At 40.4% G+C, this 111,519-nt stretch overlaps 4 protein-coding genes across 12 annotated transcripts in view; 2 read left to right on the top strand and 2 right to left on the bottom strand.

Moving 5' to 3' along the window:
* The first annotated feature begins 7,404 nt into the window (after positions 1–7,404).
* Positions 7,405–55,044, top strand: CPT1A (carnitine palmitoyltransferase 1A). Of its 4 annotated transcripts, none has more exons than XM_083756730.1 (19): positions 7,405–7,737; positions 21,170–21,323; positions 22,350–22,489; positions 23,893–24,064; positions 26,606–26,707; positions 29,134–29,271; positions 30,645–30,722; positions 33,322–33,429; positions 35,195–35,279; positions 38,260–38,455; positions 39,353–39,541; positions 40,635–40,740; positions 41,700–41,816; positions 44,201–44,365; positions 46,266–46,400; positions 47,561–47,713; positions 48,581–48,685; positions 50,754–50,846; positions 52,767–55,044. In XM_083756730.1, exons 2-19 carry the CDS (start codon positions 21,183–21,185, stop codon positions 52,851–52,853), a joined length of 2,310 nt encoding a protein of 769 aa, XP_083612856.1. In that variant the 5' UTR covers positions 7,405–7,737; positions 21,170–21,182; the 3' UTR covers positions 52,854–55,044. The 4 variants fall into 4 exon arrangements, with proteins under 4 accessions (XP_083612856.1, XP_083612854.1, XP_083612857.1 ...); XM_083756728.1 differs by lacking the exon at positions 35,195–35,279 and adding an exon at positions 34,783–34,870 and having other exon boundaries at positions 7,431–7,737; XM_083756731.1 differs by lacking the exon at positions 7,405–7,737 and adding an exon at positions 10,870–11,033.
* Positions 55,045–56,150: 1,106 nt separating this feature from the next.
* On the top strand, positions 56,151–74,784 carry TESMIN (testis expressed metallothionein like protein). 3 transcript variants are annotated; one of them, XM_083756997.1, is made up of 13 exons: positions 56,151–56,779; positions 58,475–59,025; positions 59,549–59,663; positions 60,984–61,042; positions 61,695–61,856; positions 63,235–63,355; positions 65,586–65,662; positions 66,842–66,915; positions 67,816–67,887; positions 68,718–68,820; positions 69,652–69,789; positions 71,838–72,013; positions 73,732–74,784. In XM_083756997.1, exons 1-13 carry the CDS (start codon positions 56,740–56,742, stop codon positions 73,922–73,924), a joined length of 1,881 nt encoding a protein of 626 aa, XP_083613123.1. In that variant the 5' UTR covers positions 56,151–56,739; the 3' UTR covers positions 73,925–74,784. The 3 variants fall into 3 exon arrangements, with proteins under 3 accessions (XP_083613123.1, XP_083613124.1, XP_083613122.1); XM_083756996.1 differs by lacking the exon at positions 56,151–56,779 and adding an exon at positions 57,566–57,645; XM_083756998.1 differs by lacking the exons at positions 56,151–56,779; positions 71,838–72,013 and adding an exon at positions 57,551–57,645 and having other exon boundaries at positions 73,732–73,874.
* A 9,462-nt stretch (positions 74,785–84,246) lies between these two features.
* LOC310836859 (spexin-like) lies at positions 84,247–89,591 on the bottom strand. Of its 3 annotated transcripts, none has more exons than XM_083722667.1 (5): positions 89,400–89,589; positions 89,223–89,300; positions 89,079–89,136; positions 86,569–86,659; positions 84,247–85,067 (listed from the first exon to the last, which is right to left on the bottom strand). In XM_083722667.1, the coding sequence occupies exons 1-5, from the start codon at positions 89,463–89,465 to the stop codon at positions 84,995–84,997; spliced, it is 366 nt and encodes a 121-aa protein (XP_083578793.1). In that variant the 5' UTR covers positions 89,466–89,589; the 3' UTR covers positions 84,247–84,994. The 3 variants fall into 3 exon arrangements, with proteins under 3 accessions (XP_083578793.1, XP_083578794.1, XP_083578795.1); XM_083722668.1 differs by having other exon boundaries at positions 86,579–86,659; positions 89,400–89,580; XM_083722669.1 differs by lacking the exon at positions 89,223–89,300 and having other exon boundaries at positions 89,400–89,591.
* Positions 89,592–105,265: 15,674 nt separating this feature from the next.
* GAL (galanin and GMAP prepropeptide) overlaps positions 105,266–111,519 on the bottom strand; it is a 10,291-nt gene continuing 4,037 nt past the window's right edge. The window contains exons 4-7 of one of the 2 annotated variants that reach the window (XM_083727887.1): positions 110,106–110,171; positions 108,221–108,301; positions 107,654–107,731; positions 105,266–105,536 (exon numbers count right to left, since the gene is read on the bottom strand). In XM_083727887.1, the coding sequence (XP_083584013.1) occupies positions 105,475–105,536; positions 107,654–107,731; positions 108,221–108,301; positions 110,106–110,171 (287 nt within the window). In that variant the 3' untranslated portion in view covers positions 105,266–105,474. The remainder of the gene's footprint in view (positions 105,537–107,653; positions 107,732–108,220; positions 108,302–110,105; positions 110,172–111,519) is intronic. The other variant, XM_083727888.1, reaches the window with a different exon arrangement.

Genomic DNA, 111,519 nt, shown 5'->3' with positions numbered 1-111,519 from the left:
TATGACCACCCATTTGTGTGATAAAAAGCCTATAGCCCCTCTGAACGGTGATATTGTGATAGCATTGGGGAAGCATCACAAAACAACTAAGGCCACATATTCACCTTACATTGACAGCACAAAGAATCCTGGGAATCCTATGGTGTGTTAGGGATCCTGAAAGTTGTTAAGAGACCCCTATTCACTTCACAGAGAGAGTGGTTTAACCATCCATCTCTCTTCCCAGGGTACTTTGTGGATTGTACCTCTGTGAGGATGACTAACAACTAACCTATACAGATTTTCAAATGTCTATTTCAATATACGTACAGTGGTACCTCGGGTTACATACGCTTCAGGTTACATACGCTTCAGGTTACAGACTACGCTAACCCAGAAATAGTACCTTGGGTTAAGAACTTTGCTTCAGGATGAGAACAGGAATCATGCTCTGGTGGCGCGGCGGCAGCAGGAGGCCCCATTAGCTAAAGTGGTATCTCAGGTTAAGAACAGTTTCAGGTTAAGAATGGACCTCCGGAACGAATTAAGTACTTAACTCGAGGTACCACTGTATAAAGTATTCCTTCTCACTGTGAAGTATGGGTTACCATCAAACAATTTCATTATGATTCTGTCCACTAGATGGCACTAGGAACTACCTAACAACCTGGTCTTAAAGTAAAGGTAAAGGTACCCCTGCCCGTATGGGCCAGTCTTGACAGACTCTGGGGTTGTGCGCCCATCTCACTTAAGAGGCCAGGGGCCAGCGCTGTCCAGAGACACTTCCGGGTCACGTGGCCAGCGTGACAAAGCTGCATCTGGCGAGCCAGAGCCGCACACGGAAACGCCGTTTACCTTCCCGCTGGTAAGCGGTCCCTATTTATCTACTTGCACCCGGAGGTGCTTTCGAACTGCTAGGTTGGCAGGCGCTGGGACCGAGCAGCGGGAGCGCACCCCGCTGCAGGGATTCGAACCGCCGACCTTTCGAACGGCAAGTCCTAGGTGCTGAGGCTTTAACCCACAGCGCCACCTGCGTCCAACAACCTGGTCTTATTTTAGTCCAAAAACTGTTTCATGTAGGTAGTAGTAAGAAAAAGGTTTGGGTTGGGGAGGCAGGATTGGCATATTATGGACATACATACCAACTTTCAAGGAAGATACATGTTTCAGCAAATATGCACCTGTCATTGTATAAGTATTATTGTTACATTTTAAAGTCTCACCTTGATTAACTCCTGCCCGGAAACCTATGTCCCTACTATGGAAGGACATATGGATCCAGAATTGGCCTCCACAGTCACTTATGAACTCACTTTTGAAAACAGTGTTTATGGAAGACAATCTTACTCAGCTACGAGTGATCGCCAAAGAAGAAGATTGTTACATTTATATTCCACCTTTTCTCCAAGATGCTTAAGGCAGTGTACATAGTTCTCCTTTGTCTTGGGTTATCTTCACAACAACCCTGTGAGGTATGTGCTTTATGGCTGAGTGGAAATTTAACCCTGGATCTCCCCAGTCCTGAGCATTACACCAAAGGAGCACTAATTGCAACTCATTAGGCTTGTGTGGCAAAGAGCTCCCATGTCTCCATATACTCTCTGGTACAGAGTACTGTTACCTCTGTTTTCCTGCCTAGAGCAGCCATTTTGTGCTGGCATCCACCAGCCTTTTATCGAGAAGTGGGAACCAGCACCTCATTTACTTATTTTGCCAAAAAAGAAAGGCACTGCCTGGAAGTGACACCGGTCTTCTGATTTGGTCGTGTAGTTCAAAGTAATTCAGTGAGAATTTCACAGCAAATAAGAAGTTAGCATTAAACAGCTTTTGCCAGTGCACCAACAGAGCAACAAGGTTTGAAGATTCTGAAGTTCCACAGCACTCAGCAAGAGTTTCAGTGAGGGCTTTAGAGCAAAAAAATACATTACATTATCTCCCCACTTTCATGAAGGCAACCATGGATGTGGGAATTTTCAGAAGTGTTTCAAAGAATTTGTGTGAGGGTAGCATAACATTACTGATGAGGTGACAGATTTCTACTTCCTCACCCCAGCTCGACTTTGCTGCTGGAGAAGCCCGGCAGAATTTCTCTATAATTTTGATTAGAATTATCCACTTCAGAAGAGGAATATCCGCTTCAAAAGAGGAAATTTGCTAAGGAATGAAGATGGTGAGAAAAGGGTTAAGTTACTCCCACCCCCACTGGAGCAATCTGCATTTTTTAAAAAAGAAAAAGAAACTAAAAACCCACCTGCAGTTAGATGCAAAGATGTACTGTATTTCATAGTCACTTGTAGTTCAGCCCTTAGGCAACAACAACAAAAAGGATTTCCTTGGGCTATTTCACATATTTCATTCTGCAGACAGGGACATGCCATGTGAAACCAATTACTTGACAATCCAGAAGTGGAAGTACAATGGGTTGAAATGGAAAAGGATAGAAAGCAAATAAGATCTTTTGGGTAAAGGACTTATATGCCAGGAGCTCCTCGGTGCATATTGTGGCATCTGCTGGCACGCTTACAATTCACCCTGCCAAATGTCCTCCGCCCTATGAATGATTCCCTGAGTCACCACCAGCTCCCACCCTTCTGGCAATAGAGCTTCCAAGTGCTCTTCCAACTCCAGCTCCTCCTGTCTCATAATCTCCATAGATATGGCTGAATAAATGAAATAGCCATCCCATATATGTGGTTTTTTTTTTTAAAAAAACAACCCAAAACCCAACATAGGTAAGCATGAGGGCTTTCATCCACTTAAACAACCCTGTGAGTCCTGGTGGTGCTTTCCCATTGCTAGCTGCAAGAGGGGAAGCCATGAAGGCAGATAGGGATGAGAGCCCCACATATCTACACAGTAGAAATCAGGACACCTCTAGCTTTGCAACAGGGTGGGTGGGTGTGTCCTGATATTGCTAGTTCATGTATTGTGGGATGCACAGCTACTTGACAGTGAAGCCACGTAAAATTAAGTAGGACTTACTTCTAGCAAGCATGTGCACGTAAGGACCAGGGTGCAAGAAGACTCTTGAAAGGTTCCATTCTTTCACCCATGCTGCCTTATTTTTACCTCTTCCAAAGATATAATTGTTTAAAGGATTTGCTTCCTAAACTACATAAAAGGCTGGCAAGAATACAGTGGCTAATGGGATTTAGCTGCAACATCAGCTGCAGTTTTCATTATTAAGTTGGAGTGGCGTTTTATTTGTCATTACCTTGATCTAGGTTTTGGCTGCATTATAGTTCAGAAACAGCCCAGGCAGCTATTGCTTCCTGGCGAAACGGGTGGGGGATTCATTCTGGTTTCTTTGGAACTGTGATGACATTTGCCACAAGTACAGGTATTGATGGCAAACCAGCAGCTGTAGAAAGTAGTTTAAAGCAGTGTTACTGGCTGGCATTGTCCTTTTCTGTTTGCAAAGAAGAAGTCAAGAGTGACTTGCAGACATTAATTCCATCCCTATGACTTCGTCACTTTGTTAAATGGCTGAAGGTATTTTAATGCTCTTACTAACCCTTTGCATTCTGCTTATATGGGAGACTAGTAGAAGTGGAGCCCTGTGATAATTGACAATGGATAAAATGAATTGGGGGGGGGGAGCTCTCCGTACCTCACTCCCCCCCCCCCCGCATGTCTACAAGGGCTGAGTCCTACTCTTTAAAAGGCAACTTGTTCTGCAACCAACCATGCCTTGGGCTCTCCATCTCTCTCACCACCAACAAAAACTAATAAACAAATTGATGAGGAACCTATCCACATGACAATGGCACAAAACCCTGCCCATGAACTATGCAAAAGAAGGAAAAATAATTACCCCCCCCCCTTTCTCCCCCTGCCCAACTTCACACAGCCTATATGACAGCAATGCCTCACACCAAGTGTAACTGATCTGTAGGCAGGACTCTATGAACTGAAAACAGAGACGTTATATGTGCCTTTATTATTATCCATGAAAATCTTTCCATAAAAACATTTTTTTTAAGGCAGCTTGTTCTTTAATCTGCTTGAGTGAAAGCAGGCACTTTCCTTTGGGGATGGCAGTGAGGGCAAAGTCAGGAATCAGTTGTTTCTCTCTCTCCACGCCCCCTCAGTATTTTTGACAAGCATGCAGGCTAGGCTGCCTAAGACGGGCTCCCAAGTAGCATGCATGACTATGCAGTTGCTTTTTCGTGATGATGATGCAGATACTGCTGTGGTGTGTGCATTGGTGTGTAACTCTTCAAGTGCAACCAACTCATCACTTTGGCTGGGGTGCTGAAGCATGAAGAAAGCTCTCAAAAAGACACAGCACTTAGCAGTAATAGCAGATCAACAGCTGATTATATCTTCATGTGGTCTGCCTCAATCTTGTGCTTCCCAGGGGCTGTCTTCAGGTTGTGTGGGTACTCAGTTACCATGTTCCAGGTCGTAGGAGCAAATAATCACCATGTTTCCAAAGCTCAGCAAAGACCAGTAACAGAAGGGTAAATAGGCAGAGGAGCAATGAGACATGGTAACCCACAAGGCTCTGGTTCACAACCTGATTATCCTAGATAAGCATCAAACTTGGCAACAGATTAATAGGAAATATAGGGGGGGTGTAGTCACTGCACTGCAGGTTGATCAAAGAGCTCTGGCTCTCCCATGTACAGCCAGGAACACGCCTTGCCTGAAACCCTGAAGAGCAGCTGCCAATCAGTGTAGACAATAATACTGAGCTAGATAGATCAGCAGCCAGGCTCAGTAGGAGGCATGTTCCTGCGTTCCTATTTAAATCAGCTCTTTATTCAGAGCCTCGAGAACTAGAATATTTAGTGGAAGGGCTGTAGCTGAGCGATATAGCACATCTTTTGCATGCAGAAGGTCCCAGGCAGTGCTGCTGCCAGTCAGTATAGACCATACTGAGCTGGGTGGGCCAGTACTATATAAGGCATCATCCTTTGTTCCTGTATAATGGTGGGTTGACATTACAAGGCACGCATTTGTAGATTAAGACCTCAAACGTAACAGAGCATTGGGGATTAGGTTGTGTGTGTTTTATTTCTTTGTTTAGTTTGTAATTATTATTTTGGCATGCTTAGAACATAAATCATATTAACCTACTGACAGTGTACATATATAACACAAGAAAAGCTTCTAGCAGATGTCATCACACAATGTAGCTGGATTTTCCACGTGGCTTTTTTGTCCCAAAGTGTGCAGGGATGGGGAACCTATGCTACTCCAGATGTTGGTGGACTCCTTCTCCCATTAGCCCCAGCCAGCGTAGCCAATGCTTGTGGTCGGGAAAGAGTTATAGTCAACAAGCTCTGGAGAGTCATAGACTCCCCACATCTGCCATCCTGGGTGCATTGCCCCATTCTGCAGCAAAACCAAGAGCATCCCAAACATCAGCTAGGCCACATTCTACTAAGGCATAAAGAGGCATTGTCAAAATGTTATGGCCAGTGGCCTATACAAATACAAGACTTTCAGCCTCTCAGGCTCAGAGTATGGCCTAAGGACAATGTCAGACAAGGTTCAATGGCCTCTGAGTGGTATGCATTAGATATAAGTGTGATAAGTCACTCTTACTATATTTGCCAGTGGCCACATTTTGCTGTCCTGCAGGTAACTCACATTTTGCAATTCAAACTTTTAACTCTTTCGTCCATTGGAGAAGCTGTAATGTTGTTCTGCAGCAGTTTCCTGTAATTTCATGAAAGGGCGGCATGCAGTATTTGCATATTGACAGATTTATAGAAAAACCTATTAACCTAAGTAGCTGAGCAAGTACTAGAACAATTCCAGTACCTTTGACCTACATTCTTGAGCAAGCGCGACAGTTCAGTTAATGCCAATCTACTTTCCAAACAGGTCATTCATTACAAGGTACGTTGCTATGGCGACATCCTAATTCTGAACTGTAACTGCCTGTTGCAAATAGGAAAATGGGTTTAATATATAAGAAATTATTGTGATGTTTATAAGGTGAAATGCCTATCCATGGTACATTGAATTGATTCTTGTATTGTAGTCAATTAAACTAGTTCAAGGACAGAGAAGCCTACGAGTTGGCCCTCAGCCATGGTGTTAATATGGGGTCCATTTCAATCAGCTTTCTCACGCCATCCCCCCCCCCCCACCTGTGTGATTCTGGTTGTGGAATGTGGTGTTCTTCAGAAAACTAAAATTCCTCAAAATATTCTCAGCCACCTCAGAGCAAAAGACAGCTCTTAGGGCAGGACCAAAGAGCCCCAACCCCTCACATGGGAAGACATCCCAACTATCTCCTCCAAACCACCCCTACAATCTAGAGTGTTGGTCCAGAATCTGGGAGACGGTGGTTCAAATGCCCCAATGTTTTGGATTACAACTCCCATCCATCCTAGTCAAGCCAGTCCAATGCTGACTGGGGCTGATATGATAGGCACTCCCAAAGATCTAGAAGAGCATTGCAGATCTCTTATCACACAACACAGATCTACCTTTTGCAGGGGCTGTGAATGGGCCCATAGCTATGGTATTAATGTGGGGTTTGCTTCAGTCTGCTACCCCATTTCACTATTTTACTCAACCCACAAATGACAGGCAAACACTGTACTTTGAAGTTACAAACCCGCATTCCATGACAATAGTTTCTACTACACTTTTCAACAGAGGAATCAGAAGCATTTGTCTTCCTTCTGAGGACAATGGTTCACCCAACCTCTAATCTAGACTGTGTCATGCCCTCATTGTATTTGACGGTCACTGGCGATCCCTAAACGGAGGTCCCTAAATGTAATTTAAGGATCGCATTTCAGGGCTCTTATTATTTAAAGTACAAAGAACTTTTCATATACGGAGAGGATCCAGGTGGGTTCTCATTTCATCCATTCCATCCATCTGGCTATAAAGCTTTAATCACTGCTCTTCTGCTGCAAGCTACAAAAATCGCAATAGTACTTTCTACACTGGGGGGGTTAAGATTGCTTTGTGCATGTATGTTATCCTGCCTTACTAGCATGACACAATTAAGCGTGGCATGTCTGAGCAGCATTCGGGGAAAGCAGTTCTCCTCAGCACCGCGAAAGGCATCATTTTCTGGAGTGCCCAGCTTGGGCGGAGGCCCAGAGCCTTTCTCCCGTGTCAAGGCCGGCAGCTCGCTGCCTTTCTATACCGAAGCCTCCTCGCCTCCCGCCCCGCCAGGCCCAGGAGCGCCACGCTTCCATTCCCGGGGCTTTGAGTAGGGACTGCGGGACTGTGCCGCTTCCTCCCCGGGGAGAGAAAAGGGGCTTGGAAAGCCCGTCCTCTCTTCCCTCGGACTACCAGTACTGCAGGCGCGCTCCGGCATGAGAAAGAGGGAGCCCTCCTCTCTCCTTCCAAGCCCAGAAGAGCCCCGCTTGTTCTTTGGGAGGCGCGCGCGAGGGCAGAGGCCGCCTCGCTCCTCCCTCTCTCCACCTCAGCTCCTCCGAGCTCCGCCCCGCTGCTGCCTTCGCCCTGCCCGAACGCGCCCCTGCCGCGCCTCCTCCTCCGGCTTCGCACTTTGCGCCCGCTGCTGCTGCTGCTGCTGCTGCTGCTGCTGCCTCCTCCTTCCCCGCCCAGTCACCCCGGAGCGGCAATTCCCGTTTCTCGGCCCCGGCCCCGCCCTTCTCCTGGCAGCTCGGCCAATCCGGACCCAGCCGGTAGCAGCAGCGGCGGCGCTCCAGGGTGCTGCACTGCGCGCGTGCTTCCCTCGCGCACTCTTGCGCGCTCTCTCTCCGTCTCCTCACAGCCGCCTGCGAGGAGGCGCCCCTTTCCCTCCTCGCCGGATAGCCCGTAAGTTGTGTCTTTCTGCCCCCCCCGTCCCCCCACCCGCGTTTGGTGTCTTTCGGTTCTCGTTTAGGGAGGGTGGCCCCGCGCACATCTAGATGAGCACGCGAGGCTCGGAGGGGGCGACGATACTGGGGCGGGGAGTGCCCGGGGGTTCCCGTGCCCGGGGGGTGCTCCGCTCGCCGTCTGAGGGACTGTCTAGGAGAGAGACGGCGTGCGCGAGAGAGTCCCTTCCCACGTGAGCGCCTTCCTCTTCCGCGGCTCCCTGGCGCTTAGCGGGAGGAAGGACATCCCAGGGTGGGGAGCAACTTGGCTCCTGGGTGTTCAAGAGGGGCCATTGGAGAATCGCGGTTTATAATCTTCCCTCCGTTCATGCAGCAAGCTGGGACAGGAGGAGGGTCTTCTGCTGCCTAACGGAGCACAACTCTTTGCTCCCCTTGAGCTCATCGAGTCCTGTCAAAGATTAGGAAACGGAAATTTAGACTGAAGTTTTGCATGGTGTCTCCTTAACTTGGATGCAAGCCCAGCTGAACACAGCAGGACTTCTGCTTGTGCTATTAAAATACTATTTTTCCTTCCAGCTTTTACTTGAACTTAGCTGGTATTTTGCATTGGAGTGAAACCTTTTGCCACTAAGTAAGAACTACTGAGCAAACAGTGCTCCGTTGTAATCTCTTAAAGTCCAGGTTGCTCACGATATGGTCTTCTCTGAGGAGTGGCTGACAACATATAATAAACAAATGCTGTCTCACCTTGACAGGAAATTATACCCTTTGATATTATCAATGGCATACAGTGATGTACAAACATTGGGTTTTTTTTGGGGGGGGGGACTTCATTAGAAGTCAGGCAATCAAATTGTTTCTTTTTTTAAAAACACACACACCTTAAAATCACTGGATAGTTTACAGTTCAGTCTCAAAAGTAAGCCCATAGGGTTCAAGAGCCTTACTCCCAGATAAGTAAGTGTAGAATTGCAGCTGTAGTTTTCATAATAAAGAATGTTTCCCTAGTACAGTTAAACCCTCTGTTTCCCTAGTGTGCATTTTGCAGAGGAAGGGCAGCTCTATACAATACAAATAGTGGAAAAAATGAACTGGTTGCACCTCTTGAGAACATTGCTTTCAGCGATGAGTTGACAGCAGTGGGGGTGTATTTTGGAATTGGGTAAATAATACATAATCTTTGGACATTGTGTACAGGTAAACCTATCCCTATAAACCACTAATGCTGTAATTCTGGAGCCTGCAGCTGTGCATATTGCCAAGAATCTGAGCCTTGCAGGAACTTGTAGACCTTCATTTAATACTGAGGAAACACAGGGCATTATGCAAACTTTGGTTTTAAGGAAGCTTTTGTTTTAATATGAATTTCTCATAATAATGGCTGAGCTTATATCTTGGCTACTGCTTAGAGAAGATGATGATGGCTTCTTAGTGGGCTCTTGTGAGGAATTTCTAAACATTTTATTTTAAAATCATTTACTGCACCAACCCCCTGACCATGGCCCTATACATTTGGGATAAATTGCCGTGAGCAATGTGGTAGTTCTAGTATAACTGGAATAGCTGGGTGAGATAGTATAAGCAGGATCCTGTTTCTCACACCTTTAAATGGAAAGTGTCTTCAATATTAGCTGCAAGCATGTAATTGATTCCTCAAATAGCTGCAGATTAGGAATAGTCTTAGTATGGACAAAATAAAAAGTAGCTATTGTGGTGTTAACACATGTGCAGTGCCATCAAATGTGTATTAAGCCAAGTGCTCACTGCTTCCTAATGCTTGAGATTTCTGTGACCTAGCCACATCACCTCTGCAACAGAGGAGCCAATGACCATCTTAGCATGGGGTTTTGAAAGTCCTGAAACACTTCATTCTAATATAGGGCAGGTGGAAGCTTACACATTGGATCTTCCCATTCTGTGCAAAAACCAGACTTGAAAACTGTGGAATACCTTGAAATGTCAACAGTGCTGAATTCAAGGCAGGGGAGATTTGAAGGCGGCAGCAGCAGGAGGCGAAGTGAAACCATTTGCCTCAGGCGGCAGATCCAACCCCCTCCCTGCCCCCACGGATGTGCCACTGCCAGTCCCACTACAGCTTCCCACACCACTGGCACAGCACCATTGTCTGCTGTGCCCTTGCCACTGCATTGTGGAGGCAGTGTGGGCAAAGTCGCAGGTGAGAGTACAGTTGCAGTGGTGGGGATGGAGTGGGGATCCGGAGGTGGGGGTGCGGGCATTGGGGTGCTGTCAGGATGTTTGCCTACGGTAACAAAATATCTCAGGCTGGCACTGATCAGAGGTAGGTGGTTGGGGTTTTAGCCTTCCACGTATTCGGCTAGACATAAAGTATTTCACCAGACAATGCACACTTGGCATAGGGAGGCTGGGGGCCATAACAATGAAGCATTTGAAAAGTGGGGGCATCTTGTGAATGCATCGTGTTTTTAAGAATGGTAGGCAGCACTTTATGTTGTTCCCAAAGTTGAGTGGTGGACGCCCGAAGTGCATGATGCTGAGAGAGAAATAATAGTAAAAATAAGCCTAGATGTTACAAGAAACCTCACAGAAAAGGTTCTCATGCTTTTCTCTTCCATCCACAATGGGAGTCTCATTGAACTTCGTAGGTCTTTGAGTGAACATGCATAGGATTGTGCTATACGAATTTTTAATCCTATGCAAAGTTATGTGGATGTATGTCCTTTTGAAAGCCCTGGGACCTAGAATAGTATTTGGGTGCAGGACAGGGACATAATCAAGAAATGAGCAGCACAAGAGAGAGAAGTGTATCCTGTTCTCTCACTCCCTGCAGCCCATATTGTATATCCATGTTATACTTTTATAAATCTGAGGGTTGAATTTGTTGCCAGGTTAGCTTGTGTTTACGAAAGCACTGAATTTTAGTCGTACTGTGAATTTCCTTTTGTATGTGTGAATCATTCAAAGTGCTTTATCGTTTTCTTGGGACATTGATGGTGCTTCCCATTTCTAAGAATTGGGATGTTGAAACAGAATCAAGGCTAGAGCGTGAAAGGCAAGCGGAGCTTTTGTAGTTTGGTGGTGTGTTGTGTGCATCAGCGTAACCTTTTGCCTACTTTTCTGAGTCCGTCATGTGATCTTTCTTTGCTGTGGAGGAAGGGTGGGGTTTCAAGAAGTACGCTGCTTTGCAGAAGTGCCTTTCAGATGACATATTGCATGACTCCATAAAATTAAATCACCAGGGCCTAATAAAACGGGGGGTGGGGATGAGAGGCCGGACTAAAGAAAAGGCACAAGAAGGCACTATTTTGGGAACTCGTTGTAGGTCAAGTATGTTTTCTTGCGTTGTTAGAAACGGAAATACTGTAGTAGACGCTGTCTTCCTGCTTGCAGTATTGCTTCTGGAAAATACTCAGTTGTACAAAAGCAAAAGTAGCAGCGTGCCCTGTTGTTGGAGATAAGTTGTCTTCACTGCCAGCTCCAAGGATCTGGGGACATATTTCATGGAAAGCAGTTATTTTCCTTTTATATAACCTTTTTATAAAATTGGGTATTCTGATATTTGACAGTAAACTTTAGTTCTAGACGTATTTCTATCTCCTGTTAGACTTCCACATGGGTTGCCATATTCCTCTGTTGTAGCCAATACAAGCAAGAGTTTGTGCTCCCTTAGAGATTAACCAATTATGTCACAATACATTTGTTAGACTTGAATGTGTTTTGTGCTTGTTAGATTTGTTCGTCCAGTAAATTAATCTGTGTGCCTGCCGTCCTTGGCATGATACCCATGGTTTCTCGCCCTTTTTGCTCCTTTTGGTGTAACATAGTAATTATGTTGAGTACTTGGGAAACACAGTTCAATCTTTTACAAAATGAGGCTATTTAAATATAGAGAATAACTGTTGATTTTTTCTGTTTATTGGAGAATTCTGTAAACCAGTGAAAGGAACTTATAAAAAGTTAAATAATCAAAGTGGTTTGTTTTTAAAAAGACATTTATTAAGATTTTATAAACAGGAAAGAGTTACAGAAGAAAAAATAAAAAATAAAAATACAAAAATAGAAATGAAAGATACAAAATACATAAAAAATAAGTGATAAGTAAAAAAAGCACAAAAACAAACCAATCTTTTCATGTCTTAAGGTTCATTTACTTATTTTCCTGACCTACTCACGCCTCCCTTTTTTGTATTCCAGTTTAAATGGTAGTTCAGCAAATCCTTACCCTCTTTGTTTTTATCTTAATTTTATATCTTAACATGTTGAACTTCATATTTTCGTCTAATTATCAATCCATTTTTACATATTCTTTTAACTTTGTTGCTAAGGCCATCTCATTTCAATCCTACATCATTTTAACATTCATTAATTTTACAGTGTTTCTGCAAATAGTTTTTAAATTTCTTCCAGTCTTCTTCCACCAACTCTTCTCCCTGGTCTCGAATTCTGCCAGTCATTTCCGCCAATTCCATATAGTCTATCACTTTCATCTGCCATTCTTCCAAGGTAGGTAGATCTTGTGTCTTCCAATACTTTGCGATGAGTATTCTTGCTGCTGTTGTAGCATACATAAAGAAAGTTCTATCCTTCTTTGGCACCAATTGGCCGACCATGCCCAGGAGAAAGGCCTCTGGTTTCTTCAGAAAGGTATATTTAAATACTTTTTTCATTTCATTATAGATCATTTCCCAGAAAGCTTTAATCTTTGGGCACGTCCACCAAAGGTGAAAGAATGTACCTTCATTTTCTTTACACTTCCAACACTTATTATCGGGCAAATGGTATATTTTTGCAAGCTTGACTGGTGTCATGTACCACCTGTATATCATTTTCATAATATTCTCTCTTAAGGCATTACATGCCGTGAATTTCATACCTGTGGTCCACAACTGTTCCCAGTCAGCAAACATTATGTTATGTCCAACATCTTGTGCCCATTTTATCATAGCAGATTTAACCATTTCATCCTGAGTATTCCATTTCAACAGCAAGTTATACATTCTTGATAATATCTTAGTTTTGGGATCTAACAGTTCTGTTTCCAATTTTCATTTTTCCACCTGGAAACCAATTTTTTTTGTCCAAGTTATAAGCCTCCCTTATTTGATAATAATGAAGCCAATCTCGCACTTTATCTTTTAGTTTCTCGAAACTCTGCAGGTTCAGTTTGTCATCCTCCTGTTCCAGAATCTCCCAATATTTTGGCCATTTGGCCTCCATATTGAGCTTTTTCTGAGCCTTCGCTTCCATCGGTGTGGTTTGGTGCGTGTTTCTTCAAATCTGTCATTCTTTCTGCTATCTCTTTCTTTGCATATCTGAAACTTGAGAAATATTTGCAGTGGTCTCTTAAGAATTATGTGCATACACCCAAAGTTGTAAAGCCATAGTTCTCTTCCTTTATTCTCAAGTGGAATATTTATAAGTGAAGGAGAAATCTGAGGAAAACTGCTTTGAAATGCAATTGAAATTGCTACTGTCTATAGTGAAGTTAAAAACAAACACAACTTACCGGTACTTTTCAGCATGTCCTGCAGACGATAAGCCTTGTTTCTATTACAACAAGGAAGGGGTGGTCCCATTGTCTTATTCTGAAAATTATTAACCGCTTTTATGAGAAATCTAATGTGATAGCATTTTCATACTGGATCTTGTGTTTGCATTCTGACCTATAGCCAGTTCATACCTTAATGAAATGGGTGTTGCATTTACATGGCTGCTTCCCATGTTTTCGTGGTAATGTATGTAATGGGGAAACTGTACTCCAAGTGGTTCTGACATTGGAGGCAACAATAGACACCTTCCGTGTGGTCTCACTGTTAACATATGGGGCAGCAACCACACTGAAGCAGTAATTATTAACTAGTGTCTGTTCTTTCTAAGGAACACATAGATAATTCTTTATGACCACTACTCTTACAGTAATTTGACAATGCTCAGTTTCAGGAGTACACTTCTTATCTAGATTTTATGATTTGCCCCATGGACAAATACCAGTTCTAATCAAGGCAAGAAATTTGTAACCTCAAGGAGCATTAAGAACCTTGCTGTTACCAGCATGCCTGTGGTGGGAGAGGCCAGTTGACATAAAGTGGGGAGCCTCTCTGCTTTCTCTAGTTATGTCCTGAACTCCTTAGTCTTAGCCACCTTCTCTGGGATGGGTATTACTAATACCAGCATATCACTGGTGAGTTGCAGACAGCATTCTGTACCAGTTTGGTGCAAAGGATCTTGGGGCATGCCACATTGATTATGTTGCCCCCTAGAAGTGAATGAGAAGCTTGCAGATTTCGGAAAAGAGAACAGCATCTCTGCGTACCCATATGGCTTTGCATTAAAATATACCTGTTCTTTCATTAAAAGAAACAACCAGTTGTTCTAGGTTTGAGTAAAGCCTATTGATCTATTAACCTTTTAATGTTTATTGCAGCTTATGATAAAAACAGGGTGCCTTCAAAGAGTTGCTTACCTTTAGACTATTGATGGGAAAGCGCAAGTGAACTTGCACAGCTGTCAGTGACGTTGTCCTTGGCTGACCTGCTGTTTTGTACTACTTTGTTTTCCTTGCCACGTAGGGTTTCTGTTTGTCCGTTGGCTCATGATGTGACTTGCAGAGGCTGTGTAGCTACGTTGAGAATCTGAGTTTAGTTCTCTGACATTGGCATATAATGTGCTTCATTCCAGAAAAGCACACACAATATTTCTAGAGTTCCAAGCCATAGATTAGTTTCCAGTAACTCTCTACTCATTTTCCTTCTCTAGCTTGTGCAAGCCTTTTCAGGTTGGCATTCTTCTCTACTGTGTTTTCTTTGTAGTCATGGTAGTACCTCTTTTGGGGGAAGCGTTGTGCTTTTTCTTGGGTACTTTTTCTTTCGTCCCAACCCACTCAGCTCTCACCTGTGGCTTCTAGAGGCTGTTAGCATGTGACAGTGGCCACACACCAGAAATGGGTTCAACTAGCTGGCTAAGTCAGGTGAGGGTAGCTGATGGGTCTTAAACCCTTGATGAGTTAGAGCAGCGGTTCTCAACCTGTGGGTCCCCAGATGGGGCTTGTCTACCTGGGAAGATAGCCCATTTGGAGAAGAAAACACTAATTCAGAGTGGAGTCCCTAAGACAGTTGGATGGTACTGTGTACACCTTCTGGAAAATCCTGCAGCCAGGCTGGTGCCAAATGTGTTGCTCTTTGGACCACATCAACGAGGCTGAGGGCAGGGGGCTTGTCGTCTGGGCAGCTGAGAACCTCCATACACACTGGCCAGGCTTGTGCCCCAGAGAGGTCACTTGGGTGCTGCTAACACGGTGGTTTGACTTCATTCTCAGAGGCGCACTCCATTGTCTCTCGAGACAGGTGGATGCCAACAACCTTGCTCCTTCTCCCATTTTATTTCTTTCTAGTTGAAGGCTTCTAGTTCTTAGAATGTGCCTTAGTAAATGTGATCACCTTCTTCATACTTGTGATCAGGCTACATCCATCTTTGATCTTGTCCAATTATTTTTATTTTCCTTTTAGCTCGCTCACTTTATGCCACACTTGGTTGAGGACCACAGCCTTAACAAGTGACATGAAGGTGGGAAAACTTCTGGCAAAATTAACCAGAGCTTCCCACCCTAGGATATTAGGATTTTGATACTATGTTCAACTTATACGTTTAAACTATTTCTAGACTGGCAGTTATTTAACATTGTTTTAAAACAGTGTCAAAATATACAAAACCAATATAAACATAGCCATTACGTTGCCACTAACCCCACAAAAGCAAGTGGTTCAAAACTGTGCATCAAAAACTTCTTACATGCGGTCTGCATTCACAGTCCCTACTATCAATGGGCCTCATTAAAGCAAAGAGTCTAATAGGCCAGCGCCTGAAAGACATTGAACGGCAAAACAACCTGACTATCTTAAAGAAACTGTGCCCATGGTATACCTACTTTCCCCCTTCTCATTTTGACTCTCCAGCTTCATATTTGTTTAAATTAACCATCCCAAAATACAGACGTGCCTTTACATTGGCTAGATGGGATGTTCTCCCTTCTGCCGTACTCGAAGGTCGCTACCAAAAGACTCCATTTGAAAAACGACTCTGCCCATGTGGAGATGGTAACACGGAAACAGTGTCCCACGTCTTCCTATCCTGCCCCCTTTACAAAGACCTAAGGAATGAGATTATTACTCCACTCATTCTCTCCAACCCCGGCCGTTCACCAGACATCACACTGTATTTCCTCTTATCTGATACGGATAGTCAGATAACAGAGAAGGTCGCGAGGTACATCGAAAGAGCTATGAAATTGAGGGCCACCATCTGAGTGACAGACTTGTTCATCTGACGGACCTCCTTTTGCTTGTTCTTTTCTCCCTTTTATCCTTATTTCTATTTTTAATTTTTGTATAGCTGTGGCCTGTTGGCTTTGCTAATAAAGTTTTGATTGATTGATTGCGTTGCCACTAAACGAAACATGCTATTTCCCCATGAAAATACTAAAACATTTTCTACCATCTACTCTGCTTTTTTCTAAATGGTGCTTGTATTATTTTAGGGGTACTGAATGTCAGGCCTGGGGGTTAAATGCAGCCCTCCAGGCCTCTCTGTGCATCTCTTGGCAATCTCCCTAGACCATACTCCTCACTTGTCCTGCTCAGCAACCTCCTCAAGTGTTTTTGCCTGGTTTGATTGTGTCTTTGAACTGTGACAATGCCTCTTTTTTGTTTTGCTGAAGAGAGGTAGTGTATTTCTGCAGAAACACCCAACTTTCGTATGATTCAACTGTTGCTCTGAGCGCACCCACCACAGGTGTGCAACCCCTTGAAAGTTGCCCTTGAGCAGGCTTCCTCAAACTCTGCCCTCCAGATGTTTTTGGCCTACAACTCCCATGATCCCTAGCTAGCAGGACCAGTGGTCAGGGATGATGGGAATTGTAGTCTCAAAACTTCTGGAGGGCCAAGTTTGAGGAAGCCTGCCCTTGAGGAAATGTGGCTCTCCACTTCTGCATTATTTGAATGCATTATTAGTCTCTTCCTATTGTTTGAGTCCTTGTTGCCCTGGATTTTGCAAACACTGCAAGCACTTAGATCAGCAGAATGTAATAACGTATCCAAAACTGCAGGGAGTCTTCTGATTTTCCTAGCCCAAGGTCAGTGACTGGATACCTAAATCCACAGGGAGAAAGCAGTTCCTTGGCAGTGGAGTGAAATGGCACAGTAATGGACTTCACCCTGTTGTCTAATGGAATACAGTGGTACCTCTGTTTGCAAACGGGATCTCATTCCGGAGGCCCGTTCGCAACATGAAAAGAGCACAACCCGCAGTGGCGTGTCTGCGCATGCGCGGGTTGCGATTCACCGCTTATGCACCAGCGGCGAAACCCGGAAGTAATCCTTTCTGGTACTTCCGGGTCGCCATGGGACGTAATCTGAAAGAACGTAACATGAAGCGGACGTAACATGAGGTATGACTGTAGTTCTAGTTTTCTAGATCTGACGCTATATAAAAGCTTCATTAAGCACAAACTTTGACATCAGTTTGGAGGGAAACCAAAATTCTGGGGTTATAAGTTAATGAAGCTGCTATAAAATACATAGCTTTCTAATGTCTCATGTACTAAAGTCTTCAGAAGGGCTAGATGTTCAGTATGGATCAGGGGCATGTTGGGTTAAAAGATAACCATTGTTGGTAGCAGAATTGTAATCAATATACGTATTTACATATATTAACAGAGATTGGACATTTTGCTTCTTAAAGATATGAAATCTGTTCTGTTTCGTATTCCTGACTGTGTGCTTTTTTTTTTTGTATGTTGTGTTTTGTTGTAGGTCAGTAAAAAATAACTAATACTGCTATTAGCAGTAACTACTTCTCTTTAAATCATTTTTACTTGATACTGCAACACACATATTGAATTGCTCCTTTGATCAGTTGAGACAGTGGAATAGTTACATCCATTCCTTCTGAGAACACATTGTGCTATTTTCCCCTAAAGCATATTGGTATGACTACAGAGGAAATCATTCAGATGTAGCACAGATGCTGTTGGCATTGAGAACTTGGGAGAACTATGCTAAGTGGAGAGATTGTCTCAAGCCGTGTGTGTGTGTGTGTGTGTGTGTGTGTGTGTGTAAATCTTTACTCTTCCTTTAGCAAAGCCTGGCCAAGGGTACTTTGCCAAATGACACGCCGGCAACCCAAATAAAAGCTTCCTCATTTTTTCGTTTGCGTAATTTTGTATAGCTTTTGCTTTCCCTGCAGTAGTGATCTGCATTTCCCCCCCTGCATAAACGCACATGCTCTGTAGTGCTGTGGCCTTTCACCCACTTTTCTGAGCAAACATGTGACTGCTTTAGAAATGTGGAGGCGGGGAAAAGTGCTGTACAGCAGACTATTTAAAAAATCTCATTTAGAAAGCGGGAGAATAATCTTAAAAGAGAAATGATAGTTCAGGGTTTCTTTAATACTCAACTTTGTGCTTATAATACTAAATCATATTTTGTTATTTAAGGGAGGGAAACTACAAACTCATGTAAGTGAAGTGTTAGTGACACTGCTAGGGCTGAAGGCATATCCATACTTACCTTTGCCCTGTACAGTACTTTCCAGGCACAGGTCTGTGCTTTAAAGCTATGTGTCTGAGTGGGTTATTTTTTCTACCCCGGAGTTTCCCCTGCAAAAACCCACTCTTTAAAGCTGAAGCACAACAAACAACAATTTCGGTTTTGCACAGATTGCCATTTGCTCCAATTCAGCGCTAAAGGGTGGGTTTTCTCTAGGAAAGCTACAGAGCACAGTGCAGATAAGCCCACTGCCATATCCTTTAAGTTTCATATATTTTAGCCTTCATCAGAGTAGCATTTTGACCTCTCATATTTGTCCATGAGTGCAGAGCAGTGGTTCCCAATTTGCGAAATACTGCGGATGCCCTGTTTTCCAAAAGCCAAGCTATGGACACCCTACTTGTGAGAATTTTGATATCTCTGTAGTAGTTTTCGTTATGTGAATGGTGCAGTGGAACCTCTGGGTGGGTTACATAGACTCCCTGGGGGTCTGTGGACCCTAAGTTGATAATAACTGGTGCAGAGAAATAATACAGTGGTACCTCGGGTTACATACGCTTCAGGTTACATACGCTTCAGGTTACAGACTCCGCTAACCCAGAAATATTACCTCGGGTTAAGAACTTTGCTTCAGGATGAGAACAGAAATCGTGCAGTGGCGGCGCAGCAGCAGGAGGCCCCGTTAGCTAAAGTGGTGCTTCAGGTTAAGAACAGTTTCAGGTTAAGAACGGACCTCTGGAATGAATTAAGTTCTTAACCCGAGGAGCCACTGTATTGAGTGAGCATTTTCTTTGGGAATTCATGTGGTGGAAACGAAAAAGCATTCAGTTTTAAAATTTAGAGGGGTGGGGGTGGGGAGCTAGTTTTCAACATCAGTGTCTGAGACCCTAGTTTTCTCTTTACATGAAATACAATTAACTCTAATTTTCATGCAACTATTCATATATCTTGCCTAGAATTCATTGCTTAAGAAGTTAGAAATGAGAATCAAACCAGCCACTAAGAACACAGGAAGCTGCTTCATAGCAGATCAGAATATTTGCCCATCTAGAGCAATTTTGCCTACTCACGAAGCAGCTCTTGAAGATTTTGGACAGACGTTTTGCAATCAACTGCTACTGGATAATTTTAACTGGAGATCCTAGTTTTGCATGCAAAGCCACAAGCTCTGCTACAAAGCTCTGGGCCCTCCTCCACCGGGGAAGGAAGCAGCTCTCATTCTGCCAGTGAACAATAATGTTGTCACAGACCTTGTTAAGGGCCTGATGTAGAAATGGAAGCTTCCATTTAAACTTGTATCATGCTTGACTACTGCAAAGAATGTTGAAGTCCTGTATTCATTAGAAGAGGAAGTGTTTAGTCCCCAACTATTTTTCATTTGTTTCATTTGCCCAGTGGCATATACATGTGCTTCCAGAGTTAACACTGACAGCAAATATGATAAAGTTGTCTTCTGCACTGTCATTTCATTCTTGTGTCTTCCTTTTAAAGCCAATCTTCCCTTAATCCTCTGTCACTCTTTCCTGGCTATATACTAGTCCCATCCCCAACCTGTGACTTGGTCTGTGGCTAATGTTGTATTGCTACATGAAGATCAGCTTTATCTACGCACATTTGTTTTAAATAAAGCTGTAGGTCAGTTGTAGGAAGCCTTTAGCACATGTTGTTGGACTACAACTCCCAACGTGCCTCACCATTGGCCATACTGAGTGGGTTTGGAAGTCCAAAATCATCTAGAGGCCTACATGTTTCCTTACCCCTGCTTTAGGCCATAGTGTACCAAAGAAGAGAATGAGATATAAATCAGGTGGCACCTCCTCAGCCATGAATGTGCTTATGGATTTTGACAAGCAGCTATCTTTTCAGCAGCTTACAATATATCATCGAAATGTTTATGCTTTATTCTCCTATGTGAGGAACCCAGTTTCTTTCCACTATGCAAGATTTACCAGTACGTACATAGCAATTCCAATGCTGATTCAGCCATCAATCCTGCCCAAAGCGCTGTCGGCCTCATCAAAATATATTTAAAAGCATTGTATTCAATTAAATGTTCATTTATCTCTCTTTTTAAAAAGAGTATTCATTTTATTGTGGCAAAACTTAATCCAGTTATGGTTTGGATGGATTGGAAAATGGGGAGAGAGGAGCTGGGCTGTTGTTGGGCAGTGAACCAAATTGCCAGATTTGCTCTAAAAGAACTCTGCTTGTTAATGGAAGTGAATGTTCTAAGTATTTGTTACACTGGAGTAATAGGGTGTTAAATCTGTATATGAAAAACAGTTGCTTAAAAGCTTTACTTGAAATCTTTCCTGTGGGCTTATGACCATCAATAATATCTTGGTTCTGGCAAGCAGTGTCTGGCTTCACTATAGCACTTGTTCTTAATGAGAGAATGTGATTACTCCAGAGCACAGACTTCTTGTCAGTTGCCTTGTTGAAGTTATTGTGGGCACCCATGCATGATGAGGCATATCTAGGCTAAGATATGACTGAGCTTTTTGGCCACACACATAACCGAGCTGTAAAAGGTGGAAAACATAGCATTAACTATGGCTTACTATCTTGGTCTTCTCCAAATCTGTTAAATCAAAGTTTCCCAGTTCCAACAAAACTGGAAACTTTAGTTAATGGAAGACTAGCCAACATTTTTGCTTACATGTGCAAGGGCTGTGTGCATGACCAAAATTCTCACCCATAGTTTGGCTTACAGGTGAAGGTATAAATGACTGAATGCTGCCTAATGATGTGGACTGGAGTAGCACTCAAGCAGTATTTGATACCTTCAGTAAACAAAGATGATGATTACTCGCCTTTACAAATTTGCAGTAGATATCATATTCTTGGCTTCTAATTCTCTCATGCAAATTAAGTAGCTATGAATAAACATTTGTTTGTTTTTCTGTTTGCCAGGTAAATTCTAAAAATGGCGGAAGCCCACCAGGCAGTTGCCTTTCAGTTTACTGTAACCCCAGATGGAATTGATCTGCGTATGAGCCATGAAGCTCTCAGGCAGATCTATCTATCTGGTCTTTACTCATGGAAGAAGAAATTCATCAGATTCAAGGTAACTCATATTGCAGATCTGAAACTATACTTGGGACTGAGGCATATATTATGCAGCAAACAAGGGTTTTTCTGAATACCCAATTTTGCATTTTAGCACTAGTTTTGGTTGATGTGTGTATATACACCACCCCTGTCCATTTCCCCCCTCCTGGCTGTAATCCCTCCTGGCTATCACCAAAATGAAGTCTGGTCAGAGCAGAACCAGAGTAGAGGTGTGGTTAAGCAACACTCTGCTGCTTGCCAAGTCTTCCTCCTCCTGGGTTAACTAGCAACCACATGTTTCAGAAATGTGGGAACCAGATAGTGTGAATCTTACTCTGAAATGTTGAAATAGATTTAGTGAAAACCCATGAAATGTTCCCCTCACTTTCTTTACTTTCACTTCATCTGAACTGCCTACTGCCATTGAAAAGTAGACCCTTAAGAAAGTGATGCATTGTATTGGGTATTGATCTTGGACCAGGCAGACCTGGGTTCAAATCCCCGCTTAGATTTGACTCATCTGGTATTTCCCACTAGTGCTATATGAGCAAGAGAAGGAAATGAAAGGGCTTTCCTGTTGCCAGATAAAGTTATCTGGAAATCCAGGAGCTCTTCCCCTTTGTTAGGGCCTGCCTTTCTATGCTAGGAGATAGTCCAGGTGAGGAAAACATCCATCATAAGGGCCTATCATAGTTGTGGGCATGTATCACCCTACCCCTTCCCGGTTTGGTGGGTGCAGTTTGGAGGGTCCTGTGCTGATTTTTAGCTTCCCAGATATCGCCATATTTACACTATTGCCATATTTACCAGTCTCCAATACATTTTAAAAAGAAGTTCATCCACACGTCATTCTTGCTAATTATACATAACAGTGTTCCATAAAGAACACTGAGTTAGTCTGCCGTGAGTTAGTCTACATTCGCATGGATATGTTCACTAAATATGTTTGAGAAGTGTTAAATGGGTGCATCAGAATCCAGAAAATTAAAGTATAATATTATTGTGACTCAGCAGGGCTCTTTTTATGTTCTTGCCTTTCCAGAATGGCATCATCACAGGAGTCTATCCTGCTAGTCCATCCAGCTGGCTTATTGTAGTAGTAGGAGTTATGTCAACAATGTATGCCAAAATAGATCCTTCATTGGGACTAATAGCTAAAATCAACCAGACCCTTGATACAACGTAAGTAAACTCTCTCTTTGCATTGAATAGATTTTTCTGGTTAGTCTTAATGATGGGTGGTACATCATTTCTCAGTTTGGCTCAAGTGAGATAATAATGATAGAGTAGAATCCTATCTTGTCCCGTCCCCCCCCCCCTTCGTATGCTTACCTTGCAGTTGCTGCTCTATCAACAGTGTTGGGGAGTGAGAAGAGTTAAGTGTCTCTATATCTATATGCAGAGACAAGTACACGGTGCACCAAGCTATTCTGCGTCTATGGACCACAATATAGCTCTCTCTATGTGTGCGTGTGCAGCAAGAACTCACAAAGAGCTCTGAGAAATTTCATTTCTTGGCACTAGGAATGAGGAAGAAATTTGATCCAGTTCACATTTAATTTGCGCTTTCTTAGAAAAAAAACGCAAGAACTGAAACACAGCCATCCTTTAAAATTAACGCTTCTCGGAATTTTGCAGTGCAGCTCTCCAGCCATGAAACAGTGTACCTGCCCTGAAACAGTGTACCTGCCCTGAAATGTGTACCTCTTCTGAAAGAGTGGGTGCAGGTGGAAGGTGGGGTTGAAACATGGTAACAAGGCATTTACCATGTTAGTATTGGCAGCTTCCTCTTCCCCCACCTCTTATAATTTTTAAAAGGCTGCCACCAGCACTAGCCAAGGGTAATTGACTTCCATGTCCACCCTGCAAATACACTAGTGTCTCATTCTAAGAGAATGAGGGGGACCATGGTGGCTGGGGCTCTGTTACAGCCATCACTGCTATCAATGTTGTTTTTTAAACAGTAAAAGAAAAGGGGAGGCTGCCATAATAAGTATATTCCTCCTCCTAATCATTTGTGCCATTTTGGGGGCCTAGCCTGGAAATAATCAAACAAGCCACCTTGGTGAATTGGGGGGTCTATTTCAGCACAGTCCTAATGTTCAGAATGATCTCTTCTTATTAACAGTGGCTTACTTTGATATGGGACGCAGGTGGCGCTGTGGGTTAAAGCCTCAGCGCCTAGGACTTGCCGATCGAAAGGTCGGCGGTTCGAATCCCTGCGGCGGGGTGCGCTCCCGCTGCTCGGTCCCAGCGCCTGCCAACCTAGCAGTTCGAAAGCACCTCCGGGTGCAAGTAGATAAATAGGGACCGCTTACCAGCGGGAAGGTAAACGGCGTTTCCGTGTGCGGCTCTGGCTCGCCAGAGCAGCGATGTCACGCTGGCCACGTGACCCGGAAGTGTCTCCGGACAGCGCTGGCCCCTGGCCTCTTGAGTGAGATGGGCGCACAACCCCAGAGTCTGTCAAGACTGGCCTGTACGGGCAGGGGTACCTTTACCTTTACCTACTTTGATATGCTTCACTCTTTTACATTTGTCCAGAATTATTGGAGTAACAGATGCTCTCTCTTTTTATTTTTTAACAGAGGCTATATGTCCAACCAAACGCAAGGTATTGTCAGTGGGATTCTTTTTGGGACGGGGCTCTGGGTGGCCCTCATTTTCTCCATGCGCTACACGCTAAAGATGCTGCTTTCCTACCACGGGTGGATGTTTGCTGAACATGGCAAACTTTCCACAGGAACCAAGATATGGATGGTAAGAGATTTTTATTTCTCTATATTTTGGAATATGTAGTTGATGTGACACTTACTTGATTATATCTGCCATTAGTAACTTAGTTTTCAGGGGCGCAGCTTCAATACTTTTCTTCCCAGTTCCTTCTTGTTTCTGCCCCTTAATATTTAATGGAAACCAAGGAATGCCACTGAGGTGCTGCTACTTATTCTTCAAAAATTTCCCTTTGGTTACATTTTGTGAACTGGCAGAATAGCCCTCCACTTGGGTGAAGCTTGGCTACTCTTGACTGCAATATTTGAATAGCTAGATGTTCAACACAATTAGCCTTCCCAAAGGACCACAGTGTGACTAGTTTCTCTCAGTAGTGGAACACAAGCCTTGGTAAAAGGACCTCAAGCCAAATTCCACTTCTGTCAGGAACTTGCAGCTTCCTCAGTGTTACAGAGAGGCGGATGGTGGCTTACCATTCTTCCCTCATTTTGAAGAAAGCATGAGGAGAATGTGTTGGGTGGTGTTGGGGAAGTAGCTGGGAGGAAATACTTCTCCCCCACCCTTGTGTAGCCTTGCAGCATAAATAGTCTAATGTATCCTGTTGGTAAACAGGTCTTACCAAGAACGTGGTCTTGTGGTCATTACATCCTGTCCCTTTTATATGTTACTTGACTGTAAAAAGGAGTTCAGGGGAAATGATAGATTGTATGTTGAATGCTTCTGTGGGAAATAGAAACTGGTTGCAAATTAAATGTCTGATAGTTTTCTTCGGATAGGATCCCAAGAGCTTTCTCATTTGAATGCAGGTTCTATCTGAAGGGTAAGGCTTTAGAGTATTGTGTCAGCCTGGCTTGGTGTTTTCATTGGCTGGAATTTTTGGCATGCTCTACAAATCCAGTACTTAAAAGACCAGTTTTTCTTATAATGCTAAGCTTGAGCAGTGTGAATAGTTATGACTAATCTGTTTTGCTGTCTTGATTTTTACTCCTGGACAGTGGCAGGAAGCTGTTTATTATAACTAAAATGGCAAGTGTGTTAAGAAATATAACTAATATTGCTTCTCTTCTCCCAGGACTAAAATTCTCAGATATTTGAGATATTTTAAATTAACTGGCTTACTCACTAGGTTGCAGCATTCTATTTCACTACAACACGATTGACCAGTCTAGCTTTTCCCCCAAGTTTCTTTCCTTACTGTAACTTGTTTTCACATTTTTTCTTTATTTCCCTAATTAAAGAACTTTGGGAACAATGGTTGATTGTGTCATTATTAATCTGTGCTCATTGTATGAACTTCTGTGTTCTGCAAAAGTTTAGAAAATGAAAGTTTAATCCAGCTGTGGTTGGTGCCCACTGGGACTGCTAAGGTGGAAGGCAGGGAGACCAACAGTAGGCAGAGCCAACGCCAGGTGGGGCCAGCTAATAATAGTTTTGTCCCTGTCCTCCTCCCTGCTGAGCAGTACTAAGGCAACTGCTGAATCTAAGAAGCTGATAGCCTTTTACCCTCCCCCCCCCAATTAGTTGTAAGTAAGAATGCAGCTGGGTGGAGGCTAGCTGAGAGCAAAGAGAGATTGGTGGAGCAGTACCTCGTTTGTCCTAATGAACAGTGGAGGTGAAGCGAAGCAGCAGAGCAGATAATTGAAGCAGGCAACGTAGAATACCAAAATAAACAAAAAACAAAAACCCAGATGAACAAAATGGTCTAATAAAACACTGAAATAATCTAAAACGAACATAAATACTGCTCTTGAACGACAAATACCAAGCATTAAACACACACCAGCCTCAACTAGTTTCCAAATCCCCAAGCCATCCTCAAATGTGTCCTGAGTGCACACTTATAAACACACTTGGACACACACAAAGGCACAGCCTCAGGCTGCAGTTCCGGAAGATATAGGCAGTCCAGTGGAAAGGCCAACATGCTTCAGTGTTGTCTAGATGGTCTACATCTGGTGTACATGCCTCACCCCCCTTCAAAAGCTTTAGCTCCCAGGGATGTAGCTGTCCTGTCCTGCACCATGAAACACTTGAGTGTTCTGGCTGTTCATGTGGAATACCTATGCTCTTTCCTCCGTCCTTGACAGTTGCGCTACTGAAAATATTCCAGTAAAGCAGCCTTCCTCAATTTGGTGGCCTCCAGATGTCTTGGACTACAATTCCCATGAGGTTGGTGGGAGTTGAAGTCCAAAACATCTGGAGGCCACCAGGTGGGGAAGGAAGAGATGATTAATAGTTCAGTACTGTGCTGTCAACTTACACAAAACCTTACATGAGTTAGTCGGGTCCCTGACCGGAAGGAGATTACAAGGGTAAAGATGAGTTGGGAGGAAAGAATGCAGGGAAATGTTGCTAGGGTTAGCTTGGTACAGCTATCTGAATTAAGACGATAAACCAAAAGCCATGTGAAAAAGAACTTCTGCAAGCTTTGAAAGCAGTAGGCTAGCAAGAGATCATGTGTTTTATGGTTACCTTGTACAAAGGAAGTCCAAAGGTTTAGAGTGCACATTTAGGAAACAAAATATAAATACTTATTTCAACTGTTGCTTTTTTCTGTTTCATTTTCAGACACTAGTGAAGCTTTTCTCGGGTCGTAAACCAATGTTGTACAGTTTCCAGACATCTTTGCCACGTCTTCCTGTTCCTGCTATTAAAGATACCGTAAATAGGGTGCGTATTTTGAACCCACCCCCAAACTTTAATCCAGATGGAATGTTGCCCTTGTTTTCCTTGTCCAGAAACATGCATCAATAAAGATGTAGCATGATTTCTAATTAGTTCGGTTCTAGGTTAAGGTATGTCTGTATCCATTCACAACAAACTCAAGAATACTCAAGGGCACACCTTTACTTTATCTTCTATTTATACCCCTAAAGGCAAGATAGTCAGTCTTTACATTTCCATGTCTTTTATCTTCTGTCTGCATTGTGTAATCTTTAAATGGCTTGGAGTCTTGTGATTGTTTTCTTCAATGGACTTTGTCCTAAGAATTACATTATGAAAATCACCAGTACGTGATGATGAAAGGAAACAATTTTAAAAGTGCATTTTTTCCCCAAACGAAATACCCCCCCCCCAGCATATAGCATATTATATTATTTCAAAAGTCTATAACATTTTGCTACAATATGAGTGCAAATTTCAGCACACAAAATTTATTGCATGGTGAAATGGGCCCAGTTGGAGAAAACATACTGAAACATCTGTGATATTATCTCTGGAAATTTGATCACAAGTTATCTTTTATATATGGACAGTGTAAGGAATTACTATAAGATCTTGTTTAAATGTTGTCATTCTGAAAATGATAAGTAATACAAACATATTCAAATTTCTGGCAATATCATGAAGAGAGAGGTTTTTGTTTGTTTTAACCATTTGTGGGAATTGTTCAGAGGTATATTCATGGATTCCTAAACTGCAGTTTAGTAGATGGAGAAGGTGTATTGGGTCAAAACTCTTCCTCCTTGCCCTTCCTTTGTCTTCTTTCGTCAAGACACCATTCCAGGCTAGCTTAACTATAGTTCCCCTTTACAATAGAAATGAGAAACTGATTTAATGTTAGTTTACTACCCAAGATCTTAAACAATTGTTTTAACATGGCTGGAACAGTTTCAGATGTAACAACGAATGATAGTTTAAGCCCACCAGGATCAGCATGCTGATAGAGATGATGAGCTCAACACACACTCCAGACTTGCAAAAAAGAGTTTTGCAATGTAGGAATATACATTGAAACTGGGCCAGAGAACTGATCTCTTTCATTGCTGCTGGGAGAATGGTTCACGCTAAATTTTGGAGTTGTGGTGCTGTGCTTCTATAGTAAAATGAAATTTGTATGTGCGGAAGAACATAGCTAATAGCTAGAGACCTGGAAATTTGCCATAAGCTAGAGCTCAGTTAATGGGTTAGTTTCTCTCATTTCCTTTCCTTTCCCTTATCTGTAATTCCTCTTCCACTCTTCCAGCTTTTTCTCACTTCTCCTTTTTCCTCTCCTCTCCTCTGTCAGTTGTGCTGCTATTTCCTCCTCTCCAGCCTGTTCCTGCTCTGTCTTCACTTCATTCCTTCCCCTATTGTCTCATTTGTTTCTTTATCTCCCCACATACCCTGTTCTTTTTTCCTACTTTTTTCCCCCTTCCCCCACTAAGCTTTCTCTGCTCTAAACTCTTCCATCTTGTGTCCTTGGCCGTTCATTCACCTCCCCCACCCCCAGTTTTCCTTTTACCAGCACACACAGCCTCATGCCTGCACAATGGCTGTTGGGGCCCGCCACACGAACCTTGTTCCCACACTTCTTTGTATGATGAGTCAGGTGCAATTTATGACCCATGTGCAGTTGTGTTAACCTTCGTCGGAGGTGAAGGTTTTCCTCCTTTCACCATAGGTTTTTTTTTTTGTACTTTTGCAAGCTTCATGTCTCCACAGCGCCTGCTAACACTTTCCTCTTATGTACATTTGTGCGGTGCTGTTTTTGCTGCACAAACATTGGCACTCTCACCTGAACATCAGAATAGAGAGAATGACACCTTCCAATAAAGAGTCAGTTCTTCTAAACAACAACATGATCTGCTTCAGGGATGGCTTACCTGTGGCACTCCAAATGTTGTGGGACTCAAACTCCCATCATCCTTTATCACCTGCCACACTTTCTGGGGCTGATGTGAGCTGGAGTTCCAAACAATGCATGCAAACAATGTCCTGGTTAGCAACTCCATTTGGAAGATCTTCTAGTCAAAACAAAACAACCTACAAAATATTTCCAGGTATTTTCTACAAGGTGACGGTAGATGCAAACCCTTTTTAATCGTAGTTTGAATGGAAATATAAGCAACAGATAGTTTGACATTCTTCGAGTCTCTCTTGCTCGCTTATTTTCTTATAGAGACTTGTTTCCATCTTCTTGCTGTTGCTCTTGTTAGCTTGTTTCTCAGGTTCCCAGTGATGACTTGCAACAGCATCAACAAATCCTGTAACTAGGGTTTCTCTTGATCATCCCACTGTATCCCACTGGCAGTTGCTGCTGCTCTGTTGTAAATTACTGACTTGGTTTTGGTATACCCTTCGGCATTGACACCAGTTCTTCTTATCAATTCCAGTATTTGGAATCAGTTCGACCACTTATGAACGATGAGGAATTTAAAAGGATGGAAGGCCTTGGCAAAGATTTTGCACATAATCTAGGACCAAAGCTACAATGGTACTTGAAACTGAAATCCTGGTGGGCTACAAACTATGTAAGTAAATGAATTGAATGCTTTCATGAAGTCATGCAGTTAAAAGCTTCTCAAATCTTCATTCCTGAATTTTAAAATTTTCCAAGCTTCTCTACTTAGAATAAAAGATAGCATTTCAGTTTTAGAAATTCTGTTTCTTGTGTTGACTGCAGAGACTGGAGATAGTCAAGACTTCTAAAAGGTTTTTATGGAATATATTTATAGTAATCCCACCATTTTCAACGAATGGCATAGCACTAGGGCCGGTGCTTTTTTTATGCAAGCATTATCTGTATTCCTGCTGCTAGGAAGGCTGATAACTGTATTGACAGCCTACAGGTATATTGGGTCATAATAAATTACTAGTTTGATCTCATAATGAAGCTTAATTATCTTAAGTTGTTGAACCCTTATGTTAGCCGCCTTTTCCTGCATGGTGAAAATAAACTTGTAAGCCACGTGCAAATGCTGAAACTCTTAGGTTCTCCCTTTGACTCTAGGCAAAACTGCCTGTTTGTTCTTGCACCTGTCTCAAATGTTGTTTCCACAGCTCAGGGCTGATGTGGCAAACCAGATTGGCATTGCACAATGCTACTGATTCACAGATGCTTCTCTGGTTAATCAGATCCTTAACTCTGCCTTAGCCACTTGCACCAAGCATCAGGTACCTAGGAGCTACTTGACATTGGGAGTAGGCTAGTTGAACAACTCACCTAATTCTGGTGAGAATCAGAATCAGAAGAATCTTTATTTGCATCAGCCACTAGCCATAGCGATAAAATAAAATGTACTGAAGATAGAGGTTAAAAACTTAACTAGACAAAATACATTTTGGAGGTTTACATCAATAATAAAATAATATATCTTACTCTAATTGCCCCCGCTAAAAACCTTGCAGTTTTTGCTGTCACTTGATCATCTTGATCTGCTAAAAGAAAGCAAACAGTAGCAATGCTTGAGTGACCTGCCATGGACAATAATAGAGGGGCAATAACCTCACTCCTCAAATCTTTATAAAGAGTGCAAGCCAGAAGCACATGAGCCACTGACTCAATACTGCCATCTCCACATGGACATAACCATTTTTCCAGTGGAATGTTTTGAAATCGACCTTCAATAATTTGTACCAACATTACTAGTGAGATCTTTCTAAAGAAGAACTCCATTTGGTTATTGAATATCAGAGAAATTGCCCTTCAGACGCTCTTGATAATTTTTTGTTTTGCTCTCTAGCAAAAGTAGAAAATAATACTGAGATTGTATTCAGTTTTCATTTTCACAATCAAAGTGTATCCAGCTGTTTAGTGTATTGATGTCCCAGTAACTGGGGCACTTTGTTTTACTTGGTGAATGTCACTGATTAATTATTTTGATCTCTTTCGCTGTTCTTATAGGTTAGTGATTGGTGGGAAGAATACATTTACCTCCGAGGCCGTGGACCAATTATGGTGAACAGTAATTATTTTGCAATGGTGAGTAAATGGTACAATTTTGAAGGCATCGTCATTTCTCCCGCAGAGCCACTTCCTTTAGGGCTGAGATGGGAAACCTGATGCCATCCAGTTGTTGCTGGACTACAACTCCCACCATCCCTAATTATTGCCATGGTGAGGCTGATGGGAGCTGTATTCCCAACAACTGGAAATCCATAGGTTCTCTGCTCTGTGGGCATGTAATTTAGCTGGCATAACATCCTTAATTGTACACCAAGCCACATGCCAGTTGCCTGAACTGGAGCAACTCACTTTTGGGGTTGCTTCATTATGCATAATCTTCCCAGCATGTGCACTAAGATAGAACTTCTTTTGCATTGTAGCATTAGATTCTGGTATGACTAAGAGGCTGTTTTGGGGAGGGTATTTTAAAATCATTTTTTTCTGCATGTCTGGGGACCTGCAAGGGTCAAAAATCGCTTCCTTGTCTATGAGACGTAAGGTCATCAAGTTTGCTGTTAGAGGAAACAGTATGAAATGGTGCAATTTAGAGTCCTCCAGTGTGCCAGCCATGCCCCCTTTCAGAATATTCCATTCCATTCCTTGATCCCTATTTTCCATTTCCCCAACCCCAGTCCACCAGATGCTTTGTTCTGTGACTACAAAGCACATTCAGCCGACAGTGAGCTCTTTTGGGATTCCGTCTCTTAGGATTTTTTCATTTTAATTTTTGCTAACCAAAGCGTTTTGCAAGCCATTCCACAATGGTCAGTCAGTATTCCATGTCCATCCTCATTTGGCTTGGGTGTTTGTTTGTTTTGAAAGGGAGGGTTATCCTGTTAAGTTGTGTGTTTTTAAATTATATGTCACCTGCTGATAGCTCCTTCTTGTTCATGTATGTTTTGACTACATAAATTCAGGAACTCTCCCTGAGGACTGGAAAAAGGATACCAGATATTGCCCTGTTTGCATGTCACACTAAGCCAAACTGTGGTAAGAGTGAGCCCCAGGCATGGGGATCTCAACCTCTTCCCTCCGCCTAGTCATTTTGCTGCTGTACCACATTGAACTAAGCCTAGGTTTAGCGTAACGTCCAATATAGAGAGCTGAAGGACACTGTTGGCATTTGATGGCATACACAATGTTAGACGATGAGCAATTAAATAGTCCCGAGATGGTATGTGTGATGTTGTTGGGGCCAGTAATGGTGTTGTCCGGGTGTATGTGGCAGCAAAGTTGGCATCTGGGTTTATTGCAGGCTCTGGTGCCAGTGTCCGTGTTAGGTCTGGTTGTAGTATTATTGTGGGTTAGGAGTTGTTTAAGATTGGGTGGCTGTCTGTAGGCAATGAAAGGTCTTCCTCCCAGAGCTTGAGAAAGAGAACTGTCATTGTCCAGGAGAGGTTGTAGATCTCTGATGATGCGTTGTACTGTTTGTGCCATCAAATGCTGTGTCCTTCAGCTCTCTATATTGGACAAACAGGCCAGACCTTACGCCAAAGAATAAACGGACATAAATCAGACATCAGGAATCACAAGACAGAGAAACCAGTAGGAGAACACTTCAATCTCCCAGGACATTCTATACAAGATCTCAAAGTAGCTGTTTTATTACAAAGGAATTTCAGAAATAGACTGGAAAGAGAAGCTGCTGAATTGCAACTTATCACCAAACTTAAAACCATGGAGAGTCCTGGTCTGAACAAAGACCTTGGATTCTTATCTCATTATACATGACAAAGCCATTTTTCACCTTCTCACCCCTTGCTTTTTCCTGTAAGACCTATTGCAGTCGTTAAGAGTCGTCAACAGGCTCATCACAGCTATCTGCCAATCACCCATTCCCACCACCCTTCTGAGTAATACCCCTCCCCACCTTCTCACTATATAGAAGGGTCTGGAAACTTCTATTTCAGTGTATCTGAAGAAGTGTGCATGCACATGAAAGCTCATACCAAGAACTAACTTAGTTGGTCTTTAAGGTGCTACTGGAAGGAATTTTTTTTGTTTTGACTATGGCAGACCAACACGGCTACCTATCTGTAACTTTAGCGTAACGTGTTAGGCTTGCAGTATGGCTTTCCTGGACAAACCATGGTTACAGCTTGTATTTAGTCTGGAGAGAGCAAAGCCATGAGCCCATCTTTGGACAGCTATAGCTTAACTCCATGAATCTCAGCAGCAAAATTACCAGGGTGGAGTGAAGCAACTCCCGTCTCATCTCTGGGAACACACATGCTCATACGTTCACACTAAGCCATGGTTTGCCTTAGCGTGATGTGTAGACCAAATCGGTGTCTTGATTAATAAGGTGGAAGATGTTTTCTGAAGATGACTTTCAGTGAATGTCATTCTGACCTGCAACTCTACATGCACTTTGGTGCAACAGAAGTCAAGTAATATATTCTTTATTACATGTGAATAAGACAGTGACTACTAGCAAAGGCCTAACAAAGTAGAAGCTTGTGTGCAGCTGGTGCTGTTGTGTTGTGTGAACTATATATAAATGAAAATAAATACATGCAAAGCTTTCCTTTCAACAGTGAGCAGTAGGGTTATGTGCATTTGTGATAACATTTATGTTCTTGAGCACGTACGGCTCTGCTAACATTCATCCCTGTCCATTCTCTTTATCCTTTAGGATTTCCTCTATTTTACTCCTACCACTATACAGGCAGCTAGAGCTGGCAATGCTATCCATTCCATACTGCTATACAGAAGAAAACTGGACAGACAACAAATCCAGCCAGTATGTACATTTAAAAAATAATAATAGTCACACGTTTGGGTCTGATGGATATAAGAAAAGCCTCATTACTTGCTTAAAAGTAACTCAGAGGAGGAATGAAGCCTCCTACTTTCAAATGTAAGACATGATTTGTCCACCACAGTTAAATGTGCATCCCGTAGCAAGCAAGTGAGACCATGAGGTTGTTGAATTGCTGGGGAACAAATTGATGCAAATGAAAATTGGTTTAAAGGGCAAGCCAGTGGGGATCCCTTGGCTAGGGTCCCACTCTTCTTCTTTGGACTCAACACGGCTTCTAATGCTGCCTAGCTGATATCAATAGAATTCCCATCTAGGCCTCATGGGGATATGGCTCCAGAACTTTGGGAGGGGTTCTAATATGTTCATTCAATACTCCTATTCATTGCAAGCCATAGGGCACCCTCCCCCTGTTCGCACAGCAGGTATGGAGAATTCTGTCCTGTGCATGGAGCAGGGCCACTTGAAAAGTGGACTACCTTTCAAGTTTCCATGAACAGTCTATATAAGGAAAGCTACTTTTCCTGTCCTGTTTTAGTATGTGATTTCTATATTTCTTTGTAGGAGGCATTTTAGTGGCACCTTTTAGTGGTACCTGGGGCCAGGAAAGTGAATATTTACTGTATTACAGATACAGATAAAGTTTATTAAAAGAGATTTGAAAATGATCGCAGATTTTGGAAATGATGACATTTAAAGGATTACAAAAAATCTTAGTAGCAGCCCTCATTTTGATTGATATGAACACAATGCAGCATAATGTTGAAGGGTGCAGAAAAGGGATAAATTTTGGAATGTATATGGCAGCTTAAGAGCAATTGGAATAAAAAAGGGATTTTGGAAGCTGGCATATTGAAAATGCACAAGCATAAAGCCTCCTGCAGGGAAATTGCATGTGTGTACATGCCATGTACTGCCAACCTAACAGTTTGAAAGCACGTCAGAGTGCAAGTAGATAAATAGGTACCACTCCGGTGGGAAGGTAAACGGCGTTTCCGTGTGCTGCTCTAGTTCGCCAGAAGCGGCTTAGTCATGCTAGCCACATGACCCGGAAGCTGTATGCCGGCTCTCTCAGCCAGTAAAGCGAGATGAGTGCTGCAACCCCAGAGTCGTCCATGACTGTACCTAACGGTCAGGGGTCGCTTTACCTTTACATGCTGTGGAATATGCATATTAATTGATGAAGGTTGGTGAGCCACAATTTCCTCTTGTGGAAATGAGATGTGAAGTGGCCCCAAGGATCCGCAAATCTTCTGGCATTCCTTCTGATTCACACGTGTTTTTTTCTTCACGTGCATTTGTGAAACGCAATCATAACACTCGTTTGCGGCATAGATTCTTCTGATGGGATCCACTGTTCCACTCTGCTCAGCACAATGGGAGAGGATGTTTAATACATCCCGTATTCCTGGAGAGGAAACAGGTAAGCTGAATCAGCTGAAGAAAAGGAACATCAAAGAATTGAAATACTTCCAGAATTTCTTCTTGAGTATACCATTCTAATAACAAACATTCATATTTGCAGTGTGTGCAGCCCAAGGAGAATGGAGTGACTTGTACACTTGAAATATGTGGCAGCCGTTGATAAAATCCTGATCCACATTTCAAATACCTTGCTCACCGGTTCACCTTGTATGATTATGTGCTGTCCCTGTTCTTTCTCTTTAAAAAAATAAAAATAAAGGTGCTCCCGGGAAATGATTTGCTACCCGGTATGGGTTCTTTGACTTTCCTTTTTTCCTTTCAGCTTATGATTTACAATGCCATCCCAATGTGCTCTTCTCAGTATGAACGTTTGTTCAACACTTGCCGTTTACCAGGCACAGAGACAGGTACAGTGTTAGTCCTGTCAATCCTGTCAATGTTTTCGCCTCCCCACTTTTGCATCCTAATCTTCTATGTATGTAGCAGATAACTTAAGCCTACAACATTTGCATATCTTGTGAGGCTGTGTGATTTTTCCATCAGAGAAATCACCATAATTTGCATTATAATATGCTAATAAGATCCAGTTCTTAAAAGTTATGAACCATTTCAGTGTTGTGCAAACGCACTACTAAGTACATTGAGGCGTATTATAATGAATGATGAGAGTTGGTACAGGAATCTGTTCCCATTTGCTGCCACTTCCTAGAACTGTTTGTGTGTGTGTGTTCCTGAACAGGTGTTGAATCATATAAATGTATTTTTTGGTTTGTATATCACATTTCTACGCCTCTTCTGTGTTGCCAAAACTAAATTCAAAGTGGTATACTGTACTTCATAAATCATGATAAAAATGATGATATAAAAATACTTCTTAAAAATCAATAAAAACCTCACAAATGTATTTTTAAAAATCTGGTCCTAAATATATTAGCATGGTATCAATTCAAGAAGCCTGTGACTAAAAAGCTCTCTTAAAGAGTCAGGTTTTAACCAGCCACCAAACAATGAGAAAAGTGGCTAGGTGAGCTTCTGATCAAAATACACCCCAGAGTGTAGCTACTACCACAGAGAAAGCCTTGGAACTCTATGCTCCATTTTTGTGAAAGGTGGACTAACACCTCTCCCCATAGATTTAAGAGAGCAGATTTTCATGAAGCCGATGAATACCTTTCACATAGCATGTTAAAATTGGCTTGCAGGAATGGGGTGAAGGGTCATTATGTGAAGTCACCCCAAACAGGGAATGCATTCTTAAAATATTTCTCTAATGAACTTGTTTTCTACTGATAAAATTGTGTTGGTCAAGAACAAAATAGTTCTTGATCCTGAGAGATTGGTTCCATTTCCTCCAGTGCTGCACATGCTGGGTCACAATAAGGGAATAAGGATCACAAAGCAAAGAAGAAAAAAGGATCAACAGATCAACAGCAGAGGATCAACAGCAGAGTAATTCTAATGGTTCTGAGAATATTTCACAGTAGAATTACTCTGCTTTTGTTTCTGTTGATCCTTCTTTCTTCTTTGCTTTGCATGTGGTGAGATCTTTTAGCTGAGCCTCATTACAATGGGAAGAAAATAATGTGAGCATCTCCTCTTTCCCACCCCTTTCATAGACATGCATAGCAGGGCTCCTCTTTATTTTCTGGAAATATTATTTCAGATCTCTTCATCTGCACAGTTTATCTCAAATAGGGCAAAGGTGGGAGGTAGCCTGTCAAACCAGAGTAAGAAAAGTAGGTAAAGGTGTATTAATTTTCTAATGTTAATAAGAAACTGGATCTGCCTTAGGATAAATGTAATGTCTTCTAATGTGAAATAATTTAGTTGAGAAAAATGCAGCTTGTGCATAGAAACAGACTCAGATGGTTCATATACTTCCTTGAACTGGACCTTGCAAAAGTGCCATGAAACACTTCATAATGCAGTTATTAATTCAACTGGTAATAAGCCCAACATTTTGCCCCGTTTTTAAATAATAGAATCACAGAAAATAAGCAAACTTTTTTTGAATATGCTCTCAGTTACCTAAAATCACTACTAATGTTCTTGGTAATATTTCTAATTTCATTACTCATTTATCTTAAATCATTGCTAAGCATGCTGTTCTTTTGGTAATGACAAATAGTGATCAAAATTTGACAATGAATCGCAATTTTCTGGCTTTATTTTGAGTGTATTACTTCTACAAAAGGAGTGCTTTTTCTGTGTGATAGTTAATTTTCCGGTTACTATACTGCATCCTGGTTGAAGGTTTGATATCTGCATCTCTTTTTTCCCCCATAGCTTGAATTTTCTTGCATTTACATTCCTTGACTGTAAAAAAAAATAGGCTTGCATTCAGTGTACCACTAAGGAGAAAGGTTTCATCCCCCTGTGGGAGGGAAATGCCATTGACGCTAGAACAGTGAGTTAGTTGAATACAGCCCATAGAATGTTAAATATTAGGATATGTAGTTTTACCTCCAGCCATAGTTGGACATACTACCATGCTCCAGTATCAAGGTTTGTTAGAGAACACTTGAAAACTTCAGACAGAAAACTAGTTACTGGCTTTGATATGGGGAACAATTTCCCCATGTGGTCACTTCCGTTTACTTTCCATGTAAAAAGAAAGAAAAATGAGTGGCAAAGTCACACGAGAGGACTCTCCTTAACCAGTGATTGTTGGAATCATTACTACTATTATTGGGGAATAGCAAGCAGGAATACAGTTACAGCTTTGAGTAAAAGTATAGATACGTGTGTTTCTGAATATATATGTTTTCATTGTCAGAATGTCCATAGTACAGTCTACTCAGCTGTCCAAGTGTCTTGATCGGTGCTTGACTGGAATGCAGTGCTGCACCTGCCGAGGTTCCAGAATAGTTTGTTGGATACTATGAAGTATGCAAAAGAAAGCTGCCTGTGCATATAGGAGATTGCAGAGTTTAGAATGACAACTTGGTACAGCACAGTGCTTGTTTTAATATTGGACATCTTCATGAATATCATCATTCATGAACAAATAGTGTATAGCTGTAAGTCTACGGGTTGCATCCAATGAAGTCATCCCATTTGCACAAGGGCTTATGCTTTTGTAGTGGAGCTTCTCCCTCTCCCTTCATGTTTTCCCCAAATCTGTTCTGTTCCCCAGTCCTCTGGAGCAGATTTTAGGGTGAGCACATGGGGAGCATTGGGAGGCGAAGTGCCATTGCACAACAGAAGTCCTTCTGTGAATGAGGCTACATCATTGGATGACATCCTAACTCCGTAAACCAATTTAAGGCCAAGCAAATGGATGTGAAATAATAATGTATGCAGTTTGGAGCTGAGCACTCCATAGATGTTAAGTTTAAACATTACGGAAATCTTTGCTCATTTCCAAACTTTGGGTTGCAATTCTAGACACTATCCAGCATATAAAAGACAGCAAGCACATTGTTGTGTACCATAAGGGATGCTATTACAAAGTATGGCTGTACTATGATGGCAGACCGCTGAAACCCCGGGAGATTGAACAGCAGATGCAGTGGATTCTAGATGACAAATCAGAGCCCCAGCCAGGGGAAGAGAAGTTAGCTGCTCTTACGGCAGGAGACAGGTATGACACCCCAAAACAATTGCCAATCATTTCTCAAAACTGGAAAACAATTTGGGGCTACTTTCAGCTTTAAGAGTCTTTCTGCTTGTTATTGTTGTTGTTGCTATTTAGTCGTGTCCGACTCTTCGTGACCCCATGGACCAGAGCACACCAGGCACTCCTGTCTTCCACTGCCTCCCACAGTTTGGTCAAACTCATGCTCGTCTATAGCTGCCTAAATGTTTGCTGACTATCCCTGTTATTATTCTGTATAGTCTGTTCCATAAAGTCTTCAAGTGCTTTTGTGTTTATACTATTGTAAGATGGACTGACTGATCTTAGCACAGTGTATCTGGGCTTCTCAAGCTGAGGAGGGTTACAAACAATTTATTAATAGTTGCACTGTAGAATTTGCTGGGTACACCCAGTGATATTTCTTGGGTGGGCAAGTATACAGTGTGTTCAGTGGTTTGGACAATTTTGCAACGTTTTGCCATCTGTGGATCTCGGACTTGTAATGCATGGATAGGGAGATTCCACATTGAGCATGGGATCTTTGTGTTCAGATAGCATTCTGTGCATCTTTAGAGGAGCAGGGCTGGAGACTCAGGATCCTGAGATATGTGCTTGAACTTGCTGCACACAGAAGTTCTAGGGATAAAGGTCATCTGAACCTGCCCAGAGACACTATCATATTTTAAGCCATTGAATAGTGTATTCACATAAACTTGAGAGAGCTTGTGTGCATCTTCCATTTTAGACTTCACTATCTGTGGAAATTGCATTTTTCACCTTCAGAGTTTGTTGATTCTTCTTTTTCCCCTGCACTACTTTAAATCTGATTTAAAAGAGGGTGGTTGTAAGGTTAGTTGCATTCACTGACTTGGCATAATGTTTCTGTTTATATTTTTCTGGCAGAGTACCTTGGGCTAAGGCTCGCCAGACATATTTTGCCCGCGGAAAGAACAAGCAGTCTTTGGATGCTGTTGAAAAGGCAGCTTTCTTTGTGACTTTGGATGACACTGCTCAGGGTTACAGGGAAGAGGACCCAGTGACATCAATGGATACCTATGCAAAGGCACTTCTACATGGCAAATGCTATGACAGGTATTTTGGGGTGTGGGAAGCAGACATGGTCTTTTGCTTTTTTATATATGTGTCCCGCTTGCCTTGTTCATACATAGTGGTAGTTTTATATTTTATCCTGGAACTTTGATACAGTAAGCCCACAGCTTACACACATTTAACTTGTGCACATTCAGCTTTACGTACCGGACTAAATGAATGAATGAATGAATGGGGGTGGAAAGTGGGTGGGGTTCCGGAGGAAATGACATTAGCAATCCCACTCGCCATTGAACCCAATGTGCTTTGAATGTACATGGTTTTGGCTTTAGGTGCAATCGCCGGAACATAACCCTCACATAAGTTGTGGGCTTAGTGTATTATCTCTTACACTGAGAATCAAAATGGCACCAACAAAACAGTTCTTTTGTTCAGTGCCATTCGTATGAAAGGCATAACTTGCTTTAATATAGTTTGTTACATATTTTACTTAAGGACCATTAAAATATTTAAATAATTCTTTAAATAATTCTTTTCTTTTCTCTCTCTCTTTTTTAAGATGAGATGTGCTTGTGATATTTTTCTTAGCTCTGGATTTTCTTTTTTAAGCATTTGATGAATGTCACATTTCTAACCTATAGTGAAGTGCCCCTGGATATTTATTTACAAATACGTGTTTCATACATATAACTACATAGTTTCTCTCAGAGATTGCCAGGGATTGTACCTTCTTGGTGAGGGTACTAAGAATTCCCTAGCCCCTTCCACCGCAGAATACACTTCCTGGGAAGAGGGAATGACTGTGTTGTTGATTTGCCTGTTGTAAAACTTGGATAAAACAAACTATTTTGCTATGTTAACTAATCTTACCTGCTTTTTATTTTTTGTAATATGTGATGCAGCTGCGCATTTCAGCTGCCCAGGGTCTACATGGCTTTCATATCATGTATGTTAAGTTTCACAAGTTCTTATTTCATACTGATCAACCTTGTGTTCATTACTCATTTCACTTTGAAGTTGCTGCTATAAATGTATGGTAAATCTAACTTTTCTTTTTAGGTGAATAGCAAGTCTTTATTTGCAAAGGTATAGCTTTCAGTAACACAATGTTGCGGGAACTTTCTGTCTCTCATAGGTGGTTTGACAAGTCATTCACTCTTGTAGTGTTTAAGAATGCTAAAATGGGCCTGAATACGGAACATTCTTGGGCAGATGCTCCTATTGTTGGCCATCTTTGGGAGGTGAGTGTGTGAATATTCAAAGTGGAGGCAAACCAAAATCAAACTTGGTACAGTACTTAAAAAGCTTTGCTCAGTGTAACATTATTGCAAGCAGCGGGCATGGAATCTAAAAGCACTTTTCTTCTCTCTGTGTTCCAGAGAAGAGAAAAGTTACAGCACAAAAATACATTAGAAAAGCCTGCTTCTGTAGAACTAAGACGAAGCTTAGATGAAGTTAAAAGAAGAAAATACCACTTATCTCTGTTCCCTAATGTCTGTGAAACATTTTGTTGCTCAGATTCCTTTATTTCTGCCCTCCCAAGCTCACAACTAAAATCTCGTTCTGTATTGGCAAATGATAGGCCACAGGGTAAACATAGAAACAGTTTTCCATTGTTTTAGGCATTGACGTGATCCTAAGCCTTATCAGTGTGTAGGGCGCCTCAAGGAGGTCACTCAGAGCTACTAATAATCCTTGTATCTTCTTCAGCCCGGTGCATGGTTTCAACTTAACTAAAGCCTTTCTAAGCCTGTTCCCATGTTCCAGCACAGACTGATACATTTCTGCCTTTAAAGCAAACCTTTGGACCTGCTTGAATGGTGAATCAGGAGTTCTCTCGACCAGTGTTTGCTTCCATTCCAGTTTCTGGGGTAGTCACCTTTAACATGCACACATATTCACCCCCAAAATTATCCAGTAACAATCAGAAGAGATTTAAGTGCTCTTAAATGCAGATAAGTATCAAATGCTAAAAGGCAAGGTTGGCAATTTTAAACAACTCAAGGTACAATAAGTTTTGTAAAATAGTAGCAATAACAAGGGTGCTGATCCTCTTTTCCCCTCTAGATCCTTTTTTTTAAATCTCAGAGGTTTTCTATAGTGATTTAAGCATGTTTCATGTTTTATACCAGTGTATTTATGGTGTATGTAATGATGTGCTTTCCTTGCTTCCCTCTTCCAACCCCGAACTAATTCCCAGAATGTGATGTCCTCCGACTGTCTTGAGCTGGGCTACACCGAAGATGGCCATTGCAAAGGAGAAGCTATTTTAGGCATTCCTATGCCTACCAGACTGCAGTGGGAAATCCCTGAAGAAGTAAGTGCAAAGCCACTTCTGGATCAATATTGCAACTTTCATCCTGCTGATTGAAGTGCTCATCTGTCCATTTTTCAGTAAAGATAGCTATTGTCTGGCTAGGACTTAAATTAACCAAGAGATGTATTTTCATGAGATCTGCTAGGAAGAAAACCTGATAGTGTTGCACATTATAATTGTTGTTATTTTTTAATCTGTTTTCACATGCAAATCACAGAAATTATTGAATTAATTAATATCCTGCCTTTTTCCCAGTGCAGGCAACTTACAACATGAATTTAAAAAACACACGATTCAGCTAAAAAACACACCAATCAGTTATATATATATATATATATATATATATATATGCAGGTTTTGGTGTCCTCGGGTGTCTTCCCGTGTAAAAGTTGGGGTGTCTAGGCGACGTTTCGACGAGGTCTCACTCGTCATCTTCAGGCTGGTGCTTTCGGCTTCTTGTTACTGGAACAGAGCGGGATCTCAATGTTTGAGTTCCTATAAATACTGTAGAGGGGGTGTGGTGTCTAGCCTCCAATGTTCTGGGCAGAGAGGAAGTTCCCAGGCTAGTGTGCCTTTTCTAGCCTGGGAACTTCCTGGGAACACTAGCCTGGGAACTTCCTCTCTGCCCAGAACATTGGAGGCTAGACACCACACCCCCTCTACAGTATTTATAGGAACTCAAACATTGAGATCCCGCTCTGTTCCAGTAACAAGAAGCCGAAAGCACCAGCCTGAAGATGACGAGTGAGACCTCGTCGAAACGTCGCCTAGACACCCCAACTTTTACACGGGAAGACACCCGAGGACACCAAAACCTGCATTCCTGTACCCGTGAAAATCTACGAAAGCAAATATATATATATATATATATATATATATATATATATAATGAAACAAGTTGCCATATTCAAAAAGCACTGAATCAAAAGAAACCCATTTAAAAACCAGTTAAAAGCAAAAGAAGAAAATATACAACACCCACCATTAGAAGACCATGCCTCAACATTGACCAGTTAGTGGCCAGTGACCTGTCTCATCAAAAATAGGAAAGCAGAGAGAGGGACAGCCTAGCCTCCTGTGGAATGGAGTTGCACAATTCAGGAGCAGCCACCAAGAAGGCCCTTGCCAAATGTGCCTGTGAGGGTGGTGGGACCAAGAGAAAGGCCTCCCTTGATGATCCCAGAATCTGGGCAGGCACATAGAGATGCTGTCCTTCAGAAAGCCTGGAGCCAAGCTGTATTAGGCATTTATAGGTCATAACCAGCACTTTGAATGCTTTTTTTTTTTTTACATGCCCAAGTTTTCTTGTGCAAAATCTTCTACATCATTAAAGAGGCACAGATCTTCCCACAGTTGCCTGGGCAAAGATCTCATGCCATTCCGCTTCCTGCCCATTGTCCTCATTATTGGAATGTTAAATTTAGATCATTCCAAAATACACTCCTGCTTTCATGCTTCTCACAGGGACCTGGTTGTCTACTCTGGGAACAGGGATGCTGGATTAGATGGGCCACGGGCTTCATCCAGCAGGTCTTTACATGCACTTGCCATAGGCCTGAATTCCTATGCCTCATTGGGTTTCACATCACACTTAATATGTATGTGAAGGTGTCTAAATTGCATAAGCAGTTCTGGATATACTGAACTAGCTTGGCTAGTGCTAATATTTCCCAATTCCAAATGCTGACCTTCAGTGGCTTATTAGAAAGGCTCTACAGTCATACCTGCGGGTTGCACTCTTTTCATGTTGCAAGCGGGTCTCTGGAATGGATCCCGTTCTCAACCAGAGGTACCACTGTACTCTTATTTCTGTAACTTCATCACTTTATTTAAACTGTGTTTGACAACATTGTTGGCATAACTCAGTAACATTTTTCAAAATTGTACTTTTTAAGTAGTACAATTTGTTTGTACGCTCATAACATTTTTCAGAATTCATATAAAAATATATTTTTAATGCATTTGCTTTTTTATTTTTGGTTATCTTTTTGTACAACAAACTAATGGAACTGTCCAGCACTGGTAAATAGAATGGGGTTAGGAGTGAGGGGCAGGTGACTAGAAACATTTCTTTTAAGTGTTGCTGGTTTTATATTCAGAACAATAGAGAATTAATAAATCTTTCCATGCTAGAATTTTTACTAGATTCACGGCAAATTTCCATTTGTGTGAACTGCAAGAAACTGTTACTTTTGAAACTAAGCTCCAAAGCAAAATTAAATTGCTAAACAAAAACCTGTAATTTTCATCTTCTTAAACTGTTTTTAATGCTGTGTTTTAACCTGCCCTGGGACCTCAGGGTGAAGGGTGAGTAATTAATGACAAAAATGAAAATATAAAATGCGCGGAACTATTTTTGTGATGTAACACTTGCTACTGTTTAGTGCCAAGAAGTGATTGAGAGGTCCCTGGCCGTGGCAAGGCCTCTAGCAGAGGATGTGGATTTCCATTCTTTTCCTTTTGACACATTTGGGAAAGGATTGATGAAGAAAACAAAGACTAGCCCTGATGCATTTGTGCAACTTGCCCTGCAGCTTGCTCATTACCGAGTAAGTATCCTCAGCATGGTGTTCTGTATGAGATACTTTATAAAAGAAATATCTATCTGTGTGTTTGTGTGCACTTTAAATAATGGTTTCCTTTCATTTCTCTTTAATGAAAGAATGCATTATAAATGAGAAAATAATAATGCAAGGAAACTAGTAATTAAAGGGCTGCGACTGTCTCCTTCCCCAGGAACAGTAACTTAAGGAGCAGTTCATCGCTTATCTGCGAGCAGTATCAAAAAGCAAGAAATAAAATGGGCTGAATCTGCAAACGGCAATCTTTTTCTGAAACACATTCATGGTGCTTCACCTGCCTACCCTGGACAGGCTGGGACTGCTGTTGCATTGTACCGTATTTAAAAAGTCACAAATAAGGTCTCAGAAACATGACATCACAGAAAATACTTTGCAATACAAAATACAAATGCAATGCTTTGACATTAACATCACCAGACTGCTCCATTAAAAGGTAGTTAACAAAGGATGGCTAATTCTGTGTGGGAAAGCTAGTATGGAAATATCAGTTGCCTACTGTAAAGAGACTTCTGGATCCCTAGAATAATTTTGTAACTCACATTCCTTGCAAAATTATTAATAACCTATGCCTTTGTCAAATCCATGCTTATGCTTTCTCAAAAAAGTCTTACTCATATAGCTCTCAATGAATCATAGGTTTGAAGAAGCATGTTTACGTGAGTGATCTAAGCAGCATTGCATACCTTGGTTTTCGAAATGTTTTTGAGAGAGTTCCTCCTTGAAGATCCTTAACATGGAATTCAGTTCTCAAAAAGCACATGGCAGATCTGGAAAGAATGCAGAAAAACACAACTGCAGGGACAATCCAGTGCAGATTTACCTTGAAGCAAGTCCCGTTGAACTCAATAGGATTTACTTCTCAGTAGACAAACATCCGAGTAGTAATGGCTTTTCCTAATGAAGAAAAGCTAAGAAGCTAGGGAACTCCAGTTTAGAGGGCTGACAGTATACTCCTTTGTAAACTAAGCCCTACTGGATATACCTTGTCTCAATAGGAAACATAATACAGTGGTGCCTCGCTAGACGAAAAGAATTCCTTCCGCGATTCTCTTCGTCTAGCGGTTTTTTCGTCTTGCGAAGCAAGCCCATTGACAGCTTAGCGGATTAGCGCTACAGCTGTCAAGTGGCTTCCAGCGATCAGCTGTTAAGCGGCTTATCAGCGGAACAACTGATAAGCGGCTTAGTGGCTTAAGAAAAGGGCGAAAAAAGCGAAAAAAACCCGCGGGGGGGATGCAAGATTTTTTTTGTCTTGCGAAGCAACCCCATAGGGAAATTCGTTTTGCGAAGCGCATCCAAAACGGAAAACCCTTTCGTCTAGCGGGTGTTTCGTCTTGCGAGGCGTTCGTCTTGCGGGGCACCACTGTATGGTGCTGAAAGTCTTCCTACATACACATGCATGTTCTTTCTCTGTTTATGAAAACTGGTTCCATGCAGCCATGTAGAATATCACACTGACATGAGTGATGCAAGGTATTGCTTATTGGGTGCATAATGGCATCTCACCAATATGTGGGATATGTGCTCATACACATACATGCCCCATATATTTTTCTGCACACAACCATGAAGCTGGTGTGCATGTATGAGAGATGGAGACATACACAATGCACACATACTTTTCAGCAGGTACTCATTCAGCTAATGTGTCACTTGCCAGTCTTCTAACAGAGATCACTGAGAACACAGAACACATTGAGGGAAATAATATTTCCATCAACACTATAAATGAGTCCTTGTCATTTATTTGGTGCATAATTTTTAGGTTGTGGATTCTTTATGTTAATTCAGCATATGTTGCATGTACCCAGTGTTTCTCAGGGCTTGAACTTGCTGCTTGCATCTAAATCTCTCTCTGAATTATTTTTAGGACATGGGGAAATTCTGCTTAACATATGAAGCATCAATGACCCGCCTATTCAGAGAAGGCAGAACAGAAACAGTTCGTTCATGTACTGTCCAGTCATGCAAATTTGTGCGAGCTATGGATGATCCAACTGAAAGTGTGAGTTTAATGTAGCAATCAGTTATAGCTTTGCTTTTATTTCTATGTACAGTTGCATGCAGCTTCTTGGGAAACAAATATTGCTGCTTTCTTCTCCAGCATAGCAGTTAAAATGGCGCCATCAGGCCATATGGAGCCCTTGTTAGGAGAAACTGTAAGGAATACAAGAAAATAATAAGAAATTCTGCTGCAGCAAAATCCAACTTTTACCTTTATCTGAAATATGCCTCACCACTTTTAGATAGAGCATATTAAGTATTATAAGCATGCTATCTTATGCTGCGTGTGTGTTTTCCTTTCTGAAATAAAGCATATTGAAATAGACATTTGTAAGCTACTATAACTGTGTGAAATCAAGGATGGGAAAACCAACATTTCTGATTTGCACCATCTGGTGGTCAGTGATGAAACTCTCTAGCTGAGAAAATTAGAAAAAACACATGTTTCTATATTAGGACTCAATTGGAATTCAACATCATGCCAATACAGTTGCTCTGTCAGTGCAAGTATTTCTGCTTCCCCTCTCCCCATAAGCTGTTCTGGAGAGTTCTCCCAACCTTCCCAGAGATGATGTAGGGCATGAGGGAACCCTATAATAGCTGAACTATTTTGAATTGCTCTGTGTCCAATATACCGGTACACAAGTACCCTAATTTTATATAAGAACTGTCTATATTCTCCAAACCAATCCAAAGTTTGAGAGACTGTCTTGAAATATCACAGTCACACTGACTGATGTGGACATTTTTTCAGACTTTTACTCTGAAATATGAAAGGATCCATTAATTTATGAAGAGATCCATTAATGTATTAAGTTAACATACCATTAATTTGAATTTTGCTAGTTGACTCTGCAATACAGAGAAGTACATAGATATCTGTATATGTACAACAGTACCCTTCCATGATTCCCTACTCCCTGGCCCCTACTACTACTACCCTTTATTAGGAATTTCAACAGGGTTACCAAAACATCCCTGGAATTTTAAAAAAGCATTTGCAATGTGATAGGAAACTGTAGCAGCAGGATGCTGAAGGCGGAGAAAGCTAAAAGAGAGCTCTGCATGTGCCCATAATGTTCTGCCTTTTTCTAGGCTTTCAGGTTACTCTAATGCTATTTTAAAATGAACATTTTGAATTTTCCCTCCCTTAATCCTCAGATTGAAAAGAAGCGTGCTCTGTTCAAGGCTGCTGCTGATAATCATCAGCACTTGTATCGTCTTGCCATGACTGGTTCCGGCATTGATCGCCACCTTTTCTGCCTTTATGTGGTGTCCAAATACCTCGCTGTTGAATCTCCTTTCCTTAAGGAGGTGAGTAGTGATATAATGTGCTACTGATCACATAAGAAGTGGGAACTGTATTTTTTGGTTGACATACAAAGCGATGCCATGTTTCTGGGCATTTTGAAGCATGGAAGGAAACTAGTTTTGTATCTTAAAGAAATGTAATTTAAGCCTAATTTAAAACAACTGATTTACATTTCATAATTATATGATCAATAAATAAATAAATAAATAAAATTTTCATAAACATTTAAAAGAAAAGACAGCAGTAGGCCATATGGACAAATAGTTTAACTCAATATAAAGCAGCTTCCTAAATGCTTTTTAAAAATTTCCAAACAAGGATTACAAATCTATCCAATATTGAGAGAGCTCCATGAGCTGTTGTACCCTAAGTCTATCTTAGTGTTGCTAGTTGGGAACAGGAATATCTGATGGTGCAATGATTCATACACACATGTGCATCAACCTTGCTGTATTCAATATATTCCACAAAGCACCATTTTCACGAATGCTCATGCTCAGTGGCAGAGTTACATTCTTGCTGGAGCACAGCATAGTTTAATGAGCAGCATTCTCACATCATGTGAAAATCTAAAACACGCTTCTTTGTCAAAGAGCATTGACATGTCCTATAATCTACCAGTCACACTGATGTTTTAATCAGAAGACATTTTGGCATGAAAGTGGCATATACAGTAATAAAATTAATGATCTCCATTCATTCTGGTGCACATTGGAATATTGTGACAGTACAATTGCTTGCTGACATGCTTCCATTAGGAAACTGCAGACCCAGTGCTTCAAAAGAAGAAAATATTTGCAGAAGGAGGAATGGGTTGTTTGGTAGAACTACACCCCTTGCTAACTGTGCTGTTCTGCTTATTTTCTCAGGTTTTGGCAGAACCGTGGAGACTTTCAACCAGTCAGACACCCCAACAGCATATTGATCTGAATAAGAACCCTGAAATGGAATCCAGCGGTGGAGGGTTTGGACCTGTAAGTTGAATGGTATCTGCCTTTAAGAGAGGCAAGCACCATTGCCCTAAGTACACTTCTGCCAGTTATACCTGCCTGGTATAGCAAAAATACTTTCAGTGTAACATATTATCCTCAAACTGGCATGGCAAGCATTCCGTGAGCTGACACAGCAAGTCATAGGACCATGACGTTGTAAACCTTGAGCTCTCATCTCTATGAGGAAAAGAGCTAGTGTAATGGCAAAGCAAATGAACTGTTAGCCGCGGAGTCTGCAGTTTCAATTTTAGCTTATGAACTTACTGTATGGTCTTAGGTAAATTGTCATTCTATTAAACCAAGTGCCCCCACAGCCCAGTAATTGTATAGTGGTACCTCAGGTTACAGACGCTTCAGGTTACAGACTCCACTAACCCAGAAATAGTACAGTGGTGCCTCGCAAGACGAAAAGAATCCGTTCCGCGAGTCTCTTCGTCTTGCGGTTTTTTCGTCTTGCAAAGCAAGCCCATTAGCGGATTAGCGCTATTAGCGGCTTAGCGGATCAGCTGATAAGCGGCTTAGCGGATCAGCTGATAAGCGGCTTAGCGGCTTGGGAAAAGGGGGGAAGGGAAAAAAACCCACAGGAACTCGCAAGACATTTTCGTCTTGCGAAGCAAGCCCATAGGAAATTTGTTTTGCGAAGCACCTCCAAAACGGAAAACCCTTTCGTCTAGCGGGTTTTCCGTCTTGCGAGGCATTCGTCTTGCAGGGCACCACTGTACCTCGGGTTAAGAACTTTGCTTCAGGATAACAGAAATTGTGCTCCAGCGGTGCAGCGGCAGCGGGAGGCCCCATTAGCTAAAGTGGTGTTAAGAACGGTTTCAGGTCAAGAATGGACCTCCAAGACGAATTAAGTACTTAACCCGAGGTACCACCGTATTAACAGAAATTTCTGAGAATGTATGTAAAACATACATTCAGGGCTTTTCTGTGGTGGCTCCGTGCTTGTGGTATGCTCTCCCCAGGGAGGCTCACCTGGTGCCTTTGTTGCATATCTTTAGGCACCAAACAAAAACATTCCTCTTCTCCTAGGCCTTTGGCTAATTAAACCATCTGTGGCCTTTTAAACTGGGCAGGAAGGGGATTGTGTTTGTTACTGTGGTATGTATTTTTGTGTTTTTATATTGTAAACTACTCTTATGATCTTCAGATGTTGGTCAATATAGAGGCAAGTAAATAAATAAATAAAACACTTAAGGAAATGCTAAATGTTTGATTATATAAATAGAGCCCCAGAAAACACTTAGCAAACAAACTCTAGCAATTTCCCTTCATGTTGCCATGTTGGTCAAGGCCTTTCTCCCTAGATACATTAAATATTGTGGTCAAAGGAAATATGCCTGGGGTGAGAAAGCAAGGTTTATACAGATTTGAGTTTGTTTAGAAACTTAGTTGATAATTCTGTGTTTGGGCCATGAACGCTTTCATATATAATTCATTAAAACATAGAAGCTTGACATTTGCCACTTGAATTTTGTTTTTTTTTTTAATGGGCATAGCGTCTTCAGAATACCTTTGGTGGTAATACAGAATATGTGCCCAGGGTGTTCTAGAACCATCTTATCATTATGGGAAAGTAGGTGAGTCTTGGGTTGGGGCACTCCCCCCTCCCCTCTTTTCTGGCACAGTCAAAGAAAAGATCAGACGTGTTTAGCATCTCTTCTGAACCCAAACAAACTGCAATTATTCTTTCCTGTGGATTACCAAATCAAGCTAAGTTCAAACCTTTATGAAATTGGCTTATTTTAATAAACCATGGTTCATATTAACCACTATTTATGGTGCACATAACATGCTAAACTGTGGTTAATTGGACACAGAAGGGAAAGCTTCAGATCTGTTTGTGGCTGTGCCACAAGGGAGGAGGGGAGAGCATGCAAGTCTAAGGCTCATCTAGGCTCATTCCTGTAACAATAAATCATAGTTGATCATTACATCTGAACAAAGTCTATTCTTCTATGGGCCATTTCTTAAGAGGATTTTAAAAGATAAATCATTAGAGGCTTTTACATTAATGTATATTAACACACTCCAAATGCTTCTTCCACAGGTTGCTGATGATGGTTATGGTGTCTCATATATAATTGTGGGTGATAATCTTATCAATTTCCATGTATCCAGCAAATTTTCTTGCCCTGAAACAGTAAGTGTCTGAAGTCCAGAGCGTTCTGTACACTCGTTTAATAGGCCTAGTGTTCTGTTAGAGAAACTCATGTTTGGGATATTTTAAAATATTTGTCTGGCAGAAGATTGAGTCTAAAAGTTAAAAAAAAAAAAATAACCCAACAGATTTTTCAAAATATAAGCTACATGTTTTCTAGACTATATCTGTTATGGATACTATGGTTTTCTGTTCCCGATAAATATGCAAATATTTTGCTTGTATTGAGCAGTCATCATTCATAGTCCAAGCAGTATTGTACAATATGCTGTCCTATGTGATGTTATATTATTTTGTTGTATTTCCCCCGAAGCTTCAGAACTGGTCTGTCTTAGGAGACAGAATGTCTCAGGTTAGACGATCCTGGAGTATGTCACAGGCTCAAGTACCATGACAGTTGTTCCATCTCTCCAAACTATTGTCCAGATTGATCTAATCAGTGCTATTACAAATATTTTTCCTTTGTTCATATAACCTCACATTATCCAAAATGTCATTGACCTGTCTCCTTATTTGCACAGTTTCTTGCTCAACCATGTTGTTAGCTTGTCCCAGATATCCTGGTGCAGAATGGATGCTGCTACTAACTGTAATCAGTTACGTTTACTAGAACTTCTGTATAGATTATAATGCTTCATATGCTTAGTTACTTTTAGAGAAGCCTTTTCTCTGATACTTGAATTGATGTTATCTCTTTAAACCTGATGCTAGTTTTTAAAATATGTTGTGTTCTTTAGTATCACAGGAAATTTGGATTCACTGCTGTTGGTCAAGGCACATTCCTTTTCATTAGGCCTTCTTGACTTTATGGAGTTTGTGGGGACTAGAGGTCCTTTAACTTTCCCATCCTTCCCCAAATCAAACTGTGCAACCTAGTCACAGTATGTTGCAAACAAAGAAAAGAATCAGATACAAGAAACATTTTAATCTTATTTGTTCTTGACCACTTAACAATGAGACTTCTGTCTAAGGAGCAACAAAAATTATTCTAAGCTCCTGGGGTATTTTAGAGATAGTGAATGAAAATGGTGTGTGTTAACTGGTACACCGCCTTGTGGATCAAGCTCTGAGCAGACTGATATTATAAAACAAATACAGCAAAGAAGTAATAGCAAACAGTTAATATCTCCCCCTCCTTCTCCTCCCCAAATATGTATCAAGAGAAGTAAATCATTCACTTGAAAACCTGCACATATAAATCCCTCGTTTGTATGGTGTGAATTACTTGATATATTTACCTGTAGACTTTGTATTGTTATCGGCAGGTTCTCATTTATAAGAAAAGAATGATTGCTACTGTGTATTGCATTATATCTCCATAGTCCAATACTACTGTTAAGGTGAAACCAGTTTCTGGCATTTTTTTCCACCAGTTGGAAATTACATATTTATCTATGAAATTGTTTTTTAAAACTCATAGATGGTGGGATCCAGTGGATGTCACTTTGCTGAAAGGATCCATCAGCAGAACAGGGAGGGAGGCAATTTTTGGCAATTCCCCAACTCCCTCCAAGTCTGTTCTGGAGGGTTGGGGGGGCATCTGGAGCAGATTTTTGGAATAAACAGAAGGCTGCTGGGGGCATATCTGCCAACTTTTCCCTTTTTTTAAGGGAAATTCCCTTATTCCGAATAGGATTCCTCACCAGAAAAGGGAAAAGTTGACAGCTATGGCTGGGGGGAGAGGGCAGGAATCACTAAAAATTGCCTCCCTCCCCATTCTAGTGATAGAAACCACCCATAATCAGAGCAGCGCACATTAGATTCTAACCGGAATATAAATATGAATTATCATAGTACTCTCTCTGGTTTGTAGCTATGTTATGTATGTACACACTATGAACTCTATAATAATGAGAGTTCCATGTAACTAAATATGGATTTCTTACTCTGTTTATTGTTTAGAATTCCCATCGTTTCGGAAAGAACATCAAACAAGCATTGTGTGACATCCATAACTTGTTCAGTCTTGGCAAAAATTCAACCAAGTGATTCCCTAACAGCAAGTCAACTAAGCATCCTGTGTTGGCAGTGAGAACTCTTCTGATCAGTGGCTGAAAACAAGGCAGCTATGCAGCAATCCATTCAGAGTTATATAAATAAGTATTATTGGGAGAAGTTCCAACATCCATTACTACAGTTGATCAGAAGAGTTTTCTTCTCCCCAAGATATGACTTTTTATATTCTCTGTGTTATTAGAAGAGCTGCAAACTGGCCACAAGTTAAGATGTCTAGACCTGTCCTAATTTGGTGTACATTTGATCATTTCTTACTTTAAAATCTCTCTACCTGTATTCTATAAATGAAGGGATTAAAATAGTGCATTCCAATCTCATGTCAACAAAAAACCTGACTTGAAAAGTACCTGTAGCAAACCATCAATTAATGTATCTGCTGGGGGTTTTTTTAATCAGTAAGTGACAACTTCGGGCATTCATTTTAAATAAAGGCATTTCATTAAGCTGAACGTAAAATAATATTCTGGCAAATCTAATGTAATGTGCTAAGTGAAAAAAATGTTTTGTTGCTTGGAACTAAGCTTATATTGCCATAGGTCACTGATGAAATATTTGCTCTACCCGCAACTGCGACAATTGAACACACTTAAAAAATATACATGCCCTAGTATTTTTCTGCATTCTCACTTACGTTGTGAATGGGCCTGTTTTACATGTATTCCAGTACATCAAAAAAACAAGGTTCTAAATGCAGGACATTATTACACTGTGGGGTGTTTTGTATTAACTTGTAAATTGTCTGCTAGATATGGAAAGTAGAACTGCTGAACTTGGAAATAGAGTTGCTAATTCACAATAACTTATCTAGGTATATTTGGGTAAAAGTCAGCACATTTCTGTATGGTGTTGCATTTGAATGGTCCAACATGAAATTTCCTTTGGTTTTAACCTAATGAAAGCCCTTTCCTTTGAGACAGGAGTAATTTCTATGCTAGTTTTTTATAAAAAGTTTCAGTAGAACTTTTTTGTTTCAAATGGGAGATCAATATCGGTGAAAGCTGCCACATTTCATAACATTTCCCTATATTTCAGGAAAGTTAGCCATCAGATGCAAAATTTGTGGGACAATTCACAGTGCAAGCTAGTCTCAGCCTAGGTGGCACATTGCCGTTTGCCTTAAGCAACTCTTGCCTTATGTGCAATCATGAAAAATTATAATGGAGAAACCTTCAGTATACTTAGGTCATGGTTAAAATATGTGATCCCAAACTCAATGTCTTAAAAATAGAAGGCATGGCAAATCATGAATAACATTACCAGAGAATTTGTAATGAGAATTACAAGGACAATTGTATGGGGGCTCATGGCTGGCACAAAGTACACTAAAAAGCCTAAAAATATTAACATTACAAAAATATAACAGCAAAGTCCTCTTGGCAATCTTTAAATAAAACTAAGAGTTTAGTGCAGCAATTACATCTGCTTATATGAATTAGGCTATAAAAATGATCATGCAACATGTTCAGAGATTTTAATATTCAATCCTAATGTTCCAGAACTTTTAACATTTAAAACAAATTGAGGGTGTGAGGAGGTCTCTTCCTGAGATGAAGAATATTAATAATATTCTTGGTTGTTCAACATGTCGGCTTGGGTATAAAATGAAGGTCAGATGGCAATGCTCTGTAAATAGATATTAGAGTACAGAGCCCCCCACAGGAATGGGTGGAACATGTTACGTTTGATTAACTACAGTAAATAAACAAAATTTGGGGTGGGAATGAATCCTAAAATGCAGCATGGTGTCTAATCAATGTACAGCAGCAAGTTAAGAGTCAGTGTTTTGGAGCTTTGTTCATATGCTTTATATTGTCCACTGACTAATATATTAATTTTAAGGTAAATAATCTTTTTTATTAAGAGCTTACTTAGGTTTGACTCAGGTTTTAGATATTTCCAATGTAATCATAGTTAATGCATTATCAATGCAATTTTTGCATTCTTTAAGGGAATGTAATTGGCGGAGGACAACCTTTTTTTTATTGCAAGTGTTTGGAGGGTTAAGCTGTCGTGCATTTTTTATTTGACACCAAACAATTTCTAAAAAGACTTGGTTTGTATCCTCTCAGAATGTCAACTGCATGTAAATAATGTTCCATTGGTTGTAAATCTTTAAACGCACAGTAAGCATAGGTTATCCTTAATAAAGAAATTAATATTCTGATGTATGTGATTTTATTTCATAGATGTGGGAACACATTCATTTCTATCATAGTCTTATAAATTCCAAAGAACATTCATTTCAAAAGAATTGTCACGGATTATATATGCTAGAAAAAAGAGTCTACTTAGATGTATTGATCTTACACTGATTTTTAAAAGGGCTTTTGAAAATGAAAAATGCAACAATATGCATGGATAGTAATGAGTAATTAATTATCTTTATATTTATGTATAAACAGAAGCTTTAAGACACTGAACCTATTTCCATTTCTAATTGGAATGTGAAAACTGGCTTTCTATTGCATACTAATTGCATTCAGAAGTGGTACATTCCAGACTTTAAAAAGCCCAGTGAAAAGCACTTCACCCCCTCGGTTCTTTTCCCAATGCATGGATTTAGGTGTATGCTATTTAATCACAAAAGTTGGAATATTTGGAACTGAACTCATTTTCTGTGGAAGTGATTTCTGGCAGCATGATGCTTGTCAATCTGTAAAGAATGCTCATTTTTAATTGTGCATATTCTAATCGTGTATATGTGGGCCCCGTCCCACAAAATCACATGACACTGCACACGCACACAATGGAAGTGCCTATCAACATTGCCCCCCTCAAAAAAATTTACTGTGGGGCTGGCAAAGCCTCCTCCACCCAAGGAGTTGGCTTCTATGGGAGGATGATTAAACTGCACTGTTCTGACAAGGGTTTTTCCTGCCCTAATTACTTGATGCTGCCCTGTGCATGCTGCTGCTGTGCCACAAGAAGCGGGTGTGAGGGAAGAAGTTTAAGAATATGACATGGTGTCTAGTTGTGTATAAATTCCCTCTGATCTAACAGAAAGTCCACTCCTTTTTTTAAAAAAAAGACCAATCTAGTTATAAACTTTGCTTAGCTCTTTTTTACCCTGTGCCACTTTTGTTCGTTAACATTACATATGTTAAAAATGAAGCAGCCTTATACTCAGGGCCAGAATTAGGTTTGATGAGGCCCTAAGCTACTGAAGGTAATGGGGCCCATTACTTACATCATAGGAGCCTACACAACACAAACAACACTGTTGCTGTAAGTTTTATTTGTTTTTTATATTTCTATAGCTTGTTTAGCTTACACGTAAATCCGGCACTGATACTATCTGCGTATCTTCCACGGGGAATGTTCCTTATTCTGGAACTTCCCTCATGCCATTCTGTGCCTTATATTTTCACTGATCCTCAGGCGTTTTTAAGCGAATGTCCCCTTATTAAAAAAAGAGAAAACCAGCAAAGCCCCTAGATTCTCAGCCGCTGCCTCAAGAAAAACAGGCGCCGGATGGGGAAGGGAAGTGGTGTTTTAACAATTGCCCATAAGTTGCCTCGTTTTGCTGATTAAAAGGCGGCTGTGTGATTCTTGCCCTAATATCGAAAGGGGTTTAGATTGGGAAAGAAGAGGCAGGAAGGCTGAATTCTTTTCCCTTCAGCGCCCAGCGTGAATCCACTCCGCTCAGAAATGCGAGCGGGCGGCGTGGCTTTTGCAGGCGCGCGGAGAAGCGCTGAGGAAAAACCGCCCGGAGGGAGATCCGCCCCCCCTTGGCAGGGCTGCTTAGCAGGAAGCGGCTTTTCCCGCGCGCTGGCCCTCGCGGGCGCTTCTGCGCTTAAAACTTCCCAGCCAACGGCTCCTTGGCACCCCTTTGGCGAGCGCTGCTCATAATGCAGTGCTGATGATGGAGGGGAAAAGGCGGGAATCTGCGGAGGGGGAAGGTGAGATGGCGGGGTGGCTGGCCCGCTTCAGCCACCACGGTTTAAAAGAATGTCCGCCGCCTGCGTGAGAGCTGCTTCTTCACCTTGTATGTGGTTGCCATCAAGTTCGTCCCAAGCCTGGGACACTGGTGTTTACAATAAGCAGACATGCCAAGGATGTACAACAAGTCTTTGTGAACTAGTTGTGTACCACACACGGGGGTGTCAGACCTGCAAAGTGTGAAGCACCCCATATTCCACCATCTCTACATGGAAGCCACCCTTGGCCAGTGTTCTCATTCGTGTCAGGGCTAATAATAATAATAATAATAATAATAATAATAATATTTGCCGTCCATCTGACTGGGTTGCCCCAGCCACTCTGGGCAGGCAGGTTTTTCACCCACTCCTGGTGAAAAGGAGACACCATGAAGCTCTGAACATCTTCATGCTGGGCCAATAAAGTGTGCGTGTGTGCATGAGTACAGGGGAAGCTGTGGTCTTTCATTTGTTGTTGGGTAACAACTCCCATCAGCCCCAGACAGCAAAGTTTAAGAGCCAGGGATGAGGTGAATTCTAATTCAATAAGACCTGGAAGGCTCCAGGTTAGCCACCCCTGATATGCACCATACACAATATAGAGGTGCATCCAAAGCAGCAACACAGATCTATATTGCACTGTTGCTTCAGGTGAAGTAGAGGTGTGTAATTGCTTTAGATACCCTTAATCTGTAATGTGTGAGGTAACCACCACAACACATACTTAAAAAAAAACCTCCTTTGTTTCAGGTAGGCAAATGGGAGATCATAGGACAGGGTTATCCAGATGCAAACATACTATTTTGAAGTGGCACAGTTGCAAAAGTTTGATCTGAAATTTTTGGAAGGTCCGTATAATAGTTTACAAAAACAAAAAAAACCAACAACACATTTATGCCCCTCAGCTGTACTTTTTGTTATTTCTTTATAATGTATATTAGCATCTTGCATCTAGTCTGCCAACAATAGGGTCTGTTTCTTATTTGGAACTGTATCTCAAAACTTTATATGTTCGAGTACTGAATGTGGAAATATTAAAAGGTACATTTATTATGAGTATAGTAATAGTAATGGGAAATCATTTCCCAAACTACATATGGTGATGTTTAAAAGACAAGTTCATACTAGTGTAAGAATATGTACTTTCTCATAATACATAGAAGTTTCTGTCACAAACAATGGAAAAGTTTCAGGTATAGCTAAGGCAAATAGATAATTCATGTTCAATTAACAGTGGTCTAATAAAAAACAATTTAAGCACTTCAAATGCATAGAAAAAGTTGCAACTCTATATTGATTGCTGTTGATAGTGTTTATATGTTTGAAGATCAGACATGCACAGCAGTACTACTGAAGAAAATATAATTAAGATCAGTTAAAGCAAATTGGCATTTGAATTTAACCAGTACCCCCCTAGAAGGTGGTTAAAAGTGAAAACACAAGTGAATGATTCTCCATTAAGCCATTGAAAGTTTACATTTCAGTTGGGAATTCTAATCCATGTTAGTTACTATCTGTAAAACCAAGGGTGAGTTTGTAGTGTGGATTTGCAGAGTGCAAGAGTGAGATCTTGTGTATACACCATCCAATATGTAAGTGATCAGTGAGCATATGCTTAGGATTGGAGTCTTATGTTGGATATGATTTGTTGCTTATTTTTGTTTGTTTATTTTGAAGCTGAAACAGCTACCGAGATGAAAATTGGCCCAGGACAAATAGATGTCTCTACAGAGATCAAATACTACCAATCTGAAAGTTTAACTGTACCTATGGAAAGTCATATAACCTTTAGTAGAATTTCAAGAATAGACAATGGACTTGTGAAGACCTTTAATTCCGAAATTCTTAGTCCAAAGAATGATTTAATTAATAAACCAGTTGAAGAAGAATTCTATTCCAGTCAAGACACCTATTTAAGTTCTATGGCTGAAGCTGCACTGAATCGCGGGAAACATACTCTGAATAGAGAAAATGAACATGCAATGTTTGAAGTTAAAATGCAGCCATGTACACAAGAGTTTTGTGATGAAGTCCTTGGAAAATATCAGAAATTACCAGAAGCGACTCTTTCAGAAGTGACAACATGTGCATATTTACCAAAATTGCAACTGGGCTCACAGAATATCCATTTTCCATCTTCCTTAATGACAGAACATAGAGGTTCCATGCTATCTCTTGGCACCAGTACTGCTGATGGAGCAGTCAATACAAATGTAGAAATGATACCAGTAAGACTGCTTTTTAAAAATACCTGAATCATAATATATGTGCTTTGAAGTAATCATTGCATTTTAGTTGCTTTAGATAAAAATTCAGCATCATTTAATGAAAACGTAGGGCAGCTTAGAAATATTGCATTATGATACATGTGGAATATATCATGAATGCATTTTAGTCCTAATTAGGTACATTTCTAGCTCTTCATGTCCTGAGAATGGGAACAATACTGCTGTCCCACTAACAGTGATCCCACCCCAAGGAGCAAGGTCCATCCTAAGAAGGAGAACAAACTGGACAAGACAATATTTTGGGATTTAAAATTGGCCACATACTCTGCATAGGCATTGGGCGTGTATCCCTCTCAGCCTCCTGATGGAGGACTGAGGCATGACAGGATCGATCATGGGATATAGATAAGATTTGTTATAGTACTATTACAGTGTATATAATTTAACATTTTTAAATATTTATTATTATTACAGCACAAATAGTTTTGTATATTAAGTTCGAACAGTATGTTTGCTTTCCTAGGTATTGAGAACAATAACTTCAACTGCAGATTCAAAGAACTGTGTTTCTTGTGACCAAATTAGAGGAATTATTAATAGTTCTACAGTGTCACAAGCCATACCAGAGTGTTCTGGTGGTGAGTGTTTTTGAAATATCCTTTCATGTTTGCATCTTTTGTTTCGTGCAGATGGGTTTCCACTTAATATATTTTCTGGATTGCTTATTATTATTAAAGATAAATCATTTTTACCTTTAGCTCTTTTACTAATTTAACTGAATCAGAAATGGAGGCCTTTTGTTTACCAATTATTACATTAAAGGAAACTGTAACTTTTTGCCCTATATTTGCTGTTTATTGATTACAGTTGGAAACTTCACACTTGGCATCCAAGTTGTTTCAGTTGCAACTTGTTTTCTAAAGCTTCCAGGAATGGAAGGCACTTGCAGTGAATGTAGCGCTGTTTCAGAAATGGAAATGTTCTTTGTTCTTTTAACAGCTATGTGATGGATAGAGATCCATGTTAAACCTATTCTACTATGGAAATACAATTCTGGGGAAACTTGCACCTGTTGGCATACAGTATGTCCCCTTATTTGCATGGAGTCCCTGATTTATCTTTGCCCCCCCCACTCCACCTGCAAAACAGGACACAATTTGCACAGGATACAAACCATATTCAAATATTATGTGTGTGTGCCCTCATTAAAATCCTATTGGCATCCTGACCATCATTTACTGAAAAGTTAACAGCCATTCACTTTAAGCCTTAATTTTTCAGTACATTACAAAGTATAATGGGGTGCCTTCATTTTTTCCTTAGGATGTTTTTTTTTTGTTTCATTTTCAAATACTTCATATTTTCATTTGAATTTATATTCATTTGAAACTTACATTTCAAATGTATTTAAAAATAATTTAGATTGTTTTGTCATATAAAAATTTACTATAAAGAAATTACCCCAGTGAAACTCCTTTGAATGGATTTGAAATACAGTCGTACCTTGAATCCCAAATGCCTTGCAAGTCGAACGTTTTGGCTCCCAAATGCCGGAAACCTGGAAGTGAGTGTTCCAGTTTGCAAACTTTTTTTGGAAAACTAATGTCCAATGTGGCTTCTGTAGCTTACGATTGGCTGCAGGAGCTTCTTGCAGCTAATCTGAAGCCATGCATTGGTTTCCAAACGTTTTGGAAGTCGAACAGACTTCTGAAACACATTCCATTTGACTTCCGAGGTACCACTGTAAGGGGAAATGTGTTTGAATTGTACCTAGGAAGGTTGCCGTTTCTACTTGCTCTTCTTATTCTACACTCAATTGCTTATACTCAACTTCAAATGTTGTTGGTTTTATGAGTTATATTGTAACAGTCATGAGATATAAACAATAATATTCTGATTAGATTGAATATTTAACATTGTCCACATAATTTTCTCTTCAACTCCATTTTGTGTTGTAGAATCATGCAACGGTATCACTGTTTCATCTCAGGATACTGCTGCTGTTTGTGATGAGATTGTAAGTATATACTATGTTTTACTACTTGTTAGGATAATATGAGTTGGATCCACAGTGAGTTGCATAGACAGATGTCCCCCAAATTTTTGTCTGTCCCCCCTCCCCCGCAACATCTGCTTTGATGGTTTTGAATGGGTCAGCATAGCCGGACCCGACTTCTCTAGAAATGGATGAAGCCATTGTATGAATGAAAGTTGGGCAAAGACACTCCTGGGTACAGCTACCTCCTGAACATCCAGTTATTATGGGAAACAGGATGCCAGAGAAAAAGTACCATGGATGCATTTAGGACACAGACACAGAATTACTATCTGTATTGAATCCTTAGCATCCAATAAAATTGATTACTTGATACACCTTCTGTAATTTATTCATACTATTATTAAAATGACTCAAAGCAATGTGGAATGTAATTACCGGTATTTATTTCAGGTTATTTTTTCCCATCCTTTCTTAGTCCTTTAGATGTAAGTTGGGCTTTTAAAGATAGTGGTAATAATGACAATTTTAATTGACTATTCTATGTATCAATTTGATCATAATGTTTCCGATCAATTTAAGCAACTTCAATTATTTTTTTCAACACCAGCTTTTTAACAGTGCAACATACTGTAAGCATATCCTTTAAAATATGAAATTGATTATATTTCAGGCTGAGGTCAGAGAAGCAGTTGTTAGCATTACAGCTAATAATTCAGATGAAGCAGTTCTTCAAAATTCAAATGGTGAAGAAATCAGCCATAACCTAGCAACTTCAGAAAATGCAATGGAGGAACCTACCTGTTCACAGAGAAATTATGCCAGTCCTCAAGTGGTAACTGCTGTGTTTTTATGATATAATAACTTGCACAGGAAAACTTTGCCAACAGTTTTTTGTTGTCTATGTTTTTATTAGAATGAAACTGCAAGGCTCTTAGTAGAGTAGCTTCCTCTTAGTGGTGCCATGTAGGCAGTAAGAAAACAATGACCATTTCCTTGGCTTTGTTCCAAGTTCTTTTTCTCATCAACTGTTTCTGCTATATTACATTTTTAATTATTTAATGCACAATCCTAAGCAAGCTTACTCAGAAGCAAGATCCTCTAAGTTCAGTAATAGTTCAACTGTCTTAGGCATTGGTTACTTAGGTCCTTTCAAATCTGGCTTCCAGGCAAGGTTTGGAATGGAGAACACTTCCCTGGATGACAGGCCAGGGAATACTTCAGTACCATTGGCATTTGTATCCTTCTAAAGCAAATCACTAGGGTAGCACAGTATGTTGTGTTTCTGCTCCATTCTGGGATAATGGATTCAGAATGCACTGCTGGGGGGGGACTTCTATTCTACCCCTTGGTTGTTGGCTTCAACTTCTATCTTGTCTGTATGATTTTTAGCATTAGTTGAAAACTACTGGGATAAGCCATCTGATGGTTTAGACTTCAGTGTAATCAGTATGCTAATGGCATTAGTACGCTGATGACACACAGCTCTACCTCTCTTTTCCTTAACTTAATCCCAGGGAGGTAGTGGCAGTTATGAATGTGAAGGTTATTTTTGGGATTATGAAGGCAAAGAACCTGATGAAGTGCAGGGGTGCCAACTTGAATAAAATATTGGGCAGGTAAGCCCCACCCTGCATAATCCATCACGTGACATGATGCATGCACACCATTTGAATGGCAATACCCCTCAACTTTGGGGGGCCCACCCCTTAAATATTTTATGGGGGACGAAGCCCCCTCGGTCCCTCAGGTTGGCTCCTATTATAAAGTGGAAGTCCTGTTGGCTGAGAAATCTGCTCAGCTGGGTGGTGTGCAGCTGGTTCTGGGTGGGGGGTGCACTCCGCTGAAGCAGGAGTGGATAACTTTGTTCAGCCCATGTGTCACATTCAATAGTGAACAACCATCCAAGGGCCAAATGCCAGTGTTGGGTGGGGAAATGGATGTTAATCTTATCTTTGTACAAACTAGAGGCTTGCCACACAAATGACAGAGGTATATCTCCATCTCCTGACAATTATGATATAAATGTATTTGTTGAATGCCCTCCTGCAGGAAGTATGTATGGATCCTTCACTGTTGATTTTTAAGAAAAATCTTAAGCTTTTTAAATTTCATAGTTTTATTATGTTGTATATTAAGTTTTGAAGCTCATTTTAAGGAGTGTGATATGGGTTTTAATCTGATGATTTTTTTTTGTTGATTATGCAATTCAGATCATCTGCCAGTTGAAGGGTGGTACTCATATACTTTGTATAAACAATACAGACACAAGAGAATTAAAAGCAGTTCATTTGGTCCCCCAGTATCAAGACCAGCCTAAGTATCCTCAGACAGGTATTGAAATTTTGGAAAATATGAACAACATATATAATTAGTGAAAATAACAGAAGAAAATGCATTGTGTTAGGGAAATCTGATTAGCAAAAATGTGGATTTGAGGAATATTTCATCTAAAAATGCGTATTTACACTAAAATGCTGACACATTTTCATGAGAATTCAAAAAATTAATAAATTACAAACTGATGTGGAAATGTTGAGAATCAAACTGAATTCCTGAGGGAATTGAAATTGACAGATTCATGCACCTTTAATCAGGAAACAATAATATTTATCCTGTCTTCACATCAGGGTAGTTTTGCTGAATTCCTCCACTTTTGTAAAATATATGTACTTCAACATATATTATGTTTTTGTTAAACACTATTGTTAATTCCTATATACTGTTGAAAACTGTCTTGAGCATCTTTGATCAGAACAAAAACAAAGAAATCCAAAGGTGCTTGAAATGAACACTTTGAGAGAACAAGTATAATACTGATGAGACTGCATTATAGTATTCTGATGGCACAGCCAGAGAGTGGACAAACACTAAGGACATAAAATGTAAATAATCACCTAAAGGTATGGACATGGGGAACCTGAATCATTGAAAAGATCCAGCCATTGTGAACATTCCCTTCACTAACTTCACCAAGGGATGTGCAGAATATGCTGAATAATTTTGCCACCCAACAATGGAATGCTCAGGTGCCTTGTCTCATTGTTTTATTTATTGCCAATATAGATCCTGTGTGTATAATTTCAGCAAGCTTCATGATAGACATTATCCAGATGACATCTGTAAAACTCAAATATCCATAATCCATAGGGCAATTTTCTGGGGAAAGCACCACGTTTTCTAAGTTATAAAATATAATGCTCTCAACATTGGGAAAATGCAGTATTCCCATAACAGAAACATGCAGTTAGGGGAGATGTCTAGACTGAGCTCAACAGTTTAGGAACAAAATAAGGACTTGGGCTACCATGGAATCAAGTGTAGAAAGGCTCCTAGTAAATTGTGTATGCTTGCAAGGGGGAGTTCTGTCTGCATTTACCCAAACCATCCACATGATGTCACTATTCAATCAACTATAAAGGAATCTGATAATTTTAATAGATCAATATAGTAATGATAATATTTCAATAAGCATTCTTTTCACAATATTGTTATATAGCAATCACTGTCTCTGAATGATGACAAAGGTAAAATCTGAGAAGGAGTTTTTCTTAGGTTTCTTCTCAAAATCTTAATTGTAAAAAATTTAATAATTGTACATATTTAAATTGCACTCAGACAATTTCTCCTCAAACCACCTGCAATTGCAGTAATGCAGTACATTTTAAAAATTTGGGCCTGAGACCAACAGTGCAATCTTATCCATGTCTACTCAGAAGTAAGACCCACTGAATGGTAGTTCAATGTGCATCCAGACCAGAATTTTTTTTCATACAATTACTATTACACCCATACACAAGGACACCTTTAGCTTTTTAGAAGAAGAAGCCAAGCCAAGCCTTTTCATTATTCTCCAAACCACTATTTCAAAATAAACTCACTCTTTGCGGGACCCAATTCTTAGCATAGGGCACATATTTTTTTAGCTGGGGGAAGGGGATTAGATTTGCACAAAATTATATAAATATATAAAATGAAGCCTGATAGTCATGAACATGGAAGTGCATGTGAAAGTGAAATGTGCAAAGATATGTGTTGGGACAGCTAGTTGGAGATGCTTTAGAAACAGCCTCAGAAGCTTGGTCTCCAAACTGCTGCTGTTCCTACTTAGTGAACATAAGCTGCTTTATGCCATCAAGCCACTGGTTCATGTATCTCAATATATTGCAGCAGCAACCCTGCCTTTCAGGCAGTCTCTCCAATTTGTATTTGGAAATATCAGGAGTTGAACATGTATATTTTGCATGCAGAACATGGCTTTACAACTAAACTATCACCATCCTGGGCTTCTGGAGCGTCTTATGTGTTTTTTTTGCCCTCTGTAGGATCCGTTCTTTTTATATTTGTGTGAAATAAATGCAGTTTGGGTTGGAAAGATAAATATATGGAAAATGTCAAACTTCTTTAGCATAGTTAAAAACTTAATTATTTCTAAGTTTTATTTATGCTAAAGAAGTAACTGTTTACATCTCTTAGTTCCTCTGAAATGTAGGTCAGTTATCCAAATATGTATTTGTTTAAATCTATACATTGCACTAACCTAAATGAAATATTTTCTTATTAGATGCAAGTAATTCTGTAACATCTGTACTGGGACAGTTTTTACCCGTTGGAGGTAAACTGAATGTCTGTGCACAAGAGGTAAGTGTTACTTTTGCCCTCAGATAAGAGTTTTTAATTTGACATTCTCAAACTGCATATCATGCGTCTTTCTCTGTCTACCAAGAGATATGCAGATTGTGCATATGTTAGTACCCAACCATTGCCTGCTTAGATGTCTTGTCTCATGTTTCTGCTTTGTTGCTACAGGCAGGCCTTGTTAGAATGGGCCATATTCAACAAACCTGTTGTGCTAGTGGAAGCTGTTGCAAGGATTCCTGATAGCGCAGCAGGAATTCTGCCCCTCTCTTCCCCCTGTGCTCCCCAAATCTCCTCTGGAGGGTTGAGGGGTGTTATGAGGCATGCATCTGAACCCACATGCCTTACCACCACACACATGGCCTCAATGTACAGATCAGGGGATTGGAGCCTTTTGCATGGAAAGGAGTGCATGTGTCCATTAAAAATGGGTGTATAGCTTTAACCCTTATACCTAACTAATCATACCAGGAAGTAGAGAAAGATTGGTCTATTTCACAAAAATGAAGAGACGGAGTTAGGGTTGCCATACATCCAGAATTTCCCAGAGACACCTGGAATACTGTGGGTGAATGGCAAAAAATAACTTTTGTGTCCAGATTTTCACTTTTTGAAATATGGCAACCCTAATATAGATGCTGCTTCAGGCAGCACAGTTATACACAAGCATTTAATACATTCATTAGGTATACACAAACCCTAGATCTAAAGAATAAAAGTCTGTTACTAATCCAAAGCCTGCAGGGTATGTGTAACAATGTGCCACAGACCCACAATAAAAAGAAGACTATATGGGAGAGAGAAAGATACCTGATCTGGAAACAAGCAGATTGCAAAATCTAGGATGGAGATCTGTGTCTCCTGTGATAATTATTAGGAGCAACAAGGTAGCCTTTTTTTCTTGTACTAGTGCTCCAAAATTTGGAGCTGGTCCCAGTCAGCAACATGAAAATAGTGTCAATACTTAAGAGTATAAGCTAAAGGCAAATATCAATCCTAAAATACCATTTTTCCTAAAGTATATTTCACTTTTCCATGACTTGTTCTAACATTTATGAAGGTGATTTATAAATATTTTATCTTGATTATTTAATCTATTTTTATAATATTTTTGTTTTTTAAATGTATAAAAAAAGTTGACAACTAAATGCAAATGGAATATCTGGTTTGTATTTTGAGCAGCTTGATAATGGATCCATATATACATGCCATTCAGATAAAAATCTTCAAGAGCCAACAAAACTGACCTTAGTTGGGTAAGACAGTAATAGATATATATATATTTGTTAATGTCTTTAATAATAAGACATGGTATTTATACAAAACCCTGCAATACTGAAAAGCTCTATACCCTAGTCAGGCTAGCTTTGTCTGTTACCTCCAGATTTCAGATCTAATTGGTAACTGTTAAATATTATTTGTTTTTGTAAAACTACTCACACTCCACTAATGGTGTTACTATTTAAAATATTCAAATCTGTTGATTGTGTGGAGTAGGTGTACTTAATTGGTGTTATCAAAATGATGAGATTTGAACCTAAATTTATAGATAAAATATAACAAGTATATAGTGATTTGTTTGATAAATTTTAATAATTTTAATCAAATTAGTCCACAGTTGAGGATGAAGCAAGGCTATCAACATTCTCCTCTTTTGTTTGTTTTGGCCATTGAACCCTTGGCACAACATATTCAGCATAATCCTGAGGAGGTGGTGATGGGAAATGGTCCTTCTGTTGACTTATATCCAGGTCCTACCTAGGTTGATTTCCTGCTCCTTCAGAAACCTCCCATCCCATCCTACTTTGTTAGGAGGGGCTCCAGCCCACCAGAGCCATTGGGAGCTGCAGTAGGGGAGGAAGGATAAGTTCAGTTTATTTTAAGACCCAATGCATTATGTTTCCCTCTGTATAACAGAAGATTGAATGATGATTTGTTCAAGAGATTCATTACCCTTACAGCAAGTGATGTGGAGGACTTGAGGTAGCAAAACAAGGTTCTGTGAATGGAGTCATAGTTAGGAGTCCCATTTTTCATGCTTTTTCACCAGTAAATGGGTGTAATCTCTAATAATCTTCCCAATACATTCAATATATAAGTTTTAATTATATATCTAATAATGTGCTTCTTTTTTTTAAAAAAATTGCAATGCCTAGGTTACCTTGCAGCTCCTGGGATACAAAGTCAAAAAAGCCATGCAACTGCACTAAATCACAGTGTCTCAAATTGTAAGTAAACGAAATATTGAAGTATCTATTCTTAGTGTAAAAAAACTCCAAATGTAATTAATTTATTCCTGCCATATGTATTAAACTGAAGCCATGGCAGTAAACATGACTTTGATATAGAACAGGATATTAATTTACCACATCTGAAGCTTCATTTTCCTCTTCTTTTTATGCACAGTGCTTAGCCTGATGCATACAAAGTAATGCCTGGAAGATACACTTCTGGAAGCATGTTGAAAAATAAGGCAGCACAAAAAAATAGATACCATGACAAAATAAGTGTATCTCTAGTTGTTCATAGTACTATATAAAGATAATATAGAAAATACTGTAGAGGTTCTGAGCCATTATGTTCCTTGCTTTCTTCTAACATTGTAATAGTAATTTTTTTTTAAAAAAAATTGCTTTTATATACAAAATGCATGTTGAAAATGTATCAGCCTTTTTTATCTGATATTCATTCGTTTTCCTCTGCCACTCTTTAGTAGGTATCTTGAGGTTCATGTAAATGTTTACATGCGGAATGGGAATGGGAAGATTACTTAATTACTTGCATTAAATAAGACATAAACAATGCTGCTTTAGAATAAAAAGGAGACAGAAAATATCTAGAAGGGAAACTAAAGAGAATGGGATCAGCAACCTCCCATTATAAGCACTTGCATGAAATGTTGGTTGCTGGATTGGTTGCAATCTTCAGAACGCCAAAAAATTGGGGACAGAGAAAAACAAAATCATAGAATGCACAGATAACCACATGACTACATGAACCATCCTTGAAAATGATGAACTATAAAATGTATTTCATCTGCTGCCTTTGTTAAACACAGATACTGTGATTGCTTTGCCAATGGTGATTTCTGCAGTAACTGCAACTGCAATAATTGTTATAACAATCCACAACATGAACTAGAGAGGATTAAGGCAATTAAGGTAATGCAAGTATTATTATCTACTTTTTATTATATCTCCTGTGTTAATTACTGTCCTGTTTCCTAACAAGAGACGAAGGAGAAATCTCATCAGCAAGGGCTAAAAAGCTGGCAGTCCTCCTAGAGCAGGGGTTAGCAAAGTTTTTCAGCAGGGGGCCGGTCCACTGTTCCTCAGACCTTTTGGGGGGCTGCACTATATTTTGAAAAAAATGATGAATGAATTCCTATGCCCCACAAATAACCCAGAGATGCATTTTAAATAAAAGTACACATTCTACTCATGTAAAAACACACTGATTCCCAAACCGTCCGCAGGCTGGATTTAGAAGGCGATTGGGCCAGATCCGGCCCCTGGGCCTTAGTTTGCCTACCCATGTCCTAGAGATACATGGAAGGGACCTCTTTACCATAGCCATACTTTTAGATTAGGGCTGGCTGAGCAATGCACAGAGCTGATGTGCCAAAGACTAGAAGATTGATAGAAATGTCCCCACAAGCCTCTGAGTTCATTTAACTATCTAATGTGTACATGATGGGAAAGAGTGTGTGGTTTTGAGATTTGCTTGACATTTTTATTGGAAGGACTGTATCCTAGTAGCTCTAGCAGAATAGCCTCCACAGACGACAACATACAGTGCTGTGAGTACATCTTGTCTCATGTTAACAGGTGGACCATATAAACAAGAACTTCCTTGATTGCTACCACCTGTAAAAATAATTAATATGCCTTCAGAAAAGCATAGTTTAGAAATAAAGTAAGCTATAAAAAGGTAAAAAAATGCTTTTTTCAATTTGAATGTCTTCTATATAAATAAAAAAAAAATTGTTTTAGGCTTGTCTTGACAGAAATCCAGAAGCTTTCCTGCCAAAGATTGGAAAAGGGAAACTAGGAGATATCAAGCCCAGACATAATAAAGGATGTAATTGTAAGCGGTCAGGTTGCCTAAAAAATTACTGTGAATGCTTTGAGGTTTGTTCAATTAAATTTTCTAATTCTGCTTTATAAAAATGTGTAACAGTGGTGGGATTCATCCAGTAATATTGTAGGCACTTAGAAACTTTATCTGAGGGAAAACTCCCATAGAGTGTGCTCCTCATGGAAAACTGCAGGCTCTAGCAGCAGGTTCAAAGTTTAAAAGCAGCTAGAATATTGGGTGGCCACCTGCAAAAAAAGACAGGGCTTTTGTATCTTTACAGCAGGTGAAACTTTTATTCTACATCTACACAATTATTAAAGGTACAACAGCCCTGTCTTTTGCATCTGCACTAGAAGAAAGGTAAATGGATCACACTTCAAAATGACCTTGACAGATTAGAGAACTGGGCCAAAACAAACAAGATGAATTTTAACAGGGAGAAATGTAAAGTATTGCACTTGGGCAAAAAAAATGAGAGGCACAAATACAAGATGGGTGACACCTGGCTTGAGAGCAGTACATGTGAAAAGGATCTAGGAGTCTTGGTTGACCACAAACTTGACATGAGCCAACAGTGTGACACGGCAGCTAAAAAAGCCAATGCAATTCTGGGCTGCATCAATAGGAGTATAGCATCTAGATCAAGGGAAGTAATAGTGCCACTGTATTCTGCTCTGGTCAGACCTCACCTGGAGTACTGTGTCCAGTTCTGGGCACCACAGTTCAGGAAGAACACTGACAAACTGGAATGTGTCCAGAGGAGGGCAACCAAAATGGTCAAAGGCCTGGAAACGATGCCTTATGAGGAACGGTTAAGGGAGCTGGGCATGTTTAGCCTGGAGAAGAGGAGGTTAAGGGGTGATATGATAGCCATGTTCAAATATATAAAAGGATGTCACATAGAGGAGGGAGAAAGGTTGTTTTCTGCTGCTCCAGAGAAGCGGACACGGAGCAATGGATCCAAACTACAAGAAAGAAGATTCCACCTAAACATTAGGAAGAACTTCCTGACAGTAAGAGCTGTTCGACAGTGGAATTTGCTGCCAAGGAGTGTGGTGGAGTCTCCTTCTTTGGAGGTCTTTAAGCAGAGGCTTGACAACCATATGTCAGGAGTGCTCTGATGGTGTTTCCTGCTTGGCAGGGGGTTGGACTCGATGGCCCTTGTGGTCTCTTCCAACTCTATGATTCTGTTATTCTATTCTATGAAATGGAAATATGCTGGCAAAATGAAGAAAGCATTTCTTATTCCGCCATGCAGGTATGATATATTTAACAAAGCAGTATGTGAGGGTTGTACAAGAAACCAAAGATGCTTCTTTGATGGTTGAAGTGATGAGTACCAGTATATCTTATTTATTTTTTAGTTATTTAACAAAATCTGTATCCCTCTTAACTGTAAATACAACTCAGCTGTTTACAAAGAATACAAGATGCACATTCAATTTGTCAATGAAATCAACTTTAGGAGAACCCAGAAAAAGGTCCTTTCTTATGGCATCTGAAGGTAAATGTGATACACATGAGTATTAAAGATAGGAGCAGCAAATTCAAGACAGATATTAAGAGCAGATTCATGGATGAGTCCCATACAAGACTTTTATAGGTCTATCCCAGTGCTTCAAATTGTTTCTGGAAACAACTTTGATACTTGAATTGTGCCTATGGAAATAATTAAGCTTTTTTTTTAAAAAAAATGCTAGCCAGTGTCAGTCAATCTGGGTCCATATTCTAAACTAAATGACATTTCTTAGTATTCTTCAAAGAGAACTCCACATACAACTAGGAGTAGTGAAATATAGTTTATCACACTATAATATTCTTTGTAGCAATTACCAATGATCTTGGAAGCATACTTCCAAGGAATATACACACATAAAAACCATTCTGAAAATGTTTTTTTAAAATAATTAAAAAAACAAAAAACAACACATTGAATTTTCCATAAGACTCACCATTGCCATCTAGTGTCACGTTGCATATTGCACTTAAAATGTTTTATTTGCTGCTGTATGGCTGAGTCCTTGTATTGTAGCAGAGCCAGATCTTATATTATTTAATAGTATTGAGTGATTTATGAATTAGAACATTTTGCATCTTCTAGGCTAAAATCATGTGTTCATCTATCTGCAAGTGTGTTGGTTGCAAAAATTATGAAGAAAGCCCAGATCGAAAAACACTAATGAATATACCAAACTATATGGAAATTAAAAGTTATGAAGGAAATGACTCTGTATCATTTTCTAATTTTGAAATATTATCAAAAAGCAGAAAAGACAGGTAAATATTAAGGATTACCTATGTGATGTCCACCTTTTATCTAAGATATGTATCTTAAAATAGCAAACTTTTTTATATGCCATAGCACTGATTTTAAACATATATACAACAGCCTAGTTGTCTGTCCCTCTCAACCTTTGCTTTCTCCTTTCTAGATGCTCCATCTTACATATGATTATTCTGTCAGAGCTTAGTAACTTGTTTCAGCTACACAGGTTATTGCTGAGGTGAAGGTTGTAGCACTGACTCTTTGGTACCAATATATGTTTGGTGTGTTTGTTTTTGAAGCGGGTGGCGCTGTGGGTTAAACCACAGAGCCTAGGACTTGTCGATCAGAAGGTCGGCGGTTTGAATCCCCGCAACGGGGTGAGCTCCCGTTGCTCGGTCCCTGCTCGTGCCAACCTAGCAGTTCGAAAGCACGTCAAAGTGCAAGTAGATAAATAGGTACCACTCTGGCGGGAAGGTAAACAGCGTTTCCGTGCACTGCTTTGATTTGCCAGAAGCGGCTTAGTCATGCTGGCCACATGACCCGGAAGCTGTACACCGGCTCCCTCGGCCAATAAAGCGAGATGAGTGCCGCAACCCCAGAGTCGGTCACGACTGGACCTAATGGTCAGGGGTCCCTTTACCTTTTAAGCAACATATGCTTTAATTTCAGGCAGTTGAATGTGTGTAGCTGGCAAGTTGGCAGCTTTGCTAAAATTGTGGTAGCAGGCTTGTAGACAAGCCTTCAAAAACTTCAGTGTACAGCAGATTTTTATTTACCAATGACGTGCACAGGCAAGGGAAGCACTGCAGCAGGGCTTTTAAAAAACCTATTGAAATGGACAGAGTAGTTTATTTGGGAATGAAAGTGTCATGCTTGGTATACAGTATAAGGAATATTTTTTTAACAGCTCATTTACTGTTTATGTATGTTGCCTGTCTAAAGGCTGACCTACACATTTGGCAGCAACCTAGGTCTGCTGCTGGCACCACCAGCACTGGCACCCATTGCTATGCTTCATGAGCTCTTGTGAGATTTTGGTGAGGAATCACTGGAAATTAGCGGTGCAGGTGGTGGGGTGGGTGGGGCACATGTCGTGGCACCACCTATGGGGGTTCTGCCTGAGGCAGCTGCTTTATCCTGCTATTGGGATGGGAGAGGCTGGTAGCTTTGTGAATCTAGGTTGTTTCCATAGAGTTGAAAAGTAGCCTGAGTAGGGCATGATTCGCAGTGAAGAAATGGGAGGTGAGGATGAGTGCTTAATCTTTCGCCTACCTTTTGCTTCTGCCCTGCACCTCAACCCTCTGGTTGCTTTTCCTTCCAGAATTCCAACCAGAGAAAAGTGGCTGGAACGAGAAAGTTGTATGCGGAAAATGAAGCACTGTTAAATAGACAATAATTGAACAGATTAAGCCTTTTGTAATGAGGAAATAAAAATTTGGGGAAAACTTCACCTGCTGACATTGAGACATTATTAGTTGTAGGTAGCCTTTTATTTATTTCAGTTTCTCCACACACTTGCAAAAGAAAAAATAAGAATGCATATGGGACAAAGCATACGCAAATTGGTGCCCTTTCCTATGTTTGAAGGCCAAATGCAAAAAAAGTGTACCTGGCACAGAAAATCCTGTTTGAAGACCCTGAAAAGTTCAGCCATGAGTAAATTGGTAACTTATCTTTTTCATTAATTTACTTATTTTAAAAGTATATATTTGTTTTTTTGTTCCAATAGGCAGTCTAGTACATGTATATCATGGGAAGTGGTTGAGGCAACATGTGCCTGTCTTCTTGCTCAAGCTGAAGAGGCAGAAAAAGAAGCTTACTCTATTTGCCTAGCAGAACAAATGATCTTAGAAGAATTTGGAAGATGCTTATCACAGATCCTGCACTCTGAATTTAAATCCAAAGGGCTGAAAGTTGAATAATCTGCTTTGGATACAAATGCACAATGAACTGCAGTAATGCTTGAAATAGCCTTTGATGTTGATAATATTGATAAAAAATAACTTACCATTCCTATTCTCATATCATTGCTATTTTTTATTTCCATATAATGCTAGTTTACACAGTAGTGGCCAGGATGGAGCTGCATTGCTTACCTGGCTCTCCAAGCCAAAGGTCATTGTAAGTAACCAAGAGGGGGAGTAGGGTGGCAGTAGGGAGGTCAACATGTGGCAGGTTAACAGTATAATTAAAAGCATGTAAACTAAATTATTTTGGTTTATAAATTAAAATCTCTCATCTTTCTGCTACTATAGGCTCAAATAGATTAACAAACACAGATTTAGATGTTTTCTAGATAACTGGCTTGTGGAACACACATTATATAATTTCTAAATTACTCTGAATTAAATTTGATTAGATGCAAACTCAATACGTGAAAATAATTCCTAGTTAAAATATTTTTGTTTGAGTCAAGGACACTCACTCAAAACTTCCCTCCAAGTTTAATTATTTCACAGATTTAAATGAAAATTAGCCTGATTAATGGTGCCGTAAAAATGGGAGTGCCTCAGATGTAATTTGGTTTCTATTTATCTTAGTGTTGAATTGTTTTAAAAGATTGTTTTCAATTTACTGTACTTTACTAGTTTTGTAATGATGAAAACTGATAGAAATTTTAGCTAATGCAATCCTTTATTAAGAATTTTTTCTTGTGCTAAAAGAGGAACATGCAGTAGATATGAAAGTAAAACATTGAATTCATGACATTTGAGTCACAATCCGAATGATTTGCACCTCTGCGTAGCAAAACTTGCATTAAAGTTGGTGTTTAGTTAATATATACCCTTTAAAAAGTTTTTAACATTTTTGTTTTCAAGGAACAATTCAGAAACTACTTAATACTAGTACAGCCGCATAAAGGACAATCCTACTGTACTACGCACCACTGGTAATAGTTCATTTCAGTTAGTTTACATGCAGTGCAATCCTATGCCTGTCTGTTCAGGCAAGTAAGGGTGTGTAATACTGCAGCTTTAACCATATGATATTGCTATAGAACACAGCAATTTGTTCACAATAGTTATGAAATCCTTAGCTGAACTCTATTTTAATTGCTTATCCATTGCTTTTCATTTTATATGAGCCTTTTGAAAATTTCTCCCAATACCTGCTTGGATTGAATAGTACATGGCATCACAAAATTTATTTTATAGCCTGTTGAGGTTTAAGGAAACCCAGATAGATGAGGACAGTAATGTCTTATTTTACAAGTGCGGATGAGACAAGATTTCTCACTTTCTAATCATTTCCTTAGGCTTCTGTGCTTCTTACTATTTATATTAATAGTACTTTTTAAGATTGTGCTAATTGAATGAACACCTTCACATCCCAGAAACTATCACAGAGGCAAGTAAGTAATTTAACTGTGAGTTTGCAGTTAATTGGTGTAATCAGTTCTCCAACTGATTGCAAACAACACTTACTGCTAAGGATTGCAATATTGAAGATCAGCATGGAATATAATTATATGTAGTTCTGAACAATTTTTCATGCTTGAATATCTAAACTACTCTAGCCTTGTAAACTATTCAAGTAAATAACATATAACTATCACTCATACTTGTTACTCCATTATAACATATTTCATCACCATCCATGTGCTCTGTGTTGTCAGCATCATTTACATTTTGCATCATACAGTGTAAAAACGGCCACAATTAACCCTGTCCAGCAATTAACCCTGCCCAGTACAAAGTACAAACACGTATTCAACCTACTAAATCCTGCCTCAGTGTCTCATGAGTCAATGGAGGTGATGCTGAATTTATGTAAGATAAGAAACAAAACAATTTTTCTCGAAAGTCATTATCCTCCCTTTGTTTCTCTTAGTTACCAACTTCCTCTTTATAAGTATGTGGCTCAACTTACCTCATTTCCTGATGTCATTATCTTGCCCAGTATTGGCCTGCTGGTGCCTGGTGAATGATGGGGAAATGTTCCAAACCTGTTCCATGGGAGTCAGTCAGTGTTGAACTTTGCTGTGGTGCGATCCAAGCAAGCAAGGTCTCACTGGGGGACCAGGGTGCAGATTCCAACCAGACAGATACTGACAGCTTTTTCCCATGAGCCCATCACACAGAGAATATACTGGGCAAAATCTTGCCCAATATTTTGCTGCAATCTGTGGGTCACAGCGCCACCGGGCAAAGGCACCCCGTGCTTATTGGGCACGGAAACGGGCATCTGAGTGTGACACTTATAACGCTGTTTGGAAGATGTTGGTCTTTGTGACTCTATTGGCCTTACTCTTTTTTTACTGCAGTTTTGCTGTCTGTAAAATGGACATATTTGGTTGCTTAAATTTCATAAAGATGATTGATTGTACAATGCTAGCATATGAGACCTTGATTTTAAGAGACCCCACTGTAATGCAAACAAAACACCATTCTTTTAGGGTGATAAAAAACATGTGGATTAGTCCTGAAAAGCCAAACACTACCCTGAGAGCACATATCAAAATAATGCTTTTCATGAATCTTAATTACGGGATAGCAAAAATCTACATTATATTATCCACTTCAGATACAAATGTGACTCACTATTCAATTACTACAATCAGTACTCATTTAGGAGCAACTCTAACACACTGTCTCTTTGTGAACCATTTTTGTCAGAGTAATTACATTAGTAATAGCTGATTACACAGCAGTCTTATGTTCCTATGAAATTAACGTAATTACAGCAGCTACAAACACATCTGTCTATATTACACTCTAATAAGAAAACTAGTCAGAAGGCGTGCTATGTTTTCAATGTATTTAAAGCTAAAGATCACTGTGGTAAAATTATATTGTTAAGGGAAAGTTTTGGAGAGCTAGGAAGCCCTTGTATCGGATGAAATATGTATTCCACAGAACAAATGGATTTTAAACAAAAAGCTCATCTCTCACTGAATGGGGCCAAGAAAAAGTATTAACTTTTAAAAAAAGTACAAAATACTTCCCATGTACTTTTATTACCAAGATTTTTGATAATGGTATTCTGCAGTATATAAATTACTAGCATATGTAGACTGTCCAGGGGATCCTGTGTGGGTCAAAGACTTTTGAAGGAAGTCCAGAAGTTTTCTGGTTCCCTGTTACCATGAATGAAATGACAATTACATTGTTGAAGTGGGTGGGACGGTCAGGAGATGCCATCGACTGTCAGAAGACAGTGTCAGCAGGAGCTGCAGCACCGCCCATATTTTCTGAGACCCCAAATGCCAGGACACTGAGTGGGGAAGATGATATTCCAGTGGGAATAGTGTGAGATGGATATTCCAAAATCAGACTGGCATTCATAGGCTTTGTATACACCATATGTTTAAAGTATATCATGTTCCCAAAGGATCCTGATAACGGTAGTTTATGAACTGTGGTGTGAATTGTAGTTCTGTGAATTGTAGCTCCTTGGGCTATGTTAGAGGTGGAAAGGAGCCGTACGGTGCAGCTTTGAAGACAGGTGCTGGGAGGGAGAAGCGGTTTCCATTGACTAGTAACCACTTCTGCCTTCTTGAGCAAGGTGTGTGGAGTGTGACTTGCTCCAGGAAAGGAACAATTTGGAGCAAAGTTTAAGCTCCTGGCTGTTCCTTTGAAGACACACCTTAATCAACACTGTCCCTGATGTCACACACTTCATTAGTTTTAGTGTGGGTGGATAAGGTTTCCCCAAAACGTCCTTGTGTGCCATAAGGGGATGTCATGTCAGGTTTGACCCATGGGGTGGAGTTTACCCACCCTTGGCTTAAGGGGCTAATCTCCTGCTCTGCAGGCCATTGAGATTGGAACTGCTTATTATTAACTGATTGCTTACCATAGGTTTACATTTTGGTTTCTTTAGTTCAGACATGGTTGCTTTGTGGGATGGGAGGCTGTTCTGATAGAGGGTCAAAAATTCAGCCCAGGGATTTGATACTTAAGGAGGAAATGAAACCAAAAGATCTAAAAAAGAGGGAGGGAGAAACTTAACATATTATAATAAAGAGAAATTGAAGTAGAGTTCTGCTGCCCTTCTGATTGGCTATGATATTGCAAGTTGGGGTTGAAATATTATATATAAATCAAATGGGCAAATAAACAAGTAACAGTTTGAGCACTTTTGGAGAAAGAAGGAGCTGAAATCGAAAAACAAGCCAAGATGGAAGGGGCTGCAGTGGACCAGAACTCCAGAATTTGAAACAAAAGGGCTGGAAATGGCTTTAACTGCTAAGTTTTAACATCTGTAATATAGATTCTATAAGAAGCTGTTGAGAACAAGGGATTTGGAGTACAGTATCACTGTGGTACTAATGTCACCCAGCACTATTTCTCTGTTACAAATGAGTCAGGTGTGGTTGTGCAAGTCCAGTGCCTGAATGTAGTGGTGGACTAGATGATAGGGATAGGTGAATATGTAGATTTTGTCATTTCATTTTTTTTAAAAAAAATATTTATTGGAATTTTGAACAATAAACTTCACAATCAAAACCAGAAAAAAGAAAAAAGAAAAGAAAAAGCATTATCACAATCAAATAAAAACAGAAAAATACCATACAAAACATAAAAAGTAGAAGAAAAAAGACCTAAAAAAGACATATAAATCCAGTTTCTTACTTATTATTTTCATATCCTTCCTTCCTGACTTCCTCACATCTCCCTTTTCTGTGTTCCCTTTTTACACAATCATATTCAGCAGTGCCTTACCCTTTTTCAAATCTTGTTCTGTATTATACCTTTCAACTATTATGTCTCCAATTTTTCCCCTTATAACATTATTTAAGTTTGACATAATGTTATTCTAAGTCTTTCACCCTTATTTCTCATAAAACGTTTTTACATATTCCTTTCAGCTATGCCACTAATGCCATATTGTCTTTATATCCTGCATCATTTTAACATTCAAACATTTTGCAATATTTTTGCAGGTAGTCTTTAAATTTCTTCCAATCCTCTTCCATTTGCTCTTCTCCCAGGTCTTGGATTCTGCCAGTCATTTCTGCCAATTCCATGTAGTCTATCACTTGCATCTGCCATTCTTCCAGAGTGGGCAAATCTTGTGTCTTCCAGTACTTTGCGATGAGTATTCTTGCTGCTGTTGTTGCGTACATGAAGAAAGTTCTATCCTTCTTTGGCACCATTTGGCCGACAATGCCCAGAAGGAAGGCCTCTGGTTTCTTAAGGAAGGTATATTTAAATACCTTTTTCAATTCATTATAGATCATTTCCCAGAAGGCCTTAACCTTTGGGCACGTCCACCAAAGGTGAAAGAATGTTCCCTCAGTTTCCTTACATTTCCAACATTTATTATCAGGCAAATGATATACTTTTGCAAGCGTGACTGGAGTCATGTACCACCTATATATCATTTTCATAATATTTTCTTTTAAGGCATTACATGTCGTGAATTTCACACCAGTGGTCCATAACCATTCCCAGTCAGCAAACATAATATTATAACCAATGTCTTGCGCCCACTTAATCATAGCTGATTTGACCGTTTCATCCTGAGTGTTCCATTTTAACAGCAGATTATACATTCTTGAAAGTACCTTAGTTTTAGGTTCTAACAATTCTGTTTCTAATTTCGATTTTTCCACCTGGAAGCCTATTTTTTTATCCATATTAAAAACCTCCCTAATTTGATAATAATGTAGCCAAGCTCGCACTTTATCTTTTAGTTTCTCAAAACTCTGCAATCTCCATGTGTCTCCATTTTGTTCTAATATCTCCCAATATTTCGGCCACTTGGCCTCCATATTGAGTCTTTTCAGAGCCTTAGCTTCCATAGGTGACAACCACCTTGGGGTCTTGTTTTCTAATAAATCTTTATATCTTGTCCAGACATTAAATATTGCTTTCCTGACAATATGGTTCTTGAATGCTTTGTGAGCTCTAACCTTGTCGTACCACAAGTATGCATGCCACCCAAACGCATTATTAAACCCTTCCAAATCCAAAATGTCAGTGTTTTCCAGAAGTAGCCAATCTTTCATCCAGCAGAATGCTGCTGATTCATAATATAGCTTCATGTCTGGCAGGGCAAACCCCCCTCTTTCTTTAGCATCAGTCAATATTTTAAATTTTATTCTGGGCTTTTTGCCCTGCCAGACAAACTTGGAAATGTCTCTCTGCCACCTCTTGAAACAGTCTATCCTGTCCACAATCTGCAAAGTTTGAAACAAAAACAACATTTTTGGCAATACATTCATCTTTATAGCAGTGATTTGACCCAACAAGGAGAGCTTCAATTTTGACCAGATTTCTAAATCTTTTTTAACCTCTGACCAACATTTTTCATAATTATCTTTAAATAAATTCAGATTTTTGGCTGTCATATTTATCCCTAGGTATTTCACTTTCTTCACCACATTTAAATCTGTCTCCTTCTGAAACCTTTCTTTTTCCATTATTGTCAAGTTTTTCTCCAAAACCTTAGTTTTTTGCTTATTTAATTTAAATCCTGCCACCTGACCAAATTCCTGAATCAGTTCTAAAACTCTTTTCGTACTAAATTCTGGCTCCTGTAATGTCAAAACCAGGTCATCTGCAAAAGCCTTAAGTTTATATTGTTTAGCTCCGACCTGAATTCCTTTGATCAACTGGTCCTTCCTAATCATGTTCAAGAGCACCTCCAGGACCGAAATAAATAGCAATGGAGAGATAGGGCAACCCTGTCGTGTTCCTTTTTCAATTTTAAACTCTTCTGACACCACATTATTAACTATCAGTTTTGCCTTTTGTTCTGAATAGATTGCATCTATACCATTTTCAAACCCCTGTCCCACTCCCATTCCCTTAAGATTTTTCTTCATAAAATTCCAAGAGATATTATCAAAGGCCTTCTCCGCATCAATAAAAATCAAGACTGCTTTTGTGTTAGTGTTCATTTGCAGTAGCTCCAAAATATCAATAATGTTCCTTGTATTGTCAGACAAGTGTCTACCTGGGAGGAAGCCTGCCTGATCTTTGTGTATCACTTCATTTAACACTCTTTTTAATCTGTTAGCTAAAATATCTGCAAAAATTTTATAATCCACATTTAAAAGGGAAATGGGACGGTAGTTCTTAAGTTGTGTCTTTTCAACTTCAGATTTTGGTATAAGTGTGATGAAAGCTTCTTTCCACGACTCCGGTGCTTTCTTCCCCTCCATAATCTCGTTGCACACCTCCTTTAATGGTTGAATTAAATAGTCTTTCAAAGTCTTATAATACTTGGAGGTTAACCCGTCTGGCCCTGGAGACTTGCCCAGTTGCATGTTCTGAATGGCACCTTCAATCTCCTGTTCCGTTATCTTATGGTTCAATATTGTCTTGTTTTCTTGAGATAGTTTTTGTAATCCATTAGTTCTTAAAAATTGGTCTATATAAATCTCTTTCTGCGGCCCCTGGGTATAAAGTTGTTTGAAATATCTCTGGAAGCATTTTCTAATCTCCACAGGATTCTGGATGTTTCTCCCCTCAATCTCAAGATTGATAACCGTATTCAGCTTCTGTCTTTTTTTCAACTGCCATGCCAGCAGTTTTCCACATTTATTAGCCGATTCAAAAGTTTTTTGCCTCATTTGTTTAATTTTCCATTCGACTTCCTGATTTACCAATTTCAAATATTGTACTTGATATAATTTAATTTCTCTCAGAATCTCCTGTGACTTTGGTTTCGATCTTAGTTTTTTCTCTCCTTCTTTTATTTTTTCCAAAATTCTGTCTTTTTTCTCATTTTGGGTTCTCTTTTTTATTGCATTCTGCTGAATCAGAAACCCCCTCATAACCGCTTTACTTGCGTCCCAGACTATTCTTTTTTCCACTGTGGTTTTTAAATTTACTTCAAAGTAGTCCCGCAGGTTTTTTTGGGCCTTCTTAACAGTCTCTTGATCTCTTAATAAGGTGTCATTCATCTTCCATCTGAAGGAACCAGTTGAGGTTAGTCTCATTTCCATCTTTACAGCATTATGGTCGGAGCAGGTTTTTGGGCAGATTTCCACCTTTCTAGTCTTAGGTGCCAGTCCTCTAGTTATCCATATTGGGTCAATTCTTGTCCATGTCATTTTGGCTTCAGAAAAAAATGTCCCTTCTCTTCCTAGGGGATTTTTTGTTCTCCAGATGTCAATCAGATCCATGTTGTCGTGAATATGTAGATTTTGGTTTTTCTCAGCTACTCATTTTTCCAGTGTGAAGTTCAGTTTTTCACATTTTTTTCTGGTGTTCTTTTTAAGTCCTCATGAAACTTCATCAACATTTCACTGCTAATTTATATACATTTTAAATGTGATTTTCTTTAATATATACATTTTTGCAAAGCAATTTTTGCATGTTATTTTCACTAATATGCGAAAATAACTTTTATGCACACTTTACCTTAGTACGTGCATTTTTGTAAACATTTCTTGGCTTGAGAACATCATTGCAAAATTCAGAAATGCCTGAATTTTGAAGTGTGACTACTTAGGTTCTTATATTGTTTTGGAAACTGTGAATTAGGTAGGTTCACCTTTAAATATGAACTGAATTGAGTCTCTTCCCTCATGGGTGAGAGCCAATTAGCTAAAGCTGAATCCTAATTTGGAGGTATTGTAGGTGGGTGGCTCCCAGGTCCAGGAATTAGCCAGACTGCCTGTTCTTAATGGGGTTGCACTCTGACTAAAGGAACAAAGTGATCCATTATTGCCACTGGAAGCTCAAGTGATCACAGTGGTGAGGAGTTTTTTCTATCAACTTAGGCCTTTTTTGACCCAATGTACATCACATACTTGCTTACGTTGAACCACATGTTGTTGGTTATGGTTGGTTTTGGTTGAGTAAAAGAAGAATTCACTGAATCCCTAGATCCAAACATGGGGCAGAATACTCTCTGGTAAGAGAGAGCCACAACAGAGGTTTTAAAACATGAAACATGCAGCAAAGTAAAGTATGGGAATATGGGCTGTTAGATCTTTTAAATGTCTCATTTTAAGTAGCTTACAGTGCCTCCCCTTTCCACTCCCTTGGCATAGAATGCACCACACAATTTGGCAAATTAAAATTGGCTTACTTACAAACTCATGTGCTTTCCCACACAGCAGCCAGAAAACACAGGTAGAAATCTTGGTTTACAAAATATAGTAACAAGTTTCTGAACATGTGATCTGAGCTTGGAACGATTGAGCTCAGACATCCTATCTGGTCAGGTTCACATTTTGGAAGAGAATGAACAATAGAATTTGACTTTCCTCCTTATTTTCTAAAAACAAAAAAGCCATACAATGAAAAATATTGCTATGCTTCAGAACATATGCAGTTTCTGCCTTAATAAACACATCATCTATTAGTCACAGTGTATGTGTCACATTCACATCTATAAAATGGAAAAATACCTTTCCTCCTCCACAGAATGTGACATTTATTAATGGCTCTGGGTCATTCAGTACTACAGTGATGTGAGTCACATAAATATTGCATATATATGTCAAGAGTTGAATGTTGACTGTATATTGTCTGAGTCAAAATACCTTCTACAGCTAACATTTAGAGCAACTAATGTTGCTATTAGTGGATGTGTACTTGGGTTTACTTAATCTATCAAACAATGTATCATTATTATCATAATGTATCATTATTTTCATAATGAAAATTAATGGCACCTAGTCCTCCATAATAAACAAATGCTCAGCTCACTCCTGGTGAAGTCAAAACAACCCAAATAGATGTACTTTGGATTATTTGTATTATTATTATTATTATTATTATTATTATTATTATTTATAAAGGCAGCTTTATAAAAATGCTGATAATAGTAATGTTGGATTAAACACCTTTGCTAAGGAATGGCACTATAGTGATTAGAAAATCACACTATCATTTGTAGGAGAAATGTATCCCCATTTTTATGTAAAAATCTAGAGACCTGGCAAAATGCATAGACTACTTTAGCCAAAGCATATTTCACAACATTAGGATTTCAGTCTCATCCACATCAATGAGCTCTTAATTACACATTCATTTCCCTTTACAGTTTATGTGGAAGCATATTAGAAGTGTGAAAATAAAAGCAGTAGCAAGTGGTTGTCATCCAATAATGCAAATTCACTGAATAGGAAAGGAGAAAATGAAGATAGGGTGTGAGTTTCAAGTAATTTGAAAGCTTTCAATGATCTTTCAGAAATAATTGTTATATGATTAGTTAATATCATGGTCTTTTTTAAAAAAAAAAGATTGCAAGGAATATAAAATAGCCTCTGTGAGCTAAAAATGTGACATTCTTTTCAGATTTCTGGGTAAAGTGTAAGAAGTGCTTGTGAGGAAAAATGAAACTAATAAGTTCATAAAACTAAGGTATAAAAATAAGGGGAAATGGAACATGATCAATTAAACCTCTAAACTGCAAACCTGTATACATTTAACTTCTGACTAAAGGATGCACTGGGAGTTTAAATTACTGAAAGGGGGAAGTAGGAGAGACCCATTAACATTTGGCGGAAGGTGTCCCATGGTCAAAATGACATGTATCTTTTCCACACAGCAGTAGGTATGTTGGCCTTCAAATGCAAAGTGAATTGAATTCCCCCCCCCCCCATCCTTAATCACTACATCTTTTGGTAGCAAATTCCATAGTTAACTATGTGCTGTACAAATAAATGGTTCCATTTATAGGTCCTGAACCTTCCATTTTCAGCATCATTGGAAGACTGGGTTGTAGTGTTATATGTATCCACTTTTTCTACTCTGCACATTTTGTGGGCCTTGGGATGCTGGGCTGTAGGCTGTAAAGAGAAGAAATAAGGCAACTGGCAACAAACACTTGTGGGAACTTTTTCTTTTGTGTTGCTTTTGTGCGATCTGTTACTACCAGGAATTCTTATTACATGCAAAAGTTTCAAATGTAAGCTGAATAGGTTGAAACAACACTCATTTAAAGAATGGCAAAATAATCACATCTAATAGAGTTTTTCACACAGTGTAAAGATTATTCATAAATACATTAATGGAACAATTTAAAAATTGTTTGCAGTGTTTGGAATTCGAAGGGCATGTAAAATAAAACATTAGTCCAAGTGGTCAATGTCCATATTTTGAGATGGTCATTTTCTTCTGATGTTCAGGAATTTCTGTGGTGCTGAATGTTTGTAACCTATAAAAAAAGGGAGACATGTTCAAAATGTTATATTTCTCATTGTGAATTCTCACCATTCTCACTTCAAAATTGCACTGGCTCCCTGGCATTTCCCTGCATATGCCTCAAAATCCCAATCTGAACATTCACATGTCCCTACTTTTCCTATATCCTGGGGCAGGAGAGGGGACTCCTCTTGCAAAATTAAGAGTTTATTGATACGAGCTACTTTAATTCATTTATTTTACATAAAGACTACCTTTGCAAATTGAAATTCAAATGCCAGCCTCCATGGGGTAAAATGGGAAAAGAGGGAGAGAGGAGGGGAGAGAAAGAGAATGGGAAGAGGGGTAAATTTTTATAAATGTGACAGTCTCAATTTGGCATCCAGATTTTGAAACTTCCAACCCTCACAGCCTTTCATAGTTTGGTAAAGACCCTCTTGTTTAGATAGGTTTTCCGTTTAGATTAACCCATGCTCCTCCTGATTCACTCTCCCAACCTCCTTACAAAGGTCTTTACAGAGACTGTATGCTAGAGAACTAAGTCTGCACTCTTCATTTATTTCCCCAGAACACTGGAAGGCCTGGCTCAGGATGGGTTCAGTCCTTGAGACATAAAGAAGGAATGAATGCCTTTGCAGACAGCTGTTCTCCTGGACTGCTTATCAGCAGAGAGGGTGCCTTTGAACAAAAGTAGCCAAATCCCTACAACTGCCTGAGTGCTAGACTTGATGACCCATGAGATCCTTTCCAAATCTATAATCGTATAATTCTTACAGGCAGACTTCATTCGAAATCCCTTCAAAATTCACATCAAGTGAAAATTACTAATGGTTTTGATTTTGCAAAATACTAAGCACTTTTTTTCCTTTTAAGGACACAATTTTTAAAATAGCCTTAATCCAATGCATGTGAGTAGCGCAGCTGATTTCAAAGAAAAAGTGATTTCATGTACTAAAATGATTCAATCTGCGTAAGAAATGCTTAGCATTGTTGAATTTAGAAGCATGGGTGTACATTTCACATGACAGCTTTAACATGCAATCATGCAGTTTACTATGAAGGTCAGTAACAGGCTATATAGATACTGTGCTCTGAAACATGTTACCCATTCATTTCATGTGAAAGGGCTTGGAAATGAGTTCTTGCCTCTTTATATAACATAAAGCTGAGAAGATGGAGCACATGCAGAAGATACCAGTTTAAAACCCTGGCATATCCAGGTATGTCTGGAGCCTTTTCTGAAACCCTGGAGAGGCACTGCCACTCAGTATAGACAGTACTGAGCTGCATGCCATAGACCAACTCAGTCTAAGGCAGCTTCCTCTGCTCCTCGTGTTCCTAAAGTTAACTCCAGATTTAGAATTCTCTAGTTTATTTTATACTGAAGTAGTTGAACCGTTACACCTCCTACATAAATTATGTGCCATTTCTTTAAAAAACGAACAACAAAAAGTTTGGGTTTGCAAAGAGGATTCATAAAAAGATGCACAAAGGCCACTGATGAATGTAAGTACAAATAAATACTTTTCATAACTGCGTTCAAATCATCCATGTCAAGCTTGTAATACTGTTCTTCACTATCAGACGAAGCATATCTTCTACCATCTGTAAAAGAAAAAAGCAAGCCAAATTACCTTGAGTTCTATATATGGCTGCTTATGATCTTTGAGGTTGAATGCACATGTTCACATCTGAGCAGCCATCTGATAAATAGGTTTTCACACAGGTAATATAGCTTACAAATCTCAATACTTGGGCTTGAATGGATGATGGAAATGACCAAAAAGAGATCGGAAAGTATTTTCCAGCCTTCTCAAATGTTTTAATAACCTTGAATGTAAAAGCCCTTCTACAAATACAAACAGAGCAATTAAAGTCGAATGAGGGAAAGTGAGATGAAAACAGCTGGAATTCTTGCCAATTCATCCACCATAAAAGACTTAAGGAGTCTCAGAAATCCATACAAGCATTGATCTATATAACTGCTCAGCCTGCATTGCTTGTGGGGATCTGAAGATTTTACAACAGTCTGCAATATTAGTATATTCACTGGAGATTTCCTCAATAACTTTTGTACAGAATTCATTTAAGATGGAACTAATTTTGAAGGCTTCAGGTACACACACAATTCTGACTGTAGTTTTTTTGGCTTAGCTTTTATGGTGATCATCCAGCCGCTCTGAACAAAATAAAAAGGGGCAAAAGAAAGCCATAGGATTTCAGACAGCTCTAGGTTTCCTTGATCCTGGACATGGGCATAGCCAGGACTTAACTGGGGGGCAGGCGTTATGTTAGGGGGGCAGAACTGAGTTATCTGTGATGTAATCAGTTAAGTATTTTCATTTATTTACTTTATGGAGGGGGCAGTGCCCTCCTGCAATCCTCTGGCTATTCCCATGATCCTGGACCAGTTTGTGCTGAGTTTCTCTCTTCCACTTCATCCAAAGAGGTGCTGCTCTGTATCATTATAGTAGATACTTGATGCTGAGCTGGATCCAATCAAGGTCTATGCAGCTGACCATTATTTTCCTACCTGCAGTGAAACTTGATACCTCCTGTTTAATTTTTCTGGTATTGATCCTCTTTGCTAACTTGTGATTGACATGACACATTATTATTATTATTATTATTATTACTCCACCGATTGGCAAGGTTTCCCCAGCCACTCTAGGCAGCTTACAGCACATATAAAAACAGTAAAATATCAACATAAAAAACTTCCCGATACATACAGGGCTGTCTTCAGATGTCTTTTCATGCCACAGCCTGTTCTAATACTGCCTCTTCCACCCCTTTATTCTGAGATTTCTCAGATTATTTTTACAAGCCCGCTCACATGCATTGGTGGGTGGTGTTGGGGCCACACCCCGGACCCACAAGTGATCTGCCAAATATTCTTCCTTATTGTGTTCTTGCTGTGGATATCAAAGTGAACCAGCGCCTGCTATTATTACTTTTTCCAGTGGTACTTACTTTGATTCTGCATATTTATTTTTAACCTCCACATTTGTCCTCAATTTGAAAGCCCTTTAACCAAACCCAAATCAGGTCCTTACTAAACAAAAAGGCAAAAACAGCTGATGGGTTTGGGGTAACAGGGTCATTGCTGTGGGTGGGTGGCGGGGAGAGATTCTCCCCATTAATCTTTCGGTGGGGCACCATTACTTTCTCCCCCTTCCCATGCAAGTTAAAGGGAGAATGAGCTGCAATACACTGGACTCTCAAAAATAGGGGAGGGTGAAGACCCATTTTAAGTTTTACTACGGTTTTACTATGGGTAATATATAGTGGAGTGCCTCTGTGAAACAGCTGAAGAAAAGCAACACACAAGCAAATCATGATACTCAGAGAATTCTTAAGAAAGGATAGCTCTGAGAAAAATGGCCGGAGTAAAATGATCACATTACATTTAGCCACATCTTTCTCCCTGAGCCACATTGCTTCTACAGTACTCCACAGAAAGTCCTCAAAGGATAAAGTATGTTATGCACAGATCCTGCAAATACATATTAAGGAGATTGTGGAAATGTAGTTCCTACTTCAGTGTAACATCTTCATCTTGAAAAGCTCATACCTCCTCTATGACATCCTTCTATTAGCAAGTTCAGTTTTCAGATTGTTTGCAACGTCCTTGTTACATAACTTATAGCTAAACAATTTTACAAAATTAGTCTTCAGGTTGTTTGTATGTCTCCATATTAATTCATTACATTTAAGCAAGTGCTAATTTTACATAGCTCTACTGGGAACCAGTTTATTGTTGCTTTTAAAAAAAATCAATCAGGAATCTACTTAGAGCCTTTTAACTGGAATAAATCATTAATTCTGTGGTGGTTGTGGTTGGCAATTTTCCTCCTAAGTATTTCAAACTAATGCCCAACTAAACTTTTTTTTATTTCAGATTTCACCCTGTAACAAACATTTTGAAATTCAATGTAGTATTTAAAAAAGCCATTAAATGGTTTTTTAACTTGAACCAAGCATTTTTATTTTCATTTTTTTGAAAATGAGACACCAAACTTACATCTTCCCTTGAGATACAGCATTGATTGTGGACCCCAGTTTCTTGCTATTGGATTACCCTGAAAAGAGAAAGTAGCCACAATTCACTGGAAACTTGTCATGTACTGCTGCAGAGTTGGGAGGATATTTTAGCTAAAACCTTTACCTTTGGGGTGTGGGATGATTCAACTACGAAAAAGACCATCATGATGACAAAAGCACAAACTAATGCTGTTTTAACTTTCTGCAAGAAAAACAGTATATATTTTTCTTTGATTATTCAGAATAAAACCCACTGTAACAAATATTTAAAAGCATAAAAGAGACATAGTAAGTTGCTTACCATGCTGGCAGGTCTTTTGTCACTCGCTTCTATCACCGAAATGTGATCAAAGGTTTGGTTTGGCATTCTTACTTTTAAATAGCTGATGATGATAAAATACGCAAGTTCAGCTGATCATAGATGTTTTGCCTGGGGTTGTTTTTCTCCCGCCCCTAAAAAAAAGCCTTTGTTTTCCAGGGAAGGGTTTACGCCAAGTTTAATATGTGGAAATTAGATATATAGTAATTTACCTTCCCCCAGAAGCAAAGCAGCAAATTAGTGTCAGAGACTCCTTGACAAAAGGGTAGCTAATGATAGTTGTTCCCGTGAGATCCGGAAACAATCTGTACACACAGGGAACAAAATGCAAGACAAAAGGTGACTAAATGTCAAGCATTTCTACTTGGTACTTCACACATTTTCTCAGGCCTTCATTCATTTTTCTGCAATAATTAATATATGGTCGGAGGAAAGCTACTTTTTTTTGTTAATGGACTTCCTCTTAGTGGACTCTTCTTAGGCTCTCCATTCAGCAGTTGAAGATTATCATTAAATCATCAGTTTAGGAACATTTTGCTGTATTATATGTTTCTCTTATAAGTAAGAGCTATCCTGAGGCACTTTTATAAGTCTTGACTCCTAGGCCCTCAGCTCTTAGGAGCCCAGGATGATCCATGACACTGAAAAGCTGGTGAAACATAATCTAAACACGTTCAACAATATGATCAAACTAACACTGGCATGCATATAAATATTGTTTGGTAGTGGAATGTTATTGTTTATATTCTGTTGGTAGTCTAAGCCTTCTTTGGTTGTGTAATGGTTCTAGGTGTTGCTCGTGCGTAAGTTGTCACCACTCCTGGCTAGGTTACCTGGGTGAACCCTTTCTGTCTGGACAGCCTCTCACCCGTGGCTGTCTCAATCGCTGGCAGAATCCGTCAGTGGGCGTTTCTTGAACTTCTTCCAGCAAAGAAGTTCTTTGATGCCTAGTCTCCTCCTACTCTCCCTGCGCGGAAGTCTTCTGCGCAGGGAGGGTGTGGGCAGCGGAGGACCCGTGCTCTCCCCGCTGGTCTCCGGCGAGGAGTCCTGGAGCCTCCTCGCCGATTCCCCCTTCTGCCCCCCTTCTCCACTGGTGCTATGCTGATTTCCTTCCCCAGCAGATGGGCTGCCTCTCTCCCTACTGGGACCCTCTCCGGCATCCCTCTGGAGCCTTCCCTCTGCCTCTGGCTCCAGCGGCAGTACCCTGACAGGTTGAAACTCCAGATTTCCAAATGCCTTGGTGCCTTTCACGACTGATATTTGTGTATCTCCCTAATGCAGCAACTAAGAGAGTTATTGCTATGGTGGCTCACAACCAGACCTTGAGGCGGGGCAATTCCACTGGCTGCTGGCCTGTTTCCAAGCACAATTGAAACCCTACATGCTTTTGGACCGAGGTAGCTGAAGGACTAGCTTCTTGCTGCGTACTTCCTTTGTCAATGGAAGCCCTTCTCCAGCTGTCTCCATCTGCAGAAGTTAGGTGGATGATGACGGGCAAGAGAGCCTTCTCATCTGCATTGCCCCTTCTGTGCAGTGATGGCAACACCTTGTTTCCTTTGTGCAGAACCACTCTGCCTGTTCAGAGCCTTGGTACCAATCTGAACATGCAGAGTGGTCCTCTGAGTGGTCCAGCACTGTGAACACTGTGAACACTTACTTGGAAAGTCTAAGCCCTCCTTGGGAGAGGACGTCTATGAGAGTCCACATTCAGGTGTGTAGGAGGAGAGGCAATTCTGAAGCAGCAGTGAAGAAGAAAATACATCGCATTCACAAAGAAACCCCTTGAGGGCCACCGCCATTAGAGCATTGTCTGAATTACAGTATTACAGATAACCATGGATGACTGAATTACTCAGTAGCCTTACTTTGTAAAAATGCTCACCATGCACCACAATAAGTAGCATTGATGTTGCAAATCTTATAATGCAATCTGTGCAGTTGCTGTACACGGTTTCTCACATATGTGCCTAGATTTAAAAAGTCAGTTACTGTCTTATTATAATGTCTTTTCTCCGCTTCTAGTTCAGTTTTATTTTATCAAATATCCCCCTTGTCATCAGAATCATGAAAAATGCAGACACACACAGCTAAAGCCAACACACATTCTGATAAGGATCTCCTATGCTGTGATTGTAAAACCTTGTTCTGTCTACCTTTCCAATTGTATTGGTTAATTGTTTAGGGTTCTTCTTGAATTGAAAATAAACCTGCCAATATCATAATGGTATTATACAAATCTATAGTGTGGCCACATTTGGAGTACTGTGTACAGTTCTGGTTGCCTCATCTCAAAAAGGATATTGTAGACTTGGAAAAGGTTCAGAAAAGGACAACCAAAATGATCAAGGAGGTAGAATCATAGAATCATAGAGTTGGAAGAGACCACAAGGGCCATCGAGTCCAACCCCCTGCCAAGCAGGAAACACCATCAGAGCACTCCTGACATATGGTTGTCAAGCCTCTGCTTAAAGACCTCCAAAGAAGGAGACTCCACCACACTCCTTGGCAGCAAATTCCACTGTCGAACAGCTCTTACTGTCAGGAAGTTCTTCCTAATGTTTAGGTAGAATCTTCTTTCTTGTAGTTTGGATCCATTGCTCCGTGTCCGCTTCTCTGGAGCAGCAGAAAACAACCTTTCTCCCTCCTCTATGTGACATCCTTTTATATATTTGAACATGGCTATCATATCACCCCTTAACCTCCTCTTCTCCAGGCTAAACATGCCCAGCTCCCTTAGCCGTTCCTCATAAGGCATCGTTTCCAGGCCTTTGACCATTTTGGTTGCCCTCCTCTGGACACGTTCCAGTTTGTCAGTGTTCTTCTTGAACTGTGGTGCCCAGAACTGGACACAGTACTCCAGGTGAGGTCTGACCAGAGCAGAATACCGTGGCACTATTACTTCCCTTGATCTAGATGCTATACTCCTATTGATGCAGCCCAGAATTGCATTGGCTTTTTTAGCTGCCACCTCACACTGTTGGCTCATGTCAAGTTTGTGGTCAACCAAGACTCCTAGATCCTTTTCACATGTACTGCTCTCAAGCCAGGTGTCACCCATCTTGTATTTGTGCCTCTAATTTTTTTTTGCCCAGGTGCCAGAGGTGGAGTGACTCTTCCTAGGAAATAAAGGTTGCAGCGTTTAGGACTTTTGTTATTACATTATTGTCATTGTGCTGTATCAATAAAGCGTACTTTATCAATGTTGCCCATAAAGGTAAAGATAAAGGGACCCCTGACCATTAGATCCAGTCATGACCGACTCTGGGGTTGCGGCGCTCATCTCGCTTTATTGGCCGAGGGAGCCAGCGTTTGACCGCAGACGGCTTCTGGGTCATGTGGCCAGCATGACTAAGCTGCTTCCAGCAAACCAGAGCAGCGCATGGAAACGCCATTTACCTTCCCGCCAGAGCAGTACCTATTTATCTACTTGCACTTTGATGTGCTTTTGAACTGCTAGGTTGGCAGGAGCAAGGACCAAGTGACGGGAGCTCACCCCGTCATGGGGGTTCGAACCGCCGACCTTCTGATCGGCAGGTCCTAGGCTCTGTGGTTTAACCCACAGTGCCACCCGTGTCCCAATGTGTCCCATTTAAAAAAAAAATTAAATACATTATGTAATAACATTACAGAATGGGAGTTGGCATAAGCCAATGTTGCCCATACTTCCCTGAGGTAGAAGAATACATATGATGAATACATTCAAAATTGGTTTCCTCTGCATTCTTTTCCTACTTTAAAAAATCTGTCAGTGTTATTTGTTGTTGCCTAATAAGCTCATATCAAAACAACCACTGTTCAAGGCATTAATTTGTGAGTCTAAGTCCATCTGTTCCGTTGAAATAATGCTGATGTTATGGTGACATCTTGGTGTTGATGCTGTTTGTCTTTTTTGTTTCTTCCAATAATTACGTAAATTGTAGCCCTAGCTTGTTGGCTTTGTTCTTAACCAAATGGCTTGTTTTATTCTGCATGTTCAATTTCATTTTGAGAGAGTTATTATCCAGAGCTCAGTAATTAAGATGCTAATCACTGGACAAATCAGTAATAATGCATTAAATCATTGAGTGAAAAATGGGCAGAATTTTACAACCAGTCATCCCTCATGCACGCTTATAAAGAGATGTCTGTTCAACAGGTTGTCACCTTACCTTTTAGGCATTGGACAGTTGACGTGTATTCCGACTTGGAATATTTGACTTAAGATTTGTTCACCTAAAACTTTTCTGTTTGAGTCTACTTTTTATTTAGGAAGCAAGATTTAAATCTGGGCAGAGCAATCCTATTGAGGAGCTAGGCAGCACAAAGTGACTAGGGCAGAAAACGGTCAGTTTTGTTGTAGTTTGTTGCTGTTGCACAGCTGAGGGGTCCAAGAATTGGGTCCCTGGAAGATGCTGCAGGGCTCTAGCTCCAGTGGATACAAAGCCCCTGATACCCCAAGCATCCCATTTGGCGACTTTCTACTAGCTAGCGCTAGTGCCAGTGGGAGAGGTGCCAGTGGTAACTTCCTATCCTCCAGGGCGAAGCTCAAGACTTCCATTGTGGCAAAGCCTAGTAGGGAACTATCTGTATGACTCCATGTCATCTAAGACATTCTTCACTACCAACCTTACTGTATGCTTGTGAAACACAGACTACTTATCTAAGACCACACCACTATCAACATCAGGGGGAGTTAGGATCTTACCCTTAGTTGATCAATCAATGAATCAATTTTGTGAGAGCAAATCGTGATCAGTGGCACTGAGAGTTAAGACTTAGCATGCCTGTTTATTCTTTGAAGTTATTTTAGTTGTAATCAGTGCTTTTTTTTCCAGCCAGGACTCACTAGAACTCCGTTCTGGCACCTCTCAGGTGAGAGCCATTGCCATTATAAGAGAAGAAAGAAGGCATTCATGGTGAGTTCTGACACCTCTTTATCTAGAAAAATAGCACTGGTTTGTGAAATGATGGTGGATTTTCTATCTATAGCTTTGCTTAGTTGTAAGTTATTTTACACTTTCTTCTGTGCAGTGGTACCTTGGGTTACAAACGCTTCAGGTTACAAACGCTTCAGGTTACAGACTCTGCTAACCCAGAAGTAGTACCTTGGGTTAAGAACTTTGCTTCAGGATGAGAACAGAAATGGCAAGCCAGTGGCACAGCGGCAGCGGAAGGCCCCATTAGCTAAAGTGGTACCTCAGGTTAAAAACAGTTTCAGGTTAAGGACAGACCTCCAGAATGAATTAAGTACGTAACCAGAGGTACCACTGTATCTTAAATAGGCATCTGTATTTCCTGGTTTGAATATATATGTGTGTGTTTCCTATTTTCTGGTAAGTCACTGTGAACTGCCTGTGGCAAAAAAGCGACTAATAAATATAACAACAACAATAATCTATATGAGATTTGGTAACATGTAGAATTAATCATCGATTAATTCATCAGTGCATAAACCCATTAGAAACCAACAGGATATTTCAGCACCTTGCCCTTGGTTACCATTTAACAGATCTCTCTCTCTAGTACTACTGGTAATAAAAAAGATTTTCAAATGGCTTTTTAAATGTTCAGCTATTAAATTAAAAGAGGGGAAATGATGCAAGTGCGCTGGGAAACAGATGTCTCTGTGTTGTAAACTGGTATATCCATTACGCCAAGACAGAAACAGCTGTGAGATGACTTGCATAAATTGAGTGTGAATTAGCTGGATAAAACCTCTCTCATCCAGCAAGGCGCTTTAACTCTTTCTTGCTTACAATTTTCACCTACATACAATTTTCACCTACATTTTCACCACCTTAATGGACAAGGCTGGGAGGAGAGCTCTGCTGAGTTTATTGAAAAAGTGGAGAAAATGTGAATTAATGAATAAGCAGACTAATGAGGTAGATTCCAATCCATTGTTGTTGTTGTTGTTGTTGTTGTTGTTGTTGTATATATATCCATCTATATTGTTATAGATTTGGGAAGGACCCCCCTAAGCCCTATAAATTAATCAATAATAGGATTTTGATTTGGGGTATGAAGGAAGAAATACAAACTGCAGAGGAATTCCTGGACTAGCCTAATGTAAAATGGACAGATGATATGGAAGATGATATCATCAATCCTGTTGTGAAGTCCCTTCTCTGCTACACCACTGCTGATCAGTTGATAAGAAGGCATTCTTTGTTAATAATAATAATAATAATAATAAATTTGTTATTTATACCCTGCCCATCTGGCTGGTTTTCCTCAACCACACTGGGCGGCTTGCAGCAAAATATAAAAACAATCCATGTTTGTTCATTTCATATTTACCTTCTCGTCTGCAGAAAAATAATACACCCAACTCACATAGGAGGTAAAACCAGTAGCCTGTGTTCATGTGTTCTCCTCAAATATATCTTCTCCAGGGACTGTACAGCACACTCACCTACTTATCACTTTCTCTTGGGTTAAAGTGATGAATTCCTTCTTCCCCCAAACACTCAGAAGTTAGTAATTCTGTTTCTGATCACAGAAGACGGCTCCAATTTAGCTTCAAAAACTGTACATTTATTGCACTTAGATTGTAGTCATTTCATTTTCAGCTCCTTTTCACACTCAACTGTTTGTGGGGAGACCAGAATTTTATTGAGAGATTGCGCTGTCACTGCTGTAAGAAGATGAAACAATTTGTCAAGGCTCCTTTTCAAATATTAATCTTTTGGGGAAATTCGTTGCTGCTTCAACGAAACATTCCACCCTTTTGGGATCGCATAGTTTTCAATGATTAGAATGGGATTTGAACAGTGAACCCCCGGCCATTCAGTCAGTCAATGACCTTCGAAGACCTTCCAACATATAGGGTGTGACTGGAGGGTATGCCTTCCTCCATTTTAAGGCAGTTATGTGTGCATAGCCTTACAGTGTCTTTAAGAATGTGAGAGGAGCCTTGCTGCATCAGACCAAAGGCCTATCCAGGCCTGCATTCTGTTTCTACAGTGGCCAATCAGATGTCTATGGGAAGCTCGCAAGCGACAACATGGTGGCAACAGCCCTCTGCCCCATTCCTCCTGTTCCCTAGCCACTGGTGCTCTGTCTCTGCAGTGGAGGTAGCCCTGGGAAGCCTTATCCACCATTAATTTGTTGTTGTTGTTGTTTAGTCGCTTAGTCGTGTCCAACTCTTCGTGACCCCATGGACCAGAGCACGCCAGGCACTTCTGTCTTCCACTTCCTTCCACAGTTTGGTCAAATTCATGCTGGTAGCTTCGAGAACACTATCCAGTGAATACAATGAACACTATACCATGAATTTCCCCAATCCCTTTATAAAGCCACCTTTCTATTGTTTGCTTCGTTTGCAAGTACAGTTGTGCCTTGGATCTCAAACACCATGGCTCCCAAACAAATCGGCTCCAAACGGTCAAAACCCAAAAGTAAGTGTTCCAGTTTTCAAACGGTTTTGGGAAGTTTCCTGCAGCTAGTCAGAATCCGCACTTTGGTTTTCAAATGTTTCGGAAGTCAAATGGACTTCTGGTATGGATTCTGTTCGACTTCCAAGACTGTATACAAGAAGAAGATAAGGCAGTTTGTTGTGCAAGCTTTGGCCCTGCTCATTTCAACAAGGATGTGTGTTTCAACAAGGCAAATGCACTGGAAAGTGTGGAGAAACCCTTGCTTGATGCATCATTTAACTTCCCTACAAACAAATCAGAACGAGTGCTCATTTAATAGCCAATGTTGCTGAATCTCCCCACAAGCAAATCAGGGTCTGGAAGCACCCATGGTTGTCCCCCGCCCCCCGGCCCATCTATAGCCCCTTGTTGCATTGAACACTATTTAAGGGAGTCTCCAACTCCCAGTAATAGTTTAAAGGACCAAGGTGGGAGCAACCAAGCCACAGTGGAGCACCAAATATGACATTGCACGTTCGTGACTCTTTTAAGATGAAAATATATCTTGCCATTTCCCCCTGTATACCCATTTGTAAAGTACTTTATAAACTACAGCATCTAAAATATGCCCTTTGTATTTACATCTGAAGTAGGGCTAGCTCGCACAGATCTAGCTGACCCAGAGTAGTTTGCTTCCTGCAAGACAGCCTGACTCTTTTAAAAGACTATTTGCAAATGTCTCCAGCATTTTCAGCGCAGTCTCATTTCTAAAGTGTGGTACTTTAGTCCTCAGTGACTGTCAAATTATCCTGCAATGATAAGTGGAAACACTGTGGTAAATCTAGATAAATGCAAGTTATTTCCTTCAACAGACTTTCCTTTTTTTGATCTGGCATAACATCACTACTTTAGTTGTTTAGTCGTGTCCGACTCTTTGTGACCCCATGGACCAGAGCACGCCAGGCACTCCTGTCTTCCACTGCCTCCCGCAGTTTGGTCAAACTCATGCTGGTAGCTTCGAGAACACTATCCAACCATCTCATCCTCTGTTGTCCCCTTCTCCTTGTGCCCTCCATCTTTCCCAACATCAGGGTCTTTTCCAGGGAGTCTTCTCTTCTCATGAGGTGGCCAAAGTACTGGAGCCTCAGCTTCACGATCTGTCCTTCCTGTGAGCACTCGGGGCTGATTTCCTTCAGAATGGAGAGGTTTGATCTTCTTGCAGTCCATGGGACTCTCAAGAGTCTCCTCCCGCACCATAATTCAAAAGCATCAATTCTTTGGCGAAAAGCCTTCTTTATGGTCCAGCTCTCACTCCATACATCACTACTGGGAAAACCATAGCTTTAACTATATGGACCTTTGTTGGTAAGGTGATGTCTCTGCTTTTTAAGATGCTGTCTAGGTTTGTCATTGCTTTTCTCTCAAGAAGCAGGCGTCTTTTAATTTCGTGGCTGCTGTCACCATCTGCTGTGATCATGGAGACACTATCTAATAGGCAGACCTAATATATGCATTTTTATACACACTTTTCCTTAGTATGTGCATTTCTGCACCTTGTCAAGCTAGAGAACAGCATTGCAAGATTTGGAGAAGTGCAAATTTCAAAAGAGGGTTGTGTTTCAGTTTGCATAATGTTTCAGATACTGAGAGTTGGGCAAGTTTGCCTTTGCATCATATCTCTCCCCCTTTCTTAAATGAGCTGCACCTACAGGCAGGATTCAGTGCAGCCTCTTTGCTTTTCCCCCCAACAGGATGAGCTTAGCTTTTCCCTGCCTTCAACAGACATCTTTGCCTCCGCTTCATAGTCATCAGTGCTGGCCTTTCCTGTGTGCTTCAGGTGGGCTACCTGCCTTTTAAAAAAATGGCTTGAAGGGCTGTGTAAACCTTTATGCAATTACACGTTCATTTAGTGCCTTAGAATCATAAAATCATAGAGTTGGGACCCCAAGGGTCTTCTAATTCAACCTTCCTGAATCTCAACATGCAGTTCCCCCATCCAGTTTGAAACCATACTGGACCCTGCTTAGCTTTGCAAATGTGCTAGCGGTTTTATTGCTGTACCACTTGTGTTGCTGTATTCTTATTTTAATCGGTTTGTCTCCAGTCACAAAAATGTTTTGTACGGGGTATAGAAAAGAAGGAAAAGGGCTAGTGCACAGTGGCAGGGCTCTGCGTGCAAATGGCCCTTGGTTAAGTCCCCAACATCTCCAGTTAGAGCTAGCAAAGGCTGCTGACTGAGACCCTGGAGAACCACAGCCAGTCAATGGTACTGAGCAAGGTGGACCAGGGGTCTGACACAGTAGAAGGCAGCTTCCTACCTCAGCCAATCAGCACCAGGCACAGCCAGTTCTATTTCCTGACTGCAGAAGCAGGCTTCCTTGAGCTCTGCCTTGGAGAGGAATAGTAGCTGTGTTTGATCTCCATAAAGCGAGTGCATTTCCAGAGAACAAGCACTCATATTTTTAGGCATGTATATACCCACCCAACTTATTTGTCCATTCCCATTAAAAAATGCAGGCAATACAACCTGAGACTTGAGGCTTGCCATTCAATTTTTCTTAAGCACTGGATTTCGAAGGAACTGATTGCAACTCCTCCGTGTAGTATATTCTTCTACTTCCAGTTTGTTCCATTTTAATTCCATTTCTCCTTGCTCTTAGGAAATGGGATAAAGAAGAATTACTCTCCCTGTCAATATGCTGTAATTTATTTTGTAATGCATTAATCCTAGCTCCTAGTATCTTGTAATACATTTTCTGATATGTCTGGGAGTACATTTGTGCATAAGTGCTTTGTTATCTCTAACAAACAGACAACAAAAGGAAGATGCAAGTCCCCCCCTTCCTATCCGTCTATTAAAATTGAAAACTGAATTACGTGCATACCGTATTATTACTTTCTTTGAAAAATTAAAAGCCAAGTTCACCAGATGCTCCAAATCCCCTTCCCTTCTTCTGAAGCTGACAGTTGCGATGTGCCCTTTCCTTTAATAGGCCTGTGGGACAATGTTATCATTCATCTGTTTAATGACTTTTCATCAGAGGTGGATACACCAGAACTGCAGAGTATTGTTTCTCATTGGATTGATGTACATTCAAATTGGCATCAGGATAACTACCACTGCTTCTTGGAGCATTATCTTCAAAGCTGCTTTGGTGTGATCAGATCATGTGCCCTTCTGAAGATGTTACCCTCATCTTGAAGGTGACATGTGGCCTGGCCAGTGAATGAAGAAACAAAGAGAAGGTACCTTCTCAGAGGTACACAGGAGTATGTTTGTTAAGACTCAGCTGTGTGTTAGGAATCCAACTACTCTCCCTCAGAGCCAGTGTGATGGCACTGCTAGAGTAGTGGACCAGGACGTGGGAGGCTAGTTTCAAATTCCCACTCAGCCACGAAGTTCACTGGGTGACCTTAGACCAGTCACTCACTCTCAGCCTTACCTACCTTGCAGGCTTGTTGAGGGGGATTAATGAGGAGGGAGGGAACAATGTATGCCTCCTTGTGTTCCTTGTAGAAAAAAGGTGGGGTATAAATGTAATAAATAATAAATAAATAAAAGTAGAAATGCATATATATTATCCATTTAAAATGTAATATAAAATTATCAACATCATAATTTTATTATTTGTATGCCACCCACCTGGCTGGGTTGCCCCAGCCACTCTAGGCAGCTCCCAACATTATAAATGTAGTTACGTCTTTAAAACCTTGAATTCTCCATTCAAAACCAACATGTCACCCATAATAACTGCTGTTGGTTTTGCTGCTTGCTTTGTTCTCAGGTTGGATTTTGTCTGGTTTTCAGCTTGAACTTTTAAGTTTTCAGCTTGAACTTTTGGTTTTAAGTTTGTACTGTGTCAATTCTGTGTAAGACAGAATACAAATTCACAGAGTTGGATCCAGTGCTGCCATCACACACATGCAGAAGAATTCTTCTTGTGCAGCAGAACTTTCCTCTTTTTTCCTCTCTGCTGCAGCCCACCATGCAACCTCAAAATCTCTAGAGGATTGAGGGACCCTGTTGAGCAGATTTTGGGTGCTTGCAGGAGAGGTGAAGAAGGGCACGTCCCTTGGCGCAAGTGGAACCCTCCATTTGCACTGTACAGTGGTACCTCAGGTTACAGACGCTTCAGGTTACAGACTCCGCTAACCCAGAAATAGTACCTCGGGTTAAGAACTTTGCTTCAGGATGAGAACAGAAATCGTGTGGCGGCAGCACGGCAGCAGCAGGAGGCCCCATTAGCTAAAGTGGTCTTCAGGTTAAGAACAGTTTCAGGTTAAGAATGGACCTCCAGAACGAATTAAGTTCTTGACCCAAGGTACCACTGTATTGCACACAAACCATAAATGATAGTAGTAAATAATAACTCATTCAACAGAGTAATGTGACAAACTCTATAGTAATGGACAAGCTATTAAATGCTGTACAGTCTCAGCCAGACCTTGAGGTTGGCTGTGGGGAGGCTCTTCTGCCAGTGCCGCCATTGACCAAGATTGTAGTCATATGGCCATACTGACTGCAATATTTAACAGAGGGGTTAGCGATTGTTATTTTTAAATTGTATTTTGTTTTCTGTGCTGACTGATCATTGTATTTTAAATTGCTCTGACTCACCCCGATCGCCAGTCATGAGGGATGGGGTATAAAACCTATAAAATCAAATAAAAGTAAATAAAAGTAAGGACAGTAGAACACTGATGGATCAGACTAAAGGCCTTCTGAGTCCAGCAGGCCACTTTCCTCTTGCTTTTATCCAGTCGCTGTTTACCATTCTGCTCCCAACCATATTTGCATGGTTAGAGCAGTCATCTAGATGCGCACAATCCTGGCATGGTGATGCCTGTTCCTCCAGGAGCCTGGTTATCCCTTTACTGTACTTCCATCCCTTCTGCCCCAGCATTGTAACTATGAGTGCAACTTTGAAAACATTTCTAGTACAAGACTACCCTCTGCTGCCACTAAGTGAGAAAGCATCCGTGGGAAAGTGTCATGCAGTTAAGCTAAACTAAACTTGCAGGAGTCCAAGTTAATGCTATTGTTGTTTATTTTGTCTGCTTCTTTCCCCCGCAGTTGCTTCCTCTAAGTCCAGTGGAAACAGACCTGGCTGGGGGTGGTTTCCGTGTCACTGCACATGTTTTCCTAAACCCATTTTATGGGATATGCTCTTTCCTTTTATGCTGTGGTTCCCTGGTTGAATTTATTGATTTGTGCCTTTACTGGCACAGCCTCCTGTCCTCTGTTAAATATCCAGGTCTCTCTCTCTCTCTCTCTCTCTCTCTCTCTCTCTCTGGCATCCTTCCTAAAGGGAAGGTGTTCAATGACTTTCATCCACCTCATCAACGGTGGTGGCTGATGCCTTTTGGGACTGGTAAGAAGGAAGGCGGGGGGGGGCAGTGGTATATGGAGCCAAAGCCAATAATGGGTGGAGCCAGAGACAGACAGGGCCAACTAATTCTAGCTTTGCCCCCATTTTCTTCTCACTTCTGAGTCCTGCAAGGGAGGAGGAAGCTGGCAGCCCAGGCCACTCCCTGGGCTGGTTGCAAGTAAGAAGGCAGGCAGGTGGGAGCTGCCTGAGGGCAAACTGATGTCAGTGGGGCAGTGCCCTATTCACCCAAATGGACCATCCTCCACTGCTTACAAAGAAGGGGCTTGGAAAGGGAACCCACAGATACAGGTTGTCTTTCAGTGGGGGATTTCAATCATTCCGTTGCAAACTTGCCTTTTCCGCATGATCCTGTGTGGAGCATCCTAAAATACCTTAATCACTTATCTTTTTCTAGCTCGTCCCATTGACTTGGATCCTTAGGGAATCCATTGACTTGTTAACTAGGGAAAGGAAGTCCCCCGTTCCCTCCTGAAATGATAAGCCATAATATCACTAGGATGTTTTTCAGAAAGGTTCTTAAGGTGTCTTGTCACATTTTAGGCCCTTACTATTGCTAAGGATCACTGCTGATGGTGACAGCAATCACAAAATTAAAAGACGCCTGCTTCTTGGGAGAAAAGCAATGGCAAACCTAGACAGCATCTTAAAAAGCAGAGAATCAGCTTGCCAACAAAGGTCTGTATAGTTAAAGCTATGGTTTTCCCAGTAGTGATGTATGGAAGTGAGAGCCGGACCATAAAGAAGGCTGATCGCCGAAGAATTGATGCTTTTGAATTATGGTGCTGGAGGAGACTCTTGAGAGTCCCATGGACTGCAAGAAGATCAAACCTATCCATTCTTAAATGCTCACTGGAAGGACAGATCGTGAAGCTGAGACTCCAATACTTTGGCCACCTCATGAAAAGAGAAGACTCCCTGGAAAAGACCCTGATGTTGGGAAAGATGGAGGGCAGAAGGAGAAGGGGATGACAGAGGACGAGATGGTTGGATAATGTTCTCGAAGCTACCAACGTGAGTTTGACCAAACTGCAGGAGGCAGTGGAAGACAGGAGTGCCTGGGGTGCTCTGGTCCATGGGGTCACAAAGAGTCAGACACGACTAAAGGACTAAACAACAACAGCATTGCTAAGGAGGTGGTGGTGTGGAAGCATATTGCACTCCCAGTTCAATTCCTAGCCTGAAGGGGCTGGAATAAAATCTATTTATTTCCCACCTGTCTCTTTGATGCATACTCCTACAGATGAAGTTGGTTGTATCTCATGCCAGCCCCTAACTCTTCTAACCGCAGAGCTATATTGTCCTCCAGTTCAGTGAAGCACATCATCTGCCACCGGGGTAGACAATGCAGTCCCCTCCAGGTGTTGTTAGACTCTGGTTCCCATCAGCCCCAACCAGCATGGGCAATGGTCAAGGATGGTGGGAAGTGTAGTCTAAAAACTTCTGAATCACACCATGTGGGGACCCCTCAGACTACAATCATAGTCATATTTACAAATGCATTTGGATTTGGATTTGAGCTTCCCACTGTGGCTGAGCTCCACGTGAATCCAATGACCACTCAATAATTGCCAAAGAACTTGTTGAATTTGTTCTATCTTCGGGGAAAATTCGAGCAGCTTGCATATGTGAAGGAGCTTAACTCGTGTGTGAATTTTATGACAAGTGAGGAAAACCCGTGTTCATTCGACGTTTGCAAAGCCAACAGCAGGGTCCAAGAATAGAGTGAATGGCTGTACACCAAAACTTCTGTATGCTTGCCTAACAGCACAAACTAGCACGTGTTTACTTATGACCGGAAGAAGTCCTGTTTATTTATTGGGATTCTGTCCATAGGATAACAGCCTAGGATTCTAAAGTGCATCTTTGCCTCAGAATCAGGGAAAGCTCACACAATATACAGTGAAAATGACTCAAATTGCTATCTTTAGGCTTCAACTCTGTGTTAATGCTCATAACTGTAGCTCAGGGAGGGGGAACTTGTGGCCTTCCCCACCACTGCATTATCCCAACAGCCCTTTTCAAAAGCCACTTCAGTGTGTCTAATTGAGATGAGTGAAGTGGAAGTACTTGATCCTTTCCCCCCCAGCTGTTTCAGTTTTCCACAACTCCCCACCCCCACCACTGGAATTCTCCCACTCCTGCAAGGTTTTAAATGTGTCCCCTCCCCACTGCTTTCTATTATGGAGAGGTCCCTCTGTTCATATGACTTTGGGCTATGCACTGATATGTGACAGACTTTCTACCCCTTGTATTTCATGGTTTGGGGGACTCACTATTTACAAATGACGTGTGAGTGTGGGGGCGGTGTGCTGGTATAGGTGCGTGGTAGATACATACAGCAATGGAAAATAACAGTTCACGCACCCAATGAGCGGTGAGCTACTAAATGAAAACTCATGAAGGTGTTTTTTCCCTTGCTGCTGCTGTTGTTGCTGCTACAACAGACTAACACACCTGCTGCCCCCGTGCAGTGTTATATTAAGCCACGTTGCCAATTATCAGCCTTAGCTAACGGAAGGAGGAAGAAACCTGCTGTAATTAAATTAACCATAAAAATAGATGTTGCTGCACACAACACATTAAGCACAATCAGTTCTATTTTTATAGAAAAAAGGTGATGGAACTCACCATGAACCCTTGTTCTCTTAGAATGGCAATGGCGCCCACTTGAATGGTGCTGAAACTGAGTTCCAGTGAGTTCCAGCTGGAAAAAAACCTTGAGCACAACATGTAACTTAACCCTTGGTGCAGTATCTTCTTGTACCTTTGCAAAGGATGCACAGGAGTTACAACAGAGCAGCTTGTAGGCATCTATCTGTTGTTATGAATGATGGCTTTATGAGTGGGAACAATTTCCATCCACTGGACTACTTTATGAGGGTCTTGGGAAGAGATCTAGAGAGGACTTGCATTGTTTGAAATAATGGTTTTTGCTGCTTTTGCTGTGTACATCCCCCCACTTTACAATAAAAGAGATTTCTTTTGGGTCACACTGAGTGAGTTCGCCTAACGCCACCATCAGCCTTTGAAAGGAAAGAGATCTCTAACCAGGACTGAAGCCCCCTTGATTATAACCTTATGCAGAAGCGTCAAAGTATTCTAGAACAAGTGAAACAAGCAACAGCTGCTATTTTTTTATTATGTCATTTATCGAAAGTAATTTTTTATCAATGATTTTTGTTTTTACAATGTAACATCACCAAAGAAAGAAAAGACAAAAAGAAGTTGACAATGAGGAAGAACATACAAGGTGACTACAATGCCATATTTTGTTCAAAGTTCTGATTAGATGTTGGGAATTTATAACACAGAGTATAAATACGTTCTCTTTCAAGACTGATTTGTTTCTTCTGAAGAAAGTGTTGCAGGTATGTCATCAAGAACCCCAGCTTCTGAAAAATAAATAAAAATTAAAAGTGTATGCTTGTGAAAGACAGGAAACAGTAAGTGCTTGGAGACAAATCTATAAAACTACAGTTCACTTCCAAAGCAATTATGATACAAGGCAAGGCACTTGAACTCACTTAACGTCTCCGAAAAGAAATAAAAACAATACGCCATTCCTTTCTTATGGTTTCATTCTACTGTTTGTAATTATGTATGGATGTAATTTTGATATAGGCATGTGTTGGGGTTCAAATCAGTGATGGGAAACCTATGTTCTAACATAGAGGCAGCTAACCTTTGGTTTTCAAAGTGTTGCTTCCATCATATTGACCTAGGTGGCTGGAACTGAGCGGAGTTGTAGTCTAACAACACCTGGAGGACCACAGCTTCCCTTGCTTAAATACGTGGCAAATTCTAAATATGCTTCTCTTCTTGCACTGTTGCATGAGGCTGGTCATCCTTGAACATTTTCACCTGTCAATGAATGTGCTTTTCTTCCCTTATCGAGAAAGCATTGTGTGGCTTTGACTCAAAGGTCCCTTCATTGACAGAAGCACTACCATCCGATTTGCAATTACAGTGCCTGCCTTTCATCTTGCTGTTATTATTCTCTCCTTGTACGAATAATTTTCTACCTATATGGCTCCCTTTGTAGGGGGAAAAAATCACACTGCCTAAAAGCTGAAAGAAATTCTGGAAAGATGCAAAACCCCATTTATTTCACCTGCAATTTTCCTGTAATAATTAAGAAGCCATTCAGCATTGAGAAAGTGTGTGTAAGAAACAACAGCTTTATTTGTTCCAGAGTTAGAACGCTCCAAAAAGAAGGCCTTGTTCCACGTCCAACCAAACCAGGAAGATCCATGGGATGGAGCAACGCCCCCATGAGGAAAGGTTACAACATTTGGGCCTTTTCTGGTTTAGAGAAACAGCTAGAAAGGGGGCACATGACCGAGATGTATAAGATTAGGCATGATGTGGAGAAATAAGGCAGGGAGAAGTTTTTCTCCCTCATAATACTAGAACTCAGGGCCATGTAATGAAGCTGAAAGTTGGAAGAGGTAGGATAGACAGAAGAAACTACAGTGGTACCTCAGTTCTTGAACGTCTCCGTTGATGAAAGTTTCAGAACCTGCACGTCAAAAACACGGAGTGGATGCTTCCGTTTCCTAATGCGCCTCGGAGGTCAAACGGCTTCCACTGCGTGTTTTTCAGTTTTCTCAACTGAATCTGCAGACAGCCCTTTGTGCCTTGGTTTCCAAATGTTTCGGAACTCGAACGGTCTTCCGGAATGGATTACATTTGAGAACTGAGGTACCACTGTACCTCTTCACACAGTGCATAGTTGAGCTGCAAAATTTTCTCTCACCAGGTGAAGTGAGAGAAACTTGGATGGCTTTAAAGAGGAATAGACAATTCATGGAGGATAAAGCTGTCAGTGGGCTATTGGCTATGTCCTACCTCCACTGTCAGAAGCAGCACACCTCTGAATACGAATTGCTCTGAATCAGAAGAGGGAGACTCAGGTCCTGCTAGCAGGCTTCCCATAGGCATCTGGGAAGAGGATGAGCCTTTGGCCTGATCATGCAGGGCTCTACTCATGTTCTCACCTCTGCCAGTGGCAGCACATGGAAGAAGAAGTGAGTGGACAGTTTCAAATGTCCATGCAAAGCCATGTGGGTAATAACCAGCAGTAGCCAGATCTGCCTTTTCCAGGAAAGGATGCATTTGGTACACCAACCAAACTTAAGCAAAGGCATTCCCGGCCGTAATGACTGCCTGAACGTCCAAAAGCCAGCCAGGTGTGTCTCTTCCAGGTTACTCCGTCCCCCTCTCCTAGTGTTCTGTTTACACCCAGTTCCTCATTGGTCAGTTTTGGGAGCTTTTTTCCCCTTTGGTTTTGCCCCTAAATATTTTCTTTACGTTTTTCTGCAAATATTTTCTGCAAATTCTTGGGGTGGGGTGGGGCCTTTGGAGCAGATCTGGGGTGCACACAAGGAAAGGGGGGAATCCTGTTGCTTGAGTGGAATGCTGCTCATGGAATATGGGTTACAATCCTCTGTAAGGATTATGTTAATTTTCATATTACAAAACGGTTTGAAGTGAAAACAGGTTTACTAACCTTTAAGGTGTAAGTATGTCAAAAAATCAATTACCATACGCAAAACATTGTCATCAGTCAGTGGTCTTCCCAAAATACCTAGAAAATATTAGTTAGGTATTACTAAATTTGCTGTTCATTTAAAATAATTAAGGTGGGGAAGGGGATACATATTGGCAGTAATATAATATACATTAGGATATAAAGGGTTTGTTTTTTCTCTCAGGCTGATGAGACAATGTTGGTTATAGGTCTACTTATGTTAACCAGCTTCTGTAATCAGCGGCACTCAGTTTCCAGTGGAAAGAAGCTTTTCCTCTAGTTTAAAGTATCTTTTAAAAGCAATATTTCATTTTCAAATGCACTAAGAATAAAAAGGGGTGATGCAATCCATACACCAGTTGATTGACTGGCCCTGCCGAAACCTCTAGACTCCTGAAATCCTGCCCAGACCCCCCCTGTAAAAGTTTGGAATAAAGGCTCTCTTTAGAATCTAGAAATGTGCCAAGAATGTTTGGTGGGCAGCTGTTCAGATATCACTGGGATATAAACTCCTCAGTAAGTATGAGAAGGGGGTCATTTCATTACCTGCTTTTGTATTTCCTTCAAGCTGTATGTCACGTTTACCAGCTAGACCAGGCTGGGCATTAAAAACTTTGTCAATTGCACCTGTTAACAAACGAGAGAGGTTTCATTCATTCTGTAATGCTTACTAGAGTAGCCTGAGATTCATAGACGTCACCACACCAGGTAAAAAGATTTCAGCTTTGAACAAGAACGTGAAAGACATTTCATGATGGGATGGTGAACAGCAAATGAATGGAAAGAAGCATTTCACTTAAACAGACACACCAGCTGTAAACCAATGCATCACTGGCAAACAACTGCACCACCACAGTGTCATAGATGATGATGTGGTGGTGGTGCAGCTACTGGTATAACACGTCCCAATGACTTTATGTGTCCCTTCAGCCAAATGTGGAACTGAGCCATTAGCAAGGAATTCGAAAGGCATCTCCTGAACCATCTCTGATTCAAAGCCCTCGTTTGTCCTTTCCTGAAAAGCCGTGACTAAAAGAGTTGAGCATATCTGGGTGCAGTCTTGGGCTCATTGTGTCCAATTTAGAAAATGTAGTTGTACTGTAAAGACTTAATTGAACAAAAAAACACCCTGGTGGTTATCACCAATTGAAGCTTTGTTACTCAAACTGCTTGGCAAAAAGGGGAGGTGGCCTACATACAGAGATTTACTGAGGGACCAAGAAGGAAAGTGGAAATTAAAAGACTATGAGGAAATTAAAGAACATTTCAAAGTTGGTTACATTACAGACAATCACGTGAGATGTATAAGGAAGATAGCAAGAAAGGGTTTAGTTATACAACTTCTAGATTTCAAAAGGAAGTTATAGAAGAAGAAGTGAAGCTGTTGAAGAAAGCATATAGTATTTTGCTAGAATGGGAGACAAAAGATTAGGAGGTTAAATCAGTTATGATTAAATGGGCACAGGATATAGGACATAACATACAATTTGAGGGCTGGGAAAATTTGTGGAAAGTAAATTTGAAATTTACAGATTGTTCTCTTTTGAAAGAAAATTATATGAAAATGATGTACAGATGGTATATTACACCAGTACAAATAGCAAAAATGTACAAAACCGGATCAAACATATGTTGGAAATGTAAAGAAAAAGGTACTTTTTACCATATGTGGTGGGAATGTAGAGAGGTTAATTGGGGGGGGGGGGAATGATAAATAATTAATTGGAAAAAATGTTTAAAATTACATTTGTAAAAAAGCCAGACACATTTTTGTTGGGGATTGTAGGACAAGACCTGCCAAGAAAAACAAAGAACTTATTTATGTACGCTACAACAGCGGCAAGAGCCTTGTTAGCACAAGGATGGAAGAATGAAGAAACCCCAATGAAGGAACAGTGGCAAGAAAAACGGATGAACTATGCGGAATTGGCTAAATTGAAATATAAATTATGTGATAAGGACAACTTTGACTTCAAAGAAGAGTGGGAACTTTTTACAAATTACTTAAAACAACAACAAAAGGAATTGGACTCCTTGGCAGGTTTTGAATAAACATCCACAAATTTAGTAGATGAACATATGATAGATTAAGTAACGATACGTACATTCTTTAACATGCAGAGAATAACATAGGTATACAAATCAGAGAGAGGAGCTGAGGGAAGTCTCTGGAGGGGAAGGGAGGGAGGGAGGGAGGGAGGGAGGGAGGGATAGGGAGGGGAATAAGGAAAATATGGGGGAACAATGTAATTGATTATTTGTTTTGAAATTTGTTTGTGGAAATTGTTCAATAAATTTTATAAAAAGAAAACAAAAGAAAATGTAGTTGTACTGTTGCTTCCTTTGATTTTAAGTAGCGAGTTGTCAGTTAGTTTGCTTTGACAGTAAACTGCAGTTAGTTTACACGAATAACCTCCAAAAGCCATCTTACGTTCCCCAGGTGGCTCTTCTGTCCCCTTTGCACGGGACATTTTCTTGAGGATCTGAGCAACACGACCTGAAACAGATTATGGCTATTACCCAACCTTAGAAAAAACGGAACTTTGATCAGTAGATCTCTTTTCTATGGAATGGAGATTTGGCTGTCTGCACAGCCTCTTCAGTCACTGTTTATCTGAAGCCAACACAAACAAATAAAACATTCTTAGTAGAGGTATTTAGGCACGGTTTTTAAAACTCTTGTATTATGCTTTACCCCTTGTAAGTAAAGACACCCCTCTTGTGTCATTGAAAGTAATTTCTACAACATACGGACGGATAGCTATAATCTAACATATTGGGCAATTGTGAAAAGGTGTATTGAACACACCCAATAAGCAGCAAAGGCGTGAAGCTTGCATTCTGAAAATGTCACTTAGTTAAATACAGCTCCGTTATGAGTGAAGCAGCTGGAGGTTACTAACAGGTGTGTACAAAGAGAAACTTCGGCTGTATTCAGTTAAGCTTTACTTAGAGTCGACCCACTGAATTTAATGAGCACAGCTAGGTTAGGTCTATTAATTTCAGTTGATCTGTTCCAGGGATGTCCAACAGGTCGATCGTGATCTACTGGTAGTGTTAGGAGTCATTCTGCAAATAAACAGAAAGGATGACTGTAACTTTAAGAACCTTTTCTGTGAGTTCTGGGAGTGGTTTTCTAGGCTGATTAGGTACAGCTGGTGATGACTACAAAAGGAGGAGAAGTTGCAGTTTGAATTTGCCTGCAGAGAGAGAACACTTGCATGCTTTTTGTTTGTTGTTTTGTATAGCTGTAATAAAACCTTTGTTTGAGTGTTCTTTCATGGTTCTGTCGTCTGCCACCAGAAGAACCCCCCCCCCCAACAGTAATAGAGCCTTGCATGATGAGTGCCAGCATTTGTGGCATGGTCATTTGGGGCATGCCAATTTCCGCAGCATTGCAAAAATGCCAGAATTAAGTAAGGGAATTAAAATGAAAAAAATGTTCAGTTTTTCTGGACTGCAATACCTGCAAGTAGTCTAAAAGTAAGTGGGGATCTTATCCTGAATTAGCAAGAAGCCATTTGCTTTATTACATCCAGACCTTTGTGAGCCATTTGCAGAATCTGAAGGAGGAGCAATGTTTTTTCTGGTTCTTGTGGGTGATTATAGCCGGTATACTTGTTAAAACACAAAAGTGAAACTGGTCAACTGATTAAAAATTGGGTCAACTATATAGAAAGGCAGTTTCCCTACAAAGTTACCCAATTGCAGAGTGACCGTGGAGGCGAGTTCATGTCTGAAGCCCTCCATATATGGTTGAAAAAAATGTGGTATTAGTCACCATAAATAGTGTCCTTTTTCACCCGAAGAAAATTCAGCTGCAGGACGCAAGATAAGGTCTTTAC

Source organism: Podarcis gaigeae, assembly GCF_964106915.1.
Source record: "Podarcis gaigeae genome assembly, chromosome: 1".
In the NCBI taxonomy this organism is placed as follows: domain Eukaryota; kingdom Metazoa; phylum Chordata; class Lepidosauria; order Squamata; family Lacertidae; genus Podarcis; species Podarcis gaigeae.
This window is presented reverse-complemented; position numbering and strand designations above follow the sequence as displayed.

What these genes read in the sequence shown, in the direction of transcription:
- CPT1A (XM_083756728.1), top strand. Translation starts at nt 21,183, where the DNA reads ATGGCGGAAGCCCACCAGGCAGTTGCCTTTCAGTTTACTGTAACCCCA. An exon ending in TTAAAGATACCGTAAATAGG is followed by an intron (nt 26,708 to 29,133) that starts GTGCGTATTTTG and finishes TATCAATTCCAG; the next exon opens with TATTTGGAATCAGTTCGACC. An exon ending in ACAGACAACAAATCCAGCCA is followed by an intron (nt 33,430 to 34,782) that starts GTATGTACATTT and finishes TTTGCGGCATAG; the next exon opens with ATTCTTCTGATGGGATCCAC.
- TESMIN (XM_083756996.1), top strand. Translation starts at nt 57,585, where the DNA reads ATGCAAACATACTATTTTGAAGTGGCACAGTTGCAAAAGTTTGATCTG. An exon ending in AAATCACAGTGTCTCAAATT is followed by an intron (nt 67,888 to 68,717) that starts GTAAGTAAACGA and finishes TGTTAAACACAG; the next exon opens with ATACTGTGATTGCTTTGCCA. An exon ending in TCAAAAAGCAGAAAAGACAG is followed by an intron (nt 72,014 to 73,731) that starts GTAAATATTAAG and finishes TTGTTCCAATAG; the next exon opens with GCAGTCTAGTACATGTATAT.
- LOC310836859 (XM_083722667.1), bottom strand. Translation starts at nt 89,465, where the DNA reads ATGCCAAACCAAACCTTTGATCACATTTCGGTGATAGAAGCGAGTGAC. An exon ending in AATCATCCCACACCCCAAAG is followed by an intron (nt 89,137 to 89,222) that starts GTAAAGGTTTTA and finishes TTCTCTTTTCAG; the next exon opens with GGTAATCCAATAGCAAGAAA. An exon ending in GCTGTATCTCAAGGGAAGAT is followed by an intron (nt 86,660 to 89,078) that starts GTAAGTTTGGTG and finishes TTTCTTTTACAG; the next exon opens with ATGGTAGAAGATATGCTTCG.